The 114,924-nt window shown below is 46.2% G+C and overlaps 4 protein-coding genes, 1 long non-coding RNA gene and 1 pseudogene across 14 annotated transcripts; 3 read left to right on the top strand and 3 right to left on the bottom strand.

Moving 5' to 3' along the window:
- Window positions 1–4,799: 4,799 nt before the first annotated feature.
- On the bottom strand, window positions 4,800–7,777 carry LOC311584237 (uncharacterized protein; the record flags this gene model as incomplete). The annotated part of the gene is made up of 3 exons (XM_084758337.1): window positions 4,800–4,982; window positions 6,854–7,622; window positions 7,745–7,777. 3 exons carry the CDS (start codon window positions 7,775–7,777, stop codon window positions 4,912–4,914), a joined length of 873 nt encoding a protein of 290 aa, XP_084614463.1. The 3' UTR covers window positions 4,800–4,911.
- DR1 (down-regulator of transcription 1) lies at window positions 7,618–20,124 on the top strand. Its single transcript, XM_084758791.1, has 3 exons — window positions 7,618–8,094; window positions 15,497–15,660; window positions 18,178–20,124. The coding sequence occupies exons 1-3, from the start codon at window positions 7,875–7,877 to the stop codon at window positions 18,322–18,324; spliced, it is 531 nt and encodes a 176-aa protein (XP_084614917.1). The 5' UTR covers window positions 7,618–7,874; the 3' UTR covers window positions 18,325–20,124.
- LOC311584442 lies at window positions 16,260–18,245 on the bottom strand. Its single transcript, XR_014774881.1, has 2 exons — window positions 18,157–18,245; window positions 16,260–16,985 (listed from the first exon to the last, which is right to left on the bottom strand). It is a non-coding gene; the product is annotated as an uncharacterized lncRNA (long non-coding RNA).
- Window positions 20,125–31,740: 11,616 nt separating the features above from the next.
- Window positions 31,741–94,575, top strand: PIGG (phosphatidylinositol glycan anchor biosynthesis class G (EMM blood group)). Of its 9 annotated transcripts, XR_014774871.1 has the most exons (17): window positions 31,741–32,035; window positions 33,035–33,240; window positions 35,876–36,085; window positions 37,640–37,828; window positions 38,594–38,735; window positions 59,190–59,402; window positions 63,637–63,854; window positions 64,007–64,288; window positions 66,143–66,600; window positions 67,739–67,930; window positions 71,228–71,537; window positions 73,721–73,884; window positions 85,783–86,154; window positions 89,752–89,919; window positions 90,407–90,549; window positions 91,810–92,062; window positions 93,197–94,575. XR_014774871.1 is itself a non-coding variant. In XM_084758757.1 (13 exons), exons 1-13 carry the CDS (start codon window positions 31,882–31,884, stop codon window positions 85,892–85,894), a joined length of 2,850 nt encoding a protein of 949 aa, XP_084614883.1. In that variant the 5' UTR covers window positions 31,741–31,881; the 3' UTR covers window positions 85,895–87,732. The 9 variants fall into 9 exon arrangements, 4 of the variants coding, with proteins under 4 accessions (XP_084614883.1, XP_084614882.1, XP_084614884.1 ...); XR_014774868.1 differs by having other exon boundaries at window positions 89,752–90,549; XR_014774869.1 differs by having other exon boundaries at window positions 89,752–90,549; window positions 93,277–94,575.
- A 3,243-nt stretch (window positions 94,576–97,818) lies between these two features.
- TMEM271 (transmembrane protein 271) lies at window positions 97,819–106,752 on the bottom strand. The gene has a single exon (XM_084758789.1). The coding sequence runs from the start codon at window positions 99,473–99,475 to the stop codon at window positions 98,351–98,353; it is 1,125 nt and encodes a 374-aa protein (XP_084614915.1). The 5' UTR covers window positions 99,476–106,752; the 3' UTR covers window positions 97,819–98,350.
- A 6,924-nt stretch (window positions 106,753–113,676) lies between these two features.
- On the top strand, window positions 113,677–114,605 carry LOC311584238 (ADP-ribosylation factor-like protein 1; annotated as a pseudogene). The gene is made up of 2 exons: window positions 113,677–114,329; window positions 114,514–114,605. The product of its transcript is annotated as an ADP-ribosylation factor-like protein 1 (transcript).
- Window positions 114,606–114,924: the final 319 nt, after the last annotated feature.

The raw sequence follows: 114,924 nt of genomic DNA on the forward strand, positions 1-114,924 counted from the left end.
GTCCCACGAGCTGGTCCGGTCCCTTTTTCTCTGTCTGTGCTCTTTCCACAACTGCTTGTCTGTGGGATTGTGAGGTATACCAGTAACATGTTTTATATTATAATACATAAAGAAGTTTTTCATCTTAAGAGACACATATGCAGGAGCATTGTCAGTCTTAATTTGTGCAGGTATTCCCATAAATGCCATTATTTCTAGTAAATGAGTAATCACACAGTCAGCCCTTTCAGAACTTAAGGCAGTTGCCCATTGAAAACCTGAATATGTATCAATGGTATGATGCACATATCTCATTTTTCCAAATTCTGCAAAATGAAACACATCCATCTGCCAAATTTCATTTCTTTTGTTACCTCTAGGGTTAATTTCAGCAGGTAATGGTAGTTGACTATATAAGGAACATGTAGGACACTTATTAATTATTTCTCTAGCTTGTTGTCAAGTGATAGAAAATCTTTTCTTCAACCCCTTACCATTGACATGATGTTTTTCGTGAAATTTGGAGGCTTTGAATACATTACCTATCAATAATTTGTCGATCTCTTTATTTTCTTGTGCCAATGGACCTGGTAAACCTGTATGGGATCGAATATGAGTAATATACAAGGGATAATTTTTGCTTTTGATGACCTGTTGCAGTTCTATAAATAAAGTAGTCAATTCTGTGTTATCAGGAGTAAATTCAGCAGTTTTTATATGCAAAACAACCTTTTCAGCATATTGAGAGTCAGTAATTATATTAAGAGGTTCAGGAAAATCTAACAAAACCATAAGGATAGCATATAATTCTGATTTTTGAACTGATGTAAAGGGGCTTTTAATCACCTTGGTCATTTTTTTAGACTTATAACCAGCCATACCTGATTTATTTGCATCAGTGAAAAAGGTGGGTGCCCCTGAGATTGGTGACCTCTTTACAATACTTGGAAGGATCTAATTAGTTCTTTTTATAAACTGTATACGTTTGTTTTTTGGGTATCTATTGTTAATGTTTCCCAAATAATTACTACAAGCTTTTTGCCAATTTTTATTAATAATCCATAGTGACATAATCTCAGAATCAGTAAGAGGCACTACAATTTCCACCGGGTCCATCCCTGACAGTTGACGCAACCTTATTCTTCCCTTTGTAATCAATTCAGAAATTTTCTCTATATATGTTTTCAATTTTTTGTTTTGTTTATTTGCCAGGAATATCCATTCTATAATCCTGTTTTTCCTTTGCATGAGAAGCCCAGTAGGAGAATGTTTTGAAGGCAAAATAACCAAAATGCAACCAAGTTCAGGATCAATTTTATCCACATATGCTTTTTGAAGTTTTTGTTTTACCAGAATTAACTCTTTTTTTGCTTCAGCAGTTAAACACCTAGGACTGTTTAAATCCGAATCCCCTTGTAAAATCTGAAACAAGTTACTTAACTCATAGGTAGCTAACCCGATTGTAGGCCTTAACCAGGTAATATCACCCAATAATCTCTGAACGTCATTAAGAGTTTGTAATTGATCTCTACGGATCTGTACCTTTTGTGGTCGAATTTTTTGTTCAGTTATTTTATAGCCTAAATAGGTAATTGAATCTCTTCTTTGTATTTTTTCCACAGCATTCTGTAATCTCCAGCATGGCAGAATTTTTTGTGCTTCTTGAAACATTTTTTCTACAATACTAGGATCAGAATCAGCTAGCAGAATATCATCCATGTAATGGTATATGATAGATTGAGGAAAAAGCTTATGAAGTATTTCTAAAGGTTGTTGTACAAAATACTGGCATAAAGTTGGGCTATTTAACATTTCCTGTGGAAGTACCTTCCAATGATATCTCTTCATTGGAGAATTACTGTTCAGAGTAGGTACTGAGAAAGCAAACCTTTCCCTGTCCTTCTCGTGTAGAGGTATGGTAAAAAAATAATCTTTTAAATCAATTGTAATTATATGCCAAGACCGAGGTAATAAGGAAGGCAAAGGAATTTCAGGTTGAAGCGAACCCATGGGTTGAATTACCTTGTTTATGGCCCTCAAATCTGTTATCATTCTCTATCTACCTGATTTTTTTCTTACCACAAACACAGGGGAATTCTAGGGACTGGAAGATTCTTCGATGTGTTGAGCCTCTAGCTGCTCTTGCACTAAACCGTGAAGCGCCTGTAACTTTTCTTTTGTTAAGGGCCACTGCTCTTGCCATACAGGTCTGTTTGAAATCTATTTTAGGGGCAAGGCGGTTGGTATCTCAGCAGTGGCCCCTCTTATAAATTTTGACATTCTAAATCTGAAGAATTCTGAGGTTGGACAATGGGCATAGCTTGTGGTCGCCTCTGATCACTTACGTTAATCTCTTCCCTAGAAGCGCATACCAATTCACCCATTGTTTCAACCTTCTTTATCTCAGTATTTGTAGGAATAGTAATCTGAGTTCCCCATTGTTGTAAAAGGTCTCTTCTCCATAGATTTATAGGAATGTCAGCCACATAGGGTTTCAGCCTCCCTATCTGTCCATCTGGTCCCACACACTCAAGCCACTGTACACTTTGTTTTATTTGAGATAACTTACCAATTCTTACAATTTCTGTATAAACCTTCTTAAGTGGCCAAGTTTGGTTTCAAGACTTTTGGCAAATGATGGAGACATCAGCTCCACTGTCTATCAAGCCTTCTATTTTAATACCATTCAATTGTATAATTAACTTAGGTCTCTGATCATTAATTACTGTTTGCCAGAACACACGTGTCCCTGTGTTCCCGAACGCACCAGTCTTTTCCACTGGAGCGGCTTTGCCCTTAATGTAAGGAAACAGTAGGAGTTGAGCAATCCTATCCCCGGCATCAATTTTCATCTCCTTTTTCACACATACCAAGATTTTTATTTCCCCTTTAGAATCTCCATCTATAATACCGGGATGCACAATAAAACCTTGAGAAGTCAGCCCGCTTCTTCCCAGAACCAATCCTACTGTGCCTGAAGGCAAAGGTTCGAAAACACCAGTATTTAATTTGTAACATTCAACCTGAGGAGTTAGGGTAAGAGACATATTTGAAGCCAGATCTAAGGCTGTACTGCCTTCAGTAGCATGTATTAGATCGCTAACACTCAGTTCCCGTTTTCTTGTGGGTTTGTCACTTCTTGACTGGCCAAAGGAATTCGGCTGGCATTGTTTACGGGGGCCCGAGCCGATGGCCCCCTCTTGCCGTTTTCTGTCGGCAAGATGTTGCCTTGCACATCTCGCTTAGATTGACAATCCCAAGCCCAATGTTTCCCTTTTCCACAGCGACTACAGTACCCTGGGAGTCTTGGTACCTCATTACCATCATAACCAGAACCTCCTTGTTCTCTTCTATGAGTTACGTTTTCTCCTGGGTTAGTGCGCCTTCTATTTCTACAGTTTCTTTGCACATGACCGATTTGACCGCAATTGAAGCACCGAGTATTATGATATCTGGGCTCTCTGACTAAAGCTTGTCCCACAATATTATTCTGATATTCTTGAGAGTTGATATTAACTGTCTCCTTTACCCAGTCATCTAATGGAGCGCCTCTTTCCTTTAACGGTCTAAGCACCTTCTTACATTCAGCATTTGCATTCTCATAAGTCATGATAAGTTTTAATGCCTTTTTGTTATCAGAATCTGGCATCACCTTATCCATAGCAGATCCTAATCTCTGTAAAAATTCTGTAAAAGGCTCCAGAGGTCCTTGGAACACCTTAGTAAAGGGAATAGTTGTTTTCTCAGGTTCCTCTACCAGCTCTCAAGCTCTCAAGGCTGCCTTACGACATTGTTCAATCACTCTATCGTCAGCTTGAATTTGTTCTTTCATGTTAGTATATGGTTTATCACCAAGCAATTGATCTCTATTAATATTTATTCCCTGTGCGATATTTTCTTGTTCTATTTTTATAGCCTCTGTTCGCCACCATGATAACCACTGTAACTGTTGTGCTGCTTTCAATACCGCTGAAACTAAATTTTTCCAATCTTGGGGAACAAGTCTATTCTGATAGGCCCAGCTGTTTAACATTTGTTTAACGAAGTTAGAATGCATACCATATCTGACGACGGATTCCTTAAAATGTTTTAAATCTATCATGTCTACAGGACACCAGGCTATTTCGTCATGACCCTCAGCACCATTTGGCTCGATTACATGTCTTACAGTGACTGGAAAAGCTGAAGGTGCCTGGGTGATTGTGGAGGTATCCTCCACTGGTACATTTACTTCCAAAGACCTTTTGGTCGGTCTGGCTTCCTTTGCCTCTGGTTTCTGACCTTCTCCACCCTTTTTAACCAAAGGTGTCTTCTGCTTTTCCAGCCCTTCCAGTTTTCTCTGCATTTTGCCTATTTGTTCAGTCAAGTCAGTAATTCTTTCCAAAAGGATAGAGCTTATTGACTCTTCCTGGTTTTTCTGGCTTTCCGGTCTCTCTATTTTCTGTCCTTCATCACTACCAAATGCCAAAAATTCTATCCGCTTTTCCATCCCTTCATTTTTATTCCTCAGCCTTTCTATCTGTCCAGTCAAATCTGCAATCTTTTTCAAAAGGATAGAACTTACTGACCCTTCCAGCTTTTCTATGCCATTAGCCTGTCTTCTAATCTTTCTAAGCATGAAATATTGTAATAAAAGGACAATGAGAAAACAAAGAATTCCCTCTAAGTATAATGCAGGAAAGAGTTTTGCAACAGCAGTTGTAATTTTGCCAATACCCTGAAACAACATTTCTATCCCGTGGAATACTGAATCTTCCCTCATATCATTAGGGATTGTGGAACCCATCGGGCCCCACGTTGGGCGCCAGATGTTGGCTCTGTTTATTAACAATTAAACTTTATTATACAACCCAACTAGCATATACAAGAAGGAAAAAAAGGTTAAAGGGACAGAAGAGTAAACCTCTTGGAATCCGTCGGCAGGACGGGTCTTTAGGTGTCTCTGTCCCACGAGCTGGTCCGGTCCCTTTTTCTCTGTCTGTGCTCTTTCCACAACTGCTTGTCTGTGGGATTGTGAGGTATACCAGTAACATGTTTTATATTATAATACATAAAGAAGTTTTTCATCTTAAGGGACACATATGCAGGAGCATTGTCAGTCTTAATTTGTGCAGGTATTCCCATAAATGCCATTATTTCTAGTAAATGAGTAATCACACAGTCAGCCCTTTCAGAACTTAAGGCAGTTGCCCATTGAAAACCTGAATATGTATCAATGGTATGATGCACATATCTCATTTTTCCAAATTCTGCAAAATGAAACACATCCATCTGCCAAAAGGTGTGGTGGCACACACCTTTAATCCCAGCACTTGGGAGGCAGAGGCAGGCAGATCTCTGTGAGTTTGAGGCCAGCCTGGTCTACAGAACTAGTTCCAGGACAGCCAGGGCTACAAGGAGAAATCCTGTCTCAAAACCCAAGCAAACAGGAGCTAAGGATGAAGGTATAAGCCATCCGGACAGTGGCTCTGTGGTTCTCACAAGCCCTCTGTGGAGATGACTCCACATTCCCACTCTTCCTTTAGATTGTTCTATTTCTCCATTCAAAGCGCCTCTCTGCTTAGCTACCATTTTTCTCATAAATATGCATGATGCTCTGATCTTGCTGCCAATGCAATACAAAGAAACTCCCCGTAACTGTCTCTAATACCTCATTTCTTCCATCTTTTTACCATTGTTAACTTATTTTTTGGAATAGTGTAATAACTAGTGGTTTTGTCTCTCCCCATTTCATTCCCTCTCACATACTAATTCAGACTAATCTTCTTAAACATTACTTTTTGTGGAGAGTGGTGTTGCGTGTGTTAATCCCAGCAAGGTCTTTTCTCTACACAGTCCACATTATTTATACTACCACAGAATCTAGTGATGAAGTGCAGATGCAGTAATGGAATTTCTGAAATAGTAACTTAGAATATACTCTATTGGTCTACAGAATATAACTCTAAAAGGCATAAATATTATATAAAAATTAAAAATACTTTCATTCAAAAGCAAGATTTGTATGTGCCAACTCTGGAAATAACTTTTACTAGGTAGCTTTTTCAGACCGATGAAGTAAGGCCCAAGTAAGTTCAGACAATATAGTAAGTCTTTTAAACCAATAGTCAACTAACTTAGCACTTCATAAAAACGATATATCTGAACCAAATTTCACTTTTGAAGAAAAAACTTACTCTTTATAATCAGAATAAACTTGTAGCACTGATAATCAAGAACTACAATACCCAGCAAGCATCTTGTAGAAAATGTTGAATACATAAATTGCTCAAGGCTGGTATTCTAGCTCGGTGCTGAAGCTACATCTACATCTGATGAGGTGGGTTGGAGGATACGGTTGACAGTGACAGCCTACTGGAACCCAAACATTAACACTGCAGGCATCCCAGCTGCAGATCGATCGATCAACAAAGCCTATGATGAACTAAATGGGATGGATTCAGTGGCTTAGTCCTTTTAAAAGCTGCCTTCCACTATGTTTTGTTTTGTTACTTGAGACAGGCTGTCTTGGAACTTGAGCTGCTTGCCTGAGCCTGCAGAGTTTAAAGGTGTAAGCACCACCGCCTGGCAGTATTTTTAAAAATGCGGTTTCTGTGATGAACTTGGCACTAGTTATTAATAATCACCCTAGAAAGAAGTAAAATATCAGAGTTACTTGAGGTAATCCACATTTCTTTTTTTCTCTTCCCACCAAAAGCCAGCCCGCACCATAACTCATGGTATGCCAAACGTTTCCATTACTTTGGGTCTGACTTAGCCGTTTGTGCTACCGAGGAGAGGCACTTGGAAGGCTTCACTTCTTTCTCTTAAACGAGAACAGGGAGCTCCTATCTGAACGCCGGGAAGCAGTTATAAAAGCCTTTCCTCCACACACCGGGACACGCTTTCCCCATGTCCCATCCGAACCACGTTCTGCAGCGGCATTCACTCAAGGAAATCGGAAAAGGAAGTCCTGTAGTAATGACCTGGGCCCCTCCGCCACGTGGCCCGCCGCCGCCGAGCGAGCGAGCTCCCCTAGGGCCCGACCGAGGAAACGCCGGCTCGTACCGCGGACCCAAGGTTCCCGCCCGCCTCGGTGCTGCGGGGGGGCGGGCGGGCGGGAGACGGCGAGTACGCCCGGAAATCCGTCCAGGAGGGAGGGTGGAACCGGGGAGTGAGACTTCCGGTGGCGCAAAGCGTGTTGGGATCAGCTTGCGGCAAACCTCCTTCCCCGGCCCGGAGGGAGACCACCCGTTGGCGCCGCTTCGGCTCCCACATCCCGCTCGCGGCTGCGCTGGCGGCCGCGGCGGCTCCCGCTGCCTTCCGCCCTCTCCGCGTTCGCTCCCAGGCCGCCGGCGTGCGTTCAGCTGCGGCTTCGGCAGACATGTTGTGAGGCGGCGGCGCGGGTGCCTGGAGGATGGTGTGGCCGAGGCGGCGGCAACCGCTGCGGGTGGCGGCGGCCGCGGCGGCTCCTCCGGCTCACTAGAGCCGAGCCTGCTGGGCGTCCGCCCGGTGCTGCGGCCGGCCCGGCCCTCCTGGGTCCGGCGTGCGCCCCCGCGCCGCTTAGGTTCGGTTAAACGACAGCGCTGGTCGGTCCGAGGCGACGCGGAGGGTGGTTCTCCAGCCCTGAGCCCCGCGAGCGGTGTCCCCGAGCCCCCAGCCCCCTAACCCTCCGTCACACCCGCACTAAACCCCGCCACACAGTCGGTATTCCCCGCCCTCGGTCCCGCTCCTCCTCCTCCTCCTCCTCCTCCTCCTCCTCCTCCTCCTCCTCCTCGGTCTTTACGCCTTCTTTCCCTGAGCTCCCGGACCCCGACATCCCTCTCCAAGGGCGCCTTCTGAGAAATCTTTCGTGGAGTGGCGGACCAGCTGCGAGGAGAGTTTAAAAGTTGGGGCTCGAAGACAGGAAGGGAACGATGGCTTCCTCGTCTGGCAACGATGACGATCTCACTATCCCCAGAGCTGCTATAAATAAGATGATCAAAGAGACTCTCCCTAATGTCCGGGTGGCCAACGACGCCCGAGAGCTGGTGGTGAACTGCTGCACTGAATTCATTCACCTTATATCTTCTGAAGCCAATGAGATTTGCAACAAATCGGAAAAGAAGACAATTTCACCAGAGCATGTCATACAAGGTAAGGTAGTTTTGTGGGTTTGGGTTGGATTAAATAAAGGGCCAGGGGAACAGTCTTCTTAACCGCTTGGTGTCACACAGAGCCTTCTTTCCACTAGCAGTGCTGTTAATGAAAAGTCAACAAAGGTGTACCTTAAAAAAAATACCTATTTAATCCCAGCACTCGGGAGGCAGAGGCAGGTGGATCGCTGTGAGTTCGAGGCCAATGTGAGTACTGAACAACTAAGGCTACACAGAGAGACCCTGTCTCGAAAAACCAAAATAATAATAATAATAATAATAATAATAATAATAATAATAATAATAATAATAATAATAATCCACCTATGTAGCATTCTAAGGACACTTTTCATCCAGCTAATGCAAATAAGGAGGGCAGACATTAGGGTCAACAAACATCCTCAACACCTAACTTGTACAGTTTGCAATCATGTATTTAAAGCAGTAAGAATTGACTCCTTAGAGTTAAACTTGGATAATAGCTGAGAAAGGAACCTTAAAGTTTTCTCTTGGAAAGTTAAATTTTAGACAGACCTTCAAGCATGAGTTGACTCAGTAGCTCTTGCTCACCTGACCTCTTTACCACTGTGGAGGAAAAGATTCATTTTTGAACCCATGGACAAAAAAAACCTGGCTGTGAATGTAGGTCACTGGTATCTACCTAGCTGGGTCTGATTCTGAGCGCGCGCACACACACACACACAAGTTATTAACATGAATGTGTTCAATGTAAAGTTATCGCTTTCATAAAAGGAATTATATTTTTGTTTTAAAATGATCACATGGTGGAACAGTCCTCACCAGGTCACCAGAGCACTTCTGTACGAAAAGGCAAGGGCCACATCTTTTTTTCTTTTTGACTTCCTTCAACTTTTGATTGTTCTTTGAAAATACTTAAATGCTTGCACTGAAGGTTATTTGTAAACAGTGGTTTTTCACTGGTGATGGGCAGTACTGGGGCTTGAACGCAAGCACTATTACTGAGCTACAGCCTGCCCTTTCCTCGTGCTGTTCCCAGGGGGATGTGCATGTATATTTAAGCTTTTATTGACAAGCACTTGTAAAAGTTTCAGTAGTTTCTTATCTTGGATTTGCAGTAGGGGTTTGGGAGGCTGTTTTGGCAGATACTTTCTGTGGCTTTTCATGAACCCTTATGAGAAAGTTGCATTCAGTTTGAGGCAGTAACTTCCATTTTTTAATAATCTAGTGAAAATTTCAAGCACTTTAATCCCAGCACTCAGGGAGGCAGAGGCAGGCAGATCTGAGTTCCTGAAGGCCAGCTTGATCTACAAAGTGAGTCAAGGACAGCCATGCCTATACACAGAAAAACCTTGTCGCAAAAAAACAAAAAAAGAAAAGAAAAAAATCCCAACAATTTCTAGATTACAAATTTAATCATACTAGGCAGGTAGTTCTCTATCATTGCCTTTTTATAATTTTTTAGAAAAGATGTATTGCCGGGCGTGATAGCCCATGCCTTTAATCCCAGCTCCTAGCACTTGGGAGGTGGAGGCAGGTGGATCACCTTCAGAGGCCGGCCTGGGCTACAGAGTAAGTCCAGGACAGCCTGGGCTACACAGAGAGACCCTGTCTCGAGAAACCAAAAAAAAAAAAAAAAAAGAGAGAGAGAGAGAGAGAGATCTGCCTGACTCTGCCTCCCAAGTGCTGTGATTACAGGCGTATGCCAACACTCCTGCCTCTAGCAATAATTTAACTTTAAAGCCTTTTTACTTTCTTTATTTTTTTTTTCCCAGAGCTGAGGACTGAACCCAGGGCCTTGCACTTGCTATGCAAGCGCTCTACCACTGAGCTAAATCCCCAACCCCACATTTTTACTTACTTGTGGAGAATACATCTGTTCATATTGAACATATCTATTTTCTCGCTTTCAGCAAGATCAAGTGATTCATTTTTGAGCTGTACTGAAGGTAGATTTAAAATACACTCTGTTGTGTTTAGTATCCCAGAAGACCCCGTGGGTGGTGGAGTCATGGTATATGTATATACACACGTGTGTGTCCGCATTCATGTATATAAATAGTTACATTATGTACACATACATGCTACACGTGTGTGTCCGCATTCATGTATGTAAATAGTTACATTATGTACACATACATGCTACACGTGTGTGTCTGCATTCATGTATGTAAATAGTTACATTATGTACACATACATGCTACACGTGTGTGTGTCCGCATTCATGTATGTAAATAGTTACATTATGTACACGTACATGCTACACGTGTGTGTCCGCATTCATGTATGTAAATAGTTACATTATGTACACATACATGCTACATGTGTGTGTGTGTGTCCGCATTCATGTATATATTACATTACGTACACATGTACGCTGTCATTTCAGCACATAGTAGATACCCTGTAAGAAAAAAGCAGTATTTTTGCCCCCAGGATCAGGAAAGACAAGATGCTCACGGGGTCCTACTGTGTGGCCTAGGCTGGTCTTAACGTAGGAGCCCCTTCCCAGGATTCTTTTGTGTATGTGTGCTGAACAGGGCCTCATATATGGGCAAGCGCTGTGCTACAGAGCTGTACTCCGAGCCCACACATTTGATACATTTTCTTTTTATTTACTTATTTATTTTTTCCCAGACAGGGTTTCTCTGTGTAGCCTTGGCTGTCCTGGACTCGCTGTGTAGACCAGGATGGACTCGAACTCACAGCGATCCATCTGCCTCTGCCTCCCGAGTGCTGGGATTAAAGGCGTGCACCACCACTGCTTGGCTCACATTTGATTTCTTAAAACTGGTATTTTCCCCCCTACTTGTTTGGTTTTCCTGAGTGATAAAAAAATTGGAAGCCAAGTTGTCGTTGTCTTTTTCTGTGTAGCCTTGACTTTCCTGGACTCACTTTGTAGACTGGGCTGGCCCCCAACTCACAGCGATCCTCCTGCCTCTGCCTCCTGAGTACTGGGATTAAAGACGTGAGAGCCCCCCCCCCTTTTTTTTAAACATTGTATATATGATTGTTGTCCTAAATCTTTAAGAAGATTATTAACAAATAGTTAAAATTCCCTTTGACTCTTCATAAAGGAAAAGAAAAACCATTTTTGTCACACATCAACTTTTAAATGAAAACGGCAAAAGATTTCAATAAGGTCTGCCTAAGGGTTTGTTTGTTCCAAAATTTAGTAACACAATCTGTCTTCTTGAGAGAAGGCTTATTCTTTTCTAGGATATCTTTAGAGTTCTGATTGACGTAAAAGTCAAGATGATTGAATCAAAGTACAGCTGTAGCAAACAACATACTAAATAGCTCAGCTTTGGAATGTTCTAGCTTGAGGTTTTTTTGTTTTTTGGTTGGTTGGTGGTTGGTTTGGTTTGGTTTGGTTTTTCAAGACAGGGTCTCTCTGTTTTGGCCTTGGCTGTCCTGGACTTGGTTTATAGACCAAGCTGGCCTCGAACTCAAAGCGATCCACCTGCCTCTGCCTCCGGAGTGCTGGGATTAAAGGCGTGCGCCACCACCCCTGGCTCTAGCTTGTGTTTAATGCACACAGAAAGCTACAGTGGAAGAAACTGTTCCTTGTGTGATAGTGGCAGCCCGCTAATGTTACAAACTGCACTGACCTGCTGGCACTCAAATTTGCCTTTTTCTTGTGATGTTGCCATTAAGTTTATAAGAATATTATAGTTTTGCTCCAACTAGCGTAGATTTTATTGTAATTTCATGTTATATAATCACTTATAAGTTTTGTTTTGAGAAGTTTTTTGGTGAGGAGGGTACTTGGGTTTTTTGTTTGTTTTTTACATGGTATAGGCTTTATTTTTTTAAAACATATTTTATTAATTCATATTACATTTCCATTGTTATCCCATCCCTTGTATCCTCCCATTCTTCCCTCCCTCCCATTTTCCCCTTACTCCCCTTCCCTATGACTGTGACTGAGGAAGACCTCCTCCACCTGTATATGCTCAGAGGGTATCAAGTCTCTTCTTGGTAGCCTGCTATCCTTCCTCTGGGTACTTGGTTTTCTTGAGACAGAATTTCTCTGTAGCCAGGGCTATCTTGGAACTCCTCTGTAGACCAGGCTGGCCTCTGCCTCCCAAGTCCTGGCACTAAAGGTGTGTGCCATCACCACTGCCCAGGTGAGTTTTTCTTTTTTTTAAAGGTTTGTGCTTTAGCTTGGTAAAATTATGGTAGATACATTTTTTTTCAAATTGCTTTTCTGTGAGAGGCAAAGGCAGGTAAGTTCCAGGCCAGCCACATGCATTATTTAGAAACAGAAGATACACACATATGCAATAGTAATATAGAATTTTGGTTTTTTTAACTTTGGTATACACACACATAATTTACAAATATAATTTTTTTTATTTTATATGCATTGGTGTTTTACCTGAAGGTATGTCTATGTGAGGATGTCAGATCCCCTGGAACTGGAGTTACAGACAGTGATAACCCCCATGTGGGTGCTGGGAATTGAACCCCAGTGTTTTGGAAGAACAGCCAGCTCTTAACTGCTGAGCCATCTCTCCAGCCCCTGTTTTTTGCTAATAAACATTTTAAAGAGGTACTCATGTTGAAGTTTTGGGTTTTAGTAATAAGGTTAATTACACCTTACTTCAGGCCATTTCATTTACTCAGTTGCTACCTGACTTTCTTATTGAAGCAATCTAAACATTCTAAGGCATTTTTGTATAGTGCAGATAAAGATTAAAATAATTTTGTCACCAAATAAATATACAAAATACCATAATTGGATTAAAAAGCTTCTTCCCACCCCCATTTCATTTTCAGTAGATTGGTGTAATAACAGATACAGCCATGTCTGGTGGCGCACGTCTTTTATCCCAGCACTCAGGGGGCAGAGGCAGGAAGATTTCTGTGAGTTTGAGGTGAGCCTGGTCTACAAATCGAGTCTAGGACAGTCAGGGCCACCCATAGAAACCCTGTCCTGAAAAACAATCATAGATATATGAATAAAAGCTTTCAACAGTTGCCAATAGCTCTTTATTCTGTTACTGGTTTATGTGAACACATCGATTTGGTTTCAGTTTTTTTAAGACAGGGTTTCTCTGTGTAGTCCTGGCTGGCCTCAAACTCAGAGATCAACTTGCCTCTGCCTCCTGAGTGCTAGGATTACAGGCATGTGTCATTGTGTCCAGCTGAATTTCCATTCATAACTGTTTAAAACAACCTCCATTACAACAAACTCTGGCACAAGTCCTTGGATCATATTTTGAGTAGCTTTGCTTTAAAGCTACAGTGTATTTTGGAAAGCAGATATGTAGTAATTTTGAAATCAGACAAACTGATTGCAAAGAAGTTTTAACACAGAATTAAAATGCACATGTTGTGTTGCCTAAATAATACCATTATTTTCTCAAAGGGACACTTGAAATTTGCACTGTAAACTATTACATGATCAGTTGCTCTTTCTAGTAGGTTTTTGTGTTTGTTTGTTTGTTTTGGGGTGGAAGAATTTTATTATTTTTCTTTTCTTAGCCTCCTCCTTCCTTCCTCCTTTTCCCTCCTATCTCCTCTTTTCTCTCTCTCTCTCTCTCTCTCTCTCTCTCTCTCTCTCTCTCTCTCTCTCTCACACACACACACACACACACACACACACACACACACACCCCATACACACCGCCCCCCGCCCTACCCCCGGCTGTCCTGGAACTCATAGAGATCTGCCTACCTCTACTTGCCTGGGCCTCCTGAGGGCTGGGATTAAAGTGTACACCACCATGATGCCTGGTTTATTATTTCTTAAAATCTTACTTTTTTTTTTTTTTTTTTTTTTTTTTTTGAGAACTTGAACTCAGGGCCTTGTGCCTGTTAGGCAAGTGTTTTCTATCTGTGTGCTACACCCACAGCCTGAGGCTTTTGTTTCCCTTCTACAGCCCTACACTTGTTTACCATTGCTTAGTATTTAGCATTGCGGTAAAAATGTAGAAATAAATGATTCTCAGTCCTTAGTGTTTCCTAGTTTTCTGGAGTACTGTGCCATCATGAGTACTGTGCCATCATGAGTACTGTGCCATCAGGGCATGGTTGTCTTCATGCCAGGACAACAAGGCAAGAATGACATACATCATCTCACTTTAAATGAAAGATGTCATGTTCTTCCCTTGCTCAAGTAAGAAGCTAAAGAAGTGAGAGACGGTGTGTTGTTTTTAGTCCATAGTGTGTTTATTGAGATGATTCCTTACTCACATTAATTGAGCATCCTTTTATCAGCCTTGCTTTTCTGCCTGTATGCTAACAAAGGGCAGCGAGGGGTCTCATAGCATCCTGGGCATTTTACAACATGAAGTAGGAACTGAGGCTTTGCACCAGTTATTTGTTCTTGTGTCCTTCTTGTCTTCTGGAGAGAGGTCATCACTGCTGCGAGAAGTTGACTTGTGTAAGTTAAGTGGAGCTGTACGTTACAATCTCTTCTCTTGAGTCTCAGTAGCTCAGACTTCTTCAGCTCCTGAGTATTGGGACAAGTGGATATTACTACCCTCTCGGTACAGTAGAGGGAGGAGAAACGTCACTCTTCCCTCGTCCTGTCTTTCTGCAACCTAATACATGTGTGTTCCTAGCCTACTTTTTTTGTAATGGGCAAACTGTGTTATTAACAAGTAAATTCCAAATATTTGCCTTCTTTGTAATTTTTTAAAGATTTTTTTTCTTTATTTACTATGTATACAGTGTTTTGCCTGCATATATGCATGTGCACCAGAAGAAGCCACCAGATCTCATTATAGATGGCTGTGAGCCACCATCTGTTGCTGGGAATTGAACTTGGGACCTTCAGTAAAGCAGCCAAGTCCTCTTAACCTCTGAACCATCTCTCCAGCCCCTTTTTTGTATTCTTTAAGAGTGATAAACTTAAGGATGCTTGACTCACTGTGAGTGGTGTATGAAAGATATTTTTCTTACTCTAACCACGTTACTCTCTTAAGAAACATAAAATTTAAAAATTCGGGGAAAATGAAGGTTGGTGCCTTGAAATGCTCCTTAGGCTTCAGCCAGTCTGTGGTCAGATGTTAAGGAAGTGGGTGGGCGTGGGCTGGAGAGATCGCCCAAAGCTGAAGAGCAAGATGCGTCTCTCGCAGAAGGACTTGGGTTCCCACACGCTCACCTGCTGCTTCACAACAGCCTTTAGCCTGAGCTCCTGGGTGTCTTGTGCCCATCTGGCCTCTGGGTACCACATCTACCTGTACAGATCTCAAACATGCACACACACAGACACACATTAAAAATAAAAATAAAAGTAACACTTGAAAAATAATAGTTGATTAAAAAATACTTTCTTAGCCACCCAGACAATTGCTAAATAACTGTGAAATAGGTAACATTATTAGAAAATAATAAACTTTTTCTCCCAAGGGAAAACTAAATCCAAAAATGAATGTTCCATTTATACTTTTTTCCCTTTTTCATTTCTGTAGCACTAGAAGGTTTGGGCTTTGGCTCTTACATCAGTGAAGTAAAAGAAGTCTTACAGGAATGCAAGACGGTGGCGTTAAAACGAAGAAAGGCCAGTTCCCGGCTGGAAAACCTTGGCATTCCTGAAGAGGAATTACTGAGACAGCAACAGGAATTATTTGCAAAAGTAAGTAATATGTTTTACATAATTTTCATTGGAAATCTACCTAAATCAGGGAGTTTGTAAATCAACACCCTAGAGGATTCTCGTTCCAGCTCATTGCTTATACAGAGCCCAGTACTTAGAGCGTGGCCACTCTGACTCTGGTTTATCTAAATGGTTGCATCAACTAGTTTTCTAAAGAGAATAATGTCAAATACTGCTTAAGATTTTATTGGGTTTTTTTTTTCCCAGATAGAATGATGATCTAAAAGCATGAAAATACATTTAGATATCTTTAAGCTTTAATAGGCAGATGAGAGGGTTGCTACCAGGGTTTATTAGGAGTGGACTAGAAGGAAGGTCTGGTTACCTTTTCTGTGTAGTAAGGTATTGGCTGTGCGGCCCAAGCTGGTACTGAGATCATAAGAATGTGTACCACCAAATATCACTGCACTCGAGCCTTAACCGTTATCAAGCACAAGGTCCCAGTACCCTTTAGTAAGAGAAGCTAGAGCCAGGCGTGGTGGCGCACGCCTTTAATCCAGCACTCGGGAGGCAGAGGCAGGTGGATCTCTGAGTTCGAGGCCAGCCTGGTCTACAAAGCGAGTCCAGGGCAGCCAAGGCTACACAGGGAAACCCTATCTCAACAAACAAACAAACAAACAGAGGACCCAAGTTTAGTTCCCAGACCTACATTGGGCGGCTCCAATACCTTTGGCCTCTAAGGCTACCAGTAGTCATTGCACATATTTCCTACAGACACACAAGCACATGTACATAATTAAAATAATATAATAAGTCTTAAAAATAAATTAATAAGAAAAGTATTTTTCAATATTTATTGAGTTCTAGCCACATTACCAAGCAGATTGTATACATTAGCTCAGCAGATAAAGGTGCTTTACCTCTCCCATTTAATATTTTGGTTGATTCCAGGTAACGGAAATCATACAGAATGAAACTACGTATGGGGAGACCACTGTACTGTTCAGATATCTGCTTTGCTATCTGAAATCTTCTTAGATTCTACCACCAATAGGGGCCTTGCTTCCTTTCTTTCCTCTTCCAGTTCCTTTGACCAGTCCAGGAATTTCTTAGGTCTTTTGAGACAGGATTTCACTGCCAGCAGGTGCTAGGATTATAAGTGTGTGCCATCACACCCAGGATCCAGAAATACTTTCTGCACTGGCTGTACCAGTTTGTCCTGTAGTAGGAACTGAATCCAGTCTGCATTTTCTGTCACAGAGCCAGCCTGAGCCTGCACGCTTCTTGGTGTGGGTCCCCGGTGGGTTTCCATGCTTTAGCCAGTACACCTGTTCTTCAGGGATGAGTTCAGATCTGCCAGGGTCCTTGAAACATAAATTTTAAGTGCTATAGTCTCTCGTTTTGTTTTCAGATTAGATTAACAACTATTGCTTGCAGTTGGCATCTCCCTAGTGTCTCCGTGTTCTTTTAACAATTTTATATTTGGTTAAGTCTTTTTTCTTTTTTAAATTGGTTCCTAATGTTAATTCTCGTGCTGGGATTAAAGGCATGCGCCACCACGCCCCGCTGAAAAAACAATATTTCAGTTTTTTCACTTGAAGGAAGTGTACAGTTTCATCAGTAAGTGAAATTTAGGAAACTTCAGATATACTGGATATGAAGAAAGACAATGAAAATGCAAACGTGTGGTATACATTTGAGGAACATTTTATGTTGTAGGTTTCTTTTGAAGCATGAGAGTAGAGAATTGTAATAAGAACTCAGAAGATACCAAGGTAGCTGTTGCGTTCTCCGGGTATTTCCCTACCTGTGCTAGAGACCTTTCTTTCTTTCTTTCTTTCTTTTTTTTTTTTTTTTTTTTTTTGCTAGAGACTTTTCAAGCCACGAGAATGGCTGGTTTTTGGTTTGGGGGGGGGGGGTTGTTTGTTTTTTCGAGACAGTGTTTCTCTGTGTAGCCTTGGCTGTCCTGGACTCGCTTTGTAGACCAGGCTGGCCTCGAACTCACAGCCATCCGCCTGCCTCTGCCTCCCAAGTGTTCGTTTGTTTTTTGAGATATGGTTTCCCCCCTGTAACCTTGGCTGTCCTGGAGCTCTCTCATTAGACCAGGCTGGTCTGGGACACAGGTCTCCCTCCCAAGTCCTAGGTCTAAAGGTGTACACCACCATCACCCAGCTCTGTCAACTTTTTTAAAAAATATTTTTAATCTTATGTGTGGGTGTTTTGCATGTATACCACATGTGCAGAGGCCAGAAGAGGGTGTTGGGTCCCTTGGAACTGGAGTTAACAGAAAGCTGTGAACAGCCACATGGGGCTGAGAACCAAACCCAGGTCCTCTGTGAGAGCAGCCAGTGCTCTTCACTGCTGAGCGTCTCTCCAGCCCCTCTGTTAGCCTTTCAGTTTCTTTAGTTGAGCTAAAAGACATTACAAGTTCTTGTTTTCTAGGTATGTTATAATTACATAGTACTTGTAAAATATCTACATTTAATAAGTCTGTAAGATGGTTTATTTACATTTAACTAAAATGTATATACTTGCTTTTATGTTTTTAAATCTTAGGCTAGACAGCAGCAAGCAGAGTTGGCCCAGCAGGAATGGCTTCAGATGCAGCAGGCTGCCCAACAAGCCCAGCTGGCTGCAGCCTCCGCCAGCGCGTCCAATCAGGCAGGCTCCTCTCAGGATGAAGACGACGACGACGACATCTGACACTCACCGTCTATAAGAAAACAGGGGAGGAAATGCTTATCTGTAGCTTTGTGTGCATTTTGGTGGACTTACCATGGGTGTTCTGCTGCCAGGTTTCAACTACTGTGCTGCACATGTAAAACTGTCTCCTTGAACTGTTGGGAATTCGAGGTTCAGTATAATAATCAGCTTTGAATTTGTGATGGTGTTTCTGGAATCTTAGACCAGTGTGAACCCTTTATTTGGACAATAAACAGTGTTACAGAAAACTTCAGGTTTATAAAAATTCCATGAAATTTAGAGATCTTTTAATCTGTATTTGCATTTTCTCTGCCCTTTGAACTAAAATTGAAAGTTGTATATTGATATGGGGCATGGTGTGATGCAGAATACATTGAATCAGGTTGGTGGAAAAAGTTCAGTTCTGTATAGTATCTAACTTTTTTTGCCTTTTAAAGTGAGTATATATGCAGGCAACAATTATATATGCTCAAATATATGTACTTGTTTAGAGAAAATCTCAAGACAGTCAATAACTAGAAAAGATATGTATTCACTAGTAGTTGTATAAATTCGATGAGTTAATGTTTCTGATTTTGTTGTTTTGTTATAATTTACCCTGGACCATGCTACGCCATTCAGAGGCTGATGTTGAAAACTGTCCTGGCTCTTCCTCGTTCACTCCAGTTCAGTGATTGTTCATGGTGTTGCTTGCTTAGTCCATTTATATTTCTGTCATCAGGGCTTAGGTGGGGCTTGTGAGGCAAGTGGTTTAACTGAGGCTCATGGGTAGTCAAACCTTTGCTAGGGGAAATAGTGAAAGCTAATAAACGTGTTTGCTATGAGAGAGGGCTTTAAAAAATTATTTAACATTTAGCTTATTGTTTGGTATTAGCGTAGCATTTACATTTTCTTGACTAGGTGGCCTAAAGAGTCCAATGCTAACTTTATATGATACTGTCATTTCATCATAATTGAGTGATAGCTGTAAAGTTTTGCGTTTGCTTAAAAAGTGTCATAACTGACCAGCCCTATATAAAGTGTTAACTTGCTTGTTAAAAGGGAGCAGCTTTAATTTGGTTTCAGTGAATAAAGGATGGTTAGTGTTTATGATCCAGTTACATTTGATCCCAAATACCCAGGGATCCAGTGTATTTGGAGGAATGGCGTAGTGCTTGTATTTTGGAAACAGAAATACGCTGCCTAAGATAATGGGGAGTCATGAAGTCCCTGTGTCAGTTGCCAAGTCATTTAAATTCTGTATTCACCAAGCCCCAGAGGAGATTCCAGCTGCCAGGATTCCAATTTCATTTGACGAGCTAAGTAAAGTTTATAAGTATTAGATTTCTTGATATTCATATTTTTCAGTTTTAGAAGAAGGGAAATCTTGTTATGCATTTATCTGACATACGCCCCCATATAACAGAAAGGGTAGTCACTTTTCTGAATGTTTTATGTTGAAGTTACTTTGTGGCTATGGCCATGAAGTGTTCGGAGATATAGAAGGAATTGTTTTTTCAAAAAGGTTAAGTACCAAAGGTAGGTAGTTTAGGCTACAGAGATAAGTTAGACACTTTTGGGTTTTCTAATTTGTACTGTAACGTTCTTTTCCTTTGTTTTAAGTGTATGTTTCTCAAGTAAACAACAATTTAGATATTTTTCCATACCTTTTTCTTTCTGATGCAGACTTCAGGTTAACTAGTGTTTCACTGCATCTGATAATGTGTCTGTGTCTGAAGCCTAGTGACTTTTCACTTTGATGTTCTTGTGATTTCATATGCTGTATTCTTCAAGCAATAAAATTCTGATGTGTTTTATAAATTGTTTTTATATTTAATGATTATAGGGCAATTTCTGTTAACATTTTTACTACTTTTGAGAATGGGAAACTCAAAAGACACTGGTTATTTGCTGTGTTTAGAATCCCCTTTTTCATTATTTTACTACTGTTTCAGAAAACATAGTTTTGCTTTTTTTTTTTTTGTCCATATAGAGGAACAACAAAGTTTATTAAGCAGCATCTTGTTTTAGCACTTAGAAGTCACAATTATTTGTTGCTTTAGTCACTAGAATGGTTTAGTCTTAGAAAAACAAAGTTCCTAGTTAGTAAGAAATAAAGTTAGTAAATAGCTTCCCATCTCAAATAGATTTTTTTTCCCCAACAGATTTGAAGATTGATATACTAAAAGGACCTTTTTTTTTTTTTAAAAAAAAAAGACAAGCTCTTGCTCTGCAAGCCAGCTGGCCTTGGTAGATTGACAATGACAACATCTTGCCACAGCCTTCCAAGTGCTGGTGATGTACAGGCTGCCACCACATACTGCCAAAAGGGGACCTCTTTTTAAAACTTATGTATGTCATATATACAGGAGAGGTCACAGATAACGCTTCAGAAGCTGCACATAGTCCTCAGATGAAAACAGGACATGATGATCTTTACAGTCTTTACTCCTGTCGTGTGTGTGTGTGTGTGTGTGTGTGTGTGTGTGTGTGTGTGTGTGTGTGAATGTTTTTCCATACAGGTATGTCTGCACATGTATATTGGGTGTCCAGGAAGAGGATGTCAGAGTTATAGAACGTTGTGAGCCACCATGTGGATGCTGGGAATCAAGCCTCGGTCTTCTGGGAGAGCAACCAGTACTCTTAACTGAGGAGCCATCTCTTCAGCCCCAGAAATTTTTTTCTTTTTCTTTTTAGACATGGTGTCACTATATAGCTCAGGATGGACTTAAACTTTCAAGAGACCTGTTTGCATCTGCCTCACTACTGCTAAGATTAAGGGCGTGCACCAGCCTCCCTGGATCTTGCCCGCTTTAACAGTCCTCTCCTTTCAGAGCTATAATTTATTATTCATGTTGGTGAATGTTGCCTTTTACCTTTAACAAATACTCAGTGACTTAAAACAGCAGAGGTTTATTCTTTTCCCGTTCTATAGACCTGAAGTCCTGATCAGTATTAGTCCAAAATCCAGTTATCAGCAGAACTAGTTCCTTCTACAGGTGAGGTGATGGGAGTTGATGTCTTTCATCTTCCAACTTTTTTCTTTAATGGCCCCTTTTCTCCAAAGCCGGTTTCTGTTTACACAACCCTCATCCACCCCACCCTCACCCACTCCCCTCTCTGTGGAGCCCTGGCTGCCCTGGACTCACTTCATAGACCAAGCTGGCCTTGAACTCACAGAGATTAGATCAAAGACCTGCGCCACCATGTTCTCTTTTTATAGTTAGGTCCTCCTCTGTCTCTTTATATTCTAAGATGATTCTCCAGGCCCAAGACCCTTAATGATATATGCCAAGTCTCTTTTCCAGATAAAATGATATTCACAGATCCTAGAGATTTGAACCAGAGATATCCCTGGAGGCCATGTTTAACCTCTCGGTTAAAATTCATATTGTTAAATGTAGTTACTCCCTACTTTGCTCTATAGTACTCCATTTGTCCATTTATTTTATTTTATTTTTTCCAAGACAGGGTTTCTCTGTGTAGCCTTGGCTGTCTTGGGCTCGCTTTGCAGACCAGGCTGGCCTTGAACTCACAGAGATCCACCTGCCTCTGCCTCCCGAGTGCTGGGATTAAAGACGTGTGCCACCACACCCGGCTCCATTTGTCCATTTAATACTTCCAGAACTTATTTTACCATTGATGGGCATCTGAGGGATTCCAGGTTCTGGGCCAATGTAAATAGTGGGTTGGAGCTCCGAGTCTTGTCTCGGGTGAGTGTGCGAATTCAGCCCTGTTGAATATATACCTAGGGATGGCCATGCTTACAGCTGGCCCAGATTTCAGCTTGGTATTTATTGTCAGTACTCCAGAGTGCTTATAATTAGGTGCCATTTTAATATTTGCCTTAATGAATTACCCTATAATGGTTTATCAGCCTGAGAATGTTTTTCAAACTGCTTAAATTGTAGTGAATGAATTCCACTTCTAAAGCATGTCTTTATTAATTAATATGTAAGAGGAAAGTAAAAGCAGAAGTGTGAGTTGGAGAGCAGTTCAGAGCGCTGGTTGCTTTTGCTGGGACCTCAGTTCATTCCCAGCATTCACATGGTGGCTCACAGCAATTCTTAACTCTTGTTCCAAGGGATCTGATGTCCTGACCTCCTTGGGTACCAGGCATGCCTTTGGTGTGCATACATACAGGGAAGATTTTAATACATATAAAAATAAAACGAGCCTGGTGCGATGGTACACATCTGTAATCCCAGCACCTGGGAGGCAGAGGCAGGTGGATCACTGTGAATCCGAGGCCAGCCTGGTCTACAAAGGGAGTCCAGGACAGCCAGGGCTACACAGAGAGACCCTGTCTCCAAAAACCATGGCACATGCTTGTTATCCCAGGGAGACAGAGGCAGGTGGATCCCTTAGAGTTCAAGGACAGCCAGGACTACACAGAGAAACCTTGTCTTAAAAAAAAAAAAAAGAATAAAATAAGTAAGATAAAATGAATACATCTTATTAAAAAAGCAAAAGCAAAACCAACTGGTAAAATGGCTTAGCTGATTAAAGGCAGATGTTCAACCCCTGGATCCTGTGAAAAGGTGGAGAGAGAAAACTCTCCTCACTGTTATCCTCAGGCCTCCACATGTGTGTACCATATATGTGTGTACCATATATACATGCACAATAATAAGTTTAAGTTTTTATTTACTTATTTATTGGGTTTATTACAGGACAGGGTTTCTGTCAGATACAAAGACAATTGTATTAGCTTCACTTTGACTCTGTCTCTGGCCTTTGGCCCTAACCCTGTCCACCTTGCTCTGGTCCACCAACCAAGAATGGCTAAGGTGAAAGGAGAGAGCTGAATAAATGCCCTTCTCCCTCCAGTCAAGTGCAGTCAAGAAGTAAAAAAACATTATGGCGCTGGCTTTTTTTGGGGGGGTGGGGGGCAGGGGAGGTTGTCTTATGTGTTATGTTTTTCAGCATCCTTAGCTTAGACCTAAAGGCTAACACCCCTTCTAATAGCACCTTCACTGTGATGTAATGGAATTTTTGGTTTCTTTGTAAACTCAGTTATTTTACGTAAATATGTCTTTGTTTTAATCCCAAGTGTGGGGTTTTAGTTTCGACTTTAATTTGTCAACAGCTGGTGTTGCCCCAAAAGAATCCAGCAACCCTACCCAGCCAGAAGAAGTAAAGAGGTCTGTGTTCCCTGTCTCTGCCTACCAATGCTGGAATTTATGGTGAGCTACCACACGCACCTAACATGTGTTTGGATTCTGGTAATCTGAACTCTGGCTCTCTTGCTTGCTTGGCCACTACTTTAACCACTGAGCCATCTTCTTTCTCTCCATCGTCTGTTTGATTAGTCCCCTCCTCCTCTTCTCTGTTTGCTAAGTAGTGGAGAATGCCCTAGAACTCCTGATCCTTCTGCTCCACTTCTGAGGTGCTGCTGCTACAGGGATGAACCACCGTGCCTGCTTTCTGTCGCGCTGGGGACTGAATTCAGGACTTCGTGTATGTTAGCCAAGCGCTCTGCCGACTGAGCCATGTCTCCAGCCCATAAAACAACAGCATCCCTCACAATTCTGAGCATTTTGTGGGATCAGCTGAGTAGGTTTTTTGGAGGGAAAGTTTTTTTATATTTATTCATTTTAGTTTGTGTGTTTTACCTGTATGTATGTATGTATGTATGTATGTATGTATGTGTACCATGTGTGTGTGCTTGGTGACTGTAGAGGGCATTGGGTCCTTTGCACTGGAGTTACAGATGGTTGTGAGCCATGATTTGGTAACCAAGACTCAAGTGTTTGTTACAAAGTGGAGATTATAAATATCTCATCATAGTTTAAACCATGCTTCATATTTTATTAATCATAAAATGTTACAGAACAAGATATAAGTCCTTTAAAAACATCGTAAGATAAAATTCTAAACCTCTAATAAAATGAACAGATTTCCTAATGGGACAGTGGGAGGGACCAGCTTACCTGATAGGCGTTGCTCGTGTGTGTGTTCGCAGGACACTGACCCACCTCCGTGGGTGCCCGAATGGTTGACTCAGGAGCAGACACTTTGACCTCTGCCCCTTCCTCCATGCCCACCTCAGCCATCGGCCTCTCCACCCATGTTGGAGACACTATCAAAAGAAGACACTGAAGACACAGTTCCTGATGCGCCTGATGGACTCCAATCCTATGTTATTTCACCTTTTTCATTTCTGTGCCCAGGGGATACAAGAATTACTAAAAAATGGGTGTATATATAACATTTCCTGTGAAAAATGGTATTTGACTAGTTGCATTCATCGCTCCATGAACCCTAGTGTCTTTCTCATTGTCAGTGACCTTACCCTTTACTTCCAGCTAATCTTTCAGAGCCTTGGTACGGGGACCCCGTGTTTATGACTAAAACACGCCTCCAATGCCCTCTAGCATTAAAAGCGATTCATCGCTGCATCCGCTTTAGGTATCTGTCCGCTCCAGCTGTCTCTGTGGCACAGCGGGTGCATGTTGCTCATGTAAATTCCTTATCTCAAAATGTTCCCTTGACACTTCCAGGGCCTTAACAAATAGTTATGAACGGTCATGAGGGCGGGTGGACCAGAAAGAGAGGATCAGACAGGTGTGGTTCCATTTCTCCCGCCACTGTCCTGCCGAACACTGCAGTGGAAAGGTCAACTTCTGTCAGCTTCTGGGCAGAAATGGATAAAACTCAAGAGTCCCGGGTCCCGCTTCCCTCAGGAACAGCTAGAGCTCATGGAACCTCTGACCTCACTGGGGGTGTGGAAAAGAGGTTTCCACCACGGTACAGTTAGCTCTTTGTTTTATTTTTTTAAGATTTATTTATTATGGGGGCTAGGTGTGGTGGCACGCACCTTTAATTGCAGCACTCGGGAGGCAGAGGCAGGTGGATCTCTGTGAGTTCGAGGCCAGCCTGGTCTACAAAGCGAGTCTAGGACAGCCAAGGCTACACAGAGAAACCCTGTCTCGAAAAACAACAAAAAAGAATTTTTATTAAGTATAGTGTGGTGTCTGCATGTACACCTGCCCACCAGAAGAGGGCACCAGATCTCACTGTAGATGGTTGTGAGCCACCATGTGGGTGCTGGGAATTGAACTCAGGACCTCTGGAAGAGCAGCCAGTGCTCTTAACCTGAGCCATATCTCCAGCCCCCAGTTAGCTCTTTTTAATAAGATTGCCAGTTCCAGATGACAATGTTACAGTCCTTCGGTTAACCCATCTCATTTTGCCTGATCCAGTGCCACTAGAATGCAGGTTCCAGGGCTGATCCGAGCAGGAGGAGATCCAGGCTCCCAGAGGTCCAAGCTGACCCGGAGGAATCAGCTGGAAGTCAGGGCTGGAGACCACCTGGGACTCCTTCTGGGAGGAGGGGGCCCTTCTTGTCTCAGGCAGTCTTTGATGAAATGGGTGGTGATAGTCCATTGATTTCATGTGAAACGGGAAAGGCTTTGAGGGTGAATGCATTTGATTGGCTGGGGCTAGGATGCCAGTGGTGCTTAATTTGCATGGGGAAGAATAACATGACAGCGCAGGCCACTACCACCTGTAACCACTTGGGGCTGTCACTTGCTCCTGAGGTAAGCAAAGAAAACAGAGAGCTTTGTTCCACACCTTCTGTTCTCAGTGTGAGGTTTTAAGTCTCATATTTGAGATGCCTGGGGTTTGAAGTGCTCTGTCTCCATCCCATGCCAATTCTTCTGGAGGCGCAGTCCAGGAGCCTGACGGACGGGGGAAGGGGAGGGGAAAAGTTTGGGGAGGAAGAGCTAAAATTAAGGGCCCTTTAAGGGGTTGAATGGAAACATAATATAGTAAAAGCTTACTAAAATATATACCTATACGAAGATAATCTGCTGCAGGTTGGTCTGGTTGTTTTGGTGCTAATTACTGCTGCTGTCCTTGTCTAAGAGCCTATCCTGTGTGACCAATAAAAGGTCATCGCACCTGGGCAGGGCAAATGGGATAGGCATGGCTGGGGGAGACAAGGAATCTTGGGAAGGAGAGAAACCTGAGGAGAAGGGAGAAGGAGGCTCTCCATCCTGAGTGAGGTGGAGGAGAAGCACGTGATCGGTGTGGACAAATACTCAGCCCAGATGAGGATAATTAGCAAGTATTTGAGATTATGGATGGGACGTAGCTTGATAGAAATTATTAGAAGCAGATGGTATGGGATACCTGCCCCACTATGGGAAGTAGTTTAGGGGATTAATATCTGCCCTGCCCCAGGTTAACTAAGGTTATTTTTGTTTTGTTTGGTTTTTTGGTTTTTTCGAGACAGGGTTTCTCTGTGTAACCTTAGCTGTCCTGGACTTGCTTTGTAGATCAGGCTGGCCTCGAACTCACTTCGATCCGCCTGCCTCTGCCTCCCGAGTGCTGGGATTAAAGGCATGCGCCACCACGCCCGGCTAACTAAGGCTATTTTAAAATATAACAGGTACCTGTGTCTTGATTGATTGCTAGCACGTTAGAAAATACTGTTGTAATAATAATTATAGGACTAATGATAAACATTATCAGGCCATACTGGTAAATTAACCACAACAGTGATCTAGCTGAACTAGCCAAATATCTGGGGAGACAGATTCCAAACTGGACATCTATCTCTTGCCACCAAATGAAGCCTCTAGTTCTGGGAATGGGTTACATCAGCCTAAGGGGACCCATGGGAACTCCCAAACAGCCCAAAACAGTACCAAAAAGTAGGTACTAGCAGCAGTCAACTACTAGAGCTTAAGAGCAACATTCTGCATTAAGTGTTAGCAGTTCTGTTATACTGATTAATAAATTCCTAAACTCAAAATAGTTGACAAATATGGAGTATGAGAAAAATAAGATGAAAAAAAAAAAGCCACTCAAAAACCCTGTAGTTGAGTAGATTTGAGAGTCACTAAGCAGAAGAGGAATGGTGGAAGGTCAGGTGAGGAGGGCCAGGCGTGTGCTCTGAGTGCATGGAACGGGAACAGAGGAAGCAGCAGCCGAGAAGACAGCAGCTTTGCCACAGGGTGGTGGAGGCCATAAAGAGGTCTACAGTTTAATCCTTCGCCTTACCCCTACTGCTGTGCATTCACTTAAAATTAGAGCGTTTATGCACTCATGCTCAGTTTATCTTCTGTTTCCTGTTATTCTTTAATATATATGCTATATGTTAATTCATATAAACAGACATAATTCTTAATATTTAACATTAACTATATGCTAAACAGCACTATATTAATGTGTAACATATTAATATATTATATTAAAGAATATAATAGTATATGATATATGTGTATGTATGTATATATTTCTCCAGAACACCTTGCATGCATTGTAGCACTTCACCAGTATGTTGGTGCATACTGATTAGCAACATACTACTGTGTAGTTATATATAGTTACTAACTGCAAAGATACCTGTTGTAAATTTAGTGTTGCATATTTACCTTTACCTATTTTTTTCAATATCCTTTTTTGGGAGCTTTTAAATGAGTTAAAGATCCACTTAAATACTATATTCTTTAATCTAAATAGGATCTCCTGCTATGATGGTTATTTAAAGGTCAACTATGGGCTGGGCCCAGCCCCTCCCCTATCAGTCATTAACAAAGAAAATCTCCTATTAAAAAAAAAGGAAAATAAAATCTCCTATAAGTCTGCCCGTTGTAATATATAAATATAGAGGCCATGCAAGAGATGTGGTATGAAAGGAGATTTATTGTGGGAAGAAAGGGGAAGATGAGTTAGGGCACCATGACAGCCAGCCAGAGGGAGAGAGAGAGACAGAGAAACAGGGTAAAGACAGAGACCTAGAGAGGTGACAGGCTGGTCCTTTATATCTGGTGCACACCTGGCAGCAGCTGGTGATTACATCAGGGGTTGCTAGGTCCCTGGAGGCAGGCTAGCGGGGTGCCTATATGCTAACATCCCTCCCTTTTGTTTAAAAATTTTAAAGTGAGAAACTAGGAAAGGGTGGTGAGGCAGGAATGAGGGCAGTGTGTTTGAAAATGGCTGCTTCTTGCTGACCTGGGGGTAAAGACATCTGTTGTGGACGTTTTGGTTTAGATGTAAACCTGCTTTTGTTTAAGTCCCAGGTGTGGGATGTGGGGGCTGCTCCTGTTTGCCCACAGCTGAGAGGGCACGTGATGCTTGTCAGCTGTGAAGTGCCTCCTGCAGGGGCGTGGTCTCTGGGGCGGGGGAGGGGCATAAAAGCCAAGCTGGCAGAGAGACAGGGACTCCAAGAAAGGGGAAGGCTGCTGGAAGGCATCAGGATGGAGAAGGGAAAAAGATTTAAGGAACCAAAATAAAAGTAGATTTAAAAAGTACACCAAGAACCGGGCATGGTGGCGCACGCCTTTAATCCCAGCACTCGGGAGGCAGAGGCAGGTGGATCTCTGTGAGTTCGAGGCCAGCCAGGTCTACAAAGCAAGTCCAGGACAGTCTAGGATACACAGAGAAACCCTGTCTTGAAAAACCAAAAAAAACAAAAAACAAAAAAAAACAAAAAACAAAAAAACCAAAACAAAACAAAACAAAAAAACACAAAAGTACACCAAGAAGTCACAGAAAAATTTGCATTTCTGGTAATTGCGTATGATTATTTATATAGGTTATAGCTATTTGAATGTTTTCCTTGCATGTATTTTTGTATTGGTAAGGGTATGGATTTGGTTGCTATCTACTCAGAGTGATTAGCCAAAATTACTTAAATTTTCTGGGCTTTCAATGTCTAAATATATTCAAATGGATAATAACTACAGTAGCATTATGGTAAATCTCAGCATGTATTGATAGGTCTGTGCAAATGATGAAGGAAGTTATTGATTACTGCTGGTGGTGTCAGCCCATTCAGATGCGCTCTGAAAAAATGAATCTCTGACATTCAATCCAAGGTTTATAAATCCCTGATAAACAAGTAAAGGTTGCCTTGCCTTCTCACTCCATGTCTCCACCATGACCGTTTGAGTCTCATCTTTTATTCTGGGGTGAAACTGCCACTGGACATCCAGAGCCTGATTGCTGGTCATCAGGCAGTGATGGTGCAGCTGCCTTAGAAGCCTGCTCCATCACTGTGAGCTCAGTGCTGAGCCGCGGTGAAGCACCTGCTGGGCCTGCAACTCACCGGACCTGCCTTCTGGTTGGTTTCTGGCTTCCATCCACGTCCTCCGCCAAATTTAGCATGACACAAAGAAAGGCCTGTGACAGTTTGGTGTCATCACGAGCTTGTGGGGCTCCCGAGTCTCCACCGTCATCTGATACCAGCAATCTCATTCTCAAAGAGCTGAACGGTAACATTCTGTGGAACACTCCTTCCACACCCTGCCCTAGCACACGGGCCTTGTTCTAAAGTGCTCTAGCCATTCCCGTGAGAAACAGGATCTTTGACCTTGAGGTCCATCTGTTCTCGTCCAGAAGCAGGCAGCACCTGGAACAGCCCTCTGGAAGTGTAACCCAGGCCACTGCAGGGCCACTGGATGCTCAACGACACTCCCCAAGTTGATTTTTGATCAAGAGTCTTGTCACAGCAATATAAACCTTAAGTAAAGACACCTGGAAAGCTGCACTCCCAAGGAAGCCCATATAAACCCTGTCTCTTGGTCCAATCGCTGCTGTTTCTCGCCTGAGCAGAGCCAACCACCCACCTCCTTTGGGGGGAAGTCTCTTGTGTAAGGTTTGTTGTGCGGCGTGACTTTGGGCATCCCTTGGCCCCCTTCCAGAGCTGTACACTTGCAGTGGAGAACCCCCCCCACCCCCACCCCACTGAGCTGTAACACTTCATTTGGAAGCCTTTCCCACATCAGAGCTGTGACACTTCCATACTCTGCTTTTAAATTTTCTGTTAGGTTTGGCAAAAGCACCGTACTCTCCAGCAGGTGCACCCATAAGCACTTACAAGGGCATTGCTGCTAATAAATAAACCAAAAGAAAACTGTCTTGTTTTATAGAAATAGTCAAATGCTTGATGAAGATATAGAACTTGAAATCCAGTCTTCTGCATTAATAAGACAAATGTAGACATATGGTTATAGTGTGGTTTAAATTCTCATTTCTGTCCTAATGTGTGAACACTGCTCCTCAATTGTTCCCCGTATGCCCCATAAATAGGCTTACAGCCAATCGCTGAGCTGTAAATAGGCGAGAATAGGGCGAGACTTCCTGTCAGTCAGGGGAGGAGGAGTTAGAGGAGGAAGTGGGGGACGCAGCCAGTTCAGCCAGAGTTCAAGAAAGGTCAGGGGGAAGGAGCTGGAGCTGGAGCTGAAGAAAGCTACAAAGTACAAGTATCTCTAGGATGTTTGCTGGGAGTAAGGCAAAATAGCATGGAGGGTTAAGAACAGACTTAAACTGCTCAAGATTGTATTGTGAAATCTTGTATTATAAAATAATCCCAAGTATTTGTTTTCTTTGACAAGGGTACCTGTGACTACTACTCACTGCCAGCCTTGCATGCTTCATTTAACCTGTAATAAACTCTGCCTGTACCCCCCCCCCGCAGGGTCTCTCTGTGTAGCCCTGGCTGTCCTGGACTCACTTTGTAGACCGGGCTGGCCTTGAACTCACAGCAATCTGCCTGCCTCTGCCTCCTGAGTGCTGGTATTAAAGGCGTGCGCCACCACGCCTGTCTAACTCTTGCCTGTCTTTTACACTCCTAATAGGGGGCTGGAGCGATGGCTCAAAGGTTAAGAGCACTGGCTGCTCTTCATAAAGGTCCTGAGTTCGATTTCTGGCAACCACATGGTGGCTCACAACCATCTCACAACCTGGGGCCCTCTTCTGGTGTGGAGGTATATGTGCAAGCAGAACACTGAATAATCAAGAATATAAGAAAAAAGAGACAAATACTGTTTTATAAAAATAACTTCAACAGACAACTTTTGAACATGTAACACCAAGTCCACAGAGAATTTTTACAAATTCTATGTGTGATTATGCCAAACTAAAAAACTCACTGGAAAAAGAAACAAGAGCTTGCCATCCAAGATAATGAAGGAACTCATACACCTTAACAGCAGCAAAACCACCAACAGGAGCCTTATATTTAAGGCTGGAAGACACACCTTCAAAGTCCACCTTGGTCCTGGCAAAAAAACGGCGTTGAGAAGGGGGCTTGAGCCCTTTCACTTACAGGTCCTCAGGGAGAACGAGCCCTGGAATGTGTCTGCATCAAAGACTGGAAAGACCTGGCTCGTTATACCCCCCCCTTCCACGGGTACCTGTGACCCTGCCAGAGAAGGGAAGCTTTTCCAAAGAAGGGGAGGCCACTCAATTCACTGATCACCAGTCACATCAGGGTCGCTTAATCTGCCGGCTTGCCCCAGAAAACAGAAACAAGCCTGGACGTGTCAGAAATATGGGGCAATAACGCCAGGCGGAGGTGTGTACAACGAACGCGCAGAGAAAACCAAACTCCAGCAGCTGGGGCCTGGAACCACCGAGTGGGCGTGGCCTCTCGGTGGGCACCGGAAGCGAGGGCTCATTACGTATTTCCGGTGCGCGGGCGCCGCTGAGGCTAGCTGGGAAGCTCACTAGGAAGCCCTTCCGTGGGAGGCGGGTTTGGTAGACCTGCTGCGGGCTGGGGTTCCCTCCCGGGCTGCGGTGTTCACGCTAAGTTTCAGGCCGTGGGCCCAGCGGCTGCGCAGGATGCGGCTGGGCTCCGGGGCCTTCGCTGCCAGCTGCGTGGCGGTCGAGGTGATCGGGGTCGCGATATTTATTCGGGGATTCTTCCCAGCTCCTGTTCGTTCCTCTGTCAGACCAGAGCACGGTGCAGAGACCCCAGCGCCCGAGCCCGTAGCAGGTATAGACCCCGCTTTCATTGTGCCCCCGTGTTTCTGTATGGTAAAGCTTCGAGGCGTTCGCAGCCTCCAGCCCCGTGTCGACCTTCCTCTGGTAATCAGAGTAAACCCGGAGTAACCCTGGCTTCGCCTCTGCTCTACAGTGATCCATAATACCTTTTACTCCCAATTTAGGGTCCCCGTTTTGAGACCAATAGGACACGACAGGTAGTATTTCTTCAAACCTCTCCAGTTTCCTACAGCTCACCTCCAGTACACGTCCCCGAATCTTGGCGGTTAAGCTGTACTATCCTCAGCTATACAGAAATAAACGCCCGATAAAGACTCTGCTGCTGGGGAACAGGTTCACATAATCACAACCACCAGTCATGTAAGCAGTTTGTAAACCCACCAGCTCACTGCCTGCACGGCTGTTTTAGTCCAGGCTCAGGGGGAACACAGGTCCCAACTGTAGGTCTCTTATGTAGAGGCTTCCTTGTCCTGGCCTCCTCACCATGCTAAGAGCAGGTCACTACACATTACTGAGATACCTACTCACTGTGAGCTTACCGTCCAGCCTCGCCAGGAGCTGTTCTTCTTGGTAGTCTGCCATCTGTGGGCTATTTACAGCCCTTGAAGGAAGCTTCACAGTTGTCTAGTCTCAGAAACTCAACTCAACACTGGCTATAAAAGAAGGGGGGGGGGCTTCTTTCATGTTGAAATAGATATGATATAATGCTAGAAGAACAAGCCAAAGAATTTTTTTGCTGGGTTCCCCAACCCCCACCCCCTCATCCCCTGCCACCCAGGCAGGGTTTCTCTGTGTAGCCTTGGCTGTCCTGGACTCGCTTTGTAGACCAGGCTGACCTCGAACTCACAGTAACCCGCCTGCCTCAGCCTCCCAAGTGCTGGGATTGAAGGTGTGGGCCACTGCGCCCAGCCCCCAAGCTAAAAAATCTTGAAGGCAACTGAGTACCAAATAAAGTTTTAATTTTAACTTCTCTTTTTCCAAACACTTTTAGGAGCCAGTTCGAACCGGACCGAACTGCCACCGCCTCTCTTCAGTAAGGTGGTCATTGTGGTGATAGACGCCTTAAGAGACGACTTTGTGTTTGGATCTAAAGGCGTGAAGTACATGCCCTACACAACTTACCTGGTAGAAAAAGGAGCCTCTCATAGTTTTGTGGCCGAGGCGAAGCCACCCACAGTTACTATGCCTCGAATCAAGGTAAAGTTAACTTGGTGTTTTATGAACCATGGTTTGGCTCTTTAGAAAGTTTAAAGAGAGAACCTACCTGGAGACCCAATCTTAATAGCATGGAAAGTGCTTTAGTGTTGTCAGTGATGCTGAAGGAATCCCATAATAAGATGGAACCATCCTTTCACCCCTTGTGAGGTAGCCAGAGTTCACATTTCATAGAAAGGGAGAAGCTTCTGGAGCCAGATTGTCCAAGAGATCTCCACTCCCCCCCCCCTTTGGTAGACGACTACTGCCTTCCTTGGCAGCCTTGTTTTTACTGAGTAACTGCCAGGTGTGTACATTTGTGGGGAGGCAGCACTGCTGTCATGAAGCTTTCGTCTATGGATACGCACAGCCATAGAGAAATACGCATTTGTGTACACATGCTGTATTTTGGTGAGTGCCTGATGGGAAAGAGCAGCATGGAATTCTGAGTTTGGAGGGATAGAAATATAGTTGAGAGTATGGAGTCAGGAAAGCCTGTCTGAGGAAACTACCCTCAGAAAGATACTGTTAGGGTGAGTAGGAGAGTGTTGGCAGAAAGGACCAGAAGTGTTTGAAAATCTGTGGCTGTACTGTATTTAAAAAAATATTTTAAAGAAACATTTATGTGTATGAGTGTTTTGCCTGTATGAATTTATGTGCACCACAGAAGGCGGAAGAGGGCGTTGTGTCCCCTGGGACTGGAGTTACCAGTGGTTGTGAGCTGTCATGTGAATGCTGAGAACTGAATCTGTGTTGTCTGAGAGAACGTCAAGTGCTCTTAACTACTGAGCCATCTCTCAAGCCCCTAGATTTTTTTCTTTTTAATTCTTATTTTTAAACCAGTCTCCCAAAGGGTCCAGTGTAGTCAGGGGTCAGCAGATGGCTGGCGGAAGCCTGGCTTGAGCGGATCACACATTGAAGCCTCTAGCAGGCTCACATGTGCTGGGACACTGACTGCTTAGGTAGTTTTCAAGCTTGCCCTGACTCCGGCTGTGTAGCCAGGAGCTCCTCCTCGGCCAGAAGAACCAGCAACTTTGGCCATGAGTCCGGGGGGGCCGGGATTCCCAGAAATACACGGATACCTTAAGATTTGTCCATGATGGCTCCTTTCCCGGAGCCCCTTTCAAGTTGGCTTTTTGCTTGTTATAGCCAACTGTAATGAGCCACTGTCAGACCAGGCAGAGAAGGAAGGCAACAGAAAGAACCAGAAGTGCAGTGTTTCTTCGAGTATGACTGTACAGCTTATTGCATAATTTTCGTGACTATTAAAGTTCCAAAATAATTGCTTTTGATAGTTTTTGTTGGTTTTCCATTGGTCTTGGGGGTGGGGTGGGGGCATTTGCTGAGCTGCTCACTCGGCCGTTCTGGAAGTCTGGTTGATTTATACTGACATATTTGGCTCGTTATGAAGTTCAGCATTACAGCATTTGCCCAGCATATGCATAGCACTGAGCTCAAGGCCTAGAACCTTAACAATGAAGTTTGCGATTCTTTGCCACTGAAGAATTCTTATCAGAATTTTTTAGGCATTAAAAAAGATTGCTGTTTCTTTTCACCACAGACCCATGGATGTTGGTTTTTTAGGTGGTAGTAGAACTCCAAATCATGAATATCCATTACTATTACTGTGGCCTGATAGGGAGGGTCTGTGGCAAAAGTGGGGGAGAACACCGACTCCAATCTACAGCAGAAGATAGGGTACTTCACCCTCATCATCGGTTACACGGCGCCACACTGTGCGTGGGTCTGATGTCCCACTAACATCACTTAGAGAGCTGTACACAAGCAGGAGTTCCTCTTTTTTTTTTTTTTTTTTTTTTTTAAACTTAGAGACAGATATTAGATTTGCTGGATTTTTAGGGTTTGTTTGTTAGAGTTAATGAGTTTGCTTGTCACAAAGAGCAGGTTAAATCTTTTTTAACATACACCTGCAGGCCAGAAGAGGGCACCAGATCTCACTATAGATGGTTGTGAGCCATCATGTGGTTGCTGGGAATTGAACTCAGGACCTTTGGAAAAACAGTCAGTGCTCTTAACCTCTGAGCCATCTCTCCAGCCAGAGCAGGTTAAATCTTACGTGAAACCCTGACAAAGGGTCTGAATATATAGGTTCATGTTTTCTCCCCGCCCCCAGCCCCCAGACAGGGTTTCTCTGTGTAGCCCTGGCTGTGCTGGACTCAATTTGTAGACGAGGCTGGCCTCGAACTCACAGATCCTCCTGCCTCTTCCTCCCTGAGTGCTGGCATTACAGGCGTGCACCACCAGGCCTGGCTCTGGGTTTATGTTTTCAGTGTGTATATAATACATTAGTATTAACTTTGTTATTAATCCATAGCTTCTGTGACTGGCACTGTGTCTAACTATTATCATCTTCTCCTTCACTTTCTTACCAAGGTGAGGATTGCCTAAACCATGTTCATTAAATAATCAAGTCTTCAATATTGAGTTTGATATTTTTGTCCAAAATCTGTTTCCTATCTTCTCCTCCATACCGGCCCCACTTGCTGTCCTCGTGTTGGCTCAGTCTCCACACAGGGCCTGATGTAGGTCTGCACCCACCTGTTTGACCCTCAAGTGATCTTTCTTCCATGCTGTGTTTTAGATCTGTGATCTAAGCCTTGAATGTTTCTTCCTACAGGCATTGATGACAGGAAGTCTCCCTGGCTTTGTTGATGTCATCAGGAACCTCAATTCTCCTGTGCTCCTAGAAGACAATGTGATAAGACAGGCAAAAGCTGCTGGGAAAAGAATAATCTTTTATGGAGATGAAACATGGGTTAAATTATTCCCAAAGCATTTTGTGGAATATGATGGGACAACGTCATTCTTTGTGTCAGATTATATAGAGGTGTGTCTCTCCCTCTCTGTCTCTCTTACTCAGTACAAGGTCTCATGTGGCCTGGGTAAGGTTTGAACTTGATATGGAGCAGAGGTCATTCTTGAACTCTTAGACTCAGGCCTCCACCTCAGGAGTGCTGGGATTACAGTTATGTGCTGCCACTACCGTGCCCCGTTTCAGAAGTCATTTCTTTTTTCCTTGACAGGGTTTCTCTGTGTAGCCTTGGCTGTCCTCGATTTGATGTGTAGACCAGGCTGGCCTTGAACTCACAGAGATCCGCCTGCCTCTGCCTCCCTGAGTGCTGGGATTAAAGCTGTGTACTACCATGTCCAGCTCCTCAAGGTCAATTTTTTAAAAAGGAGAAGCATTATATCTTAGAGTCTAATACTACTATTTTCCACCTAGAGATGATACTATTTCCTGTGTAGTATTTCGTAATATGTGGTATTTCGTAGTATGGCAAAGTTAATAAAAATCGTTCATTCATGTAGTCAGTAGTAAGTGGTGCGGAAGCCAGGTGCGGTGGTGACGCCTTTAATCCCAGCACTCGGGAGGCAGATGCAGGCGGATTGCTGTGAGTTCGAGCCCAGCCTGGTCTACAAAGCAACTCCAGGACAGCCAGGGCTACACAGAGACCCTGTCTCAAAAACAAAACAAAAAACCAAACAGCAGTGAGAGTATGAACCAAAATTCAAATTATTTGGACAGACATTGAAGACACAAGATCAGGACGAGTGCCACAGCAGAGGGGCTCCATCACTGAGTGAGTGAATAGAGCCCTGCTGTGAAGGCTTGCAGCGAGCGTTACCTTAGCGCACTAGAGTAAGAGTCTCAGCTTAGTTTGGGATTTGGGCCAGTCTTTGAGTGCGTGTAGTTTCACTGATACCTTTTCTAGAGTGATAAACCTTTTCCACATTCACCAGGGCAGGCACAGTGTGGGTTTTCAGTAGTGACAAGTTTTCACGCTATGTATGACAGGTAGAGACACTTTGCTTTGTGGTATGTGTTTTAGTGGGAGGGGAGTGGGCTTCACTGAAGACTCCAGGCTAAGCAGGCTACTGGCCTTTTCAAGGTCTGTTTACCTGCTCACATCTCCATGATATTTGTTTCAGAAATGGGAGAGATTATAAATGTCCTTCCAAGAATAACCTTATGTGGGGCTGTTGTTACTTATCCCTGCTGCACTGTGCTGTCTTGCTTGGCTGCCCTTCACCCTTTTTTATCCCATGGCTTCTTGGGGGCTTGTTTAGCTTGCTTATTTACTCTACTTTAGTTAAGACGAACAATGATCCCATAGGGTGGGGGTAAATGCCAGAACAGCCTTTGATCATTTAAATTATCTATATAGTATGTTTGTTCACAAACTAGAGAATTAAAAAGAATAGGTGTAAGAGCTTAATCTAATTCTAAGATTAATTTTTTAATGACTTCAAGGCTTTCGCTTTATTTTGCTTTTTGTTTTTTCAATTTCCATGAGTTACCTACGATGAGCTCCTGAGGATTAAGGAGAAGTAGGATGCCCTGTTTACATGTGGTTCCTCCCTCCCTGTCGTCCCTTTGAAGGTGGATAATAATGTCACAAGACATTTGGATAAAGTATTAAAAAGAGGAGACTGGGATGTGTTAATCCTTCACTATCTAGGACTGGACCACATTGGCCACATTTCTGGGCCCAACAGCCCCCTGATTGGTCATAAGCTCAGCGAAATGGACAGTATCCTGATGAAAATTCACACTTCACTGCTGTCGAAGGTAAGACTTGGCTGTGGTTCGTTGCATGGTGATCAGATTTCCTGCTGACTGAGAGGGCGCTGTGCCCATTGTCTACCAGCCAGTCGGTCTTCTGCCACAGGGACCTGCTGGGTGGCTGTCCCAAGGATGCTGCTATTTGTACAGTTACCTTCTGCCCGGGAAAGAAGCATGAGAAGTACAGTAAACACCATAAATGTATCAAAGGAAAACACGGGCAGGAGGGGCCAGCGCCCCTGTACTCAGGAGAGGCTGTCATTTAAATGGTGTATTCAGGACAGTCTTGGAAGAATGTCCCATGTGAACAGAGACTTGAAGGGAGGGAGGGACAGATACATGTAACTGTGTGGGGCGGGTAAGAGAGAGAAGCATGGAAGGTCAGGAGCTGCCCAGGACCCCTGGGACAGATCAAACCAAATGGCTGGAGCTCTGGGCACAGAGGCCATGACCTGCCTAGGGCCTCTCTGGGTACCCTGTGCTTTGCCTTTAAACAGTCCTGTAGAATAAATGCTTTAGTTTTTTTCTTGACGGGAAACTGAGGCAGTTTGGAAATGACAGATGCCCTGCTGTCAGAGGTCGTAAGCACACCCCTTGTGTGTGTAGAGCTCTGCACTGTTCTTCCCTGTAACATGATTTGACTTTACCCTTTTATGACTCAGCTCACTGGGAGAGATTTAATGCTTTAAGGGTCTACATTTGGTTCCTTGGCAAGACCGTATATGTTCTTGTGAGACAACTATAGCTGACAGGCTCTCCTTTGCCTTACAGGAGAGAGAGATTCTCCTACCCAGTTTGCTGGTGCTCTGTGGTGACCATGGAATGTCTGAGACAGGGAGCCACGGGGCCTCCTCCACAGAGGAAGTAAGCACACCTCTGATCTTAATCAGCTCTGCATTTGAGAGGAAACCTGGTGAGAATTAGGAATGATTAACATTTAAAACTGTGGTGTAGGATAAGTAATCCCAAACAATGTGAAAGAAAAATTAAAGGGGTGATGGCCAGTCAGGATTTATAGTTTATATTCTTTGCCCTGATTCTCAAAATATAAATACTTCTTTTGGTAAGAATTCTGTTGCAGAAATATTACTAGGTAGGTAGGTATGGAACTACTCAAAATTTGCCTTAGGCTGGTGAGATGGCTCAGTGGGTAGCGCCACTTACAGACAAGCTTCACTACTTGAATTCCATCTCTGGGACTCTCGGTGGAAGGAGAGAAGTCACTCTCATGTGTTGTCCTCTGACCTGGCATGCATGTGCTTTTTCATGTACACATATGTACACAGCCTTGGCTGGCCTGGAACTCACTTCAGAGGTCAGGCTGGCCTGGAACTTGCAGAGACCCTCCTCCTCTACCTCATGAGTGTGAGATTAAAGGCGTGTGTGTTCTGAAGTATACAAAGACAACCTGGTCAGTCTATTTAATGTTACCTATGTCTATATAATTTGAAGGCTGACTACTTGGTGTTGGAGAGCAGGTTAGGGGGCCATCCCCGGAGAGGACTGTGTGTCCTCTGAGCGTTCCTTCATTTCCGTAGTTCTTTGTCTGCGGAGGCGGTGAGGTCTACCCCTTTTATGTTGCATGTCTGTTGGTATTGGACTTCTTCTGGTCTTGTTTACGCAGCCATATTGTTGAGGTTTCATGGGTGAAGGTTCTGTGTCATTTCTAGGAGACACAGTATTGTAGCAGGTTTCCTGATCCTCTGGCTCTTAAAGTCTTTCCACCTCCTCTATGGAGACGTTTCCTGAGCCTTATGGCTGGACATCCCATGGTCACTTGTTCTCTGCATTTTGACCAGTTACAGTTTCCTGAAATGGTCTGCGTCCATGAGAAAGGGACGTTTCTTAGATGAGCGGTGAGAGCTACACCTCTCTGTGGGATAAGGGTAAATTCTGAGGATGCAGTTAGGATGCACCTCTCTGTGGGATAAGGGTAAATTCTGAGGATGCAGTTAGGATGCACCTCTCTGTGGGATAAGGGTAAATTCTGAGGATGCAGTTAGGATACACCTCTCTGTGGGATAAGGGTAAGTACTGAGGATACAGTTAGGATGCACCTCTCTGTGGGATAAGGGTAAATACTGAGGATGCAGTTAGGATGCACCTCTCTGTGGGATAAGGGTAAATACTGAGGATGCAGTTAGGATGCACCTCTCTGTGGGATAAGGGTAAATACTGAGGATGCAGTTAGGATGCACCTCTCTGTGGGATAAGGGTAAGTACTGAGGATGCAGTTAGGATGCACCTCTCTGTGGGATAAGGGTAAATACTGAGGATGCAGTTAGGATACACCTCTCTGTGGGATAAGGGTAAGTACTGAGGATGCAGTTAGGATACACCTCTCTGTGGGATAAGGGTAAGTACTGTGGATGCAGTTAGGATGCACCTCTCTGTGGGATAAGGGTAAATTCTGAGGATGCAGTTAGGATGCACCTCTCTGTGGGATAAGGGTAAATTCTGAAGATGCAGTTAGGATGCACCTCTCTGTGGGATAAGGGTAAGTACTGAGGATGCAGTTAGGATGCACCTCTCTGTGGGATAAGGGTAAATTCTGAGGATGCAGTTAGGATACACCTCTCTGTGGGATAAGGGTAAGTACTGAGGATGCAGTTAGGATGCACCTCTCTGTGGGATAAGGGTAAATTCTGAGGATGCAGTTAGGATACACCTCTCTGTGGGATAAGGGTGAATTCTGAGGATGCAGTTAGGATGCACCTCTCTGTGGATAAGGGTAAATTCTGAGGATGCAGTTAGGATACACCTCTCTGTGGGATAAGGGTAAATACTGAGGATGCAGTTAGGATGCACCTCTCTGTGGGATAAGGGTAAATTCTGAGGATGCAGTTAGGATACACCTCTCTGTGGGATAAGGGTAAATTCTGAGGATGCAGTTAGGATGCACCTCTCTGTGGGATAAGGGTAAATACTGAGGATGCAGTTAGGATACACCTCTCTGTGGGATAAGGGTGAATTCTGAGGATGCAGTTAGGATGCACCTCTCTGTGGGATAAGGGTAAATACTGAGGATGCAGTTAGGATACACCTCTCTGTGGGATAAGGGTAAATTCTGAAGATGCAGTTAGGATACACCTCTCTGTGGGATAAGGGTAAATTCTGAGGATGCAGTTAGGATACGCCTCTCTGTGGGATAAGGGTAAATTCTGAGGATGCAGTTAGGATGCACCTCTCTGTGGGATAAGGGTAAATTCTGAGGATGCAGTTAGGATACACCTCTCTGTGGGATAAGGGTAAGTACTGAGGATGCAGTTAGGATGCACCTCTCTGTGGGATAAGGGTAAATTCTGAGGATGCAGTTAGGATACACCTCTCTGTGGGATAAGGGTAAATTCTGAGGATGCAGTTAGGATACACCTCTCTGTGGGATAAGGGTAAATTCTGAGGATGCAGTTAGGATACACCTCTCTGTGGGATAAGGGTAAATACTGAGGATGCAGTTAGGATGCACCTCTCTGTGGATAAGGGTAAATTCTGAGGATGCAGTTAGGATACACCTCTCTGTGGGATAAGGGTAAATACTGAGGATGCAGTTAGGATGCACCTCTCTGTGGGATAAGGGTAAATTCTGAGGATGCAGTTAGGATACACCTCTCTGTGGATAAGGGTAAATACTGAGGATGCAGTTAGGATACACCTCTCTGTGGGATAAGGGTAAATTCTGAGGATGCAGTTAGGATGCACCTCTCTGTGGGATAAGGGTAAATACTGAGGATGCAGTTAGGATACACCTCTCTGTGGGATAAGGATAAATACTGAGGATGCAGTTAGGATACACCTCTCTGTGGGATAAGGGTAAATTCTGAAGATGCAGTTAGGATGCACCTCTCTGTGGGATAAGGGTAAATTCTGAGGATGCAGTTAGGATGCACCTCTCTGTGGGATAAGGGTAAATTCTGAAGATGCAGTTAGGATGCACCTCTCTGTGGGATAAGGGTAAGTACTGAGGATGCAGTTAGGATGCACCTCTCTGTGGGATAAGGGTAAATTCTGAGGATGCAGTTAGGATACACCTCTCTGTGGGATAAGGGTAAGTACTGAGGATGCAGTTAGGATGCACCTCTCTGTGGGATAAGGGTAAATTCTGAGGATGCAGTTAGGATACACCTCTCTGTGGGATAAGGGTGAATTCTGAGGATGCAGTTAGGATGCACCTCTCTGTGGATAAGGGTAAATTCTGAGGATGCAGTTAGGATACACCTCTCTGTGGGATAAGGGTAAATACTGAGGATGCAGTTAGGATGCACCTCTCTGTGGGATAAGGGTAAATTCTGAGGATGCAGTTAGGATACACCTCTCTGTGGGATAAGGGTAAATTCTGAGGATGCAGTTAGGATGCACCTCTCTGTGGGATAAGGGTAAATTCTGAGGATGCAGTTAGGATGCACCTCTCTGTGGGATAAGGGTAAATTCTGAGGATGCAGTTAGGATACACCTCTCTGTGGGATAAGGGTAAGTACTGAGGATACAGTTAGGATGCACCTCTCTGTGGGATAAGGGTAAATACTGAGGATGCAGTTAGGATGCACCTCTCTGTGGGATAAGGGTAAATACTGAGGATGCAGTTAGGATGCACCTCTCTGTGGGATAAGGGTAAATACTGAGGATGCAGTTAGGATGCACCTCTCTGTGGGATAAGGGTAAGTACTGAGGATGCAGTTAGGATGCACCTCTCTGTGGGATAAGGGTAAATACTGAGGATGCAGTTAGGATACACCTCTCTGTGGGATAAGGGTAAGTACTGAGGATGCAGTTAGGATACACCTCTCTGTGGGATAAGGGTAAGTACTGTGGATGCAGTTAGGATGCACCTCTCTGTGGGATAAGGGTAAATTCTGAGGATGCAGTTAGGATGCACCTCTCTGTGGGATAAGGGTAAATTCTGAAGATGCAGTTAGGATGCACCTCTCTGTGGGATAAGGGTAAGTACTGAGGATGCAGTTAGGATGCACCTCTCTGTGGGATAAGGGTAAATTCTGAGGATGCAGTTAGGATACACCTCTCTGTGGGATAAGGGTAAGTACTGAGGATGCAGTTAGGATGCACCTCTCTGTGGGATAAGGGTAAATTCTGAGGATGCAGTTAGGATACACCTCTCTGTGGGATAAGGGTGAATTCTGAGGATGCAGTTAGGATGCACCTCTCTGTGGATAAGGGTAAATTCTGAGGATGCAGTTAGGATACACCTCTCTGTGGGATAAGGGTAAATACTGAGGATGCAGTTAGGATGCACCTCTCTGTGGGATAAGGGTAAATTCTGAGGATGCAGTTAGGATACACCTCTCTGTGGGATAAGGGTAAATTCTGAGGATGCAGTTAGGATGCACCTCTCTGTGGGATAAGGGTAAATACTGAGGATGCAGTTAGGATACACCTCTCTGTGGGATAAGGGTGAATTCTGAGGATGCAGTTAGGATGCACCTCTCTGTGGGATAAGGGTAAATACTGAGGATGCAGTTAGGATACACCTCTCTGTGGGATAAGGGTAAATTCTGAAGATGCAGTTAGGATACACCTCTCTGTGGGATAAGGGTAAATTCTGAGGATGCAGTTAGGATACGCCTCTCTGTGGGATAAGGGTAAATTCTGAGGATGCAGTTAGGATGCACCTCTCTGTGGGATAAGGGTAAATTCTGAGGATGCAGTTAGGATACACCTCTCTGTGGGATAAGGGTAAGTACTGAGGATGCAGTTAGGATGCACCTCTCTGTGGGATAAGGGTAAATTCTGAGGATGCAGTTAGGATACACCACTCTGTGGGATAAGGGTAAATTCTGAGGATGCAGTTAGGATACACCTCTCTGTGGGATAAGGGTAAATTCTGAGGATGCAGTTAGGATACACCTCTCTGTGGGATAAGGGTAAATACTGAGGATGCAGTTAGGATGCACCTCTCTGTGGATAAGGGTAAATTCTGAGGATGCAGTTAGGATACACCTCTCTGTGGGATAAGGGTAAATACTGAGGATGCAGTTAGGATGCACCTCTCTGTGGGATAAGGGTAAATTCTGAGGATGCAGTTAGGATACACCTCTCTGTGGATAAGGGTAAATACTGAGGATGCAGTTAGGATACACCTCTCTGTGGGATAAGGGTAAATTCTGAGGATGCAGTTAGGATGCACCTCTCTGTGGGATAAGGGTAAATACTGAGGATGCAGTTAGGATACACCTCTCTGTGGGATAAGGATAAATACTGAGGATGCAGTTAGGATACACCTCTCTGTGGGATAAGGGTAAATTCTGAAGATGCAGTTAGGATGCACCTCTCTGTGGGATAAGGGTAAATTCTGAGGATGCAGTTAGGATGCACCTCTCTGTGGGATAAGGGTAAATTCTGAAGATGCAGTTAGGATGCACCTCTCTGTGGGATAAGGGTAAGTACTGAGGATGCAGTTAGGATGCACCTCTCTGTGGGATAAGGGTAAATTCTGAGGATGCAGTTAGGATACACCTCTCTGTGGGATAAGGGTAAGTACTGAGGATGCAGTTAGGATGCACCTCTCTGTGGGATAAGGGTAAATTCTGAGGATGCAGTTAGGATACACCTCTCTGTGGGATAAGGGTGAATTCTGAGGATGCAGTTAGGATGCACCTCTCTGTGGATAAGGGTAAATTCTGAGGATGCAGTTAGGATACACCTCTCTGTGGGATAAGGGTAAATACTGAGGATGCAGTTAGGATGCACCTCTCTGTGGGATAAGGGTAAATTCTGAGGATGCAGTTAGGATACACCTCTCTGTGGGATAAGGGTAAATTCTGAGGATGCAGTTAGGATGCACCTCTCTGTGGGATAAGGGTAAATACTGAGGATGCAGTTAGGATACACCTCTCTGTGGGATAAGGGTGAATTCTGAGGATGCAGTTAGGATGCACCTCTCTGTGGGATAAGGGTAAATACTGAGGATGCAGTTAGGATACACCTCTCTGTGGGATAAGGGTAAATTCTGAAGATGCAGTTAGGATACACCTCTCTGTGGGATAAGGGTAAATTCTGAGGATGCAGTTAGGATACGCCTCTCTGTGGGATAAGGGTAAATTCTGAGGATGCAGTTAGGATGCACCTCTCTGTGGGATAAGGGTAAATTCTGAGGATGCAGTTAGGATGCACCTCTCTGTGGGATAAGGGTAAATACTGAGGATGCAGTTAGGATACACCTCTCTGTGGGATAAGGGTAAGTACTGAGGATACAGTTAGGATGCACCTCTCTGTGGGATAAGGGTAAATACTGAGGATGCAGTTAGGATGCACCTCTCTGTGGGATAAGGGTAAATACTGAGGATGCAGTTAGGATGCACCTCTCTGTGGGATAAGGGTAAATACTGAGGATGCAGTTAGGATGCACCTCTCTGTGGGATAAGGGTAAGTACTGAGGATGCAGTTAGGATGCACCTCTCTGTGGGATAAGGGTAAATACTGAGGATGCAGTTAGGATACACCTCTCTGTGGGATAAGGGTAAGTACTGAGGATGCAGTTAGGATACACCTCTCTGTGGGATAAGGGTAAGTACTGTGGATGCAGTTAGGATGCACCTCTCTGTGGGATAAGGGTAAATTCTGAGGATGCAGTTAGGATGCACCTCTCTGTGGGATAAGGGTAAATTCTGAAGATGCAGTTAGGATGCACCTCTCTGTGGGATAAGGGTAAGTACTGAGGATGCAGTTAGGATGCACCTCTCTGTGGGATAAGGGTAAATTCTGAGGATGCAGTTAGGATACACCTCTCTGTGGGATAAGGGTAAATTCTGAGGATGCAGTTAGGATACACCTCTCTGTGGGATAAGGGTGAATTCTGAGGATGCAGTTAGGATGCACCTCTCTGTGGATAAGGGTAAATTCTGAGGATGCAGTTAGGATACACCTCTCTGTGGGATAAGGGTAAATACTGAGGATGCAGTTAGGATGCACCTCTCTGTGGGATAAGGGTAAATTCTGAGGATGCAGTTAGGATACACCTCTCTGTGGGATAAGGGTAAATTCTGAGGATGCAGTTAGGATGCACCTCTCTGTGGGATAAGGGTAAATACTGAGGATGCAGTTAGGATACACCTCTCTGTGGGATAAGGGTGAATTCTGAGGATGCAGTTAGGATGCACCTCTCTGTGGGATAAGGGTAAATACTGAGGATGCAGTTAGGATACACCTCTCTGTGGGATAAGGGTAAATTCTGAAGATGCAGTTAGGATACACCTCTCTGTGGGATAAGGGTAAATTCTGAGGATGCAGTTAGGATACGCCTCTCTGTGGGATAAGGGTAAATTCTGAGGATGCAGTTAGGATGCGCCTCTCTGTGGGATAAGGGTAAATTCTGAGGATGCAGTTAGGATGCACCTCTCTGTGGGATAAGGGTAAATTCTGAGGATGCAGTTAGGATACACCTCTCTGTGGGATAAGGGTAAGTACTGAGGATACAGTTAGGATGCACCTCTCTGTGGGATAAGGGTAAATACTGAGGATGCAGTTAGGATGCACCTCTCTGTGGGATAAGGGTAAATACTGAGGATGCAGTTAGGATGCACCTCTCTGTGGGATAAGGGTAAATACTGAGGATGCAGTTAGGATGCACCTCTCTGTGGGATAAGGGTAAGTACTGAGGATGCAGTTAGGATGCACCTCTCTGTGGGATAAGGGTAAATACTGAGGATGCAGTTAGGATACACCTCTCTGTGGGATAAGGGTAAGTACTGAGGATGCAGTTAGGATACACCTCTCTGTGGGATAAGGGTAAGTACTGTGGATGCAGTTAGGATGCACCTCTCTGTGGGATAAGGGTAAATTCTGAGGATGCAGTTAGGATGCACCTCTCTGTGGGATAAGGGTAAATTCTGAAGATGCAGTTAGGATGCACCTCTCTGTGGGATAAGGGTATGTACTGAGGATGCAGTTAGGATGCACCTCTCTGTGGGATAAGGGTAAATTCTGAGGATGCAGTTAGGATACACCTCTCTGTGGGATAAGGGTAAGTACTGAGGATGCAGTTAGGATGCACCTCTCTGTGGGATAAGGGTAAATTCTGAGGATGCAGTTAGGATACACCTCTCTGTGGGATAAGGGTGAATTCTGAGGATGCAGTTAGGATGCACCTCTCTGTGGATAAGGGTAAATTCTGAGGATGCAGTTAGGATACACCTCTCTGTGGGATAAGGGTAAATACTGAGGATGCAGTTAGGATGCACCTCTCTGTGGGATAAGGGTAAATTCTGAGGATGCAGTTAGGATACACCTCTCTGTGGGATAAGGGTAAATTCTGAGGATGCAGTTAGGATGCACCTCTCTGTGGGATAAGGGTAAATACTGAGGATGCAGTTAGGATACACCTCTCTGTGGGATAAGGGTGAATTCTGAGGATGCAGTTAGGATGCACCTCTCTGTGGGATAAGGGTAAATACTGAGGATGCAGTTAGGATACACCTCTCTGTGGGATAAGGGTAAATTCTGAAGATGCAGTTAGGATACACCTCTCTGTGGGATAAGGGTAAATTCTGAGGATGCAGTTAGGATACGCCTCTCTGTGGGATAAGGGTAAATTCTGAGGATGCAGTTAGGATGCACCTCTCTGTGGGATAAGGGTAAATTCTGAGGATGCAGTTAGGATACACCTCTCTGTGGGATAAGGGTAAGTACTGAGGATGCAGTTAGGATGCACCTCTCTGTGGGATAAGGGTAAATTCTGAGGATGCAGTTAGGATACACCACTCTGTGGGATAAGGGTAAATTCTGAGGATGCAGTTAGGATACACCTCTCTGTGGGATAAGGGTAAATTCTGAGGATGCAGTTAGGATACACCTCTCTGTGGGATAAGGGTAAATACTGAGGATGCAGTTAGGATGCACCTCTCTGTGGATAAGGGTAAATTCTGAGGATGCAGTTAGGATACACCTCTCTGTGGGATAAGGGTAAATACTGAGGATGCAGTTAGGATGCACCTCTCTGTGGGATAAGGGTAAATTCTGAGGATGCAGTTAGGATACACCTCTCTGTGGATAAGGGTAAATACTGAGGATGCAGTTAGGATACACCTCTCTGTGGGATAAGGGTAAATTCTGAGGATGCAGTTAGGATGCACCTCTCTGTGGGATAAGGGTAAATACTGAGGATGCAGTTAGGATACACCTCTCTGTGGGATAAGGATAAATACTGAGGATGCAGTTAGGATACACCTCTCTGTGGGATAAGGGTAAATTCTGAAGATGCAGTTAGGATGCACCTCTCTGTGGGATAAGGGTAAATTCTGAGGATGCAGTTAGGATGCACCTCTCTGTGGGATAAGGGTAAATTCTGAAGATGCAGTTAGGATGCACCTCTCTGTGGGATAAGGGTAAGTACTGAGGATGCAGTTAGGATGCACCTCTCTGTGGGATAAGGGTAAATTCTGAGGATGCAGTTAGGATACACCTCTCTGTGGGATAAGGGTAAGTACTGAGGATGCAGTTAGGATGCACCTCTCTGTGGGATAAGGGTAAATTCTGAGGATGCAGTTAGGATACACCTCTCTGTGGGATAAGGGTGAATTCTGAGGATGCAGTTAGGATGCACCTCTCTGTGGATAAGGGTAAATTCTGAGGATGCAGTTAGGATACACCTCTCTGTGGGATAAGGGTAAATACTGAGGATGCAGTTAGGATGCACCTCTCTGTGGGATAAGGGTAAATTCTGAGGATGCAGTTAGGATACACCTCTCTGTGGGATAAGGGTAAATTCTGAGGATGCAGTTAGGATGCACCTCTCTGTGGGATAAGGGTAAATACTGAGGATGCAGTTAGGATACACCTCTCTGTGGGATAAGGGTGAATTCTGAGGATGCAGTTAGGATGCACCTCTCTGTGGGATAAGGGTAAATACTGAGGATGCAGTTAGGATACACCTCTCTGTGGGATAAGGGTAAATTCTGAAGATGCAGTTAGGATACACCTCTCTGTGGGATAAGGGTAAATTCTGAGGATGCAGTTAGGATACGCCTCTCTGTGGGATAAGGGTAAATTCTGAGGATGCAGTTAGGATGCACCTCTCTGTGGGATAAGGGTAAATTCTGAGGATGCAGTTAGGATGCACCTCTCTGTGGGATAAGGGTAAATACTGAGGATGCAGTTAGGATACACCTCTCTGTGGGATAAGGGTAAGTACTGAGGATACAGTTAGGATGCACCTCTCTGTGGGATAAGGGTAAATACTGAGGATGCAGTTAGGATGCACCTCTCTGTGGGATAAGGGTAAATACTGAGGATGCAGTTAGGATGCACCTCTCTGTGGGATAAGGGTAAATACTGAGGATGCAGTTAGGATGCACCTCTCTGTGGGATAAGGGTAAGTACTGAGGATGCAGTTAGGATGCACCTCTCTGTGGGATAAGGGTAAATACTGAGGATGCAGTTAGGATACACCTCTCTGTGGGATAAGGGTAAGTACTGAGGATGCAGTTAGGATACACCTCTCTGTGGGATAAGGGTAAGTACTGTGGATGCAGTTAGGATGCACCTCTCTGTGGGATAAGGGTAAATTCTGAGGATGCAGTTAGGATGCACCTCTCTGTGGGATAAGGGTAAATTCTGAAGATGCAGTTAGGATGCACCTCTCTGTGGGATAAGGGTAAGTACTGAGGATGCAGTTAGGATGCACCTCTCTGTGGGATAAGGGTAAATTCTGAGGATGCAGTTAGGATACACCTCTCTGTGGGATAAGGGTAAATTCTGAGGATGCAGTTAGGATACACCTCTCTGTGGGATAAGGGTGAATTCTGAGGATGCAGTTAGGATGCACCTCTCTGTGGATAAGGGTAAATTCTGAGGATGCAGTTAGGATACACCTCTCTGTGGGATAAGGGTAAATACTGAGGATGCAGTTAGGATGCACCTCTCTGTGGGATAAGGGTAAATTCTGAGGATGCAGTTAGGATACACCTCTCTGTGGGATAAGGGTAAATTCTGAGGATGCAGTTAGGATGCACCTCTCTGTGGGATAAGGGTAAATACTGAGGATGCAGTTAGGATACACCTCTCTGTGGGATAAGGGTGAATTCTGAGGATGCAGTTAGGATGCACCTCTCTGTGGGATAAGGGTAAATACTGAGGATGCAGTTAGGATACACCTCTCTGTGGGATAAGGGTAAATTCTGAAGATGCAGTTAGGATACACCTCTCTGTGGGATAAGGGTAAATTCTGAGGATGCAGTTAGGATACGCCTCTCTGTGGGATAAGGGTAAATTCTGAGGATGCAGTTAGGATGCGCCTCTCTGTGGGATAAGGGTAAATTCTGAGGATGCAGTTAGGATGCACCTCTCTGTGGGATAAGGGTAAATTCTGAGGATGCAGTTAGGATACACCTCTCTGTGGGATAAGGGTAAGTACTGAGGATACAGTTAGGATGCACCTCTCTGTGGGATAAGGGTAAATACTGAGGATGCAGTTAGGATGCACCTCTCTGTGGGATAAGGGTAAATACTGAGGATGCAGTTAGGATGCACCTCTCTGTGGGATAAGGGTAAATACTGAGGATGCAGTTAGGATGCACCTCTCTGTGGGATAAGGGTAAGTACTGAGGATGCAGTTAGGATGCACCTCTCTGTGGGATAAGGGTAAATACTGAGGATGCAGTTAGGATACACCTCTCTGTGGGATAAGGGTAAGTACTGAGGATGCAGTTAGGATACACCTCTCTGTGGGATAAGGGTAAGTACTGTGGATGCAGTTAGGATGCACCTCTCTGTGGGATAAGGGTAAATTCTGAGGATGCAGTTAGGATGCACCTCTCTGTGGGATAAGGGTAAATTCTGAAGATGCAGTTAGGATGCACCTCTCTGTGGGATAAGGGTATGTACTGAGGATGCAGTTAGGATGCACCTCTCTGTGGGATAAGGGTAAATTCTGAGGATGCAGTTAGGATACACCTCTCTGTGGGATAAGGGTAAGTACTGAGGATGCAGTTAGGATGCACCTCTCTGTGGGATAAGGGTAAATTCTGAGGATGCAGTTAGGATACACCTCTCTGTGGGATAAGGGTGAATTCTGAGGATGCAGTTAGGATGCACCTCTCTGTGGATAAGGGTAAATTCTGAGGATGCAGTTAGGATACACCTCTCTGTGGGATAAGGGTAAATACTGAGGATGCAGTTAGGATGCACCTCTCTGTGGGATAAGGGTAAATTCTGAGGATGCAGTTAGGATACACCTCTCTGTGGGATAAGGGTAAATTCTGAGGATGCAGTTAGGATGCACCTCTCTGTGGGATAAGGGTAAATACTGAGGATGCAGTTAGGATACACCTCTCTGTGGGATAAGGGTGAATTCTGAGGATGCAGTTAGGATGCACCTCTCTGTGGGATAAGGGTAAATACTGAGGATGCAGTTAGGATACACCTCTCTGTGGGATAAGGGTAAATTCTGAAGATGCAGTTAGGATACACCTCTCTGTGGGATAAGGGTAAATTCTGAGGATGCAGTTAGGATACGCCTCTCTGTGGGATAAGGGTAAATTCTGAGGATGCAGTTAGGATGCACCTCTCTGTGGGATAAGGGTAAATTCTGAGGATGCAGTTAGGATACACCTCTCTGTGGGATAAGGGTAAGTACTGAGGATGCAGTTAGGATGCACCTCTCTGTGGGATAAGGGTAAATTCTGAGGATGCAGTTAGGATACACCTCTCTGTGGGATAAGGGTAAATTCTGAGGATGCAGTTAGGATACACCTCTCTGTGGGATAAGGGTAAATTCTGAGGATGCAGTTAGGATACACCTCTCTGTGGGATAAGGGTAAATACTGAGGATGCAGTTAGGATGCACCTCTCTGTGGATAAGGGTAAATTCTGAGGATGCAGTTAGGATACACCTCTCTGTGGGATAAGGGTAAATACTGAGGATGCAGTTAGGATGCACCTCTCTGTGGGATAAGGGTAAATTCTGAGGATGCAGTTAGGATACACCTCTCTGTGGATAAGGGTAAATACTGAGGATGCAGTTAGGATACACCTCTCTGTGGGATAAGGGTAAATTCTGAGGATGCAGTTAGGATGCACCTCTCTGTGGGATAAGGGTAAATACTGAGGATGCAGTTAGGATACACCTCTCTGTGGGATAAGGATAAATACTGAGGATGCAGTTAGGATACACCTCTCTGTGGGATAAGGGTAAATTCTGAAGATGCAGTTAGGATGCACCTCTCTGTGGGATAAGGGTAAATTCTGAGGATGCAGTTAGGATGCACCTCTCTGTGGGATAAGGGTAAATTCTGAAGATGCAGTTAGGATGCACCTCTCTGTGGGATAAGGGTAAGTACTGAGGATGCAGTTAGGATGCACCTCTCTGTGGGATAAGGGTAAATTCTGAGGATGCAGTTAGGATACACCTCTCTGTGGGATAAGGGTAAGTACTGAGGATGCAGTTAGGATGCACCTCTCTGTGGGATAAGGGTAAATTCTGAGGATGCAGTTAGGATACACCTCTCTGTGGGATAAGGGTGAATTCTGAGGATGCAGTTAGGATGCACCTCTCTGTGGATAAGGGTAAATTCTGAGGATGCAGTTAGGATACACCTCTCTGTGGGATAAGGGTAAATACTGAGGATGCAGTTAGGATGCACCTCTCTGTGGGATAAGGGTAAATTCTGAGGATGCAGTTAGGATACACCTCTCTGTGGGATAAGGGTAAATTCTGAGGATGCAGTTAGGATGCACCTCTCTGTGGGATAAGGGTAAATACTGAGGATGCAGTTAGGATACACCTCTCTGTGGGATAAGGGTGAATTCTGAGGATGCAGTTAGGATGCACCTCTCTGTGGGATAAGGGTAAATACTGAGGATGCAGTTAGGATACACCTCTCTGTGGGATAAGGGTAAATTCTGAAGATGCAGTTAGGATACACCTCTCTGTGGGATAAGGGTAAATTCTGAGGATGCAGTTAGGATACGCCTCTCTGTGGGATAAGGGTAAATTCTGAGGATGCAGTTAGGATGCACCTCTCTGTGGGATAAGGGTAAATTCTGAGGATGCAGTTAGGATACACCTCTCTGTGGGATAAGGGTAAGTACTGAGGATGCAGTTAGGATGCACCTCTCTGTGGGATAAGGGTAAATTCTGAGGATGCAGTTAGGATACACCTCTCTGTGGGATAAGGGTAAATTCTGAGGATGCAGTTAGGATGCACCTCTCTGTGGGATAAGGGTAAATACTGAGGATGCAGTTAGGATACACCTCTCTGTGGGATAAGGGTAAATACTGAGGATGCAGTTAGGATGCACCTCTCTGTGGATAAGGGTAAATTCTGAGGATGCAGTTAGGATACACCTCTCTGTGGGATAAGGGTAAATACTGAGGATGCAGTTAGGATGCACCTCTCTGTGGGATAAGGGTAAATTCTGAGGATGCAGTTAGGATACACCTCTCTGTGGATAAGGGTAAATACTGAGGATGCAGTTAGGATACACCTCTCTGTGGGATAAGGGTAAATTCTGAGGATGCAGTTAGGATGCACCTCTCTGTGGGATAAGGGTAAATACTGAGGATGCAGTTAGGATACACCTCTCTGTGGGATAAGGGTAAGTACTGAGGATACAGTTAGGATGCACCTCTCTGTGGGATAAGGGTAAATACTGAGGATGCAGTTAGGATGCACCTCTCTGTGGGATAAGGGTAAATACTGAGGATGCAGTTAGGATGCACCTCTCTGTGGGATAAGGGTAAATACTGAGGATGCAGTTAGGATGCACCTCTCTGTGGGATAAGGGTAAGTACTGAGGATGCAGTTAGGATGCACCTCTCTGTGGGATAAGGGTAAATACTGAGGATGCAGTTAGGATACACCTCTCTGTGGGATAAGGGTAAGTACTGAGGATGCAGTTAGGATACACCTCTCTGTGGGATAAGGGTAAGTACTGTGGATGCAGTTAGGATGCACCTCTCTGTGGGATAAGGGTAAATTCTGAGGATGCAGTTAGGATGCACCTCTCTGTGGGATAAGGGTAAATTCTGAAGATGCAGTTAGGATGCACCTCTCTGTGGGATAAGGGTAAGTACTGAGGATGCAGTTAGGATGCACCTCTCTGTGGGATAAGGGTAAATTCTGAGGATGCAGTTAGGATACACCTCTCTGTGGGATAAGGGTAAATTCTGAGGATGCAGTTAGGATACACCTCTCTGTGGGATAAGGGTGAATTCTGAGGATGCAGTTAGGATGCACCTCTCTGTGGATAAGGGTAAATTCTGAGGATGCAGTTAGGATACACCTCTCTGTGGGATAAGGGTAAATACTGAGGATGCAGTTAGGATGCACCTCTCTGTGGGATAAGGGTAAATTCTGAGGATGCAGTTAGGATACACCTCTCTGTGGGATAAGGGTAAATTCTGAGGATGCAGTTAGGATGCACCTCTCTGTGGGATAAGGGTAAATACTGAGGATGCAGTTAGGATACACCTCTCTGTGGGATAAGGGTGAATTCTGAGGATGCAGTTAGGATGCACCTCTCTGTGGGATAAGGGTAAATACTGAGGATGCAGTTAGGATACACCTCTCTGTGGGATAAGGGTAAATTCTGAAGATGCAGTTAGGATACACCTCTCTGTGGGATAAGGGTAAATTCTGAGGATGCAGTTAGGATACGCCTCTCTGTGGGATAAGGGTAAATTCTGAGGATGCAGTTAGGATGCCCCTCTCTGTGGGATAAGGGTAAATTCTGAGGATGCAGTTAGGATACACCTCTCTGTGGGATAAGGGTAAGTACTGAGGATGCAGTTAGGATGCACCTCTCTGTGGGATAAGGGTAAATTCTGAGGATGCAGTTAGGATACACCTCTCTGTGGGATAAGGGTAAATTCTGAGGATGCAGTTAGGATACACCTCTCTGTGGGATAAGGGTAAATTCTGAGGATGCAGTTAGGATACACCTCTCTGTGGGATAAGGGTAAATACTGAGGATGCAGTTAGGATGCACCTCTCTGTGGATAAGGGTAAATTGTGAGGATGCAGTTAGGATACACCTCTCTGTGGGATAAGGGTAAATACTGAGGATGCAGTTAGGATGCACCTCTCTGTGGGATAAGGGTAAATTCTGAGGATGCAGTTAGGATACACCTCTCTGTGGATAAGGGTAAATACTGAGGATGCAGTTAGGATACACCTCTCTGTGGGATAAGGGTAAATTCTGAGGATGCAGTTAGGATGCACCTCTCTGTGGGATAAGGGTAAATACTGAGGATGCAGTTAGGATACACCTCTCTGTGGGATAAGGATAAATACTGAGGATGCAGTTAGGATACACCTCTCTGTGGGATAAGGGTAAATTCTGAAGATGCAGTTAGGATGCACCTCTCTGTGGGATAAGGGTAAATTCTGAGGATGCAGTTAGGATGCACCTCTCTGTGGGATAAGGGTAAATTCTGAAGATGCAGTTAGGATGCACCTCTCTGTGGGATAAGGGTAAGTACTGAGGATGCAGTTAGGATGCACCTCTCTGTGGGATAAGGGTAAATTCTGAGGATGCAGTTAGGATACACCTCTCTGTGGGATAAGGGTAAGTACTGAGGATGCAGTTAGGATGCACCTCTCTGTGGGATAAGGGTAAATTCTGAGGATGCAGTTAGGATACACCTCTCTGTGGGATAAGGGTGAATTCTGAGGATGCAGTTAGGATGCACCTCTCTGTGGATAAGGGTAAATTCTGAGGATGCAGTTAGGATACACCTCTCTGTGGGATAAGGGTAAATTCTGAGGATGCAGTTAGGATGCACCTCTCTGTGGGATAAGGGTAAATTCTGAGGATGCAGTTAGGATACACCTCTCTGTGGGATAAGGGTAAATTCTGAGGATGCAGTTAGGATGCACCTCTCTGTGGGATAAGGGTAAATACTGAGGATGCAGTTAGGATGCACCTCTCTGTGGGATAAGGGTGAATTCTGAGGATGCAGTTAGGATACACCTCTCTGTGGGATAAGGGTAAATACTGAGGATGCAGTTAGGATGCACCTCTCTGTGGATAAGGGTAAATTCTGAGGATGCAGTTAGGATACACCTCTCTGTGGGATAAGGGTAAATTCTGAGGATGCAGTTAGGATACACCTCTCTGTGGGATAAGGGTAAATACTGAGGATGCAGTTAGGATGCACCTCTCTGTGGGATAAGGGTGAATTCTGAGGATGCAGTTAGGATACACCTCTCTGTGGGATAAGGGTAAATTCTGAGGATGCAGTTAGGATGCACCTCTCTGTGGGATAAGGGTAAATACTGAGGATGCAGTTAGGATGCACCTCTCTGTGGGATAAGGGTGAATTCTGAGGATGCAGTTAGGATACACCTCTCTGTGGGATAAGGGTAAATACTGAGGATGCAGTTAGGATGCACCTCTCTGTGGATAAGGGTAAATTCTGAGGATGCAGTTAGGATACACCTCTCTGTGGGATAAGGGTAAATTCTGAGGATGCAGTTAGGATACACCTCTCTGTGGGATAAGGGTAAATACTGAGGATGCAGTTAGGATGCACCTCTCTGTGGATAAGGGTAAATTCTGAGGATGCAGTTAGGATACACCTCTCTGTGGGATAAGGGTAAATACTGAGGATGCAGTTAGGATGCACCTCTCTGTGGGATAAGGGTAAATTCTGAGGATGCAGTTAGGATACACCTCTCTGTGGATAAGGGTAAATACTGAGGATGCAGTTAGGATACACCTCTCTGTGGGATAAGGGTAAATTCTGAGGATGCAGTTAGGATGCACCTCTCTGTGGGATAAGGGTAAATACTGAGGATGCAGTTAGGATACACCTCTCTGTGGGATAAGGATAAATACTGAGGATGCAGTTAGGATACACCTCTCTGTGGGATAAGGGTAAATTCTGAAGATGCAGTTAGGATACACCTCTCTGTGGGATAAGGGTAAATTCTGAGGATGCAGTTAGGATACGCCTCTCTGTGGGATAAGGGTAAATTCTGAGGATGCAGTTAGGATGCACCTCTCTGTGGGATAAGGGTAAATTCTGAGGATGCAGTTAGGATACAGCTCTCTGTGGGATAAGGGTAAATACTGAAGATGCAGTTAGGATGCACCTCTCTGTGGGATAAGGGTAAATTCTGAGGATGCAGTTAGGATGCACCTCTCTGTGGGATAAGGGTAAATACTGAGGATGCAGTTAGGATGCACCTCTCTGTGGGATAAGGGTAAATACTGAGGATGCAGTTAGGATACGCCTCTCTGTGGGATAAGGGTAAATTCTGAGGATGCAGTTAGGATGCACCTCTCTGTGGGATAAGGGTAAATACTGAGGATGCAGTTAGGATGCACCTCTCTGTGGGATAAGGGTGAATTCTGAGGATGCAGTTAGGATGCACCTCTCTGTGGGATAAGGGTAAATACTGAGGATGCAGTTAGGATGCACCTCTCTGTGGGATAAGGGTAAATACTGAAGATGCAGTTAGGATACACCTCTCTGTGGGATAAGGGTAAATACTGAGGATGCAGTTAGGATGCACCTCTCTGTGGGATAAGGGTGAATTCTGAGGATGCAGTTAGGATACACCTCTCTGTGGGATAAGGGTAAATTCTGAGGATGCAGTTAGGATACGCCTCTCTGTGGGATAAGGGTAAATACTGAAGATGCAGTTAGGATGCACCTCTCTGTGGGATAAGGGTAAATACTGAGGATGCAGTTAGGATACACCTCTCTGTGGGATAAGGGTAAATACTGAGGATGCAGTTAGGATGCACCTCTCTGTGGGATAAGGGTAAATACTGAAGATGCAGTTAGGATACACCTCTCTGTGGGATAAGGGTAAATACTGAGGATGCAGTTAGGATGCACCTCTCTGTGGGATAAGGGTAAGTACTGAGGATGCAGTTAGGATGCACCTCTCTGTGGGATAAGGGTAAATACTGAAGATGCAGTTAGGATACAGCTCTCTGTGGGATAAGGGTAAATACTGAGGATGCAGTTAGGATACACCTCTCTGTGGGATATGGGTAAATACTGAGGATGCAGTTAGGAGTTATGCCAGTTTAGTAAAGTAGAGGTATTAAAGTGGGTCTGTAAAATCCATGGCCCACTAGCCCTGGGGAGTTGGCTGGCTTTCCTGTCTCAGGCATGATTTCCACCCTGTAGAGTGGCCTTATGTCCAGTTAGGAAGCTGTTGTCACCTCCAGGAGGTGAGGCACTGCTGTAGCCTTCTTTCCTGCTGGGCTGGCTGGGATAGCAGTTCATAGGCAGAACAACTGGGCAGTACCATTGGATGCTTCCTTCTTGGTGGCCTTGTATACAGCTGCCTCTTTGCTGTCACCAAGCCTGGAAGCTCTACTCTTGCCACCTGGTTGTTCTTTTGTTTCTGAGACAAAAACAGATGAGAGATGGCCTGTTTCTACCTCGGAGTGGGCAGACACTCACTCCATTGTGGATGGGTGAGTGATGGGACCTGGCTGACACCCGTGGAGTTGCTGCTCGTGGAGCTTTGGGGTGGGTGGAGGAGGGGGTTATAGATTCATGTGCCACAGACTCTTAAAGTGCTTACAGAATTTCAGTAGATTTTCAGGAATGAATGTTTTTTCATTTTATAATAAAGATGGTGGCTATTGTTTTTTTTTTTTAAATGAAGTTTGGATTGTCTGCCATGTGATTTCATAGGCTGCCTCTCAACCTGCTGCTACCCGTCCTGAGTCTGGGTCCCCAGTGGAAAGCACAGGTGTGGGTCCTTCCAGGGCCAGAGAAGCTTTGAGCAGAGCCATCTGGGAAGAGTTCCCTGGAGACCAGTCAGCTCTGTAAACCCATCGTGATGCTTCTGGAGTGGGGATAGGGTGGAGCTCGGGGCCCTGTTCTTCACAGATGAGAAAGACCTGCTCTTCATCCAAGGTTTTATACACCAGGACCCTGAACCCAGTGTCTGGACACATAGGAGCTGGTAGGGCAGACAGCTACTGCAAGCTCGAAAAGATTATATGGATAAACAGAATCTCACCTGTTCTAGTCAGTGGTCCTACCTGCCCAGCTGAGCCAGCCTTGTCCTGCTCTCCTGTGAAAGGACCCTGCTGTAGTTCAGGGACCACTGCTGATCCTAACCATGTTGACTCGACATCTCCCAAGTGACCCTCTCTTGGCCTCTGTGTGGTTGTTGTCACTTCTATGCCCACTTCTGTGCTACAATCACAGTGACTGTATTGTTGAGTTACACTCTGTCCAGTGTATTATAAGCCACAGAAGGGAAAGTGGCACTTCATAAATTTATTGACATAAAAACCAGTGAGGTGGTTTCTGTGTGAATCTGCATGTGAGTGGCTTGAAGACATGGTAACTGGACTTATATTAGCTGTCGTTGCTCAAATTCAAGAATAGCTACCGTTTTCTGCCTTGTAGAAATCTTTGTCTAAATTGTTTTCTTTTTCCTAGGGGATATTCGACACCCAAAGCACGTCCAGCAGACCGACTTGGCTGCCACACTAGCAATAGGACTTGGTTTGCCGATTCCTAAAGACAGTGTAGGAAGCCTCTTATTCCCAGTTATAGAGGGAAAACCGATAAGAGAACAACTGAGATTTTTGCATTTAAACACATTACAGCTTAGCAAACTATTGCAAGAAAATGTACCATCATATGAAAAAGGTAAGGTAATTACTAGCTCCAATTTCTATAAGGTCTTCATAATTTCACAGGCCTCATGTGTCCAGATGTTTTCTGGTCTGTAATTTGTAATGGAACACTTAGTAGTGCTTACTCTATGAATAGTATGTTCCAGTTTCCTTAATTGTCATTATTAGCAACATCAATTAATATAATTCAGCTATTTGAAATATTTTACACATTTATTAATTCAACAAGTATTTACCAAGTTTTTATTTATAAACAAGGGACACAGGCTGGTGTGGTGGTGCACACCTTTAATCCCAGCACTCCAGAGGCAAGCAGATCTCTGGATTAAAGGCCAGCCTGGTCTGCAAATTGAGTTCTAGGACAACCAGGACTGTTAGACAGAGAAACCCTGTCTCAAAAAACCAAACACAAGCAGCTGGGAGTGGTGGCGCACGCCTTTAATCCCAGCACTCAGGAGGCAGAGGCAGGAGGATCTCTGTGAGTTCAAGGCCAGCCTGGACTACAAAGCGAGTACAGGACAGCCAGAGCTACACAGAGAGACCATGTCTTGAAACCCTAACCCCAACCCCCCCCCCAAAAAAAACCACACACACACACACACACACACACACACACACACACACACACACACGCCCTAGAGATAAAGCATTGGGTAGTACCAGTTCTCTATCCTCCAGAATCTTTCAGGGTAAAGAGAAAAAAAGGCATTGTGATAGATGTCAGATGGTGACCAGAACCCTAGTAATGACAGAACATAGGAGCATAGATGGGTTTATATCCTGAGACAAGCCTGGCCGTAGAGTTAGGGAGGAGCTTTGTAGACTGAGGTTCAAAGGGCATAAGAGATGAGTTCGGACATGTCATCAGAGGGCGTTTAGCATTACATGAGCTTCCAGTTCTGTCTAGGTAAAGGGGGACACAGCTGGGTGTTCTGCATTTTCAAATGCTCACCTAGGCTCCCTCTGGGAGTTCGGCCTTGTCCTGTGGCAGAGCAGTCAGGAAGCAGCTGCAGTGCTCTCACGAGAGGGAAGACAGCGTGGGCGGAGCATGGCGGTGGAAGTGCTCTCACGAGAGAGACAACAGCGTGGGCCGAGCATGGCGGTGGGAGTTAGAAAGTAGACATGCTTTGGAGGCAGCAAAACAGCGTGTGCTAGCACAGTGGGACACGAGGCACATGAAGACCCGGGGCCAAAGGAACAGCTGCAGGTGTCAGCTGCACAGTGAAGAGACGGGTGATGGTGTAGTAAGTAGGTGGGAGCTAACGTGCAAGGCAGGTGTCTTAGTTTTCTGTTTCTGTGATAAGTCATCATGACCAAGACAACTTATTGAAGAGTTTATTTGGGACTAGTAGTTTCAGAGGCGGAGAGTCCGTGATCATCATGACAGGGAACAGGACGGCAGGCAGGCAGGCAGGTAGGTAAGCAGGCAGGCAGGCAGGCATGGTGCTAGAGCGGTCACAGAGCTTGCGTCATAATCTACAAGCCTGAGGCAGACAGCTAACTGGAGATGGCAGGACTTTTGAAACCTCAAAGCCACCCCAGTGACAACTCCTCCAACAGGGCTGTTCCCCCAGTCATTGCCAAGCAGTCCTTCCAGCTGGGTGCCCCCCGCCCCAGAACTGGAGTTACATATGGCTGTGAGCCAGCGCTGGGTGCTGGGAATCACCCTGGCTCCTCTAAAAGAGCCACCAGAGCTCTTAACAGCTGAGGCGTCTCCCCTGCCCCATGCTTCATGGTTGTTATCACGTGTGTCCGTGCTACGGCACAGTGTTTTGTTTGTGTTTATGAACGCTTCTGAATCCAAGTATAGTCCGTCAGGAATGGTACCTGTTTATTGTGCTGTTCTCTCTCCTGTCTTTCTTTTTAAATTTTCAAATCCATTGTGTTTGTTATTCAAGATTCAGTGTCTGAGCCACAGTCAGTGCTTAGGAAGCGTTCGTTTGGCTGTATGACTCAGAACCCCAGGTTTCTACGACTCACTTCATAGAGGCTGTAAGATGTAGCACAGATACCATGTGTCTCTGCGGTTCTTCTACAGGGATGGGTAAAGCTGCTGAGGATAGATAAAGAACAGATCAGCCGGGCATGGTGGCGCACACCAGCATTCAGGAGGCAGAGGCAGGTGGATCACTGTGAGTTTGAGGCCAGCCTGGTCTATAATGTGAGTACAGGACAGCCAAGGTTACACAGAGAAACCCTGTCTCGAAAAACAACAAAAACAAAAACAAAACAAAACAAAAGTCATTGTATTTATTATGGAGGCTGTGGGTGCCTGTGTCTCTGTGACTCCTATGCAGGCTATAGGGTGCCACCAGGTTTCTATAGCTCACTTACAGAGGGTGTGGAGTATAGGCATAGGTGCCCCAAGTCTCTGTGACTCCCTGGAAGAGAGGCTATGGATTATGAATAAAGATCACAGTGAAGGTGGAGTGTAGACATAGGTACCCCTACTTTGGAATGGTGTAGCAGTGAGGACACCAGCCTTGGACTTACTGTCAGAGCTTAGAGTAATGCGTTCCGACACCCGCTCTGTGACCTGACCCTCGTGCTATTGTATCCCTCATCCCGAGAGCAGGCATAACCATCTCAACCCCCTCATAGCATTGCAGAAAGAGGAGGTGCCACCTGAAGTGCTCAGAGTCACATCTAGATTGTGCCACTGGTGCTCGCTTCCGCAGCACATATACTGAAATTGGAATGATACAGAGAAGATTAGCATGGCACCTGCATAAGGATGACACGCAAATTCGTGAAGCATCCACATTAAAAAAAAAAAAAAGATTGTGCCACTGAACCTTGCCTGCTGTGAAGGCAGAGCTTGAGTTGCTGAGTGATACAGTATCTGTGGTCCTGATGGAGTAGGAGGTGCATTCTAAAGATCAGAGCATCTTAGGAAGAAAAGTCTTGTTTTTAGACCCATTTAGTCACAAACAGGCACAACACAGTAAAGAATAACAGACCATATCTTGAAAGAGGGCTGCTAGCTACTTCCTTCAACAGCACACCATGCACAAAGGAAAGGGCAGCCAGGCGGCCGGGCCACACCCACAAGCCAGGCATTCCATCCTAAGGGTCCCTGGCCGTTGGAAACAGAACGCTCTGCCTTTGCAGGGAGCACTATACAGATGGGTGAATAAGGAAGGAAGCCAGTGTGAGGGCACAAGGGCCAGCCTGTGCAGTGCATGGGCCGGGTTCCTCACACATAGGACAAACCAGGGCCTGCTGATGCAGTACTTTATCAGGATTGATTTCCTGTTTCACAAGAAGAAAGAGTGGGCAGAGACAAAAAGGAGAAAAGAGAGATAAGATCACATGGGAGGTATAGAAAAATGTAAATGTAACTTTTATTTGCCAGATGTAAGCGTTGTCTCAGAGACTTAACTGCCACCTTCTGCTAACTGAGGCCTAGAATGTTTTCCGCCTCTGAGACTTAACTGGCAAGTAAACTCATCCTTTCTAATTCTTTCTGAGCTCGTAGCTGGCTGGTTCAACTCAGCTGTTCTGGCTCAGAACTCCTCTCCAAGCTGACTTACTCAATCTGGCTTCTCTCAGTTTCTCACTGAATTCTCTGCTTGGCCTCAAACTAACTCCAGCAGTCTGTTCTGATCTTCTGGCTCCTTCTCATTCTCTGGCTCATTCTGTCTTCACCTGTGTCCAGCTTGTTCTCTCTTAACCATACTTAGTAAAACTCTCCTAGAAAAACTGCCTCTGAATTCCATGAGCTGAGCTGCCATGAACTCAGCTCCACTGCGCTGCCTCTCAGCTGACTGACTCAAGTGAACTGTCTCAACAGAACTCAGATCTGCATGGCTCTGTCTCCTGAGTGCTGGGATTAAAAGTGTGCATCACCGTACCTGGACCTAAGCTTTTCTTTACCTAAAAGTTGTTCTATACCAGGCTGGCCTTGAACTCAGAGATCTGCTTGCCTCTGTCTCCTGGGATTAAAGACATATCTGTATCTCATCCAGAGTAGTCATGTTTCTGGATTAAAATTCCTCTACAGAAAAAGTGCTTGTGCCAAGCAGTGGGTACTTACTTCTGCCTGTCCTGTGTGTGCTAAGTGCCAAGGCTCTGGTTTTGTTGTAGCAGGTGGGTATACATCCTTAACTGTGACAGCATTCCTGAGGTGTTGCTAACCCTTCCTGCCTAGGAACAGATTGCATTCATTAGGTATCAGTTATAAAAAAATGTACCAGAATAAGTGAATGCTCTAATATTGTAAATATGTATACCTTTTTGTCTGATAGATCCTGGATTTGAGCAATTTAAAATGGCAGAAAGGTTGCATGGAAACTGGGTCAAACTACATTTGGAAGAAAACCATTCAGACATTCTCCTTGGCCTGGGGACCAAAGTCCTCAGACAGTACCTGGGTGCCCTGAAGACCCTGAGTCTGTCCCTGAGCACACAAGTGGCTCACTATGACATCTACTCCATGGTGGTGGGGACTGTCGTGGTTTTGGAGGTACGCATGCTCGTATTATCTTGGTTTGCCACTCAGCCGGAGCATGGGGGTTTAAATCTATGCACCGTTGCTACTGGGCATGGTGGGTGGTCTCGTCCTGAGTGTACTTCCCTAGGCCTGGCCTTCACAGACACCTTGGTCTTGTATTTCAGGTTCTTGCCCTGTTCCTCCTGAGCACCCCACATGTGCTGTGCAGAAAGGCTGAGCTGGATGTTCCCCTGTTGTCTCCTGTGTCGTCTCTGCTCTTTTATTTGATCTTTTTGGTTCTTCTGGCCATTCATGTGCTGGTGTGCACCTCGTCTGCGAGCTCGAGCTCCCTCTGCAGCCTCCCGTGGCTGGCGGCGGCAGGCGTGATGGCGCTTGTCTCTGCGCTGCTCTGTGTGATGTTGTCTGCTCTTGTCAGGATGGTCATGGATGGCACCCTGCTGAAGAAGGTATGGCTGGTTCCCGGGTATACAGTGTGTCCTTGTGGGTGGACTTTAGCTTTGTTTTGTCAGCCAATCTTTCGTTAGTAAGTGATTTGTTGGAAATCTTGTGTGTGCCAGAGCTGCAGTGCTGGAGGTGCCCTGGAAAGACCACACACCAAATAGACTGCAGGAGAAAGACCTAAGCAGCCGTCCCAGGCTTCTGGGCATCTTTGTCTGGGATGATCTGGGGTGTGGTCAGGTCACATGCTTATATTCTCAGCTGGAAAGAGCTGAATGGGAGCAGAGGTGATACTGGCACTTGCAGATGTGGGAGACAGGGAACATGTGTACCTGAGTCTTAGAAATGCTCTCTGAGGGCTGGAGAGATGGCTCAGTGGTTAAGAGCGCCACCTGCTCTTACAGAGGTCCTGAGTTCAATTCCCAGCAACCACATGGTGGCTCACAACCATCTATAATGTAATCTGATACCCTCTTCTGCAGATAAAGCACTCATATGCAACAAATAAAATAAATAAATCTTTAAAAAAAGAAAGAAAGAAAGAAAGAAATGCCCTCTGAGCTGCAGCTGATGGCAGTGAACTCAGGAGGTTCCCAAGGAAGCTTGGTCTCCTGTTGGTCTGGTCTGCCTCACAAAGCTTTCTTTTCGAGGCTAGCATTTTTCTGTGAACATCTTGGTCCCTTTGCTCACTAGGTAGGTGATGTAATGGGGTGGTGTGAACGAGATGCCTGGCTGCAGTGGAGTCCACAGTATCCCGAGCCTGGGGTTGAGGAGCCCTGTGCAGCGACTCCAGCCCCTACCCAGTTCATCCTGCCCTCCTGGTCCTGTTCCTATCACAGAGCTTTAGAGACCCCTGCTGTGTGCCGGGGTCTGGGCACAGTCTCTATGTTTGCCTCTTTAGAGCCTCTCAGGTGCCTTGCTATATGTAGTTAACAGTCATGAGGACAGTAAGTGACAAGAACCTCTTAATATTGAAGAGGTGTGCATGTGTGTATCTGTGCCTCATAGTGCACATGTGTAGGTCAGCAAACAGCATGTGAGAGTCAGTTCTCTCCTTCCACCTTACAGGACTCAGGCCTTCAAGTTGGGCAGCAAGTGCCTGTACCCAGCAAGCCATCTCATTGGCCCTTGGGTGCTCTTAAGTTACTGATTTGTTGGTCAGCCCTTCATCATGGTGACAAAATATCTGATTCGCTTTAGCTCGCAGTTTGAAAAGTGTCAGCCCATGTCTGCTTGGCTCCATTACGATGGGCCTGTGCTGAGGCAGAGACGTCACGGGGCAAAGGCTTAGCTGAAAAAGCTACACACACACACACACACACACACACACAAAGGTAGTACTTTTTAAAATATATTTTATTGATTTATTCATATTACATCTCAGTTGCTTAGCACTTCTTGTTCTACTCCCCTTTCCCTGGGGCCAAGCTCGTAAGAGGGGGTATGCCATATGTAAACCGTAACATGAGTTAAGAGACAGTGCCCCGTTGCTGTCTTTTTGTAGCAGAAACCGTGTAGTTCTAGGGAAGTTGATGTCATGACAGCTGGGCAATTCTTTGGCTCAGTCACTGCGTTGAGGGCCTGCTTTACAGTCCTGGGTGAGGACAGCTGACTGACACGTTGTGTCCATGTCCTCCTGGTTAGCACAAGAGCATCTTGACGCTCCTTCAGGCTGTGCTGCAGGAAGAGGGGCCATGCGACACTGCAGGGGGTTCCCTGCGCAGTTGGCAGTTTGAGTTAGAGGGGAAGACAGCAAGGGTTCGTCACGAGGCCCTTTCACTGTGAGCAAAGGACATGAGTACATGCGGGGCAATGTACACACTTTTCAGGTTATCCCTAACGTACTGCCTTTCCTTCAACAGAACGCAGCTCATCCCAGCTCAGGGTGGTCAGAGGTGAACTTCCTCCTCTTTATGGGCACAGTGGGCCATGTTCTGAGCCTGGGGGCCAGCAGCTTTGTGGAGGAAGAGCACCAGACGTGGTATTTCCTTGTTAATACTCTGTGTCTGGCTCTGAGCCAGGAAACCTGTAGGAGTTACTTTCTGAGAGATGACTGTGAAGCTCACCATCACTTCCCTGTGGAGCAAGGCTGTGTGGACACCCTTGCCTGCGCTCTGCAGGACAGCACAGGCTGCGGTACCCCTGAGCCTGACAGAGCAGGCAAACGGATAACCCATTCTAAAGCACAAGGAAGCTGCAACCCGTGGGCAGTGCTGGCTGGTCCATGGCTGGTGCTGATCTGCTGCCGGCTCCTGCGGTCCTTGAACCAGACCGGGGTGCAGGGAGCCCATCGGCCTGACCTTAGCCACTGGCTGACCAGGTGAGCATGACCCATGGGCTGAGACCCTCTGCAGCTGAATAGTCAATCAGTCTTACTCGTTCTGTGCTTTTAAAAATATATATTAAGACTAAAATAATACTTGAGATCTAAAGAAATAGAAAATATATCCCATAAAGGTGAATAAAGCCTAGCTTAGTAGATTTGGTTTATTAATGCTAAATCAGAGTAACTGTTAAGGATGGAGAACATGTGAGTTTTAAAATGATCATTGTGGTAAAGATGCAATTCTAGGATCCAGTCCATGGTGGTCCTTTCCACTCTGCTGCCTGTGGGCCAGAAGACAAGGTCAGGAGGCAAAAGGGCCTGGTCTCTGGGGCACCTTTGCCTTCTGAGTCTCCTCTGCTCGGCCAGGCCTCTCTTCCCACCCTCCGAGGGCAGGGTGTATAGCAGATCTCCTGACCTCTCCTGAGCTTTCTGCTGACGCCACAGGGCCAAGAAGAGATGGAGAGGGTTAGAAGGCAGGACTTGAAGTAGGTGGAAGAAGGTGATCTGAAGAAGTCACGACCAGACTCAAGCTAAAGTAACAGAACAGCACAATAAGGATGCTCACAGCAGCGGACAGCTGCAGAGCTGTGTGAAGATGCTCCTGAGTACTCCTGCTAGTGCTCGCTCACGAGTACTCCTGCTAGTGCTCGGGAAAGTTCAAGTTGACACTGTGTCATGATTTTATACCTATATAGTGGAGAAACAAAAACAAATGATCCTGCCCAGGCCTTACAAGTGCACAGTTTCGAAAAAACAAAACAAAACAAAAAGAAGAGTAAGAAGTGAGTGATATCTCAGCATGGTGGTCTGTGTGACCCCCCCTAGCCCCAGACAGGGTCTCTCTGTGTAGCCCTGGCTGTCCTGGACTCACTGTGTAGACCAGGCTGGCCTCCAACTCACAGCAATCCACCTGTCTCTGCCTCCTGAGTGCTGGGGGTTAAAGGCATGCACCACCACACCTGGCATCTTTGTAACATTTTAAGAACCTTGGTTTTTGTTCTGTTTTGTTTCTCTGCCTTTCTAGGAAAAAAAATCTTCTGATTTTAATACAATTCTTTTAAAACCTTTCAATGTAATTGTAAGTCACCAATTCCATTTGGTAGTAATTTCAGCATTTTCTGTCTCATTTCAGCTCTGACCACAAAGTACAGCTCTCAGGCTTGGCTGCCCTCTCCCTGGTTGTAATCTTCATGTTGGTGCACAGGGGGTGCTCCCTTGTGTCCAAGGTGGCCCTGGCACTGGGGCTGCTGGGAGTCTTCTGCTACAGGGCAGCCACTGGCCTTGTGCTGTTCCCGTGGCAACCAGATAACAAGGCCATCTCAAAGTAAGTGAACTGGAGATACAAAGATTTACTTTTATATGTTTCAGTGTTTTCTGTACTAAAACACATGCCATGCCAATCCTTATAATACTGGAGTTTAGTTTTTGTGACCAGGGATTTCATTTGCAGCTATTGTATCCTGGTTAAGAAAATCTTAATGAACCATTCTGTTAGTACTCCTCTGGGAGAGAGATAACTTAGACGTAAGGTCATCGTACTTACCTTTTAAATTAATAATTCAAGCCATAGGACTGATGAATGGAGTGATCAGTGAGTTAACAGCAACCTGCACTTCCTAGTGGAGGTGTGACTATAAAAACAAGGATAGAGGGGCCGGAGAGGTGGCTCAGTGGTTAGGAGCACTGGCTGCTCTTCCAAGGGTCCTGAGTTCAATTCCCAGTCACCGCATGGCAGCTCACAACTGTCTGTGACTCTAGTTCCAGGGAATTTGACACCCCTGGACACACACTTTCAAGCAGAACACCAATGTACATAAAAACAAACAAACAAACAAACAAGGGCAGTGGTAGTGTGTGGGCGCTCCCAGCAGTTGGGAAGGAAGCACATTTCCCTGTGTTACTCTTGTCAGCCCAGAGATCCTGTGCTGCTGCAAATCAGGAGGGCTCAACCCCGAGTCTGGTACTTGTGGTAGAACTGCGGGGGTGGCTGGACAGAGCTGCACAGTGTGGCTAGCCTTCTTCTCGAAAGTACCTCAAGAGTACGGAGGGACAGCCGGACTAAGACACCTTCATGTCCTTTGAAACATCATTTACGGTTGAAAAAGTGGAACATTTGTAGTTGCTCAGAGGTAGTGTGCGGCCCTCACATAAAACACAGAGGGTATTCTGAAGCCAACTACCAGCCATGATTTTATAACTTGAGTTGGTAAAACACTAATTGTCACATTCAGGACCCAAGATCACATACAGATTATGGCCTTACTTTTTGTTCACTTGGGTACTTTACAGATATCTAGAATTAACAAATGTGGAGAGCTAAGGGGTATAGCCAGAGGCTTAGGGGCTTACCAGAAAAATGTCTGCTGCTAAGTGTGGGGTGAGACTAGGCTTTCGCAGCGAGTCAGAGCACTGCAGCGGCCTTCCCCTGAGGCAGGAAGCTGAGGGAACATGAAGAAGCTGCTGCCTGAGACGGGGACATTGTGTAGAAACAAGGCTCTTTTTGGCTTTGGAGTCTAGAACTTTGGGCAGATGTTACATGTGGGGCTTCTGTTTAATCTTCAAGTTCAGTGTGCAGTGCTTTTCTTGTTTACACCCAGATCTACACGCTTGCTCTCTGTATTATTCATCTTACGGCTGTGACCCCCTTTCTGTGCCTTCTCTGCCGATAGGCGCCTGTTGTTTGCAGGTTTCCAGAAGGTCGCCAGTGTGCCTTTTTTCTACACGAGCTCCTTCCTTTAAAATGCATCCGCCTCACCTTCTCTGTCTAGATTTTTAAAAACACACTGGTTCCGGATCCATCTGGGTTCAAAAGTGCTCAAATTCTGAATTCATCCTGGCTTCTGATCTATCTGGTTCTGCATTTACTGTGATTCCATGTTCACCAAGTATTCGAGACCCTTAACCTTTAACCTTTAACCTTTCCTCTCTTTTCCACTCAGAAACTCAAGCTGATCTAAGACTGAGAGTCATACAGCAGCCCTAGGAATGGGAGCGCTGGCTGGTCAGGGAGCCTACCCGATGCTCTTCCTCCTCCCTCTCCTGTCCAGTGGCCCTGGTGTCATCTCCCGGGGCAGAGCATCTTCTTAGAAACATTTGCTCCATTCTACTTTATTGGAATCCACATGGGCCTGTCTTTAGCTTTTATGTCAGGACACATACGGTCAGGGATGTGCTAGGTATTTGACCCCATCTCCTGAGCCAGGGCCACACTGCCCCACATGTAACACACAGTGTCAACATTGAATTAAAAGTCATACTAAATGGGAATGTTTTTAATGCATAAAATGTTGTAAGGCACTATGATATAGGAAATTCATATTTAAAGACAGATATACTGCTCTGTTGCTATTTCACTTACAATCTATTTACTTAGTATCACCTTAGGTGACAATCTTTTCTTTAAATTAATTAATTTTTATGTGTATGGGTGTTGTGCCTGCAAATATGTCCGTGCGCCACGTATGTGAAGAAGGCATTAAATCCCTTAGAACTGGGGTCGCAGACAGCTGTAAACCACCACACAGGTGCTGGGAAATCAAACCTGCGTGTTTTTTTCCATTGTTGTTGTTTCTTTGTTTTGTTTTTAGACAGGTGTCAATATGTAGCTCTGGGCCTGGAACTGACTGTGTAGAGCAGGCTGTCCTCAGTCTCACAGAGACCTGCCTTGCCTCCTGAGTGCTGGAATTAAAAGTGTGCACTACTATACTCACCATCTTAAATATATAAATACCTCATTTATAAAATCTATTTAAATACCGAATTTTAGGAATATACATTTTAAAAGATGAAGTTATTAGTCTTATAGTTTATATCCTTTATACACTTGAATTGAATACTAAGATGCTTAGTTCATAACAGTATTTAACATTTACTAAGTATCTACTGTGTGCCCAACTACTTCATGTGTATTTTTTTATTTTTTATTTTTTATTTTTTATTTTTTATTTTTAGTTTTTTGAGACAGGGTTTCTCTGTGTTAGCCTTGGCTGTCCTGGACTCGCTTTGTAGACCAGGCTGGCTTTGAACTCACAGTGATCTGCCTGCCTCTTCATATCTATTTTTTATACATATGTAATTCCTAGGATAACTATGTGATGTGTAGAAAACATTTTGTTTTCAGATATGATTAAGTTGATTATCAGAGTGTTATTTACATTGTCCAAACAATAGAACTAGTGAGCAACAGAGCCCAGACTGAGCAGCTTGAACCACTGCACACTGACATTGCTGGTAGCACTTTTGAACTTAAGAAACTCAGATACTCGGCCTTCAACCAGCACAGTGCTTTTCACTTAACTGTGCAGAGGGCCGCGTTGCAAGAGCCGAGCTCTGGTCATGCTATCAAGTGACCCTTGGACCACCTAAGCAGGTTTTCACCAAAGTCAGCTCCCTCAGGGCAGCACGTTCCAGCATGTGGCTGTTGCCTTACTGGCCGCTTCTCGGGGGTCAAGGGCACATGTGTAGAAGTAGACACACCTTTTTTTTAAAGTTACTCACAGCTTGTTTAGTTATACTGTCACATTAGGCATTCTCTAATTAGATACATATTTTAATGGGAAAATATGTGCTTGAAATTTTCTAGCTGGTACAAATGAATCTAACATGTTTTGCTCTTTTTTAGGGGTATTACTGAGGCTCGCTTTGTTTATGTCTTTGTCCTTGGCACTCTGTTCACGGGTACCAAAGATTTGCTTAAAGCACAAGTCATTGCAACAGACTTCAAAGCCAGGACTGTCGGCTTGTGGGAAATACACAGTGGGTTGGTTCTTCTGGCAGCACTGCTCTTGAGACCACATAATCTCCCAGTGTTAGCCTTCAGCCTCCTGATTCAGACTGTGATGACCAAGTCCATCTGGAGGCCGCTGAGACATGATGCAGCCGAGGTCACTGTAATGCACTATTGGTTTGGTCAAGCATTCTTCTATTTCCAGGTAGGTTTTCATTGTTATCATGGGTAGAAGGCTGGTCACTTTGTGTGTCACCTTTTAGTTTTTCTGTGCAAAAGTGTTGTAAAATGAAAAATTATATATGTGTTCAGTGAAAGAACTGAAAATACATGGAAAACTATACTTAGATCTTATGTGGATTTTATTAGATAAGTTACAGTTTGTCATTTAAAAAAGGTATGCTTGACCAGGTGTAGTGGTGCATGCGTTTAGTCCTAGCACGGGGAGACAGAGGCAGGTGGATGTCTGTAAGTTGGAGGCCAGCCTACATAACAATTTCCAGGCCAGCCAGAGCTACAAAGACATGTTCAATGTGGATGCATCTAGATATCCATATGGACAACGGGCTGCTGACTTGAAGGAAGGGTTAGGTAGGAACTGATTTATTACAAACAGTAAAGGAAACACATTAAGTCTTTTGTGCATTTTGCCTTAGGAATGTAGAATTATACTTCCATGTACCTTTGCCCTGGTGTTGCGGCTGTCCACACTGGCACTGTTGCTTGTTTCCAGTGACTCTATCCTCTACGGCCTGGAGGATCATAGGACTTGCTAGCATTTAAGCACAGCAGACACAAGCCTGCCTTGGTTTTGGCCTGTAGAAGGACGCCTGGACAGATAGTGGGCCTTAGAAGGATCTTCTCCGCCCAGCAGTCCCAGGGAGGGTGTGTAATATATCCCTGTAGACCCTTCTCAGCTCCACTTTGTCTCTCCTCTGTGTACTGGCCTGTCCTCGTTATCTGTCTTGTCCTGCTAGGCCAGCCTCTTCCCTGGGCCGGCCTCTTCCCTAAATTAGCCTCTTCCCTAAGTTAGCCTCTTCCTGGGTCGGCCTCTTCCCTGGGCCAGCCTCTTCCCTGGCTCAGCCTCTTCCCTGGGCCAGCCTCTTCCCTGGCTCAGCCTCTTCCCTGGGCCAGCCTCTTCCCTAAGTTAGCCTCTTCCCTAAGTTAGCCTCTTCCCTGGGTCGGCCTCTTCCCTGGGTCGGCCTCTTCCCTGGGCCAGCCTCTTCCCTGGGCCAGCCTCTTCCCTGGCTCAGCCTCTTCCCTGACTCAGCCTCTTCCCTGACTCAGCCTCTTCCCTGACTCAGCCTCTTCCCTGGCTCAGCCTCTTCCCTGGCTCAGCCTCTTCCCTGGGCCAGCCTCTTCCCTGGCTCAGCCTCTTCCCTGGCTCAGCCTCTTCCCTGGCTCAGCCTCTTCCCTGGGCCAGCCTCTTCCCTGGCTCAACCTCTTCCCTGGCTCAGCCTCTTCCCTGGGCCAGCCTCTTCCCTGACTCAGCCTCTTCCCTGGCTCAGCCTCTTCCCTGGGCCAGCCTCTTCCCTGGCTCAGCCTCTTCCCTGGCTCAGCCTCTTCCCTGGCTCAGCCTCTTCCCTGGCTCAGCCTCTTCCCTGGCTCAGCCTCTTCCCTAGGTCAACCTCTTCCCTGGCTCAGCCTCTTCCCTGGGCCGGCCTCTTCCCTGGCTCGGCCTCTTCCGTGCTTTCTTTTCTTCTTGGTTTCACATGTTCCCAGCCTCACCCATGAAGCAACTCAAAGGCTGAGAGTAGTTGGATTAAATTAGAAGAATCTGTTATTCCATATACTGTGAGCAGACCGTGACAAGCCTTGGGCTCAGTTTGCTGTGGTCATCTGACCCTCAGCTCTACCCTGCTCCCCCGTAATAGACTCAGGGTCTAGAACAGTTGGGTGCAAGGGTATAACAGTAGAATATGAGGAGACACCAGATCGTGCACTGTGTGTCCCATGCTACATTTCGGCAGGCTAGGCTATCGCTAACTTCTTGACGGCATTAGAGGAGTGGGCACTCAGTGAGCAATATGACAGCAGCCAGCAGATGCGCTCTGATGTGGCCTCCCAGGGCCACACGCATCGTCTTTAGAGGCCCTCAACGAAAGGTCCGTGCACTTGTCTTGGGCAGCTGATGTGTCTGGAGGAAGTTGCGAAACTGCTGTGGTCAGTCAGAAGATTGAAGTATGTAAAATTCTTCAAAAGAGTCATTCTGTATAAGTACTTTTCTGCCACTTCCTGGTTCTGGAGTAGTCTGGCGTGCAGAAGTATGACCCATCCCAAAGCAGCTCAGTGACCTAAGGAGCAGCCAGCTGGCTGCCCCTTGCTCCCCTGACCGAGCATCCATGCCGGCACATAGAAAGGACAACCTTGTGTTCTTGTGTGCTCCAGGGTAACTCCAACAACATCGCCACCATCGACATCTCAGCAGGCTTTGTGGGCTTAGACACCTACATGGAAGTCCCAGCTGCACTGCTCACAGTTTTTGGAACATATGTGGGGCCTGTGCTCTGGGCCAGCCACCTTGTTTACTTCCTGAGTTCAGAAGCGAACAAGTAAGTCACTTACTTTGTCTTTCAGAACAAATGTAATTGCAGATTGTCTATTCTTAAGAATAATAACATTATTTTACATTCAAGGCATTTGAACCTTTTTGATGATTTTCTCTTCCTTAGATAAGAGATGTAGTTCGTGGCTCAAAGGCTTGAGTCAGGTCTGAGGGACTCTGTTGACCAGGTTTAAGATTTTCAGTTCAAATCATACAACAAGAAAAACCCATAAAGAAAGCCATGTAACAAAACCAGAGGAGGAACAGAGCCAGACACCAACTGGCAAAGGCAGAATGTGAGGTCATTGGGGTCAGCAGGAGAAGCCTGGAGGCGCCCACAGCAAGGCGCACTCTTCTAAGCTCAGTAGGGAAGTGGGAGCCGGGATGGGCATCTGCAGACTCAGCCTGAGGCACTGGGTGCGCCTTCTTCCACGAGGAGGGCACCAGGCAGTGGCTCCTGCCGACCCGGGAAGCATGTGCTAGGAGCAGTTGCTGGCTGTACAGGTTCTGAGTCAGTGAGCAGCTGGCCTGCTGCCTGTTCACACAGCTGACGGATGAGTAGTACAAGGTGGGACACAAAGAAATTCAGGGACAAGTGAGCGCCACCCTCCGCCTGGGCCTCTAGGCTCGTGTGCCCTCCAGCAACATGGAGGCTCTCCCCGGGGTCCAGCTTGCTCGAGGTTGCCACTGTTACTGTAGGTATAGCTCTCCAGGCCTGACCAGCCCGCCCCAGCCTGCCTCTGTCGGCTTTCTCTGCAGTACTCCACTATCTCATTTTTGCTTCTAGCTGTTGGTTTCTGTGTTGTTCCTCTTGGAAAGAAGGCTTCCTGAGAGGCTCACAGCCCTACTACTAGGCATATATTCCTAGACCCAACTAGTGCCCACTTACTTCTCGGTATTCCTAAATCAGAAAGTGGCCCTCCTTCTGTGAGGCTGGACCTGCCTCTCACACATCAGATGGACACAGCTCTCAGCCAGAACCTTGTGTATCCTAGGCTTAGAAGTGCAGTTGGGCTTCCTAGTCCCCATTCCCCCTGCAGCTCGTGCTGTGAGGACTTCAGGGGTGACCCTCTTGGGACATCTCCAGGCCTCTGCTGACCGCAGTGACCCTTGTCCCCGCCACTGTCGCTTGTGGTTCTGTTTCTCTGGCCTTATTCTGTAGCTTCTTTCGTGATTATGTTCTCAGTTGTTCATGCTGGTGGCCCTGGGGCTCTCCTCGACTCTAGACTCAATCTCTGACCCCTGTTGGCACCTCCATGGAAGGGACTCAGCAAGGCCAAGACTAGAAGACACACCAGCTCACTGGTTCTGCGTCTCCCTCAGCTAAAGATGCTCAGGCACTGACTGCCTCAGCTGAAGATGCTCAGGCACTGACTGCCTCAGCTGAAGATGCTCAGGCACTGACTGCCTCAGCTGAAGATGCTCAGGCACTGACGACCTCTGCTAAAGATGCTCAGGCACTGACTGCCTCAGCTAAAGATGCTCAGGCACTGACGACCTCTGCTGAAGATGCTCAGACACTGACTGCCTCAGCTGAAGATGCTCAGGCATTGACTGCCTCAGCTAAAGATGCTCAGGCATTGACTGCCTCAGCTGAAGATGCTCAGGCATTGACTGCCTCAGCTGAAGATGCTCAGGCACTGACGACTGAGCAGTCTCAAGCTGGATGAGAGCCTACAGTGGCCTTGGCCAGAAAGAAGAGCATCCTCCTCTGTAGAACACTGTTGTGCAGAGAAGCAGAAACCTCCTATAGCTGATGCTTCTACTCAGACAAAAGAACATTGTTCAGTCAGACTGTAAACTTCCAGAGGACAGGGATGCCTGAACTTCACGTGTAGGTGTTCCACACTTGCACTTTGAGGCCGTCTGTAGACAGTCCCTTTGAAGTTATACAACCCAAAGGTGGTTTAACAATACAGTCTGGAGCCAGAGTCTGGAAGTTGTGGTTGATATGAGCTGCCTGCTCGCAACAGTGCAGAAATCTCACGCTGATGGCATAGGCACAATATGCACAAGATTCTACATGAATAATACTAAAAACTATCCCACAAGGCAGTGCCATGTGGAAACCCATTGTGCCATGTACTATCGGGTAAAAAGGAAGGTCCATTTGGTAGGTCATAGGCTCAGCATGGACGCCCGTTTGTGCTGAGTACTAAGTGATTGGTATACTGGTACACTGTTCACGAGGCAGCTGCAGTCACTTGGGATGTGACAAGATGCCCTTGTCCTCCTCCAGGTGCCGAGCAGGGACTAGTAGTTCAAGCATGAGGAGGAAAGCAAGGGAGGATGGGGCTTCTGCATGGAAGGGTCAAGTGTGGAAGGGCAGGTGGAGAGCGAGACAGGTGGGAAGCCAGTGAAGAGAGAGCTTAGCTCAGCCGTCCACCAGAGACAGGTCTGACGCGCAGAGACGGCCTCTTCTCTTTTGGCCACTGAGTCGATCTTGGTGCCCAAACCCTGGATAATGAGCATGGAAGTCAGGATGTTTGGGGAGGATGCCCTAGGTGGCACCTGGTGGAGTTGCCCGTACAGAACGCTTTCACCCAGGTGTGTGCAGTACACAAAGAACCGTGTGCACACACTTGTCACTGTCCTCTGAGTACACACCCGCAAGGCATGCGCTGCATTCAGACACATCACCCAACCATGGGAACCCCTCTCTTGCTTTTAAACCATCAGTACAAGCATTACATAAAATACATTTTATTCTTGTGAGTCTGTAATAATTCTAGATTTGTAAGTTCCACGGTCTCAGCTTCCTCCATAGCCTTTGATCACTCTGAAAGGACCTGTGTGCATCCTACTAACTCCCTATCACAAGCTCTGACTTCGCTGCCTCACCTGTGACCCTTTGATGAGCTATCGCTTACCTGTCTGTGGCCTTTCTGGCACATTCAGTTTACATTACTGCCTAGTTTCTCTGGAGCATGGCCTCCACTGGTCGCAAGGCAACTTTGACTGTGTACACGTGTAAGTGATGGGTACAGGACCCAAGGATGGAGACAAGAACTTCTGACATAAGGCAATGACATTTAGATATGCAGTGTGGTAACTAGCCCAGCTCCACAGGGCACGGGCTCCTGTGGCTTACGAGGTTTAGAAGCGTGTCTAAGGGCAACAGGCCAGATGTGCCCTTCTCACTACGTTTGCTGATTTGTTCTTCTTGCTTTCTGTATTTTATGAATTTGTTAGGTTTACCACTCTTTTCTAAAGGCATAATTCCTAGTCTTAATTTGTATTACATTTATTTATTTGGTAGTGGTGGTACATGTGTGTGTGTGTGTGTGTGTGTGTGTGTGTGTGTGTGTGTGTGTGTGTGTGTGTGTTTTGTGTGTGACACACATACAGGTCAGAAGACAACTTATAAGACTGTTAGGCTTGGCAGCCTGTCTACCCACTGAGCCATCTTTCAGCCTAGTTTTATCTTTCCTTGAACACCTGTAGGACAGTTAGCATCGTGCCCAGTGACTGAACAAGTACGCAGAGGAGACTGTGGTGCATACTAGTGCAGAGGGAGGATGCGCATTGTTGTTTTGGAACTAGAAGTGTGAGTGCAGTGTCCTGTGGCGCGCCCTGACACGTGTTTTCTATTTTGTCAATAGTGGTTCAGCACTGAGCCGAGCTTGCTTCTGCTATGCACTCGTTTGCTCTGTTCCAGTTGCCACGTACATTGTCCTGGTGACCTCTCTGCGCTATCACTTGTTCATATGGAGTGTGTTTTCTCCAAAGCTTCTCTATGAAGGCGTGCACCTGCTCGTCACGGCTGCCGTCTGCGCAGTATTCACTGCCACCGACCAGACTCGCCACACAAGGCCTTAGGTGGGGACAGACTCTTGGGGCTGGTCTACTTTTCAGTCACCGCTTGCACCGTGGATTTGATATTGAAGCTGCCCCCATGCAGGATTATTCTAAGGGAGAAAAAGGGATGTGAAGCCTCTGAAATTAGTGGATAACTTAATTTCACTTGGATTTAAATTAAGTAGATTAATAAAAGATCACTTTATAAACTTATGAATCAGATTTTCCCTATTGACAATCACTCTGAAATTTCAGGAGTTTTAATTCTTCTGACTGAATTGTGAATATGTATGCTTAAATTGATGGAATAAAAGGTTTTGGGAGGAGGTGTGTCTGCCACAGGGGCTACGTCAAAGCCCTCTCACTCCTAAGGACTCTTATTAATCAAAGGCTCCAGAGCATCTCGGCTTATGTGAATTCTGTTTATCAATGTTGGTAGCATTTGAAATAAAAACTAAATAATTTCAAAACATTATTCATTTAAAAATAATCTGTTGGAGGGCAAGGTAGAACATACTTGCGTAATTCCAGGACTCAAGAAGGCAGAACCAAGAATAATTATGATTTCCTGACTGGCTGCATAGGATGACCTTGTTTCAAGCCTCCCCAACCCCAATAAAAACTATTGCATATCAGTTTAATAGAATAACTATTTGTTTTGTTTTGTTTTGTTTTGTTTATGGTTTTTTTGAGACAGGGTTTCTCTGTGTAGCCTTGGCTGTCCTGGACTCACTTTGTAGACCAGGCTGGCCTTGAACTCACAGCGATCCACCTGCCTCTGCCTCCTGAGTGCTGGGATTAAAGGTGTGCACCACCACGCCCAGCTTAGAATAACTATGTTTTTAAAGCAAATGTTTAAAAAGAAAAATGGCATTGTTTTTATGTTTTTTTGCAAATGTGTTAAATGACACTCAATTGAAGGTAACTGAAATCTATGTTTGACCTGTTGTAATTAATTTGTGTTTGAAAAATAAGCCAACCAACCTCACTCAGATCTGTAGTTGGAAGAGTGAGAGTGTGTCTTAGTGCCTGTGCTTTGAAATAAAAGCAAAAACTGGCAAGTGGCATGTAGGGCTTTGTTGTTGTTACTTGGACCGGATCCCCGTGGCCTAAGTTGGCCTCTGATGTTTGATCGTGCTTAGCCTCCCGAGTGTTAGGATTACAGGTGTGTTCACTATGCCTGGTTCAGCCGTTGCCTCTTCCAAGTCAGTTGGACCTGAAAGGGGGAGGAAGATTGTCTGTGTGTGCAGGTTAAACTGGGTCTTCTTTTTCAGTTTAAACATACTTCAGTTGCGTCACTTAACAGGCCCATCCGGGAGCTGGTAGAATTGCTTCTGCATCATGGACTGCTGACACAAAACTGACCCACCAGGCAGGCTGTGCCCCGATACAGTAGGGGCAGGAACGCCGAGCAAGACCTAGCCATTTTATGGCTGCCTGTGACGCCTCTGCTGCACCTGCTGTGGACCTGCTCGAAAGCCCGTGGCCAGAGAGACAACCTGCTAGTGTTTTGAAAAATGGGTATGTTATCACAGTGTCCACTAAGTGCTGTGTTCGCACCCACAGCTTAGGGCTGGCAGCGGTTAATGCAGAGACTTACAACTAGTCAACGTGTGTAGGATAATTGACTGCTGAGTGCTCAGTCCTAAATGAACTGTCTGTCTGTCACGTGCACACACACACACACACGCACACACATGCACACACACGCACGCACACGCACACACGCGCACACACACAGAGTAACATTGTGGAAACAGAGGAAGAAGGCAGCGCAGGGGCTAGAGGATGGGGGCCGTGGTAAGCTCTGGCTTCTAGACAGGACGTGGCTGCTGCACTCATGAGCCGTAGCAGCTCTGCCTGCCTAAGACCTGTACAGACTTTAGCTCCTGACATTCTAGCATAAGCGGGGAAGGGCAGTTGGGGTGCCACCCCTAGCAGAGGAGCTGTTGTCAGCTAATGCGGCTGGAGGAAGAATCATTTTCTTTAGAGGCAGAGCCACTGCTAAGTTGCCCATGACCTAGTAAATAGCCGTGCACATAGAAGCAACCCTAGTTAAACTATTATTAGGGGGAAACAAGAAAGGAGGAGGATGCGTTGGGAAGAAGCGTTCTAGAGGACGGAGGAGTGGTGTGAGAGAGGAGGAGAGGGTAAAATCATCAAAAGTGCATTATGGAGATGTATGAAATTACCAAAGATTAAATACAATATTTTAAAAGTTTAAGTTATGGTAAGTCTGTGTGTATATATATACTAAAGTATACTATAGCTTGTGAGTATAAAAAAGGAAAAGAAAAATATACAATATATTTGCTTTCATAAAAAATTATAGTTTCATTATCTACTTTCTAGAGGAAGCAAATAAGATAATTTTTTTGTTGTTTAGACATTAAAAGTTATTAGATACTTCAATGAAAACAGGCGGCGTAACCCAGTGACATCAGCTCTTGGCTGTTTTCTTTTGTGAAGTGCTAGGGGTCAAACTCCAGACATTGCCCATGGCAGGTGAGCAGCCAGACCTCTAGACAGCCCCTCAAGGCCAGGGCCTGGGGGAGCACCGGGGTAAACCAAGAGGTGGGGGTGGCCCAGCAGGGCCCTGCGGCTGGCTCGGCTAGGCTAGCTGGCTGTCTCCACCTCTCCCTCCTCTCTGTCAGTCTTTCAAGATCAGCCTTCCTAAAAGACCCATCTAACTTCCTCAAGTCTTTCTGCACCTGGTGTCTTACGAGGACCGAGGACCGGGCCGACCATCCCCCTGTGGGTGCAGTGGACCCCGCCCCCTCCCCGTCAGGCAGGCGTCCTCCTCCTTTGATGCTGTGGATCATGGCATGTTTCTCATATTTCTGCTTTTTCAATCACTTCACCTAACCCAAGACTTTAGGAAATAATAGCATGGAAGAAAGTTCATTTTCAGGTATAAAAGGAGAGCGAATTCTGGCAGGAGGAAAAAGGTAGGTGGAAAAAAATACAAATAGTAGCCAGGCGGTGGTGGCGTACACCTTTAATCCCAGCACTCGGAGGCAGAGGCAGGTGAATCGCTGTGAGTTCGAGGCCAGGACAGCCAAGGCTACACAGAGAAACCCTGTCTCGAAAAACCAAAAAAGAAAAAAAATGCAAATAGTTTTGGTTTTTTTCTGATTTTTTTTCAGTGTAGTAAAGAGGAAACAAACACATACGTCAGTTGTCCTTTCACACACCGTGGACACACCCTGCATCCGTGTCCTGGTGAGCAGTGATACACAGGACGCCGGTGAAGCTGGTGTGGCGGCTCAGGCCCGTAACACCAGCGCTTGAGAGGTTGATGTAGAACAATCAAAAGCTAATTTGCTTTTAAAGATACTTTTTTACAGGTTATGTGTCAGTGTGTGTGTCTGCTTGTGGGTTTGTGCGTGTGAGAGCAAGTGCCTGAGGAGACTGCTGCTGTTAGATCCCTGAGCTGCACTGACAGAAGGTTGTTAGCCGTCTGATGCGGGCGCTGGGGTTGGACCCAGGTCCTCGGAGCCTTTTCTCCAGCCCCGGTCAAAATCTTTTCTTTTCTTTTCTTTTTGTTTTTCTTTTCTCTTTCTTTCTCTCTTTTCTGAGATAAGATCTCTTGGCACACCTGGAACTTGTTCTGTAGACCAGGCTGGCCTAAAATCATAGCAACCAGAAGCTCTTTATTAGAAACCAGCTGTTATTAACAGTTTGTGGTAAGGGGTGGTGTGGGGGTGTGGGGGGGTGGGTGGGGGGGGGTGGGGGGTGGGAGGAATACATAACTGTTAGATCCATTTGTCATGAAATTTACCATAAAGCTGAACTGAAGGTGAACCCAAACAGATAAAATACAAAATTTAGAGAAAATTCAGGATTTAATCTTTAAATTTTGCTTCCATAGTATAATTTATTTTGATTACTTTCTTAGCATATAACATCGTTTCTGTTGTGACGTCTTACAGATGTGTATTATCGTGCTTCCCTCCCATCCCCTCCTATTGCTCCATTTTCTTACCCAAAAATAATCTCCTTTCTTCATTCATGTCAACAAAAATAACTTAAAAATAAAGGTCTTAACGACTGGGGTCCCACAGACCTTCCCCAGCACAGCACGGTGTTGCCATGGCTCTTGATTCTCCCTCAGAACTTGATGGTAAGACACCATTGCTGATGACGCCACATACTAGAGTCATAAACAGGGAAAAATCAAGTGTCACTGACATGAAAGTTTTATCCTTACTGCTAGCTTTCATGGTGCTGGAAGGTGCTATGCCTGCTACCAAAGGAGAAAAGTAATTATCAGTCTCACCTGGCTGTGAGCCCAGATGGCTACAGTAATGACTAGTCTGGCTAGATAGGCCCCCTGGTGCACAATGGTATGAACGTTACAGGGACAGGCAACCAACCATGTTCTGACTAGTTCTAAGGCCTACTCCACAAGAAGAAACCCATACCTGGTACCATTAATGAGGCCAGGAACCTGTGGCTAGGCAGGTCACAGTCCTTAAAGGAGGATTTACTACTACTGTTTTGCTAAATGGACAGTGTTAAAACAACTTGTGATAACTTACTGCTATACCCGTAGATCAACACCCACAGAGAAGCTACTTGTGGTCGATGGCAGTTACCACAGAAACTCACAACCGCTCAGCATGCAGGGAACAAGACTGCAGAGTGCTCAGCCCTAAATGGGACATCTGCGTCATAGCCCTCTCCCCAAAGTCTTCATGGACTAGGGGGTGGGGGTCAGCCCAAGCCAGATGAAATCCAAACATGGGGGACAGAAGGTGGGCCCCAGATCCCGCCAGTAGCTGAGGGTTAAGAACTGATAGGAGAGGGAGAGTCAACTTCTTTTAATGGTGTCACCCTGGTAGGTCAGCCATACTCCAAAGCAGGACCCACTCCGAAGAAGAGTTGGGCAGCACAAGTTAGACTCAATGGGTTGGTTTTTTTTTTTTTTTTTAAGCAGAGTAGGGGAAGAGCTGGGCGTGGTGGCACACACCTGTAATCCCAGCACTCGGGAGGAGGAGGCAGGCAGATCGCTGTGAGTTCAAGGCCAGCCTGATACACAAAGCGAGTCCTGGACAGCCAAGGCTACACAAAGAAGACCTGTCTCTAGCCACCCCACCCCCAAAAAAATAGAGGGGGGAAAAACAAAATGCCAGGAGGTTGAGTGGTAAGGGAAGTAAGTATGGCTGGGAGGAGCTGGGGTGAATGTAATCAAAAGATACTGTATAAAAAGTTGGGGCCTGGCTGGGTGTACCCTGTCTCGGGGGATGGGGGGTGGATTGGGCGCCTAGAGAGATGGCTCAGTGGTTAAGACCTTTGGCTGCTCTTCCAGAAGACCCAGCACCGACATGGAAGTTTATAACTGTAACTCCAGTTCCAGAGGATTGTGCTCTCTTCTGCCCTTTGTGAACCCAGCATGCATGTAGTGTGCAGGCATACATGCAGGCAAAACACCTGTGCACATAAAATAAAAATAAATGAATTAAAAATACGGAAATTTGCAAATACTTAAAATATTTTTAAAAATCAGGCCTTTGGCAATTTTCTCATGAATACCGTCACTGGAGACTAAATTGTACTTTTTTATTATTCTGTATAAATACACAATAATGTTCACGTCTGATAAGTAAAGGGGTGGAGGGATGGCTAAGTCAGTGCAAGCAGGAGAGCCTGAGTTTAACCCTTGTAAAAGCACCTCACATGGCGGTGCAAATCTGTAAACCCACTGGGGAGGGGGAAGCAGGCTCTCTGGGGTTGCCCTCTAGTCAGTCTAGCCTGACTGATGAGTGTCAGGCCAATATGAGACCCTGTCTGAAAGGAAGTGGACAGCCTGCCCAAGGATGACACCCAGGATCATCTTTGGCCTCCATATGCATGTACATAGTCCATATTCATGTGGACCACAGAAACATGCATGCATGTGCATGTGTACACACACACACACACACACACACACACACACACACACACACACACACACACACACACCCCAAAAACCAAAAACATTGAACCCAGGCAGTGGTGGCACACATGGATCTCTGTGAGGCCAGCCTGGTCTACAGAGTGAGTTCCAGGACAGCCAAGGCTACACAGTGAAACTCTTGTCTCAGAAAAACAAAACAAAAACCATTGATAGAACTCAAACTCAATACCTGTTTCTGATTAACAACAATCATGATAAAATGCAGCAAGCGGAAGTCAGAAGAAACTTCCTTAATTTGGTTTAAAGTATCTATTGAGAATCCCAACAAATCCATCAAGATCACTAACCGCAGAGACTTTGCGCCTGCATCCCCAAGCCTTCTCTACTCAGGTGGTGTAGATTCTAGCAAGAGTGGTGAGATCAGGAAATACACCGAGGGTTAGGAAAGCAAGAAGCAACCATCGCTACTAATAGGTGGTGGGGAATCAGAAGATTACTGGCAAAAAAAAAAAAAAAAAAACCTTCAGTAAATCTCCTTACAGAATCCGCTTATCAATGAGATCATTGATAGTCTTCAAGCCAGCACCAAGAAAATAGAAAATGTAACAATGACCTGAACACCTGCAGGCACACCCATGGAAAGATGAAGAATTTGAGGTGTCGGAAGGCATTCTACCCGCAGTCGCCCGAGGCCCGCTCAGGTCCAGGTTGTCTGGACGGAGCACCGTGAGGTGGAAGACAATCGTATTTCTGTAGGGCTGGGCCAGGAGCACTGAGAACATTTGAACATAGAATAATATTGGATTTCATTAGCAGAAAGTAAAGGAGAACATGGCATAAACATGGAGAATTGTGCTACAAACAGCTTAGAAATAGTATTTCCTAATAAAAGTGACAAGGTCACAAATGACGCACACATGCCTACAGACACACACATAGGCACCTGATTGTGGAGGATAAAATGAGAGATGTGCTCATATTATAAGCAACAACAACAACAAAATCTGTAAATGGAGTAAAGGCCGAAGTAAAACAACAACAAAAACCTGAGTTCACAAGAAAGGAAACTTCAGGATCAAGAATCAGGAGCATGCTGGGCGGTGGTGGCGCACGCCTTTAATCCCAGCACTCGGGAGGCAGAGGCAGGTGGATCGCTGTGAGTTCCAGGTGAATCCAGGACAGCCAAGGCTACACAGAGAGACCCTGTCTCGAAAAGCAAAACAGGAAGAAAAAATAATAATAAAGAACCAGGAACGTTTCCTAAGAACAATACAGAAGCAGATTCCTTAAAGAAAAGATTAACAAATGTGACTCCATTTTGCCAAATTGGCAGCTGAGGGACGGTGGTGATGCCTGCCTTTAGCCCCAGCTCTTAGAAGGCAGAGGCAATGAGTTCAAGGCCAGCCTGGTCTATAGAGCGAGGTTCAGGACAGCCAGGGCTACACGGTAAAACCTTGTCTCAAAAACCAAACAAAAAAGACAGCTGTACATGAGACAGGTGTCTTTAAACCCTCGCTAATGCCGTCTATCCCGGCGCAGACATGTTGGAGAGTGGAGGGGACCTAACCCTGAGGCCTCATTGCAGGAGTGACGTTATTGTTGAGATGCGTTAAGGTGTGGGTTTTACCAGGTATAGGATGTAAGCTAATTATTACAGTTAGATATTCCACATTGCCATATGAGTACACAGTGGGTAAGTTGTTATGTTGTTGTGGGTTGGGTTCCTGGTAACAGCACATTGGCCTCTTGCTGGCTTGTCTTTCTTCCTTCTCCCATGGAACAAAACGTCATGAAGGCCCTCCGCAGTACCTGGTACCTTGATCTGGGATTTCCTAGTCTCCAGAAGCATGGCTTAGTTGATCTGTCACAGCAATAGGAACTAGACTGAGACAAATAGTATATAGAAAACAGGACGAGGCTTGAATGATAAATGCCCCCATGGGCTCATGTATTTAAACATCGGGAAGGCTACGGAACCTGCAGAAGGTGGAACCTTTGTGGAGGAAACATGTCACTGAAGGCAGGCTTTAAGGGTTCCTGCCCCCCTCCCCCATCTCCCCCTTTTCTTCCCTCTCACCTTCCTGTGACCAGCCAGCTGTGTGTTCTCACTACCACACCACGCCATGCGGCCCTGCCGTTATGCACTCTACTGCCCTGGTACTCTTCCTTAATTTGCTTTTTGATTGTGATTTATTTTTATCACAGCAGCAACAGAAAAAAAGATGTAACAAATACAGAAACATCTGTACTAAACCAGAAGCCTTATTCATCAAGTGGAAAGAGGAGAAGCAATTCTTTGAAGGCTGGAAGAGCATAAAGCACACCGAATGCTCAGTAAAGACACTGAGGACAACAAGGTAGCATTTCACAGCACCCGACAAAATGGCAGAATTGCTGAGACCAGGGTCACCGACTGCCCAGGGAGGTAGGAAATACCCTTTCCTGTGTGTGTCTATGGAGAAAGCTCCGCTGCATAGCAATCCTGCAGTGCCCGGTGGAGCCAAACTGTACACGCCCTGACCCTCAGCTCAGCTGAGATCCAGAAGAAGGCTTGACTGCAAGCAAGACCACCAACAGGTATCTCTGTTTCCTGTTGCTATGACAAAATGCCTAAGACTAGATATTTTTATGTAGGAAAATGGTTTCTTTGCTGGGTTTTGCAGACTGGAGCATGGTACTAACATCTAGGCTCTGGTAAGGACTTTGTGACTGCATCGTAATGTGGCAGATGGCTTCACGGTAGGTAAGCAGACAAAAGAAAGAGGTCTCGTGGCAAAGCACGTCTTGATAGATGACTATGCAAAGTGATCACTAATCCCTCCCAGGGGCAAGAGATCCCCTAATGATTGTCTGTGCTCTAGCCTCGCCTCTTAAAAGTCACATCACCAAGGACCAAGTTTCTAACTGAAAGACACTAACCACATCCAACTCACAATGATTATCTACAGCTTCTCACGTCGTCTTACTGAGGTCCTTAAGATTGTTTTGAATGCCTTGTGAAGCAATTTAATAAATTTCCAGTTATTTCGAGTTAGTTACCCAAGAATTAATGCATTCCTTTCAAGTGTCAGCCAGTATTCTGTTAAGAATTTTTGCCAGGTGTGGTGGTATGTGCCTTTGATAACAGCACTTGGGAGGCAGAGGCAGGTGGATCTCTGTGAGTTCGAGGCCAGCCTGGTCTACAAAGTGAGTCTAGGACAGCCAAGGCTACACAGAGAAACTCTGCCTAGAGAAACAAAATAAAGCAAAACAACAACAATTTTTTTTTTTGCAATGGGCTAGGAAGATGGCTCAGCAGTAAAAGCTCTTGCCAAGCCGGGTGTGGCGGCACACGCCTTTAATCCCAGCACACGGGAGGCAGAGGCAGGTGGATCACTGGGAGTTCCAGGCCAACCTGGTCTACAAAGCGAGTCCAGGACAGCCAAGGCTACACAGAGGAACTCTGTCTCAAAAAACAAAACAAAAAACAAAGCTCTTGCCAAGAAAGCAAAAGAGCCAGAATTCAGATCCAATCCCATGTAAATGCCAGGTGGGCATGGCAGTCTGCCTGCCATCTCATCCTTGTAAGGAGACAGGAGATCTCTGAAGCCCACTGCCTTGCAAGACTCTGCCTCAAAGAACAGGGTAAGAGAGTGATTGAAGATTCCCAATATCAACCTTAGGCTTCCACATGTGCATGTACATATGTGTACCCATACACGAATGCATGCATGCATATGCACAAATACACATGTAAAAGAAAATAATTTTTGTGTTCATGAGTTGTACAAGTGCGCAGTTTCTTGTGATGACTTTATTACGCTTTGCTATGCAGGCAGTGCTACCCTCGAAGAGCATCCTAGGTAGTGTTCCCCATTCTGAGATGCTGAAGAAAATCAAACTCAGTCTCTCTCATAACACACAATGTTTCTGTGAGCTCCAGCTCTGTGGAGGACTTTACCCACACCCCAGGCAAGCCATCGCGTCTGCAGCAGGCATCTGCAGAGTGTCCTCTGATTCAGTTCCACACTGGCACCATCTGCTCGGAGACCTGCAGCTCTCACAGGTCAGGGCTCACTTCCAAACTGTCCTATTCCTGGCACAAATGCCAAGCCCTAGTCTACTTTACCAGGGTTTCTGACAGACCAGCTGTAAAGCAAATGTATTAGTCTGTTTCCAGCTGCTATGACAAAATGCCAGGGCTTAAGAGATGACTCAGTAAGTAAGAGCACTTAACAGCCCTTGTGAGGAATTATATTCAATTCCCAACACTCACATTGAGTGGGCTCACAACTGCCTGTAACTTGATTCCAGGAAATCTCACACCCCCTTCTGACCTCTACAGGCACTTGCATGCACATGGTTCATGCAGGCACACACATAAACACGTGCGTAAAACCTGAGGCTAGATACTTTACAAACAAAGGGGTTTATTTAGCCTAGTCATGGAGGTTAAAGGGTAGGATGCCTCATCTCTCTGAGGCTCCTAGCAGATGGCCCTACAACAGTGGAAGTGCAAGACCGGTCACACGGTGAGACACGAAGCAGAAGGCACAGAGGAGCCACTTTTGCTCTTCAGTGATTGCTCACTCTGTGGGAACTAGCTCACTCTGCAAGGCCAGCATCAACCCTCTTTATCCTGCAGTAAACCACCTGCCTTTTAAAAATTTCATCACCATCTTAATGCTGCTATTTTGGGGATAAAGCTTCTAATACATGAACCTTCAGGGGGTGCATTTAAGCTATATCCAAACCCCACACCACTGACTATAATAGTGAAAATGGAACATTTATTTAGTTAGTTAATTAGTTTTGTTTTTTGTTTTTCGAGACAGCATTTCTCTATGCTATCTTGGCCATCCTGGACTCGCTTTGTAGACCAGGCTGGCCTCGAACTCACAGGGACAGGGATCCACCTGCCTCTGTCTCGCCAGTGTTGGGATTAAAGGCGTGCGCCACCACACCCAGGGAAAATGGAATTTTTAAAAGGTGGAGCCCAAGCACTTCAATGTCAGGAAAAGCGAACCAGGTTTAACGTATTGGCTGTTGTAAGTGAATCTCAGAAACATGGTAAGAGCTAAAAGGCATATTCACAAAAACTAAATACAGTAATGTTTATGTAGAACTTTTAAATGTGCAAAAGAACACAACATACTATGGATGGGGACAGGTGGAACCGTATACTACAAAAAAAACCCAAAACCCAATACCCAGGCTTCGGGATTGTGTTAACCACTGTTCCGCTGCTGTGAGGACACTGCGACAAAGGCAGCTCATGTAAAGGGAGGCATTTAATTAGGAGCTTCCTTAACGTTTTAGAAGCTTGTTCTATTATTATCATGGCAGGGAGCATGGCAACGGGCATGACAGGCATTGTGCTGGGGACATAGCTGAGAGCCAAAGCAAGAACCTGGGCCTAGAATGGGCTTTTGACACCTCCCAGCCCAGTGACACACTTCCTTCACCAAGACCACACCTCCCACCCCCAGTGACACACTTCCTTCACCAAGACCACACCTCCCACCCCCAGTGACACACTTCCTTCACCAAGACCACACCTCCTAGTCCTATCAAAGAGTTCCACTCCCTGGTAACTATGCATTCAAAATATATGAGCCTATGGAGGCCTCTCTCTCTCTCTCTCTCTCTCTCTCTCTCTCTCTCTCTCTCTCTCCTCATCATCATCATCATCATCATCATCATCATCATTAGCAGGGTTCCTCTGTATAACAGAGCCCTGGATATCCTGGACTCATTTTTTGTAGACCAGGCTGGCCTTGAACTCAGAGAGATCCACCTACCTCTGCTAGGATTAAAGGGGTGTGCCACCATGCCCAGCGTATGGGGGCCATACTTTGTTTGTTTGTTTGTTTGTTTTGGCACAGGGTTTCTCTGTGTAGCTTTCCCTATCCTGGACTCCCTTTGTAGACCAGGCTGGCCTCGAACTCACATTGACTCGCCTACCTCTGCCTCCTGAGTGCTGGGATTAAAGGCGTGCGCCACCGCGCCTGGCTATGGGGGCCATTCTTGTTCAAACTACCCCAATGGTAAGCTCCTATGTTTGATTAGTTGGTGGAACTGTTTGAGAAGGACTAGGAGGTGTGTCCTTGTTGGAGGAGGTGTGTCACCGGGGGCGGGCTGGGAGGTTTCAAAACTCTTACCATTCCGTTAGCCTTCTCTGCCTCACCCCTGCAGATGAGATTGGAGCTCCCAGCTCCAGCTCCATTGCCACGCCTGCCTGACTAGGGCCGTGCTCCCCCACTATGGTGACTATGGACTCACCCTCTGAAGCTCTGAGCCCTCAGCAACTCTTTTCTTCTTTAAGTTGTCTTGGTTGTGTTGTGTCGTCACAGCAATAAAAAGGTAACTAAGACAGGGGTGGCCCAGCAGCTTCAGATAATTGGTATCTCAGAGGGCAGAATTAGGGAAGGGCTCTGGACATTCTTCTAAGTTTATGTAGGAATAAAATAATTAAAATTAAAATCAAGAGAAGATGGACTGAGATGGAGGAAAATTTTGAAATCAAAATTTAAATATTTTCTTCTCCAATTTTTATTTTTTTTTAGTTTAAAATTTTGTGCTGTAATTTTGGTGACTGTAAGTAGGGCTCAACCTGTAGATGTATTTGTGGCATACTATGCTCCAAATTTGCCCTAATTTTCAATACAAGAAGCATGTAGAAAGAGGTTGTTTATTCTCAGCTCAGAGGCTGTCAACACTACTATCCAGGCCTCAAGGGTTTGAAATATGGTTTTGTCTAGACTGAAGTGTGTTCAAGATGCAAAGCCCAAACAGATTCTTTGAAACAAAGACCCTGAAATCTCTTATTTCTCCCATGGCCTTGGATTAGGGAGCGGCTACTGCAGAGACAGTGACCACCTAGGAGTGCCAGAGCCAGCCCACAGCCGCTGGTGAAGTGGATGCACACCATCAGAAGTGTCCTACAGGGGTGTCAGGCTGCCTGGAAGCGGGTTTGGGCCTCATTGGAAAAGGGTGAGAGAAGGGTGTATTTGGAGCCATGAGGAACCTTGACCAAGTGATGAGCAGATAGCTGAACATGTCTTCAAGAATAGTCAAGACTATCCTACTGTCTACCCTCAATATGGGCTGTAAAACCTCTCTCTCTCTCTCTCTCTCTCTCTCTCTCTCTCTCTCTCTCTCTCTCTCTCTCTCACACACACACACACACACACACACACACACACACAAAGCCAAGCCTGAATTCTACCTTGACCCAGGTCTCAGGAAGACCACTGACCTCCTCTGTGTTTCTGGGGGAGTGCTAACCAAGCACAGAAGAGTCTTCTCTGCTCTTCTTCCCCCCTGAAAGTGGTTGTTTCCAGGACTAAGACCTGGTCACACACCCGCATGTGTGTCCTTAAGACCCATTAGCCTTGGTGGCCTGATGCAGGCCCCACCCTCGTCCCAGCTACATCTACACCTGGATCAGGTGATGAGCAGTCAAAGCCATGGCCGTTTGTGCCTAGACATGCTTTTGTCTCCAGAGAACCATGAGGTGCTTCAGGGTGGGCCCGCCAGAGCTCTGAGCTTGGCGCCACCCTGCAGCAGCGTGAGTAGGTGGCTGCACAGCGGCAGCTGAGCTTCAGTGTGGGAGAGGCAAAGTCACGCATTTAAGGGAAAAAATAACCTGAATTACATTTTAAAAAGCAGGAGGGGCTGTCCCAGGCAGGCCCCCGCAGCCCCTCCTCCTCCGGGGTAGTTCCTGTTCCTAGGGAAGGATGGGGGGGGGGCTGCAGGGCGGGGGGGGGGGGGCTGCAGGGCGGGGGGGGGGGCTGCAGGGCGGGGGGGGGGGGGCTGCAGCAAAGGAAAATTGAGGACATGAGAATGCAGAGGCGACCTCTGCTGGGAAGGCGCTGGGGGTTAGCCGGAGGGGAGACCTTCCAAGGTCCTACGAAGAACAGTTTGGGAGGTAGGGTTTTGAAGGTCTTGGTAGGACAAGAAGGGAGACCTAAGGAATTAATGCATCACCTCTTCCATAGAGGCTCTAGGACCCCTGGCTGTGGCCGCTGGAAACAAGGCTCTTGTCCAGACCGCGCCCTCTGAAGGCTGTAGGACAGGCTTTCTGGAAGAAGGAGTGATAAGCACCAGCCTGGGCTGTAAAAGTACTCACTTATTTGTGGCACACTTAAAAAAAAAAAACTTGCAAATAAGACAAATGTAAGAAATTTTCAGAAAGCTTCCCCCTGCCCCTGCCTCTGCAATTACTTTGGCTGTTTCATCTTTTTTCTTCAGGCTGTTCATATGGCATGGGTTTTCAGATCAATGAACACACGTGTGTGCTTGGCCTTGTTGCCCAAGGCTGGGACAATTTCCTTCATGCCTGCACCCAAAACCTCAGAAGCTGGCTGCTCCTACTCCTGGAAGGAAAGGATGCTTCCCTGCGGAGGCACTCAGCCCAGTTCCACAGAGAGGAAAGCAAATGCCCATTGCCTGTGCTGACCGTGGTCACCTCTACACTCCCACACCAACACTGAATCTGCACACAGTAAGTACCCCACAAGTGCTGTCCATGAATAAATAAAAGTGGGTGCTGCCAACAACAAAATCCCCCAAGACCATTAAGCAGCTAAGAGCACCCAGGAAGTCCATCCCTCTAGCCACCCATTTCTGTCCGTTAGCCCCACCCATTTCTGTCCATTAGCCCCACCCATTTCTGTCCGTTAGCCCCACCCATTTCTGTCCGTTAGCCCCACCCATTTCTGTCCGTTAGCCCCACCCATTTCTGTCCGTTAGCCCCACCCATGCTTCCAACCAACACCCACATCCTACCATGCATCCTACTTCCTAGATGTTATTATAGGCGTGCTATTGTGTGAATTCTACCATATGACAGTTAGCAAGAATATTCTAGATACACGGCCAGTTCTGCTAACACAGAGCAAAGGAGGCCAGGCCTGTCACACAGGTTCAGGGCTAGTCAAATATCTGGCAAGGGTCTTGGCCGTTTCTACCTAAGAGGGAGTAGCTGCTGTGAGTGCCCTAGGCTGGGGTGGAGGTGGACATGAGGAGATAGTCGGCCCCTGAGGAGGCATGCTCGGTCTGTATTAGAGCAAAGTGTACGCGTTTCCAGGATGAAGAGCTTGAAATGGTACTTGGAGTTGAACAAGGGGCAACAGGGGAAGAGCTGGACATAGGAGGCTTGACACAAGCTCAGGAATCCTACTCAGGAAAGGCTGGGCCATGGTCGGCCTGCTGTAACATAGGGACCTCATCTCTTCCTCCTTGAGTTTGCCAGGAGTCCCTAAGTTCCTCTGTCTTCTTTCTGAAGTCAACAGATGTCAACAGTGTCAGGGCCTCAAAGAACACGTGAGATAAATGGTCCTGATGCTGCTGTTTATCATCTCTGCTTCTACTACTGCATCCTCCTTCCTCCCCACATACCTGCTCTCACCTCGGTAGTCTCCTCTCCTCCCTAACACCTGCCCTCATAGAGAAAGATAAAAATGGCCCTCTTAAAACACCATCAAAGCTCAGCCGCAGCCACAGCCCACTATCTCTGTCCACTCCTCAGCCTCCTGGCACTGTGAATCATCCTTTGCCCCAGATGCCCACATCTGATGACAGGCCAATCCTCCACATGGCCTTACCTCATACACACTATAGGCCCTTTATTTTCCAGAAACAGCACTGTAGGTCCTCACGCCTGTTGGGTCACTGCATTCCCCATCGGAAACCTGCATCAGTTCTTCCTCTCCCCAGGCAAACCATTGCCAAGGAAGCAACATGATATGACAACCTTTCAGGAAAATGTTGCCTCCGGAGTAGAGACAAATGTTGGGCAGTGGTGTCACACACCTTTAATCCCAGAGCTCAGGAAACATAGGAAGGTGCGTCTCTGTGAGTTCGAGACCAACCTGGTCTACAGGTCAAGGTTGAGGACAGCCAGGCATACAAAGAGAGAAACCATGTCTCACAAAAAAAAAGAAAGAAAGAAAGAAAGAAAGAAAGAAAGAAAGAAAGAAAACAAAATAGAAAAAGGGGATGAAGGAAAAGGTCCCTGTGTGACTCATCAGAAACTACTTCAAAGAAAAAATCTCAGCCTTCGTGTGGCCCTATCAGGAACAATATGGTTGTGACGAGCTACAGCCTTCTCCCTCCCTGATTGGCTCTTTCCCTCCCCATAGTCGGCCATGAACAGAAACTGACCAGAAAAGCATCAATTTTGTGGAGTATCCTGTGTTTTAAAAGAGATTTTATTGATCCAACGGTGACATTCCATTGAGGATCAATGGCTGATAAGCTGAAATATTACAAGATCAGGAATTCTCTGAGAGAAACCCACAAGTATAAAATATAAAGCACAGAGAGTAAGCACACCGTGTTGAGCATACCTGCCACAGGCCTGCGGCCATGACTACCCTCCTAGCCAAAGAGCCTTCATCTTTGGATGTTAGTCTATTCCTGCTTTCCAAAGAGCACCCTGCTGCCCTTGCTGACTCTGTCTAGTCGCTCCACACTGCTGCTGTCTGTAACTCTGGCTTAACTGTGTGAGGCCTCAGGAAGGGGCTAGACTCTGTAGGTCAGGGAAGATTGGTGTGGGGGACCATGGGAAAGCCATCATCCTGCTGAGTAGGGTGCACCCATACCCTTCGCCTATGCTTTATAAGTAAGCTCAGTAAGCGCATCGGTTCCCCAGAGTGAACTTTTGTGGAATCGTACTTCAGTTTGTTGCTAGGACTTTAAGAGGAGGAGACGATGGTTTGCACCATCCTCTGTCTGGGACGGAGGTTCAGCCGCGGAAGCACCAGGCTTCTCCTGTCACTCCAGGAGCTGCTCAGGAGTCAGTTCTGAGAATATAAGGGTAGTTGTTTCCTACTGTCCTAAATTAATTTCTTCCTTTTGGGATTTTTTTTTCTTCCTGTTGATTAGGCAATAAACTAAGCTGTGACCCTGGGCCCCTGGAAGTGACACCTGTTGACATGAGACTGCAGCATGGCTCTCAGATGGAGCAGGTGCATAAGCCAGTAGTTCTGAATTATATGTGCTTATTTCTCATAAGGTCTCTGCCATTTATTACTTTCCCTGGGATCATAGTGAGAAGAAATTCCGTGGGGGTGGTGATGACTTCTGGGGGACACTGTAGGACGAGCCCATGTTCACAGGAAGGTGCAAAGTGGTCAGCACTAGAGTTGCGTGCTGCAGGCTCTCAACAGCGTGTATGGAGCCTGGGGATTCGCCCTGACAGCCCAACCCTTGCCCAGACCCCAGAACATCCCACCACGAACTCACTGAGAACTTGACACTGGAGAGGGTCCTGTCTGTCTGCCTGCTCCCACTTAGACACGGCCTCAGAGGCTCCTGCATGCTCACCCTGAGACAATCCTGCATCTGGGGATGGTGATACAAGACCGGGGTCCCACAGCCACCCACAAAGTCGGGGGTGCATGCCACTCTGTCTCAGATGCTTAGACTTTGCTTATTTGGCCTGGCCTTCAAACATACAAGAGACCATATGTGCATGTTCATGCAGGCGTTCACATGTGTGTGTGCATTCATTAGTGAGTGCGAACACTTTTGTACCCATTACTGTACGCAAAGGTACTCGTGTTCCGTTGTGTGCTGTGTGTGCCTGGTGTGTACACTCATGTACATATCCATGTGTGCATATGGACTCAGGGTTTCCTCCTTCACTGTGTCTAGGAAAGTGTTAATTACCAGCACTTTGAAATTCACAGCCAATCGTTTGGCTGGTTAAATGGTTGTTAAGTGATTACTTAATTGAATTTCCATCCAAAGGCTCAGTTGTGTAGTATTGTTTCATGTCACTCAGAACATCCTTCCGAGGCACAGTACCAGTGTCCACTGATTTCATAATAAAACACGGCTTGTCTGGCAGTTTCTCTGCCCAAATACATGCCATGTCCTAGCCCCTTAAAACTAAACCCCAGCCTCAAGGACAGTGAGCTTCTCCCGCTGAATAAATAATGCATTATAAACAATACTAGCATGTTAAAAACACTAAGATGTGTTTGTGTCTAATTTTGGAAGAAAAGTCAAGAAGTGACTTATTTTCCAAGAAACACTAAGAATCAGCTTTGAACAACTACTTAAAGCTTCGGGAAAGAAGAATGGACATGAGTGAAACTGCTGTGAGTTTGAGTTCGGAGCGGGGCGTAACAGCCTCGAGATCCTCTCTCTAGTCCACATTCCCTGAGAGCTGCTCTTTGTAGGAAACCAACTTTAACAACTTTTTCTCCAGTAAGCTTTGAAAGTGAAACTTGGCTATCCCCACATCTCATATCCACCTCAGAAAAGTGGGACTAATGATATTTATGGACTTGGGAGTTAGGAACACCAAATCTTGATCATTGGTCTCGTGGAATCTCTTACTTGCCCAGGCCTGGGGGAAGCCTCCCACCTCCCATACCCGAGGCTCCCCATTACCCTGGTCAGACAATACGCACGCACAAATGTCACAGTGTTCTGGCTTCCCTGGTCTCTGCTCTTGCCCACCCCAGTCCTCTCTACAAAACTTCCATTCCAAGCAAAGTCTGAATGTAGAGAGGCCTGGTAGACAAATTGAAAGACTCATGAGGCAGCCGGGCGTGGTGGCGCACGCCTTTAATCCCAGCACTCGGGAGGCAGAGGCAGGCGGATCACTGTGAGTTCGAGGCCAGCCTGGTCTACAAAGTGAGTCCAGGACAGTCAAAGCTACACAGAGAGACCCTGTCTTTAAAAAAAAAAAAAAAAAGACTCATGAAGCACCTAACATTTCGAGCTATATGGAATGTGTAAGACTAAATGCCTCAAAATAAATAAATAAATAAATAAACAAATAAGCAAACCAAAGGTCCAACTGACTGGTTGTTCATCTTTGCAGCCCACAGATGTTACTGCACTCCAGCCAGGCTCCTGTGCTCACCCACAAGGCTGTTCAGTGGACTCAGGAGAAGGGCCTACAGCTACCTGTGAGGTCTCTGCTGTCAGTTGGAAACACCAGGCAGTGCCATGTGCTTGGATTTGTGTAGACAGGAGAAAACGTCTTAAGTCAGTCAACGCTGCCGTTTATAACACCTCTGCTGGGGCTGGTGGTGAGCTGGCTGCTGATGTGGCACAGGAGAGCTGGACTGACTAGACCAATGGCAGGAGCCTTAGCCTCTGTTCTCTCCTTGTCCCGTGAGAGCAAAGGTCTGATTATAGACAGCTAGCCGTGAGTGGTGGCTTTCATTTGGGTGCCTTCAAATACAGTTGTCAGGACTGAACTTGTTGACTCTGATCAGGAGATGTCTAGGCATAGGTAAGACCAGGCCTCACTACCATAGATGGGCCTGTGGCTGGTGCCAGCCCTCCCTGTTCTTCCTGGAAATGGCACAAGGCACCTCCTCTGGTGCCCTGGCTGTAGAGGGTAGCTGGCCAGGTCACTATTGGGGTAGGATGCTTGCAGTGGGCAGGGATGCACGGGGCTCTGGGCAGGGCATTTGGGAGCTGAGGAAAGGCCTCATCATACAGCCTGTGACTGGGAACTGTGCCTTCTGCTTAAACACGAGGCTTCCTCACAGAAGCAGCCTTTTGCACACTGAACACACTACCGAGGAGTTCCAGGACTCTTCTGGCCTGTGGTGCTTGATACACAGGTATTTGCACATAAAACACCCCCTCCATGTCAAAGAGGCACATACTTTGAGGCAGGGCTCTGCTCCCAGCTGGGCTGGGAGTCAGTGCCTGCCTGGTCTCACTAGTCCAGGCACGTGGAGGTCAGATCATCTTTTCCCAAGACTTAAAGGCTGCGTGGCTCCCAGCCAGCCCACCAGCAGGATAGAGACACTGCAATCATATAGACCTCGTTTCATGTTGTGTGTAGATGGTTACACGCATATGACACTCACTTAAAGGTATGTCCTTCACATTCATTAAGGCTATTAAAGTGGTGTATTTTAAATGAAATGCTCTATAGTCAAAATTACCAGATTATTGAGTTAACAGGAAAATTATCTTTGCAGAAAAACTAGGACTTTGATTTTTCAAAATAGGATTAAACTGTTCATATGTATTAACCAAAAATAAAACCTACTGCTTTGCAGTAGAAACCACACAGCCAGTCTCCAAGAACTGAAATGCAGGGGTCTGGCATCAGCGTCTTCACGCCCAGCTGTTAGCTCAGAGACAGGCTGGACCTAGTCATCCAGCTAGCAGAGCACAGCTGCTCTAACTCAGCATTTGTCGGTCCCGAGTCAGCCACTCTCCCCCAAGCTGATTTGCACGTAGACATCCTCCAATTCCAAGCGGATGAACATTCTCCAGTAACATAGCAATCAATTTAATAAAGGGACTCACCAATGTCAAATTGCAATAAATTTACCAAACATTTTCACTGTTTATGGAGAGCTTTACAGTAAGAAAGTGTCGACAGAAGCAGGCACATCCGGGTACAAAGTGTTGCTGTTGGTTCTTCACTTCTGTTCCTACAGTCCCAACTGCTTTGTACTCTCAACCGAGGTCCTCTACGCGAAACCACCTTCGCTAGGCGTTCTGCTCTTGTCCGTTCGAGCCAGGACCTCCGACCACTGTCCCGGGGTGTGGACTTGCCTAAGAGAAGTGTGATCGGCGAGCCCACCCCAAAGATTTATTGTAAACTTTAAATGGAGTCCGGATACGAATGACACAGAGGGAGACACCTCCTCACACAAGAAAGGAGGGTACTGCAGTGTCTGTCCTGGGGTCTCGAAGATCTCACAAGGCCGGACCAGAGAAAGCGCCAGGCCTTGCGCAGGCACAACACCAAGCAAAGCCCGCTGCTGCCCTTTCGGGCGTCCCAGGCGGGTCTGGCCTGGACTCAGCAGGCTCGGCTCGGCTCCCAAGGGCGCGCCATCTCACAGGGCGGCCGGCAGCAATAGGGGTAGGAGGCGTTGAGGTCGGGGTCCGAGGGCGCGTACCCTGGCAGCTCCACCGATGGGTGCCCGCCACAGCACACCTCCACGCCCGCCTCGTCAAACGCGTGGAAGACGCCCACGTTGATGTAGGACACAGCGTGGTGCGCTGCGAAGCTCGCGCAGTCTCCTGGGGTGGTGAAGTCGGACTCCTCCGGGGATAGGATGGAGGCCTCGCTGGGCCGTGGCTGCAGCCGCCGCCCCCTTTTGCCCCGGCGGCCGCGCCGGGTTCGGGAGGCCAGCGGCTGAGCGCGGAGGCCGGGTCCGCCCCTTGGTCGCGCCAAAGACCGGTTTGCCCTCCGCCGGGCGCGCCGGCCGCGCCGGGCCTGCGACGACTTGTAATTCTTGACCAGCAGAAGGCTGAGCAGGCCCAGCAGGCACTCGAGCGAGTTGAATACAGTGGAGAGCACCAGGCCGCGCTGGTAGTCCTTCAGCTGGCGGCATTTGGCGGACGTGGCGCTGTCCAGGGTGCTGCGGGTGCGCGGAGTGCCGGAGCCCGGGGCTACGGAGCCAGGGGCCGAGCCAGGGACAGCGGCCGGCGTGCGCGGGGGCAGGCAATAGTGGGAGTACTTGCGTTCCACCAGGGACACCGTGTCGCCGTCGATCACTGCTCCCGCAAAGGCGCTGAGGACCCCGAGCATGAAGACCAGGACGCCCAGGAGCAGCAGGTTCTGGCTATTCACCGGCCCCGAGGGCCCGGCAGCCGCCCGCGTCTCTCCAGGAGAGGGCTCCGGAGCGCCCGCTGGAGATGCGGGGACCCCGAGACCCGGGCCCGGCCCCGACCCTGACCCGGCGAGGGGCGCCTCCCGGGGCCCGCAGCACAGCAGGGCGGCGCCGAGCAGTGAGAGGCCGGCGGCCAACAGCAACCCCGAGTAAAAGGCGCCGGCGGCCGCCCCTAGCCGGAACGGCTCCCCGCGCAGCTCAGAGCCCAGCGAGAAGCACTTGAGGCCGACGGCGGCGGCGCTGAGCGCGCAGGCGAGCAGAAGGCAGGAGGAAAGCGCGGCGCAGGCCCCGCGGACGCTCCACTTCATCCTCCGCGCCGGAGCCGGCCCGCACCCGGCGCGCCCGCCGCCGCCCGCCGCCGCCCCCGCCGCCTGCGCCTCCTCCCGGCGCCGCGCGGCCGGACCGCCGGCCTCCTCTTCATCCTCCCGCGTCCTCCCGGGCTCGCGCCGCCGCCACTGAAGCCCGCATCCTCCGCCTCCCGCCGCCGCCGCCGCCGCCGCCGCCGCCGCCGCCGCGACCCCGCACCGGGAACCGAGCCGGCGCGGAAAACCGCAAGGCGCGCGCGCCCCCTCCCCAGACCGCGGCGCCGATCCCCGGACGCGCGGCTCCCCCACCCGCGTCTCCGCCGGCTTCTCCCTGACGCCACCCTCCGCGGCCCCCTCCCGACCCTCTGGCCCCCAGGACGCCCCTTCGGCCCTCCCCTAGGAGAGGGGCCCTCGCCAAGTCTCCGCCTTTCCGTCCTCCCCCGTCAGCGCCGCTGTCCAGCGCCCGTGGCCTTAGAAACGCCACTCCACCCGGGCCTCCTTCTCCAGGGACCCTCTGGGCCCCACCCCCAGGACCTCCCACCTCTGGAAGCCCTGCATTTGCTTTTCCCAATCCACCTGGCCGCTGGTCTCCACGCCCACCTGACTGGACCGGGCGAAGAAGTTGGTGGTGGTGGTGGTGGGGGAGGTTTCAGCGATTGGAATGGGTATGCGGGAGAACGTGGGCAAGGAAGGGAACGGGGAAGAGAAAAATAACCAGAAGAGGAGGCTGAGCAGGGTTTCGGGGATGGAGGACGAAGCGTGTTCCTTTGGGAAGTGTTGGCATGTAGGGGTGTGTATCGTGTGCATGTATGTGGGGTATGCAGAGGGTATATAGTGTGTGGTGTGGGAGGGTGGTGCGCGCCTATGTGTTGTGTGGTGGGGGAGCGGTGTGTATTCCGAGATGTGCGTAGGGAGAACACAGAGTGTAGTATGTGCCGTGTCCAGAAGTGCGGAGTCTGTGGTGTGTGTATGTGTGTGTGTGTGTGTGTGTGTGTGTGTGTGTGTGTGTGTGTGTGTGTGTGTGTGTGTTGCATGTGCAGGAGAAGGTGCTGCCTTGAGGTATGTGTATTGTAGTAATAGGGTACGCGGGAGAACTGGCTAGAGATTTCTCTCCTGGGATTAGCCACGGAGCAGGGTCAGGATGAAGTCTTGGGGAGACCCTCAGGTGAGTTCAGCTTTAAACCCAGTTCATGTCTCCTGATCTGGCAGAAGATTTCCTCACACGCAGGTGAATAAATTCGGCCTGTGCTCCGAGGGCAAGAGACGGGAGAATGCTATGGTAGCCCAAATCCGGACTTGGGCCACTCGAGGCCTCCCTCTGGCAGCCCAGCTCCGGCCCGCAGTCCCGGGTGTGGGTGACTGAGGCTGCCCGCACAGTTTCGGAAGCCGTGGTTGCGGGTGACTGCGTCTTAGGCTGGGGTGGGGGAGAAGCCGGTTCTGAGTTCCAGCGCGGGGATGAGGGAACCGCGGAGAGAATGCGCCTGCGCACCGGCCTTTCGCACCGCAGGTTCAGGTCAGGCAAAGGCCAAGGGACTTTACTAATTTTTGCTCCTTAAGGTCAGACACCTTCCCCAAACCAAGCGCTGTGTTGCCGGGGAAAGCCGCGCCCATGTGTCCGAGGCAGCGCGGGGGCCTCGCCCACTCCTCCTGGAAGCCACTTGCTGGTGGGTGTATGGAGGCCTTCCAAAGACTCCCGGACGTTTGCGTGGGTTTCACATCGACCCATAGCTTCAGAAAGAGCGAACCTGCCGCTCTGTATTTTTAGCAGGAGGAGCAGAATTTGAAGCAACAGCACACCAGTCCTGCGCCTGGTGAAGGATGACTCGCCAGAAAGCAAAGCGCTGCCTCCGCGAGCTTGGCTTGGAGCCCAGGAGGCTCCGAGAGCTCTCGTACGTAAGGATCGGATGGATCGCGGCGCCCACGCTGGAGAGCAGAGCTCAGTGCAAACTTCCAACGGTTCTTCCAGTTTCCAGGGAAACGAGATTTGGAGCTGCTACGGGTTGCAGAGCTGCCTCTCTGCTCCCCACATGGGACCCCTGTGACTGACTGGGCTTGGGGAGGAAGGGCCTGAAGGTGAGCTCCCGCTTTAAGATGGAGGAATTGAGCGGGGTGGTGGGGATAGCGTGTGCCTCAGGGACTCACAGAAGGCAGGTCTCTTCCGGGTTCCTTCTCTAGATGGGCACGGCCACCCCTCTAACAGTCTTCTCATCTCTAAACTCACCACAGGGCCCTTGTACATGATGTTTCCGCTTCCGGGGTATGTTCGCACTCCATGATGATTCTCACCTGACATTGCCTCCTCATTTTCTCTCTGTCTCTCTGTCTCTCTCTCTCTGTCTCTCTCTCTCTCTCTGTTGTTTTATTTTTTAGACAGGGTTTCTCTGTGTAGCCTTCCCTGTCCTGCACTCCCTTTGTAGACCAGGCTGGCCTCGAACTCAGAGCAATCCGCCTGCCTCTGCCTCCCTGAGTACTGGGACTTACAGGCGTGTGCATTTCTCAAATTTTATTGTTATACTTCTTAAACGCCTCTGTTTTCTCTGAAGCCGGTCTGATGCGATGATGTAATGAAAGCTTTCAGGAACGTTCTTTTATTCAGTTGTCCCAACAAACGGTGAGCTAGGCCCCGTTATCCCCAGCCGGACTTTCCGGAACCAGGACAGAAACCCAGGCTCTGCGCGCAGGCTTTGCTTCTTGGTTCCTGATTCCGACCCCTGCAGAGGACCCCCACGCTGTGCAGGATTTCCCTGTAGTACAGATGTCTTCTCTTTCAGGTGCGACTGGAAGTGGCCAAGTAAGAGCAGTTCTATGTCCTGGGATGGCTGAGTTTGTGCACGTGTCTGTGGTGCAATAAACTACTGTCTAGTTCCCGGAGCACAGGGCCAGGAGCCCACACGCAGGGGAGCGCCCCGTTTCTTCAGTGTTGGGGATAATGGAAGGAGCTCAGTGAGGGACTTACTTGGGCTACAAGAAGGAGGAGGGGAACTCCACTGCGAAGGATCTTTAAGCTCAACCAATTCAACTTTATTCTGAGGGCAGGGGCGCCAGAGGTTTCAGGAGAGCACCCTGCTGTGTGGCGTGAAGGAGCTCTGGCCGCTTGCAATCTAGGGGGAGCTACAGGAGCTCCCTCTGTACTTGTAGTGTAAAATCACCGGGGCCACATGCAATCCCCCTGCGGCGTCTGCCCTTTAGTCTTTCTAAAAGGACGTGGAGTCAGCAGAGAGTGGGAGGGGCAGGTCTGTGGTCCCACAGCAACTGACCCACATAGGACTTTAGAGCAGGTTGAGTTGCTTATGTCAGGATCCTTGCTCATCCACCACTGCTCTACTGTGAGATCTCCTCAGCCTCCACTTGCAGAGTCTGCTAAACTTCCGGTGAATGCTAAGGAGGAGAGCCAGGGTAGCTGAGTGTGGTCAAGTGACCTGGAGGGCTCAGAGGCAGGAAGGAGAGCAACTCCAGGAAGAACCACACGGGTGAGGAATAACTTTGCTACTTGTCCAGGAAAGTCACATGATCAGCAACTTCCTACAGAGCCTGGGCAGGTCTGGCAGCCTCCTGGGCCAGTTATCACCCTGCCTCACTAAAAACAAGGAAGAGGCTGTAAACCCAGAAAAGACATGGCAGAAATACAACAGCAATTATGCATTAAGGAATATTTTCCTATCACCTTTAAATCCTATTTTAACGTTTACATGTTTACTAACATTTAAAGCTGCATCTCCTAGAAGATTTATTCAATTGAGCTCCTTTTAATTTTTCTACTCCATCACTTTTTAAAGTATTCTTTTTGTTCTTTATTTGATAACCTACGTCTTAGCTCACCTTCTTTTACTAAAACTGAATAGCATAACACTTACAAAGAGCAAGGTTTATTTAGCTCACAGTTATAGAATTGCTTGCAACTGTAAAGTCCGTGTGCTGTGTTATGGCATGGTGTGGGGCATCACGTGGCAAGAAGAGTTCCTTCCATGACAAAGCTACTCAACTAGCTACATCCCAAAGGTCCCACCAAACACCATGAGCATGTGACTTTTGGGGTTACATTTCTAGCCTATGAATCATAACTGGCCACAGAGTTGAAATGTTCATTATTAATGCTCACCCGCATTTTCCTAGAAATAGCCAAGGTTAATCCGTCACTTCAGATAGGCAATAGTACAGGAATCTCTGTGCAAAACACCCAACTGTGAGTCTTCCAAAGAATTCGTGAAACTGTTGCTGTGAATTCTCAGACATGTTTCTTGTTATTTTAAACACTATCATCTTATAGAATATAATAACAGAAAAGGGCAGATATGCATGTGACATGTTCATGACACATGAATGAGCTTCATCCAAGATGAAGTGCCTGGGGGCGCACCTCACCACATCTGTCTTACTGCACTTGATTAGATATTTGTTGGGAGGAATGCATTCGTCTGTTTTGTTTTCTTTGTTTGTTCGTTTGTTTTTTAAACTTTTACAGAGAATCACGGAGCATGATTCTCCATGCCTGGCTTCTTTTGTTCCGGGTGTATCTGTGAAGCGCGTCCCTGATGTTGCGCACAGCTGTACCTCACTTGTCGGTGGTTAGGATGTTGCGCACAGCTGTACCTCACTTGTCAATGGTTAGGATGTTGCGCACAGCTGTACCTCACTTATCGGTGGTTATGATGTTGCGCACAGCTGTACCTCACTTGTCGATGGTTAGGAAGGCCTATAACTCACCCATTTTGCTGCAGTGAACACCATATTGCCTCTAGTTTGGGAATAGTGTGTTCTGAACCATCGAGACACGCAGTCTGGGAATGAAATTCCTGGGTTCTGGGGAATACCATCTTTACTTTTTTGCTCTTTTGACACTGAGGTGCAGTTTATGTATATTAAGAAGCACTGAGTTAAGCCGGTTTGGTGGCGCACGCCTTTAATCCCAGCACTCAGGAGGCAGAGGCAGGCAGATTGCTGTGAGTTTGAGGCCAGCCTGGTCTACAAAGCGAGTCCAGGACAGCCTAGGCTACACAGAGAAACCCTGACTGGAAAACCCAAAAAAAAAAAAAAAAAGGCTCAGAGGTTAAGAGCACTGCCTGTACCTCCAAAGGTCCTGAGTTCAATTCCCAGCAACCACATGGTGGCTCAATGAGATCTGGTGCCCTCTTCTGGCTTTCAGGCACATATGTGGGCAGAATACTGTATACAAAATAAATAAATATTTTTTAAAAAGAACCACTGAGTTTAACTGTATGATTCCACGTACAGTTTGGACCGTTGTGTACATGTATGCAAACAACCACTTCACGGCTCAGTGCTGTTGGGGCATCTGTGGAAGCTAACCTTAGATCGCCCCACCACAGGGCCGTGCACTACACTTTTATCACAGCACTTCCTATGCGTGGACGTATGCACTGGGCAATCTTCTGTCAGGTCGCAGTGCCTTTCAGACTTGTCCATACTTTTGCATGAATCAATTGATCGTACTTACTGCTGAATAGAATTCTAATAAAAAGTGCTTATCCAACCTTGTTTACTCTCTGACTAAGACCAATAATAACTTATAACCAACTCCCATTGAAAATAACCCTCTATAACCCAAGAAAGCAACCAAAAACCTACCTGACTGCCCTTTAAAGGAAATGGGACGTCATTCTCTTAAGGTTTCTTCCGGCTGATTTGGGATGAATAATATCTAGTAGGGGCCCAAATAAAATTGGGGAAATGGTTAAACAAGCTAGGATTAGCATTTGTAGTCCAGTTTCTAAATGTTGAGAAATCCCAGGCTTAATTAGAGTCCTGTGTAGGACAGTCTGAAATGCTGGACCAACTGGGATTGGAAGCTCTCTTTGAAAGTGTCCTGGGAGCTGTCCTGCTCTGATGAGGAACAGCAACTGATGTACTTGGTGCTGGAACATGAAGGATGCAGGATGTCAGTGTCCAGCATGCTGAGAGGAATGAATCCTGTCGGGTCTGATCCAATGTCAGTGTCTGGTTCTTCTGATCTTATTTAGAGAGAAAACAAGGTTGGACTCAGGGTTGTCTCTCTTTTCCTTTGTCTTCCATTCTTAGGTTTGTAGATGGGGTTGAAAAGAAAGAAGGAGGAATATAGAAATATATAGGGAAGAAAGAACAAAAAGTGGATTAGTGAATCTACTCCTCAACTCAATGCCTCAGTTGTCACTCACAAGGTTATTTTTAATTCACTGGTATAGAATTTTGTATATAGATGCAAAATAAGCTTAATTTTAGATGCAGTGGTATAGAATTCAAATGTAGGATTATTCTTCACACACATTATATATATTTCTACTCTAATATGCGGTATTGTACCCATATAACTCAATTATAATACAAGGTTTACTTCCAGTACTTTGAAAATGCTATTGCAGGCTATTTAGGATAAATAAGTTATACAAGTTAATTGTTAGTTGGTTAAATCATGGTCATATCAATTACTAGTCTATTTTTATCACAAGATTAGACATTTAGGTGCAACAGATAGATATGGTTCTATAGAAAGATAAGGTAAAATAGATAAGTTCTTCAAAAACCTCAAAGACATACAGAACATGGCATTTAAAAATGTTTTTATTATTTTAAAGATTCATTGAATCTTTAACTCCTGGCAGCACCCAGCCTACCTCAAAGAGGATGATGAGCATCAAAGAACCTCCATAGGGAGACGGCTTCAAATGTGGCAAACAAGCCACTGGGCAAAATGTTCTCATTTCTACCACAGACAGAAATCGGCCTAAAAAAGGGCAAGCTTGGATGCAGGCAGAGTCAACAGCCAAACTCTGCCAAGACAGGGTAAGCAAGTCTTCAATAGTTCCTGCCTCACATATATATCTGTCAGATATACTGGTCCAGAAGGCTGAAGATGATGCTCCAATGTTATAGAGCGTTTATGGGTGACTGCTCAGGTAGCAAAGTGTCTCTGTCATCTTTTCTTTTGGGAAGCTGCTAACCTGCACCCCTACATACTCAGCTAATTAAATTTAATCCTTCTCAAGTCTCTGATGGGGTTGAAGGCCAGATAGCTTAGTTTTACAATTAAGCTTAGTTGTTTAGGGGTTAAGATGTTTTTAGGTCTAGATAGATGTTTTAAGTTGATAACGATGAGATATGATAGATGTTGATTTACATTCAGAATATTAGATGCACCAAGATAGGAAAGATGTTTTCTGCAAGGCTCCCAAATACAAATAGCCAAAACACTAAGAATGTAACATTTGTATAATTCCTGATTGTTTCATGGTTCTTCTTTCTGTAGATAGTTTATTGTATATATGTATAGTAATATAAATGTATATGTGAAAAATAAAAATATTTGATTTAAAAAGTGCTTATCCATTCACAACATCATGGGCATCCCAGCTTTTCCTACACGGGTGACTGACCTACTATTTAAATGTGGTGTCATGCAGGTTGGAGTCCTCACGACTGTGTTTCCACCTCCCTAGGTGTCTAATAGGGGTGGGATTGCTGGGCTGCACCACACATTTACAATATCTTTAAAGAAAACAGATGGTCATTTACCAGAATCATTTTTTCATTCTCCCATGCCACGTGTGTACTTTCCTGGGTTGTGTTCTTGGTGGCCCAAGTGCTGTCGGCTTCCCTAGTACGTTGGCTGGCCTGGCATTCATATATGGCTCTCACTGTGGTGGCTTTAGTTGGCATTGCCCAGTTATGAATGCTATCAGCCCTTTCACGTATCTTCCTCAGTAAAGCATTTAAAATATCTTTGTCAGCTTTTTAGAATCAGGTGGTCTTTCCATATTATTATTTTATCAACAGTCAACAGAAACTCTGACTGGAAGCTGGCATACTTTGGCCCCGTGGATCCTCTTGTAACAGCCCAAGTACATATTACAGTTCTTTCAGTCTGATTCCTTGAAAACCCCACTGGCCACGCAAGCGGTAAGTCCAGCTAGACAACCACAATTTTCCCAGTGTGGGTCTAGGTTTGTGCCACACAAGGGTCTTGCAGTCTCATAATGTTCATGGCTCCAGAGAGTTTTGCCATATATAGCTACCAAATAAACAGCTGCCTGGGGGAAGGATCTTAGGGGACTTTTTTTTTTTTAAAGAAAAAGTCATGTTTGAAGTATACACCGGACAGCATGGCTCTAATAAATATCTGCATTGTAGTGGTTCTCGGCATCTTATTGTGGGATTTGGAACTCACCTCCTATCTTGCCTGAGACAGGTAGGGAGTCTGGCTCGGAAGACTCACGTCAACAGGCATCACCCTGAACGAGTCTTGGTGAAGCTGGCCATGCCTAGGTAAAAACTAAATATATTAAAACATGGGTAACAAATACTTAAAGCAACCACTTTCTATTTTGCCATACCTTTTGCCTGTTTTCTGAAATTGCATCAAGTTAAGCAAATATGTACACACTGTTCTGTCTCCCCCAACCCCACGCTCAGTAGCTCCCAGTGATGGCTTACGATTTGCCACGGCAGGAGAACGGATACCACAGAAATCAGCAAATGGTGCAAGTCTGATTGGGGCTGCTTATTTTTTGCTTACTTATGAGGTGAAGGGAAATATGAATGTTGCAGACTGGACTTGAGCTGGACTGTGGCTACAGCCCTCATTTAAAATCCGAAACGCATTTCTTCTAATGTTTGCAGCCATCACCTGTGCAGCAACAGTATGCACATCGTAAATCTCTAATAAAAGGCATCTCAATATGATTCCTCCTTGTCCTCTCTGGAACTCATCACGTTATGTGAAAACAGCACACACCATTTGCGTGGGAGCAGCAACCCTCTTGTCAGCGATGGGCGCAAGCATTCTGGTGAGTCAGATGCAATCAGGGTTTATTCATGTCCTAATTTGCAATACTGTTGTCACTGACAGAGTTACAGAAACAGTGGATTTTTGCAAAAATAGAAAGTCACATTGAAGTTATAAAATAAAAAGCATGTAAGTGCTTTCATTTAAAATGATATTTCCAAATGTATATAAGAAAATGCTAATGGAATATTTTCAGTGTTTAAAATTGCATTCATTTGTTCACTGTGTTGCGCATTTGCATGTGGGCACGTGAATGAAATGGAAAAACCTGTGCAAGACAGAGGACAATTTGCAGCGCTTGAATCTCTTCCTCCACCCTGTGGGTCTGTGGCATCAAATTAAGGTCATCTGGCTTGGTGACAAGTTCCACCTGCTGAGCCATCTCTCTGGCTCATTACATTGCTAATAGAATTTTTATTTTAACTCAAGTAATGGCATGAACTTAATAAGATTATAGGACTGTCTTTCATATTTTTATCCACCAAATGCCAGCAAAATAATAATTTTATTACGATGTATACAGTGCTCTGCCTGCATATGCACCCGCAGGCCTGAAGAGGTCATCAGATCACATTATAGATGGTTGTGAACCACCATGTGGTTTCTGGGAATTGAACTCAGGACCTCTGGAAGAGCAGTCAGTGCTCTTAACCACTGAGCCATCTCTCCAGCCTCTAGCTGTTCATTTTTCTAAAGATTTAGCAGACCACCAAGATGCTCTGGGCATCCAGGAATAGCAGGAAAGGCATGGTTCCTGCCTCTTGAAACAGTTTTGCAAGAGTGGAAAATACCATCCAGATAGCTAAGGAAATGTCTTTCTATAGGCTAAAGTCTAACATATCAGACGTGGGGTTTGTGGGAAGGGATGGTGCATTCAATGGGGTCAAGCAGATGCCTACAAGGCTCCACCCTTGACCCCTCCTCCTCTGTAACCATCCATTCCTCTGAGGTTTAACACCCAGCCTCGTAGTTGTAAGAAACAACTTATTTACTGATAACTCCCAAACTTATGGTTTGATTCAAACCTTTCCTGTAGCCCCAGGTTGGATTTCAGCCCCTTGTCCTCAACTACCCTATCAAGGCCTTGCTCTATCACACTGAGTTGTGGTTGGGTTTTTTGCCTTTTTTTTTTTTAATCTCTTCAAACAAAGACAAGACCCACCCCAACCCATCTGCTCAGTTGACAGAGATTCATTCCTGCAGCTGCTTTGCTAAAACTGGAGAGCTGTCCTCATTGGCCACACCCAGGTCAAACTGCTGGGAAGTAACTGCTCAGCTGCTGCTCCCTGGTCACTGGCGCCTACATTCCCCTCTGTGCCCATAGCTGTCTTCCCACTCCTTAGGGAGCAGCCAACCTTTGACATGAGAGTCACTCATAGCAGCTGCTACGCAGAATGCTTTTGGTCTCCTTAAGAGTGAGCAAAAGCGGCTGGGTGTGGTGGTGCACACCTTTAATCCCAGCAGAGACAGGCGGATCGCTGTGAGTTCGAGGCCAGCCTGGTCTACGTGGTTACCCATTTGTCTCCCTTACTCCCTGGCTTACTCTGTCCCCCTATGTTCACGGCACCTTCATGGAAGCCTCCCTCATTCAGGGTGCCCTAACCTCCCTGCCTTTTCTCAAACCTGTTTTCTCATAAAAACTTGACTTAAAAAAATGAGACAGGGGAGCCGGGTGCAGTGGCCCACACATGTAACCCCAGAACAGGGAGGAATTCACCAAGTAGACATAACCATTTGACCACTGAGTCTCAAGAATCCAAAGGCAGGGACCTGTTTGTTCACTTATTATCCTCAGTGCCAAGAATAGCATCTGGCACACAGTAGATGGCCCGTGAATATTTGTGCAGCTAGTTTTTAAATTTTACACAATTAAAGTTTCAAGAGTGTAAACTATGAATTAGTAGCCATAGTGATCTACAGCAGTGGGTCTCATGGGTTGCAACTCCTTTTCCGGGGAGTCACCTATCAGAGATCCTACATATCAATTGTTTACATTACAATGTATAACAGTAGCTAAGTTACAGTTATGAAGTAGAAACAAAATAACTTTATGTTTGGGGATCACCACAACATGAGGAGCTGTATTAAAGTGTCACAGCGTTAGGAAGGCTGAGAGCCACTGGCCGATAGGTTGGATTGTTCTTAGGAGACCTTACTGCACTTGAGTCTGGGCCTAGCGTGCTGGATTTCACTCTCAAAGTGTGAGAGAACACTAGGATGAACTCCATTAGGAAATTATGTGACCAGATGTGTCACCTTAGGGAAAAAAAATGCTGCTTATAGAGTGATAAAGTCTGCTCAGGGTTTAGTTCCAAGGCTTTCAGGAGTCCAAACTGCAAATATTCCCGCATGACCTGTCTTAGTCACTGCTCTGTTGTTTAAGCAAACAACAGCAACTGTTACAAAGAAAAGCACTTAACTGGGTACTTTCGAAGCGTCTCAGCATCATCATAGCAAGGAGCATGTGGCGCACGGCAGACATAGTGCTGGAGATGTAGATGAGAGTTATACATTCTGATCTGCAGGCAGAGAGAGAGGGAGAGAGAGAGAGGGAGAGAGAGAGAGAGAGAGAGAGAGAGAGAGAGAGAGAGAGAGAGAGAGAGCGCCACACCTCATAATCCTTCTCAAATAGCGCCACTCCCTGATGACTAAGTATTCAAAAATATGAGCTCATGGGGGTCATTCTCAGTCAAAGCACCACAAGGCCCATGCCTGGGTCCCTAGGGTATTCCTGGTCTGGTGAATACCTGCTGCCCTCCTACAAAGCCTCTACCTCTGTCTTTTGGGACTTAGTCCCTTCAGCCAGAGTTGAATTCTGGAATTTAAGAGGGACCAGGCAGCAGCTTTTCCTCTGCTGAGGTCAGGCTTTCCTGCAGCATCTCAGCGAATGAGAGCCTACCATCCAGTCACCCGCAGCTCCTGGCCTAGCTGAGTACACTCAGACACGCTTCCCAACAAAGGACTGTAGCTCCTGGCCTAGCTGAGTACACTCAGACACGCTTCCCAACAAAGGACTGTCCTGAGGCCATCATCCCAGCAACTCTCCAAAACCTCCTCGGCTTGTTACTTCCATCCTTGAGGTCCACCCTGCCAAGAGTTCCCTGGATGGCACCCAGCACCCTGTGACAGACTCTGCAGGGGGATGCTCGGCTGGCTGTAGGTCCTGCCTACTGCATGGTTGCCTCCAGAAGGTTTCCACTTAGACCAATCAGTTGTCCTGCTTAAACCTACCAGAACGGTCTCTCAGGGTCACGCAAATGCAGACACAGCCATCCCATCGGGCTGGCAAATCGGGGTCCCTGGGGCAAAGGTCTCTGTTGTCCTTAACCATGTATAGACCACTGCCTTTCTGCCTCCTGATCCAGGCGTCTCCCTGGAAGGCAGCTTGCTTCCCACACCTGCTTAACTGAACCCTCAGGCCCCCAGGTGGAGCCATGGGACGCACGAGCATTTTCTAGCACTGACTCCAAACCAACAACGAAATCCTATATATGAGGGAAACCAGAGCAGTAATCTTGGGGGGTCGCCACTTCACCAGGCACAGGTGGAATTTGGGGAACAAACTAATATGTCCAGTCAGTGCTGTTGCCAACCCAGGGACACAGAGGCCCGTAAAGCTCTGGGTGCTGTCCTAGGCCCAGACCCAGGTAATAAATCACGAGAATGAGTCACAGCAGGAGAGTAAGGCCAACAGAGAAGGGGAAACGTCCTGAGACACATGGGGAACCCTTCTTGGATGGATGTCAAAGACTGTCAGTGTTCTCACATGCCTTTTGGGGACTCCTTTGCAGTCCAGCTGAGGGACTCAATGGGAATCTGCCTATGTCCCCTCTGAGTTCTGTTTATGGTAGTACAGAGCCCCGGTCAGCCATGTCATGGGTAGAGAGTGCTGCCAGATGTCCATATCTTTTTTTCGGGGGGGGGGGGTTTCGAGACAGAGTCTCTCTGTGTAGCCTTGGCTGTGCTGGACTCGCTTTGTAGACCAGGCTGGCCTCAAACTCACAGTGATCCACCTGCCTCTGCCTCCCGAGTGCTGGGATTAAAGGTGTGTGCCACCACGCCCAGCTCGGAATGGCTATTTCTAAACAAAGCAAGGTGTCACCCACCTGGCCATGATGAGGAAGGGAGTATGTAGACTTTTACTTCACAGGGTCAGTTCTCAGCGAGTCGTAACCTAGACTTGCCAGTGGGCACTGTAGTGCTAAGAGTGGCGATCCTTGCTGACTTGCAGGTGAACAGCACATCCCATAGTAACAATTTCCTGCTGCCTTTTTTTGTTTCATTGACTTTGCTCTTCCCAGTTCAGTATCCTCCCCACTTGATGTTAAACTACTTGGATTCCAACACTATTCTTTTTTGTTTTGTTTGTTTTAAAGACAGGGTTTCTCTGTGTACACCTCTGGCTGTCCTGGACTCACTCTGTAGACCAGGCTGGCCTCGAACTCACAGAGATCCACCTGCCTCTGCCTCCCTGAGTGCTGGATTGTAGGCATGCGCCACCATGCTGGCTCCAGAATTATTCTTAAAGCCTGTCAGTTCTCCTACCTTAATGGGATATAAATCTTGTCAAAATAAATGAGGCAAAAAATGCTCTCTTACATTTGCAGAAAAACAATAAAATCTTGTGTCAACAAACAGTTCCTTCAGCTCTCCAAGGGCATGTCTGTGTGCCCAAATGCCTGTGGCCGCGCTCACAGCCCTGCAGGATGGAGGCAGCCTGAAGATCTGTCGAAGGAGAAGAGGGCAGAATGTGGCCCGTGCACATCATGGATGAGATTCTGGCACATGCTGCAGCACGCATGTGAGGAGTCTGTGCTGAGTGAGCTTAGCTAGACACAAAAAGACAAATATCTCTGTGGTGCTTCTGAAATGAGAGACCTGGAGTCATCGAAGTCATAGAAACAACAGTAAAACTGTTAACTGTCAGGGGGCCTGGGACAGGATGCGGAATTAGTGTTCAGTGGGAACCGAGTTTCAGTCCGGATGATGAGGTAATGCTGCAGAGAGTTGGTGGCGATAGCCCACGATGTTCTTTTTTAAAGATTTATTTTTATTTTATTATGTACGCAGTGCTCTGCTGCATGTACACCTGCAGGTCAGAAAAGGGCATCAGATCTCATTACAGATGGTTCTGCACCACCATGTGGTTGGTGGGAATCGAACTCATGACCTCTGGAAGAGCAGACAGTGCTCTTAACCACTGAGCCATCTTTCCAACCCCCAGTCTGCAATATTCTTAACCCTGTTGAATTGCACACTAAATATGATTTTAAACTCTGTTGGACTCCTGCCCCCACTGGTTGGACGATGTGGAACTTGCTAGATGACCAGGGTTGGAGGAGTCAGCCTTGGAACTGGAGGCCAGCAGCTCAGCTAGGTGTCACTGCCGAGTCCCCGAGGATCAGCAAGGGGGTGGCAGCGGTTCATCATGGGTGGCTTTTTCCCAAGTTTTTTTTTTTTCCATTTGGAAACAGGGAAATGAAGATTTTAATTTGGGGATTAGATGCTGCTGCTGGAAAAAGCACAATTTTGCACAGATTACACGTCAGAGAAGTTGTCACTACTGGATTTCATGCAGAGATGGTGACATATGAAACCTCAAGTTCCACTTTCGGGACTTAGGAGGACAGACAAGAATCAGGCCATGCTGGAGATGATACTTTTCGAACACAGAAGCAGTCATCCATGCAGCTGACAATCATGGCCAAGACGGGATTGGCATTTCCAAGTCAGAGTTAGTTGCCATGTTGGAGGAAGAAGAGCTGAGAAAAGCCATTTTAGCGGTGTTTGCAAACAAGCAGGCCACGATGCCCGTAGAAATGGTGAATGCGCTTGGGGTACCTGCCCTGAAGGACCGAAGGTGGCAGATATTTAAAACATCAGCAACCAAAGGCACTGGCCTTGATGGGGCCACGGAATGGGTAGTTGAGACACTGAACAGCAGGCAGACAGTGAGTCCGGTCCCATTGGTTCCTGTGGACCAAACGCCACATCACGTACTCTCTGGAACCAGTCAGATGTACTCCCTATGCCTGTTGGAATTGCATGATTCTGGCATATACAAAACTGACTTCAATATTTGTAATAAATATCTTTTAAAAATATTTGTTGTATGTATTTTGCCACAACAACTTTTGTTTTAAATTCAAAAGACAATCCTTGACCTCAAGGGCCAAGATAGAGACGGGGCGAGCCTTCCTAGAGACCCCCACAATGGGGCTCCACTTATTCAGACTGACACATTGCACTTGGGGTTCATTTGTAGGTTCACACTACAAAGGAGCTCTTGACAGCTGTCTGCATCACAGCTGCTGGAGCTGTGTTCTCTCAAATGCCAAGCTCATTAACAGTCTTTGACATTTCAAAAAGACTTATTGTTGGCTCCAAGTTTAAATGAGCACGTATCTTCTTTTAAAAAACAAAAAACAGGGCTGGAGAGATGGCTCGGCAGTTAAGAGCACGGTCTGCTCTTCCAGAGGTCCTGAGTTCAATTCCCAGCAACCATATGGTGGCCCACAACCATCCATAGTGAGATCTGGTGCCCTCTTCTGGCCTGCAGGTGTGCATGCAGATGAAACACTCATCCATATAAAATAAATAAATAAATCTTTAAAAAAAGATTCAAAAAGCAAACAAAATCCCACCGTGTTCAAAGCCTCTAAAGGTACAGTGATGA

Source organism: Acomys minous (assembly GCF_964271855.1).
Source record: "Acomys minous genome assembly, chromosome: 15".
Lineage (NCBI taxonomy): Eukaryota > Metazoa > Chordata > Mammalia > Rodentia > Muridae > Acomys > Acomys minous.

Bases quoted from the DNA above. Each gene is read 5' to 3' on its own strand.
- DR1 (XM_084758791.1), top strand. From the start codon at position 7,875: ATGGCTTCCTCGTCTGGCAACGATGACGATCTCACTATCCCCAGAGCT. The intron at 8,095-15,496 runs GTAAGGTAGTTT...TCATTTCTGTAG, and splicing joins ACCAGAGCATGTCATACAAG to CACTAGAAGGTTTGGGCTTT. The intron at 15,661-18,177 runs GTAAGTAATATG...TTTAAATCTTAG, and splicing joins AACAGGAATTATTTGCAAAA to GCTAGACAGCAGCAAGCAGA.
- PIGG (XM_084758756.1), top strand. From the start codon at position 31,882: ATGCGGCTGGGCTCCGGGGCCTTCGCTGCCAGCTGCGTGGCGGTCGAG. The intron at 32,036-33,034 runs GTATAGACCCCG...AAACACTTTTAG, and splicing joins AGCGCCCGAGCCCGTAGCAG to GAGCCAGTTCGAACCGGACC. The intron at 64,289-66,142 runs GTATGGCTGGTT...TTCCTTCAACAG, and splicing joins ATGGCACCCTGCTGAAGAAG to AACGCAGCTCATCCCAGCTC.
- TMEM271 (XM_084758789.1), bottom strand. From the start codon at position 99,475: ATGAAGTGGAGCGTCCGCGGGGCCTGCGCCGCGCTTTCCTCCTGCCTT.